This window comes from Schistocerca nitens, chromosome 1, assembly GCF_023898315.1.
Source record: "Schistocerca nitens isolate TAMUIC-IGC-003100 chromosome 1, iqSchNite1.1, whole genome shotgun sequence".
Lineage (NCBI taxonomy): Eukaryota > Metazoa > Arthropoda > Insecta > Orthoptera > Acrididae > Schistocerca > Schistocerca nitens.
In genome coordinates this window covers 1,189,516,034-1,189,660,212 of record NC_064614.1, presented here as the reverse complement: position 1 = coordinate 1,189,660,212, position 144,179 = coordinate 1,189,516,034, and the positions used below count along the sequence as shown (strand labels likewise).

The following is a 144,179-nucleotide window of genomic DNA, read 5'->3' as shown; positions in this document are numbered from 1 at the left end:
GTCCTACTATTAGTATTCTAGGATGTGCGGAGAGGCAATAACACTTCAAAGCCACCACAATATTTTAATTGTAAGTAAGAAGTATTCAAACTAGTCAAATTGTGAGCCTTATTGGTAAATAAAGCAAATAGTGCCAACTCATTCTCAATGGAAGCTGCATTATACAGTTTGGTGCAACACCACGGTGGCACTCGTGTGGCGACTTTACGACTTCAGGGGTGTGTAATACGCAGAAACAAATTGGCTTGCTAACTGCGTCTTTGTAGCCTCTGATGATGTCTCCAGCATTAGGAGATGAAACATCAGGCACAGAAAGATACCGTCGTTCATGTTTCCGAACAGCTCCCCAAGAATTGTACAGAAAATTATAACGAAATTTTTTGTGCGGATAGCAATTTACGTGATAATTTCAATAACGAGGGACCCATTTTTATCATGTAACACTGTCGCACGGTAGAAGGATAACCGTCCACTAAAAACATACAAATGTGTGCACGCAGTGACATTCAGCTCGTTAACTATACCATTAAGGTAGTGGGTGGGTCATGTACAAAAGCGGAGCCACGCAGAGGAAATTTTTTAGCCAACGATTTCGAATAGTATGGAAGTAGCTTAGTCTGGAAAAGTGGAACACTGGAAAAGCTTATGCAAGAGGATGAGGTACTGATAAGGGGGGTATCCTAACACCAAACGCTTCCGTTTGAAAAAAGTATTCATAATAAAGTTTCTCCTTCACAGAATCTAATATGAAACATTTTCCATTAATTTCAAAATCAGTGAACTTCTCAACTGTTCTACAATTCTCACTTACTGTCGTAGTTAAAAACACTTGGATTTTAACATGAAAAAAAGTCTGGCATCGTTTGACAAAATAGATTCCAAAATTTAACTTCTCTTTATCAGGATTACAAAACACATAAAATATTGCAAATCTGGCTTACGTAATTTATACATTAAATCTGATGGAGAATACTTGGTTCCTACATTCAAGGGTCAGCATTGTAAAAATTAATGAAATCCACATTGCTTTTCTGTATATTTAAAACTAAACATACAAAATTTCATTACCTTGCAAATTTGTTCCAGTTGCTTCATCTTTGAGTTACAGTATCAGTTCATTACTCTTCCGTAATTGGCATGGGCAGTGCTCAGTATTTGTTATCGATCAACATTACTTCAATTCCAGATAATCTTACAGCCTCACAAATTAATAACACACTTTACACTTTTATAGAAATAACTACGACCTAGTATTTACTGGCTCTGTGTGAGTATAAATAATATCATTCGTCCATAGACCAACAACTAAATTCTCCCAGCTGGTCACTAGCTTTAAGTCTTACATCCTACCTATGTCGTCGTCGTATGAATAGTGCCTCCCGTCGGGTGGACTGTTTGTCTGGTGCAAGTCTTTCAATTTGACGCCACTTAAAAAACCTGCGCGTCTATGGGGATGAAATGGTGATGATTAGGACAACGTAACACCCAGTCCCTGAGCGGAGTAAATCTACGACCCAGCCGGGAATCGAACCCGGGACTTTAGGAGAGGCATTCTGTCGCGCTGACCACTCAGCTACCAGGTGCGGACATCTTACCTATGACAGAGTGCCACGCCAATTGCTACTGCGCCCCGTGCGCCCCTACTTACAAGCGATTCTGCCACTCAGGCAACATCTTTGGTTCAGTGGTGTCAAAAATACAATCTCTTCTTCATATGACAATCGTTTCGGGTCATTTTTCATGAATTATATTACAAAATCGGGCTCCAGTTGCAAGTGGATCCCTCACAACATAATCAAGTCAGTGAGGTCATCAAGTCAATTCGGTGTTAACAGTAAGAAAAACTGAATTCAGGACTAGCAAGATGCACGACGTTAAAGATGCAACATTGTATTGTATTGTATGTTAACTGGGGGCCTAGAAACGACGGAGAGGCTCCGTCCCCGCCGCAGCCGCAGTGGTCCGTAACCCCACGACGACTACCGCAGTCTACTTCACTTCTCCGCCCCCCCACACCGAACCCAGGGTTATTGTGCGGTTCAGCCCCCGGTGGACCCCCCAGCGAACGTCTCACACCAGACGAATGTAACCCCTATGTTTGCGTGGTAGAGTAATGGTGGTGTACACGTACGTGGAGAACTTGTTTGCGCTGCAATCGTCGACATAGTGTAGCCGAGGCGGAATAAGGGGAACCAGCCCGCATTCGCCGAGGCAGATGGAAAACCGCCTAAAAACCATCCACAGACTGGCCGGCTCACCGGACCTCGACACAAGTTCGCCGGGCGGATTCGTGCCGTGGACCAGGCGCTCCTTCCCACCCGGAAAGCCGTGCGTTAGACCGCACCGCACGGCCAACCGAGCGGGCTAAGACGCAATATTACTCGTACAACACGAACTGAAAACAGCACTGGTGGGACGCACGCCATTGAAGATACAGCATTACAACACAAGCTGAATCACAGGAATGCTATGACTCCACAGAACTGCAAACTCACCAGGAACTGCGTAGCAGACCGTTAGATGGCGGTACGCACCATGACCATAAGCATAACTTATAAACGCTGGAACAAAACGTAAACACTCTGTAAAAAACAAAATTGTCTTTGTGTGATGTACCATCCCTCAAAATTTTCTGATGAAGTCCTGAAACACAATGCATAAGTTGCTGCAGTGACAAAGAGTTTTCTACAAGTTTTTCAGCTGAGAGGGACGGTGTATTTGGCGGCATCGAATAAATATCACTTAATGACGTACCTTTTTATTATTCAAGACTATTGCACAGCAACACGCTAGTCATAATGTTAACCACACCCAACAATTGCTAAGTATGGAAGGGAGAAAGAGTGGCAAACTGAGTTTTTACGAATATGGCCGAGACCAGACCAATGCCAGTTTAGGGTGGGATAGAAGTAAGTCCTTCTTACAAACAGTAACCCCTTATGGGGCGTATCCATCAGAGAAATTCTGCAGCGGCGTTACGACAACTTACGGATAATGACAGGGCAATTTCACTGATGAACCAAATATTATGACCACCTGTTTAATAGCGTGTTGGTCCGTTTTTCAAACACAGTCCAGCAGCGATTCTCACATGGATTCTAGAAGTCCTTCATAGGTTTCCAGAAGTATGTGGCACTAGAAGTCCACTCATAGGTCACTAACTTTCCGAAAATTACGGGACAATGGTTTGTGGTCACTCAGCTGGGGCACGATATGTGTCCCAGTGGGTACAGATCGGGGCATTTACTAGATAAAACATCAATGTCAGTTCATTATCATATTTCACAAACCACTGCAGCACGAAACTGGCCTTGTGTTGCGGAGAGTTATCTTGCTAGTGGATGTCGCCATCAGAGAATACTTCAACCATGAAGGGACGCAGGTGGGGAGCAATAATGTTCTCGTAGTTCACTTCTGTCATGGTGTCTTCGAGTACTATCGTAGCTCCCATAGAAGCACAACTCAGTGTACCCTACAGCATAATTCTTCTCTCATTGGCTTACATCTCTGGCGCGGTGCACGTTTCAAGCAGTCACTCGTTTTGTGTGGATGACGGCGTGTAAGGACCCAGCCATCGACCTGGTGTAACAAGAAATGCGGTTCATTCGACAGGCGACACGTTTCTATTGATCTATTGGTGGTGTCTAACTAAAGTAAACACACACAAATAAGAACTCATAACTTCTTTATTATGCAATTTTATAAGACATGAGTCGACGTGATGCTTAGACGACGATACATTTACAGCACTCTAAAACAAGACAATCTTCTTTCGTCTCTTGTGACGTCACAGACCATATGTCCCTGAAGCCAACCTTATCGATGTCAAAACACTCACTAACACACCCCAAAACACCATATGGCAGAGCAACCTGCTCCCACATCACCCCCTTCTCAGTAAGACGGTCACAATTCACTGTACCACTTCCACTAGTCTTGCGGGAAATCGAATTACGCGACCCGATCTTGATGTTCGTGGTTTTTTGTCTTCAGGTTGTTTGTCCTGGGGTGGTGGTGAAACTGGAGTATCTTACGGCAATTTAATGTCTTCGTTTAGCAAATATGCATGTTTCAATCTGTCGATGGTAATGTTTTTTACTTGGTCTTTCATTCCGAGTCCAAAAAATTTTGGTGTTCTTTCCACGACTTCGTATGGGCCTTCATATGGAGGTTCTAACGACTTTTTAACTCTGTCAACCCTTACAAATATGTGTGTTGACGTGCCGAGGTCCTTGTATACAAATGGTGTCTGTTTTATTTTGTGAGCTATTTGCACAGGTTTCAGCCGTTTCATATATTGTTTTAGTTGTGAAACAAATTGGGGTAAGTCTGAATCCCTTCTTGTTCCGTCTTCTTGAAAAAAATCACCAGGTATCCTTATGGGTAAACCATAAACCATTTCTGCTATCGTAGCATTCGTGCTTTCTCTGACTGAGCAACGAAGACCACGAAGGATTATAGGTATTGTTTGAGTCCATTTCGTAGTTGAATGTGAACGGATTGCTGCTTTAAGTGTGCGTTGAAATCTTTCTATTTTTCCATTGGATTGAGGATGATATGCAATACTTTTGAGTTTGATTACAACCATATATTTCTGATAGTGCTTGAAATAGCCCAGAATTAGATTGTCTTCCGCGATCCATTACTGTTTGATAACGTGTGCCAAATCAAGTAATCCAACAATTAAAGGAAGCTTGAGCTACAGCTTCTGCTTGTATATCGCGAAGTGGTATTACCTCTGTCCAATTCGTAACTCTACCGATGCATATTAAGCAATACGTATATTCATCAGAAGGAGGTTCAAATGGTTGAAATGGCTCTGACCACTATGGGACTTAACTTCTGAGGTCATCAGTCCCCTAGAACTTAGAACTATTTAAACCTAACTAACCTAAGGACGTCACACACATCCATGCCCGAGGCAGGATTCGAACCTGCGACCGTAGCGGTCGCGTGGTTCCAGACTGTAGCGCCTAGAACCGCTCGACCACCCCGGCCGGCTCAGAAGGAGGCATTGGCCCTATCAAATTCAGATGAATTACTTTAAAGCGTTCATGAGTGTCGGGAAAGTGTCCTATTGGTGAATGTGCATTCTCGATACCTTGTTTTTTTTGACAAGCATTACATCCTCGAGATCCATTTGCAATGTCTTTTTCATATTCATCCAGACAGATCCTGATGTAATCATTATTACAGTTTTCTTGATACCTGGATGAGCCAAATTATGATAATGCTGAAAAATAGCATAACGTAATTGTTCAGAAATATAAGGTCGAATACATTGTGTCGAGACATTACACCACAACTGCTTTCCTGTCTGAGTCAAATAGTATGAAGCTCTTCGTCCTTTTCTTGTACTTGGGCTGCCTCTTCACAGTTAATTGGAACCAATTCTTCAAGCCTTGAAAAGCTATCAGCGACAACATTTGCTTTACCAGAAGTATGTCGCAAATCTGAAGTAAAGTGTGAAATATACTGCAGATAACGTAACTGGATTGGCGTTGGTTTCTAATTCTTCTGCTTGAATGCATATGTTAGAGGGGCATGATCAGTTTAAATAACAAATTCTCTACCTTCTAACAGATATTTGAAATACTTGACAGTGATATATACGAGGCGTGTTTTTTAAGTAAGTACCGTTTTGAAATTAAAAAAAGACGTGCCAAGATATCTCAATAATTTTATTTTTACATGAAAGGCTGTACTTTACTTTTCGACATAATTTCCGTCAATATTGAGGCACTTGTCATAACGTTGTGTCAGTTTTTGAATACCTTCCTCATAGAAGTCTGCCGCCTGACTTGTTAACCACTGCATCACCACTGTTTTGACTTCGTCATCGTCTTGAAGACGCTGACCGTCCACGTGTTCCTTCAGGTGCAGGAACAAATAGTAGTCAATGGGCGCAAGATCGGGGCTGTACGGAGGATGATCTAGAGTTTCCCATCGAAAAGATGTGATGAGATCTTAGGTCTGATTCGCCACATGCGGACGTGCATTGTCTTGCAGCAAAACGATGCCGTTGCTCAACTTCCATGGACTGTTGCTTTGATTCTGGTGTGACGTAGGCCACCCACGTTTCATCGCCCGTAACAATATGGCTTAAGAAATCATCAGCGTCGTTGTGGTACCGCTCAAGGAAAGTCAATGCACTGTCTAAACGTTAGGTTTTGTGCACATCCGTCAACATTTTCCGTACTCAACGTGCTCACAATTTTCGGTAATACAAAACACTACGAGAAACATTAGGAAAGTCATCCCGCAAGGAGGAAATCGTAAAGCGTCTGTTTTCTCTCACCTTATTGTCCACTTCCTTCACCAAACTTTCATTAACTCCGTTGTTCACATGCACACTTGTGCGGTCATCTTTAAATGCTCTCACCCACTTTCTTACGATTCCATCACTCATAATATTTTCTCCGTAAACTGCACAGATCTCACGATGAATATCGATCGCCTTTAGGCCTTTAGCACTAAGAAATCTTATAACAGCCCGTACTTCACAGTCGGCGGGACTCACGATTATCGGAGGCATCTTAAACACTCTGTACACTGCGTAAACCAGGAAGAATCAGACTGTAATGGCGTCAGTGCGTAGATTAAGGTACGGGCGTTCATGTAAAAATAAAATTATTGAGATATCTTAGCATGTCTTTTTTAAATTTCAAAACTGTACTTACTTAAAAATAACACGCCTCGTATACTAAGTAGTTCTGTCATATGTGGAATACTTCTTCTGTGCCATCGTGAACTTATTTGAAAATACAATAGGTTTCCATTGTTCATCTTGCCACTGTTGCAACACAGCACCAGCTACAAAATCTGATACATCCACAAATAATGCGAGCTGGCTGTGCAAACCCGGAAATGTCGGGGTCACCACTTGTTGGCGGTGTTTAACTAAGGTAAACACACACTAATAACTCAAAACTTCTTTATTATACAATTTTATAAGAAATGAATCGGCATGTTACCTAAGCAACGATACATTTACAACTCTCTAAAACAAGACAATCTTCTTTCGTCTCTTGTGACGTCACAGAACATATATCTCTGAAGCCAACCTTGTCGATGTCAAAACACTCACAAACTCACACCAAAACATCACATGGCAGAGGAACCTGCCCCCACAGTTCCATGGTGAAAACTCAGTGATGCTGTGCCGACTGCACTCGTAACCGACAGTGTCGTTGGAGCAACACAGGAACACGTTGGGGGTCGTGTGATGTAGAGCTCCGTCTCCAACAATGAACGGTGTGCTCCGAAACACTTGCGCCTGCACCAGCATTATACTCAGTCATCAGATCTGCCACAGATCGCTGCCTGTCCTGGATTACACAGTGGGGTATCCTCAGACCTGATGCGACGAGGTCGTCCAATATCATTCGGCCTATACGTTATCTCACAATCCTTCAACCGCTTCCCACAGGTGATCACGACAGCTTCACCATTTCAGAGATTCTTGTTTCCAGCCACAGCGCTACATCAATGTGAGATTTGTCAAAACCGCTTGGTGGATTTCATCGTTTCCGGGCTGTATCTTAGCTGTAATGAGCGCCCATTCGTCTCTCTTCCATTTAACATTCTTCCCTTACTGCATGCCCGCAACACCACCAGGATGCCTACACAGACGTAGCTGAAGTCAGTAACACACAAAAACGCCGAATAGAAGACCATTATCGAGTACTAGGTGTCATATGGATAAAAATGATGACAAAACACGTCTCAACGTATGATGGCCGAAGTAACACCAATATTTTGTCTTGGGGTGTTATAACACACAGCCTAATTCTACTCTGCTGTCTGTATCTCAACAGAGGGAAGAAATTTCCTTTGTATTGTCAGCAAGCAAGTTCTCAGCGTTAAAAATCATCATTTAACTGGTATCACTACTCGTGTTCGCTGCAATGTTTTCGCTATCAGTACAAGAATTTCTTATTCGTGCTCTACGCAGGATACGAACGCTCTACTGTCGAGTAACGAGGCCGGGTGCTAAGCATATTAAACTGGAGCGACCACTGGCAGTGCTTTACGTTCACACTTACTTACTTTCCCTTGATTACTCTAACGCACTCATTCCGTACCGGCTGCTACAGTGGGCAGCAAACCAAACGCGGGAAAACATTTGCTGTTGTTGGTGACAGAACACTCATTTTCCTTTCGATCCGTATATATAAATCGAATCACATGTACCGACTTCAAAGGCAGCCTCACAGGTTACATGCCTCGGAAGAATATATAATATCAGACGCAAACATTTAGAGCGAGTAGGTGACGTTAAAGGCTGTAAGATATCTTTACATTAACACATGTATGTCGTATTTCCCTTTTTGTATTTTCTGGGGAATTTTCTTCCGAACTATGCCCTAACAATGACAAGGCGTATCTGCTAATTCATTTTAGATCATCGGTCTTCATCACCTTGGCCTGTCATATTAAGCCCGCATCTCGTGGTCGTGCGGTAGCGTTCTCGCTTCCCACGCCCGGGTTCCAAGGTTCGATTCCCGGTGGGGTCAGGGATTTTCTCTGCCTCGTGATGGCTGGGTGCTGTGTGCTGTTCTTAGGTTAGTTAGGTTTAAGTAGTTCTAAGTTCTAGGGGACTGATGACCATAGATGTTAAGTCCCATAGTGCTCAGAGCCATTTGAACCATTTTTTGTCGTATTAAACCTCCGAACATCAAGCAAAAAGCGCAAATGTTAACACGGAAAAAGAAGGCTATTTAGAAATAAAATACAGTCCACTTCATCTGTCAGAGAAGTACTACTTTTAAAATCCCTGAACCCAACGATGCAGATATTGTTTAGAGTTCTTATCAAGTAGAAATAACAATATACCTGGAACGAATTCCGAGGCGAATTTGTTGGCAATGAAACAGGACGGTTCAGTACTTGTCAACTGTAACAGAAATGCTCGCGCACATCAGTGCGAATTCTTGGAAGGAAGACGGGGCAATTCTCCCGAAACCCTGACGGATAGATTTAGAGAACTCGCGTTGGGTCACAACAATATGCCCTTCTTCAAGGTCTCTTACGTCAACGGATTTTCCCATTTGCGACTTGTATTGTGGCTACAATGATTCCCTGTTCGTCTCTGCTACACTTTCCTTGTCGTTCTGCAACGCGACCATCTGTCTCGTGGCGGGCGGTGGTCACAATGTTGTGACGCATCAATGTACGAGGGTAAGTCCATTATTATCCTCAATTTAGTTATATTTTTGTTTCTTTTGGTAGCACTGTCGTTTCACGTTGATGACGCATGATTTGTTTACTTATTGTTATATCTTTGCAATTTTCAATCTGCTAGGTCAGTTTCGTTATCGCTGCCGTGCTGTTAATCATGGCTGCTCCGCTGTCCATTTGCACCAAAGATGAACAACGTCCAGTGATCCGTTTTTTCTGGTCGGAAGGCGTATCAGGGGCCGAAATTCATCGAAGACTTCCGGTACAGCACGGGATCAGTGTTTTGCCACAACGGAGTGTCTACGAATGGATTGAAAAATTCCGAAATGGTCGCACAAGTGTTACACACGATGAAGAAGCCGGACGACCGTTTACTGCCACAAATGAAGAAACAATTGAGCGTTCACGTGAAATGATTCTCTTCGGCAGATGATTAACTATTGACGAAGTGGCACATCGTCTGCAAATTAGTCACGGTTCTGCCTATGAAATCATCCACAACAGAGTTGCGTTTCATAAAGTTTGTGCAAGATGAGTCCAAAACAACTCACTCAGTTGCATAAACAAACGCGCTTGGACATCTGCAAAAAACATTTGGATCGCTATGGTAACGAAGGGAACAATTTCTTAGACAGGATCATTGATGGTGCGAAACATGGATCCATCATTACGAGCCGGAGAGTAAACGGCAGAGTATTGAATGGAAACATTCAAATTCGCCGTGCGAGAAAAAGTTCAAGACCCAACCGTCCGCAGTAAAACTGATGCTTACCGTTATTTGGGACGTACAAGGTCCAGTACTGGAACATTATGGGGAAAGGGGCACAATAATAAACAGTTTACGTTACAGTGAGATGCTTACTGCCAATCTAAAGCTTGCAATTCGAAGCAGACGCCGAGGATTTCTGTCGAAAGGTGTTGTGTTGCTACACGACAATGCCCGTCCGCATACTGCTGCCCACACTGCTGAAACTCTCCAGAAACTTGAAATTTGAAGTACCGGATCACCCTCCATATAGTCCCGAGCTCAACCGAGAAACTTCTTTCATGAGGGCATCAGGAAGCTTGTACAACGATGGACCAAGTGCGTTGAAACGCAAGGGGACTATGTCGAAAAATGATGTGCTTGTAAGTTTCCTATTTGATTACAATAAAATTTTATAAATACTTTGCGGATAAGAACTGACTTACCCTCGTATATCTCGAGTAGGGATCATGCGAATAAGATACGATTAAGGCATGCACAGAGGCACATTATTATTTTCCGTCTGTAGTGGTATCTGCCCGTCTGCCCAGGCAACTGATTTAAATATTTTTTTACATAATTTCTACTAAAAATTACTACCAATCGATATTTTGTCTGAAACTTTTACATAGCTGATTCTTTGATAAGTCATCAGCGTTAGCTTTTCCTTTAACTTGGAATAGAGAAAGAGTGTTTATATGTTTATGGTCAGCGTTACTTGAAGACAGACCTAAGAATATGCTTATTAGCTCTCGCTATTGTAAAAGTGCTACAGTAAAGCACTATCACTGACTTGCGGAATAGATGTGTTGAGAAATTACGACATGCAAGTTAATTCAAACATGAATAAAAGCAGAGTTAAAACCTAAATGCTCTGTTTCCATTGACAGTCACTGAACCGCCCATGTCTATCAATACTAATGAGTGAAAAATTAAGTAAGTACTGGTATTACATCCAGGAATTGAGCGAGAGTTTGGAGGGAATGGTAAGTCGCATACAATCCACCAGTACTAAGGAAAAAGTATAAAATTCATAACATTACTTAGTCCAATTTAAATATTTAGCAATCCATGTATTAGATAGACGCGAATGGTATAGGACAAGGAATCGCTTATACAAGTACGTCGTGTCCTCAGTTAACTTATTACAGCACAGCTCACGACTAAGCAAATGTATCGATGAGCCACTTGGACTAGAAGCAGCTTATAGACCAAGGTCAAAGATATTGTGCCAACAAAAGCCTGCAGGGTTGCCACATCTTGCAAAGAAAATCAGTCAAATTACTTTATTGTCGCACCTCGTACAGTATGAAAGACCAGACTATTCACCTACCACTTATGCTAACGTACGACTAAATGTATTGTAGCATAAGTGTGTACAGTGCGATTCAGCTATGGGTTTCATGAAAGCTACAACACCTTCAAAACTGTATGTGAGATATGAATATTCTCTCACTCGCTACGCGCAAACTATTAGTTCTACAGAAAAAAATGAACAGGACGCTTTTCTAAGAAGGCCACGCTTTTAGAATTATTCAAGAAGAAGGCATTGGAAGGTCTCTTTTGGACGTTTTTCTTGAATAATTCCAAAACTAAGACCTCTAGCCGGCCGCGGTGGTCGTGCGGTTCTAGGCGCTCCAGTCCGGAGCCGCGCTGCTGCTGCGGTCGCAGGTTCGAATCCTGCCTCGGGCATGGATGTGTGTGATGTCCTTAGGTTAGTTAGGTTTATGTAGTTCTAAGTTCTAGGGGACTGATGACCACAGCAGTTGAGTCCCATAGTGCTCAGAGCCATTTTAAGACCTCTAGAGAAAACTCATCCTGGTTCAAAATTTAGATACATTAAATTTCCTACCAATAGGTCCTGTTCATTTATTCTGTAGGACGTCCGCCCCGATAGCTGAGTGGTCAGCGTGACGGATTGCCGTCCTACGGGGCCGGGTTCGATTCCTGACTGGGTCGGGGATTTTCTCCGCTCAGGGACTAGATGTTGTGTTGTCTTCATCATCATTTCGTCCCCATCTGGCGCGCAGGTCGCTCAATGTAGCGTCGAATGTAATAAGACATGCACTAAGGCGGCCGGACCTGCCCCGTAAGGAGCCTCCAGGCCAATGACGCCAAACTCTAATTTCCATTTTCCATTCTGTAGGACATAGTTTGCACGTAGCGAGCGAGAGAATATTAAAATCATATGTGTTGTATTTGATGGCTTTCCAGCTCGCATAAAACCCATAGGTAAGGTTGTTGTTGGGTAGTTTTTGGCGGAGGAGACCAGACAGCGAAGTCATCGGTCTCATCGGATTAGGGAAGGAAGAGGAGGGAAGTCGGCCGTGCCCTTTCAAAGGAACCATCCCGGCATTTTCCTGGAGCGATTTAGGGAAATCACGGAAAACCTAAATCAGGATGGCCGGACGCGGGATTGTACCGCCGTCCTCCCGAATGCTAGTCCAGTGTGCTAGCCAATGCGCCACCTCACTCGGTCGCATAGGTAAGGGCAGGTGAATCATTCTGCATAACACTTGTTAACATTTCCGTGCGAAAACAATGTGATCATTGTTACAACGAATGTTAAGTTACATATGTTTCTGACCGGAGAATACCATCTTAGAAATCAGTGAGGTATTATGGACATATAGGAAACCACATCAACAAAAGCAAAACGAGGATAATGGAAAGTAGTCGAATTAAGTCGGGTGATGCTGAGGGAATTAGATTAGGAAATGAGACACTTAAAGTAGTAAAGGAGTTTTGCTATTTGGGGAGCAAAATAGCTGATGATGGTCGAAGTAGAGAGGATATAAAATGTAGACTGGCAATGGCAAGGAAAGTGTTTCTGAAGAAGAAAAATTTGTTAACATCGAGTATAGATTTAAATGTGAGGAAGTCATTTCTGAAAGTATATGTAAGGAGTGTAGCCATGTATGGAAGTGAAACGTGGACGATAAATAGCTTAGACAAGAAGAGAATAGAAACTTTCGAAATGTGGTGCTACAGAAGAATGCTGAAGATTAGATGGGTAGATTACATAACTAATGAGGAGGCATTGAATAGAATTGGGGAGAAGAGGAGCTTGTGGCACAACTTGACTAGAAGAAGGGATCGGTTGGTAGGACATGTTCTGAGACATCGAGGGATCACCAATTTAGTATTGGAGGGCAGCGTGGAGGGTAAAAATCGTAGAGGGAGACCAAGAGATGAATACACTAAGCAGTTTCAGAAGGATGTAGGCTGCAGTAGGTACTGGGAGATGAAGAAGCTTGCATAGGATAGAGTAGCATGGAGAGCTGCATCAAACCAGTCTCAGGACTGAAGACCACAACAACAACAGGAAACCACCTCAGAACTGCAGGTATGTGAGCAGGAATTCTATGTTCTGAATCGCAGGCTTGGAGAGGCTGTATGTTTTCACAACCAGCCAAACAAAACAACGAATTTTTTTTCAGGTTTTTATTTATAATGACGTGAATTCATAATAAATATTTTCATGACAGGCGTGAGGGTACATGTGACTCCCAGCTTAACCGTGGTAGTAGGCGGGGGCGTGGTATGCGGGGGCGGCGGCGTAGGCGACGGGGGCGGCGACGTGCGCGATGGCGTCGTTGCTGACGCGGACGTCAGACTTGGTGACGCTGGAGTAGGGCGTGTCGATGGTCTTGGTGTAGGTGGACACCTGTCCCAGGTTGCCGAAGCTCCTCAGGATGTTGGAGCTCTGCGACGTGAGGGCAGCAGGCGCGTAGGCAGCGGGGGCGGCGTAGGCCACTGCGGGGGCGGCGTAGGAGACGGCGGGGGCGGCGTAGGAGACGGCGGCGGGGGCGGACAGGTAGCCGGCACGGGCCACGGCCAGCACGGCGGCGAGGACGAACAGCTGTAAAGTGCAGCGGTGACAGTTACAGTTGTGTCTGAGGACTGATTGGTACTGTGCTGTACTTCTGGCCCACTTGCTCCCGCAGCATTAATTACTGGGTGGGCAAAATATTACAGGCCCGGAAAATAAGATAGGCAACCCAAATGCATACATTAACAGCTATGAACACTTGTTCTTCTTCGCTACAGTGAAATACATCCTTTCTACTGAACAAGTGCTCATAGTTTTTAAGGTACTCGCTTTAGAGCCCGTATTTACTATACAACTGTTTTTTCCACACCACCTACTCCCAAATAAGGGAAAGAAAGAGCTTGCAATACAAGATTTAATATTTTTGTTGTGGGATCTAAAATTTAAAAACCTCTCTCACACCGGCCTGATTTAGCTTCACTGATCAGGATAGTAAAAAAACATGCGTATATTAAGGGAATTTTCATTCACAAAGCAGGCTTATCACATTCACACAGTTCAATACTGTTCTATCCTGATTAAACTGAGCTTAACTTAAATTCCATAAGGCAGTGAAGCAATTTCGAAGTCTCGGTGCGACGAAAATTGTCAGTCGATCTCCTGAAAACATTTGTAATAATTATTACCTTTCGGTGATAACATGGGAAAGACCGGAGATCTGCTGGTAAGACCGTGTTAGCCTATTTATTAAAAGTAATAAACTGGATATCTTGAGCATACAAAACGGCAGGTTCATCCAGTGTAAATCAGACGTTCACCACTGATCCCGTGCAACACAGCGTAGTAAGCAGACACTGTCTATAATAATCTGTTAAATAATACGTGAACACACTTACTTTAGTTCAGGTATTAAATTCCTTCTCATACAGAATCTCCTCAAGACGGCGACTAGCTCAACAATACATACATATACATCTTCGTTCTTTCACGGCTAATCGGCAAGATCTCAATCAATCTTTTTATAAGAGAAAACATAGATAGCAGAGAAGCTATTCCATGGAGTAAATGCTCGCTCCAAGGAATAATAGGGCTTGAAACTACTTTGCATTGATAGTCATCGTATATTAAAGTTTAGGAATCGGTAAGATAAGAAGAGATATTTCGAGATATGTACTGAGTTATATAATTTATAAAAAATTTCTGAAAATATCGCGGAGAGACCGCTGCAAGAGATATTACAAAGATATTTGTTTCACAGTATTGCTTTTGAAGAAGTGCTCATACCTCTTACGGTACGCAGTTTAGAGCCCATGTTTACTGGACTTTCTTGCTCCAAATGATGGTTCCTGTCATATCACTCAGTATTGAGCATTCCTCCTGGGACATCCTGTATGTACGAGGGCTATTTGAAACGTAAGGTCCGATCGGGCGCGAAATGGAAAACACCGTGAAAGTCCGATGAAGCTTTGCACAGTTGTGCTGATCAGTGTCTCTAGAATGCCCGTCCATCGTGTCATGTCACTCTTTTCAATTCTGAGAGAACAGTGAGCATGGAAATATGCCTAGAAAGTTGTCTCCCGCGAGGTATCGGTGCCTGCCGTGTGATTTCTCCTGCTTCATGCAACCCTCATAACGTAACTGTCACGCATTTCCTTCCTCATGACAATTCTCGGCAGCTCACTGCAGGGGCAAAGAAGATGCTCCTGGAGCTTTTCTGATGGGAAGTCTTTCATCGTCCACCACTGAGCCCGGACGTGGCTCACTCTGATGTTCGGTCTCTGCTTACATGAACCGCTGGCTATTAAGACAACATTTTGGCACAGACGAGCTGCAAAGCAGCGTAGAGAATTGTCGGAAAACACAGACGGCTGCCTTTTACGGCGAGGATACTGGGAAGTTGGAACAACGCTACGAAGCTGGAGCGGCGACTATATCGACAGTAGCTGGAAGGTGTAGCTAACTGTTGTAAATAAAACATTTTTGATTTTCGCAGTGGTTTCCATCTCGCGACCGATCGGACGAATAGTCCTCGTAACATATTTTGTAATAATGGATATGTGATATACAATAATTTAAACTAATGAAGTCTGTCATATGGTGTTAACTGTCGAAACTATTTGCAGATAATGAAGGCTTTGGCTGCTCTAAGTGATATACAGTGTGTCCCAAAATGACATCAACGTTTTAAAATGCCCTAATTCACGGAATAATGTAGATATGGAGCTAAATATTGACACTAGTGCCAGAAATAACATGGTGTTTTTATGAAACCAAAAATGAGTGTAAAAACTAGCCAACAACTGGAGCTTGACAGCAACACGTCGGTGACGCAGAATGAGAATCGTGAATAAAACGAACTGTTCATGAGAGAGGTAGTCAGATCATCTCTAGCCCGGCTACTAAACACCTGCTGGAAGGTACGTATTTTGAACAGGATTACGCTTCACCCCATATTGGTGCATGTGTGAAAGATCACTTGCGCACTTCGTTTGGTGAGGATCGCATGCCGAGCCATCACTTCGTCGCTCTTGCCATCCCAGACGACAATCAGTATAATTATTGATTGTGGGCTTAACTGAAATTGCAAGTCTACCGCGATCGTCCGACCTCATCAGGGATGCTAAAAGACAACGTAGGATGGCAATGTCTCACCCTACCTGCTGATATGTTGTACAGCGCTGCTGATAACATTGTCTCTCGACTAAAGGTGTTGATGGTGAACGGTGACCTACATACTGAGCATTTTTATAAAGAAAAACCAATTGTTATGCTAATTATTACTTATGTATCATATGAAGCATCAACTGCTGCTCATTTTGTTTTTTGGGTTCAATAAAGCCCCATGAAATTTCAAGCATGTCTGTTAACTTTTACAACTCTACCTAGATACAATTTTCAAATATTAACGAGGTTTTGGGTCACCCTGTACAAAAAGTTTCGCTAAAATGGTGCATCAAGAGTAGTCGTCAATACGAATGGATTGGATCCTTCTTCTAAAAGTCGGAAGACAATTTTGTGTAAACATTGTGATACTGCAATAACGGCCACAGGACTCTTACGGAAAAACAAAGAGTGCATCTCACATTGAGTTCTGTTCCTTGCTTTAATATGAAAATCGTTCTGTATACAACAAATCTTTATCGCGTTTTGTCTTATCTCTTAGCGTCACTCATAGATTTCTTTCTTTGGAAACAAACCCAAGCAGTTTTGTAGACCAGCAATCAGCGCCCTTTGTCAGAACATAACATGCTTATCCAAGGCAGTTTCATTTTTGTTGTCTGCGATAGTTGAGATGATGTACGTCTCATATATCTCACGATTATATCGAATCTCCTATTTTTGGTATCTATATCTTGTACTCAATCGAATGTTTGACTTAAGACTGTTCTCTCCTGAGCCAGGTGTTTACGAAACAGTTTTTTTTTTTTTTTTTTTTTTTTTTTTTTTTAATACCCCACTGCTCAGGTTCATATGGAGTGGACCACTTCCCAACATTTCATTCCTGCTAATGCCGAAATGTACTTCCTATGTTTCACTTAAAAGACGTTGTCGTTTCAGTAACTTCACAGTTAACTGAATCAGTCTCCTAGAGATATGGGATTTTAGAGACTGCGTAAATTCCTTCCTTCAAAATGGTTGGTGCAAATGGCTCTGAGCACTATGGGACTCAACATCTTAGGTCATAAGTCCCCTAGAACTTAGAACTACTTAAACCTAACTAACCTAAGGACATCACACACACCCATGCCCGAGGCAGGATTCGAACCTGCGACCGTAGCAGTCCCGCGGTTCCGGACTGCAGCGCCAGAACCGCTTCCTTCCTTCGATCCTCGACTTGATCTCCATCTCTTCTCTGTTAAAACTTGCATCTAGTGACTTGAAATCTCTCTTTCCAAGTGCACAGGCTGAAGTGGACCTCTTGCACAGACTTGATTCCTGCTAATGACGAGATCGGCTTTATTAAAAGAAGTTGTCGTTTCCTTGACTTCGCCCTTTCTCTCGTATGTGAGAAAACTGGAAATATTTAGATTACGAGCTCCGATGTTCTCATTTACAGAAGTGGCAACCTTTACAACAGATGGTATATACAATTTACACGCATCATGTGTGGACTTGAGCAACTAACCAGACAATATTTCAAGCTTCATACCATCATAGAATCTCGATTAACACCCTGACTTGCATTGTGATCATTCGTTAAGATCTCACGCAAAGTCAAAGAGCCTTCTAGGCGAGAACTACAAACGTTTGTCACGTGCCATATTTCCTAATAACTTGGATGTCATATCACTAACGTACTGAATGCGTGAAGAATTTTCTGGATATTTCAATCCGCCTGCATAAGCACACCCTATTGCAGTCAGCGAACAGACATACCTGGGCCCACTTCTTGGTCTTCGAGCTAACCAGCTTTCAACACATAGGACTTCGTTCTGTGTAGTTACAATTTGATATCTTACGTAACAATTGCGAATTATGAATGATCTTTTCTAGTACGACTTCTGGCATTGTCTGCTCCATATCCCAGCAACACTGAACTAAAGTGTATATTCAGCGGGCAGGTGATCACTGCAAATTTTGAGGAGCACTGGAGCATTGTGAATCATACTTAACATACAGCAAATGACAATTATAGGTAACAGTTGCTTCAACTATTGCGTGTAACAGCCTTACCACTCGTATGACAAATATTTTGGGACCAATATTGATCTAATTATTAAAGGTTGACTGTTATCCCATACGCCAACTTACATAAATATTCATAGATGGTGTTACGTCTGTGCTAAGTTCTGTCTTTCTGCGAGTCTTCCAAAATTACGTACCCTGTCAAATGACTCTTTCCTCTATTCTGGTCATCATCAAAACCATAAGGTGAAAGCAAGCGAAAGTTAATAGCGACATGTAATGCTTTTCGTTGCTCATTACCTGTCGCTAATCATCTTTTGGTGCTTTCATTTTATGGTTTTGATGTTGGCCACAGTAGACCGATGCCGTTTGTGCCAAAAGAAAATAAAGTGTTAAAAATTTTGTATAGCACGTTATGCGACGACGAAATGTCATTCTTTGTAGCTTTCTCTCTCAGTGGTTCACGAAAACTGCGTTTAACTTCAATGTGGATAGTCTGTGAGGGCCTAACACCGATTTTCTGAATGTCTTAACCACTGCCCCATCTCGCACTGTGAAATACGAAAAATTTATGACGAAGTGAGCTTTGAATTCTACAATGACACTGGCCACTTTATTGTATATTAATGACTTGGGCTCAAATAACGTACATAGTCAAACACTTGTTGACGTTGAAGATTCGATTTTTTGTTTTTGTGTCTCTCAGTTGGATAGAGGATGAAAATTTTCTACCATACTGTAAGATTTCAACCAGAGGAAAAAGGTGGTGCTGTGTAGTTTTTGTGTTCGTTGTTATTATAACTTGTCCTTGTGCTCTACAATGCCTGGACTATTTCTACAAGATGCAGATTGTTACTGGCGGTTTTACTCACTCCAGAACAATTTTGTAACAATCTTGTTTGGAACTGAGATTGGTGCTTAACCTGCCGTCAACAGAATGGTCATCATTGACCATTAATCTGTAGGCATGGAGGAATGATCCGGCCGTGGTCTGAGGGATAAAACTATTTCGCCATGCGTCTAATGTCATTTCCGATATTTTTTCGAAACTTTCAGAGTATGTGCGGATACTCCCTTAAATAGGCTAGGATCACTTGCTTCCACCATTTATTCTCAGCTGAAATTGTCTGTTATCCCCACGGGTTATGTCAGAAACGAAATGTAAAATCTGAGCTTTCGTTGCTTTCTATTCGTGCTGATTGATGCTAAAACTTAGAATTATGGTTTTCTCTAAAAAATAATTCAACCTGACCGTGGTCCAATTACAATTTCTAGTACAACGTTAAGATAATTTGTCAACATTAGGCCCAGAAGTAGGCAGTGGAATAGAAAAAATGTTCTATGCGACGGACAGTGTTTAACATTTAAAATTAGCTTCACGAATTTTAAACAGATAACGGAAGAACAATTAACGTAGTTTGCGTTCCAATATTCAAGCAACCACGAACTACGATCCTCTTTTGAATACATGTACATGGGTTAGGAAGCTGTGACAAAACCGTTGATTGCGTTACTCTGCGCGTAATATAAACAGCTTCAAATTCAGGTACTGCTAGATCACGTGGACAGAACCGGTTCAGTACGTTATTTCTACCTACTCTGTGGTTAGACGGCTCAAACAGCCAGGCGTTTACGTAGCGACTGGTAGATGGTTCGCTTCCAACTTGAGTGGGTTCGCACTGAAACGGTTTAACTCGCAATAGACTTTTCTGTAGATACACAGCGCGTTTCACCCATCTTCTGTCTTTTTCATGGCTAATGGTCTATGCAAGTCTACAAGTGTAGAATGTTGTAACAATCAGAAATTAGATAAGTAATTTATGCTGCTTCGATTCGAGCAATAATGTCGAAAGTGGAAGGCGGCATAACTGTTTCCACAACGACAACGTTTTATAACAAACGAGTGGCGTCATTTCCAGAGATGGGGCCCTAGTACGTCTCTGTCCTTTGTATGAGCAAACTATGTTACCTAATACTTTTCATCTGGTTGCAGAATGTTTGCTTTTCTGAGCCACACCAGTGTTTTCGTCTATGCCAAACGTTGTACAGCACATACGAGGTACTACAGGGTCTACATAGCCTTTGACTTGCGAACCTCCCGACACTAAATTCTCTACAGCTTCCCTTTTACGTAAGCATCTATACGTTACGCACAGCTATCTAGTTTGCATCAGGGGGAGCTCCTTATTGTGCAACACACTGAGCTCCTTCCCCTCCAATTCGCTGATGAAGCGTGGGGAGTATGAGTGTTCGAACACAAACGCCCAAAATATTACTAGTCTAACCCTATCGTTTCGATTTTTACGGTATTAATACGTAGAGCAGTGAACAAATATCTATAGTTTCCAATCAGAAATACGGTAGGCGGTACTTTCTAAGGAGGATCTTGTAATATACAGTACATGGTTTTTAGTCTAGGGCGTGTCATGCAACATTTTTCAGCATTTCTGTCAAAGTATCTCTTCAGTCAAATGAGTCTGTGGTCCATAACGGCAGTGTAATTTACACGCTTTTAAACTCTCCCGTTAGGCTCATGAATCCACTATACTTGAACAATATTGCACGACGGGCCACAATTGTGTGCTGTGAATTACTTACATCGTCGACAAATTGCAACTGCCGAGTGTTTCACCTGTATGTCGAAGACGCCATTTACGTCACCGCCGACCGCTGTGGCAGAGCGGTTCTAGGCGCTTCAGTCCGGAACCGCGTGACCGCTACGGTCGCAGGTTCGAATCCTGCCTGGGGCATGGATGTGTGTGACGTCCTTACGTTAGTTAGTTTTAAGTAGTTCTAAGTTCTAGGGGACTGATGACCTCAGATATTAAGTCCCATAGTGCTCAGAGTCATTTGAACAATTTGATTTACGTCACCTGCTACTGCTCTTAGCAGTCGATTCATTTCATATGTCCACACACTGTTCCTTACAGACTAGCATTACTGACTCTGAATCATTTATCATGTTATCCAACCCAACCACCTTTTCTACGACTCGTAAAGTATCAGCTTTTCGTTTCTGTTCATTCACAGTTAGTTACCTGCCTTTCCATCAACATAGTAATTTTTAAGAATTTACCTGCTACAACTACAATTTTCCATTGGATTAAGCTTCGTTGTGCACAACTTCATTATTTGTCTGAAGTCTCGCACTGTAACTGAAGTCTGAGACTGTAACTGATGCTATCCGCTAAGTCACAGACTAGTGATATCATTAACAATGGTCCTATAACCCACACGTCCGTAGGGAACACCACATATTACTTTTATATCACAACATGGATTTCCATGCGGAATAGTGTACTGCGCCCTACTGCCTACACCGGCCGGAGTGGGCAAGCGGTTCTAGGCACTACAGTCTGGAGCCACGCGACCGCTACGGTCGCAGGTTCGAATCCTGCCTCGGGCATGGATGTGAGTGATGTTCTTAGGTTCGTTAGGTTTAAGTAGTTCTAAGTTCTAGGGGACTGATGACATCAGAAGTTTAGTCCCATAGTGCTCAGAGCCAGTTGAGCCAACTGCCTACAATTTTCCAATCCAGTACCGAGCCTAGTTATATAACCAACAGCAGATGTCGGTGTAGCACTGAATTAGAAGCTTTCGGCAAGAAAGAAGCATAGCAAGAGCCCACTGCATCTTAGGCTATTTTAACACAGACCACGCCAACTGCAAATATTCTGTAAGACCCTCTTGGGAGTCCAGACATTTCCAACACATAGTGCCGCGAGAACACTACACTACGTGCACTGTAGGTGCGGTGACAGCGTACCTTGAAGGCCATGGCGTTGATGGTAGTCGTCGGCGTTGTGGGCAGTTGACTGTGCCTTGTCGGGGCGCAGGCGGCGTTTATATAGTGGTGCGGGACAGACAGGGAGAGGGCGCGCCTGGCTACTCGAGGACAGACGGCGACAACCCGATCGGGGGCGACCTGCTTACTGTTCACTGCTCACTGGCCACCGTAGCGTAACGGCCAGAAACTGACCCGTCTGTGTGTGTGTGTGTGTGTGTGTGTGTGTGTGTGCACGCATAGCAACACCACTGCCCTTGGCGAGATTATCTGCGGACCAGGAGCTCACGCATTACATAAGCAGTCCATTGTTTTCTCTCTTTATGACACCATTGGTGCCGGCCGTTGTGGCCGAGGGGTTCTAGGCGCTCCAGTCTGGAACCGCGCGACCGTTACGGTCGCAGGTTCGAATCCTGTCTCGGGCATGGGCGTGTGTGATGTCCTTAGGTCAGTTAGGTTTAAGTAGTTCTAAGTTCTAGGGGATTGATGACCTCAGATGTTAAGTCCCATAGTGCTCAGAGCCATTCGAACCATTTGAACAGCATTGGTACAGGTGGCGCAGTAAATTCGGTTCGATATGCTGGTCACCAATTGCTACGGTACTCATCTGGCATCAGGTTGCCGTTTTCAAGGACCTATAGTTGTTGAGCGTTTAGGGTTACTCCAGTGATAGTCCTTGAGCGATTAAGTTTACTCCAGTTACATCTTTATTTCCCTAGTTTCATTATTTTTGTCAGTGGATTTTTTATAAACTGGGAAACGTCCCCTTAGATAAATTAATGAATGACTGTGCTGATAAACCTCTTACATTATTTGATTTTCAAACAGCTGAGCAAAACTGAACACACTCAGATATTTGTCTCTTTACTTATTGTGATCAACAGTAAACTGAAACACAATATTTTTAGCGCAACGCAATTCGACTTTCAATAATCCCCGCAAAGGAATGGCCCTGACTAACAATAACCTGTACCTTTCATGAATCACTTACCTCACAAAAATCTTCGTTACTCAAACTACTCTAATACAATGAGCGCCAATACTGCCAGCTAAATAAAACATTCTAACTGCTGAAGATACTATCTACTGATAGGCACAATTATCAAATGAAAGATTTTGATGGAGAACAAACAATGTATTTACCTTAACAGTGTTCAAAAGTCATTATATATATATATATATATATATATATATATATATATATATATATATATATATATATATATACAGGGTGAGTCACCTACCATTACCGCTGGATATATTTCGTAAACCACATCAAATACTGACCAACCGATTCCACAGACCGAACGTGAGGAGAGGGGCTAGTGTAATTGGTTAATACAAACCATAAAAAAATGCACGGAAGTATGTTTTTTAACACAAACCTACGTTTTTTTAAATCGAACCCCGTTAGTTTTGTTAGCACATCTGAACATATAAACAAATACGTAATCAGTGCCGTTTGTTGCATTGTAAAATGTTAATTACATCCGGAGATATTGTAACCTAAAGTTGACGCTTGAGTACCACTCCTCCGCTTTTTCGATCGTGTGTACCAGAGAGCACCGAATTACGTAGGGATCCAAAGGGAACGGTGATGGACCTTAGGTAAGAAGAGACTGGAACAGCACATTACGTCCACATGCTAACACCTTTTTATTGGTCTTTTTCACTGGCGCACATGAACATTACCATGAGGGGTGAGGTACACGTACACACGTGGTTTCCGTTTTCAGTTACGGAGTGGAATAGTGTGTGTCGGAGGTTTCAAGCGTCAACTTTAGGTTGCAATATCTCCGGATGTAATTAACATTTTACAATGCAACAAACGCCACTGATTACGTATTTGTTTATATGTTCAGATGTGCTAACAAAACTAACGTGGTTCCATTTAAAAAAACGTAAGTTTGTGTTAAAAAACATACTTCCGCGCATTTTTTTATGGTTTGTATTAACCAATTACACTAGCCCCTCTACTCACGTTCGGTCTGTGGAATCGGTTCGTCAGTATTTGATGTGGTTTACGAAATATATCCAGCGGTAACGTTAGGTGACTCACCCTATATATATATATATATATATATATATATATATATATATATATATATATATCAGTTCATGACATCCAGCCTTACAAATTTTCTTTTTCTGACGGACACACGTCCAGATCGTCCGTTCTCAAAACTCTGCCATCTCTCTCCCCACATCCGCCACTGCCGGCGGCTCACCTCCAACTGCACATCGCTACGCACTGTTCACATCCAACTGCCCAACACGAATAGCGAGTATTCCAACAATGCCAACCAGCCACAGACTGCATACAGCACAGTCAGTGATTTTCATGTACAGCATTACGTGGCGTTACCAACATAAAAACCTAAACAGCCTTCTTACAATTGTGATGACAGGGCGATTTATGGACTGTATCATCGGCAATTTTCCGCCACACAATACATGGCAAGTTGGTGTTAGTAAAATTTGTAATATTATTAGAATTTTAATATACACTGACGGGAAGAAATCGCAACACCAAGAAGGAGTAGGGCGACATAAACGAAAGTTGGTGGCGTGTTTCTACATCTGAATGAAGATGTCTATTCAAATTTCACTCCAGCAGCATAACAGTGGCCTTATTAGCGCCACTATGACATGGCAAACTGGGTTTGCTTTAAATACAGCTGTAACGGTCGTGAGCGTCACTTACCTTTGAGATTGGAAGTGGTGAGTTGATGCTTGCCAAGATTGCGACTAAGGCGACAAAGACCCCATTATTAACACCTCACAGAGTTTGACCGTGGTCGTATAATATGGCTGCGAGAAGTTGAATGTTCGTTCTACGATTCTGCTGAAAGATTTGGCAGGACTCCGGAACCGCGCTGCTGCTACGGTCGTAGGTTCGAATCCTGCCTCGGGCATGGATGTCTGTGACGTCCTTAGGTTAGTTAGGTTTAAGTAGTTCTAAGTTCTAGGGGACTGATGACGTCAGATGTTAAGTCCCATAGTGCTTAGAGCCATTTGAACCATTTTTTAACTTGGCAGGAATAAACCCACTGTACATGATTGGTGGCGGTTGTGGTCACGAGAATATACGGTTCTCAAGAAAATCTGGCTCCAGACGGCCACAAGGCACTACCTACAGGGGAGAACATCGTGTTCATTGTATTGATCTGGCGCATCGGACTGCATCTGCAGCAGCAATTTGAGCAGTAGGTGAATCCACAGGGCACAACAAACTCTTTGGTTACTTCAACGATAGCTTCGAGCCAGACGCCCTGTAGCGTGGATTCCACTCGCCCAAAACCACCGCAATTTGCGGCAAATCAAATGGCTCTAAGCACTATGAGACTGAGCATCTGAGGTCATCAGTCCCCTAGACTTACAACTAAGTAAACCTAACTAGCGTAAAGACATCATACACATCCATACGCGAAGCTGGATTCGAACCTGCGCCCGTAGCAGCCGCGTGGTTCCGGACTGACGCGCCTAGAACCACTCGGCCACAGCGGCCGGCCCATTTGCGACATCAGTGGTGTCAAGCGAGGGTTCACTGCAGGGCAGGCGTCTCTCGTGTTTCATAATGAAAGATGGTTCTGCCTTGCTGGCAGTGATGGCCCTGTGTTGGATAGGAGGAGGCCAGTTGAGGACCAGCAGGCAAACTGTGTTTGTGTTAGACACACTGGACCTGCACCTGGAGTTATGGCCAGGGGTGCGATTTGGTTGACAGAAGGAGCACTCCTGTGGTTATCCCATGCCCACTTATTGCAAATTTGTGCTGCCATTCGTGAACAGCATTTCAGGGGCTGTTTTCGAACATATTAGCGCTCGCCCACGTAGCGCCACTGTAACCCGACATGCTCTGCAGAGTGTCGACATGTTGCTATGACCTGCTCGATCAGCAGACCGAGCACGGGGTCCCGGTTTAGATTCCAGACGGGATCAGGGATTTTCACCTGCCTCGAGATGACTGGGTGTTTGTGTTGTCCTCATAACTTCGTCATCATTCATGAAAATGGCGAGATTGGACTGAGCAAATGTTGGGAATTTGTACTGGCGCTGATAACCGCGCAATTGAGCGCCCCACAAACCAAACATCTTCATCATCATCATCATCATCATCGATCACCAGATCTGTCTCCAGTCGAGCACATACAGGACATCATTGAACGACAACTCCAGCGTCGTCCACAAATAGCATTAACCGTCCCTGTATTGACCAACTAAGTGCAACAGACATGGAAGTCCCCCCTCCCCATAAACTGACAATCGGCGGCTGTACAGCACAAAATCCATGCACGTTTGCATGCTTGGATTCGATGTTTTGGCCTTTATACTCGTTATTAATGTACCAGCGTTTCACATTTCTACTGGCCTACATTAACCTGCGATACTGCAACGCTAATTACACAAATACGTTAGCTAGACAAATATATTCACGAAATTTCGTTACTCTACATGATTTTTTTTTTGCTGCATTTTTTTCCGGCAGTCTACTTCAGTATGTATATGTGATGCTTTAAAAATGTCTTTTATTACTTATGTTTCAAGTTCGTTGCTTGGGGCTTGGTGGTGGTGGAAGGACCAGTCACGTCAAGACGAAGAAACCGCCGTCGGATCATTTTGGCAACGTATCAGGAAGACCATAACGAGGAAATAAACATCCAGCATTTATTTGCTGTTATTAATAAAAAGAAAGCCTAAGACCTTATTAGTAAAAATAAAGCCTAAGCCCTCGATGATCGAACACGAGGACAGAACCTGCGAAATTAATGAAAAATGTCTTCGGAACGATACGGCGGTATGCAACTGGCGTTCGAGGTACTGATTACAAAAGCAAATGTTTTTAATCATTATGTAAGTAGGCTGTTTACGTTTTTATGTTGGTAATGCTACGTAGCGCTCTCTATGAAAATCGTTGACTGCGCTGTGCACAGTTTGTGGCTGGTTGGACTCTTTGTTGGATTATTCGCTTGTGCAGTGTTGGGCAGTTGGATGTGAACAGCCCGTAGCGTTGGGCAGTTGGAGGTGAGCCGCCAGCAGTGGTGGATGTGGGGAGAGAGATGCCAGAGTTTTGAGAGGTTACTATGAGCGGACGATCTGTACGTGTCCGTCAGAAAAAGGAAATTTGTAAGACTGGATGTCTTGAACTGATATATATATATATTATGAGTTTTGAACACTATCAAGGTAAATACATTGTTTGTTCTGTTAAAATCTTTCATTTGCTAACTATGCCTATCAGTAGTTAACGTCTTCAGTAGTTAGAATCTTTTATTTAGTTGGCAGTATTGGCGCTCGCTGTATTGCAGTAGTTCGAGTGACGAAGATTTTTGTGAGGTAAGTGATTCATGAAAGGTATAAGTTATTGTTAGTCAGGGCTATTCTTTTGTAGGGATTATTGAAAGTCAGATTGCGTTGCGTAAAAAATATTGTGCGTCAATTTAGTGATGATCAGAATAAGTAAAGAGAGTACTGTCTGAGTACGTTCAGTTTTGCTCAGCTGTTTGAAAATCAAATAACGTAAGAGTTTTTCCAGCACTGTCATTCTTTACATACAAATGGGAAGTTTCAATTAGTCAGTGTAGCACATCTCGGAGCTGAGTAAGGAGGCACAGTAAAACTTGCTGCTCAGGAGTTCATACACTAATTTTAGTTTTTTATTTATAGCAAAGTCCCGACCATGCAGATGCAGACTGTCCGAATTACTGATTAACCGTGCACAGCTCCGCGATTAACGGAAAAATAAAAAAGAAAGAAGGTCCAGGTAGCTTGTTAACATTTAACATTAGAGCAAATATACGAAGAGCAGAAATTTCTGTTTTTTTTTTTTCTACGGGTGGCTAAATAACTATGCCTATGAACCGTGAGTTGAACAGTTAATATAGGTGCAAGGAAAGAAATTGCGAAGAAATCGTAGTAACAGAAGAAATACTTCAGTTGGTGCATGAAAGAAGCAAGTACAAAAATTTTCAGTATAATAGATTTAGGAGTGAAATACACAGGACGTGCAGGGAAGCTAAGGCGAAATGTATGCAGGAAAAAGTCAAGAAATGGAAAGATGACGTCCGATGGACAGACTCAGCACACAGAAAAGTCAAAAGAACCTATGACGAAAGTAAAAGCAAAGAAATCAACATTAAGAGTGAAAGAGGAATTCACTGTTGAACGCAGAAGATAGAGCGAATAGTTGGAAACGGGGCATTCCTGGTCAAAAGAAGTCTACTAGTATAAAATGTTGGCCTTAATTTGAGGAAAAACTTTCTGAGAATGTTCAGTTTAAGCAGTTTTATATGGGAGTGAATAATAGGCTGTAGAGGTATGGGGTGGGGGAGATGAGGAGAGGAAGCGGAGGGGAAGTGAATCGAAGAGTTCGAGATGTTGCTACAGAAAGAGGCTGAAAATTTGGAGAAGTGATAAGAAATGAGGATGTTCTCGTAAACATACGGAAAATAAAGAACAGGATGACGGGACACGCGTTAAGAAATCAGTGAATGACTTCCATGATACTAGATGGAGATGTAGGGAGTAAAAACTGTAGGGAAAGACCGATATTGGAATATATCCAACATATAATTGGGGACATTGGGTGCCAGTTCTACCATGAGGTGAAAATACTGGCGCAGGAGAGGAACTCTTGGCGGGCTGCATCAGATTGGGCAGATGACTTTCTTTTCTTGTGCTTTTGTCCTGCATCTGCGCAGGGTCAGCGTGGTTATTATCGGACGTGGCATGTTAAGTTTAACAGGTGGCCACACACCCTTCCTGTCGGCAACTCGTTACCCTCCTGGTCAGAATATTTGCAGCCCAACTATCTGCATGTTGTGTTAGTCATGGGGAAATGAGCGAAAATTTTCTAAATGTTTGCGAATAGTGTAAATGAGGCGGGACTTAGGTACCAGCCCAGTATTGACCTAGTGGGATGTGAGAAACCACGTAAAAACCACGTCCAGGCTGGCCAGCACACCAACCTTCATCGTTTATACGTCAAGCGGATTCCGAGGCTGGTGCGCCTCCCCGTGCAGGAAGCCGCGCTTCAATGCGTACGGCTATCCGGGAGGGTCGAACCAATGAGCTGAATGATAAAAAAATAAAATATGGACGTGGGCACAGTGAAAAAATTATGTCAGACAGCAGAAGAAAGCGCAGGACGACATTCGCTTGACCGTACTGACGTTTTGTCTCTCTACAAAATTGAGGACTATTGTGAGCAAAAAAGCTGGATGAAAAAGCATAAAAAAATTGAACAATAATTTGATGAAAGACAACTGAAAATAACTGATACGAAATACAACGTTTTTCAAGCGCAATCTTGTAAATAAGTTGTTCGTTTCCGTGTAGTTATGAAGTGGGCTTTTAAATTTGACGTATGTCATGTTTTATGAATCCAGTGAATTGGAGTGTTCGGTAAAAAAAAAAAAGCGTGATTTGGATTATCCGCGTTATTCGGCTATCTGTCCAGTGTCGGGTCCACATTAACCCACACATCGACAGCTTGAGCTTTCTGTACATTTCATGTTTTTTTAAACTATTTTAGTTGTAACAAACCTTTTATAATGTGCTTTTTTTTATCCACATAACAATTTGGCGTGATGTCTAACTTAAAATAAACACATTTCATAAGACCTGAAGATGACAGCAAAATCTGTCGAAAGCCGTTGTTTTACATAAAGAAATGTTTGTGCGATCCTGGCTCGAGAAAGTTTTTAGCAAGTAAAACAGATCGCTCCTTCTGTCTTCTCAAAACGAGAAAATTCAATAACAGTTTAAATAAATAATTCTGTTCTAGCCACACACACTCCACCACCGCCACTCCCACATGATCCGCGGACCTTGCCGAGGTACGGTGGCTTGGGCTCCTCAACTATATACGTAACCGGATGTGTGGAGAGGCCAGTCTGTGGTTCCTAAAGACGGGCAGCAGATTTTCTAGTTCCACGGGTAACAACCTGGATGATTGACTTTCCTGGAATCGCTGTGCTGGTGCTGCGGACTGATGAAATCAAGGGAAAGCCACTGCAGTCACTCATCCTTAGAGTATGTAGCTCTAGTGCATGGTTTTATGATGAGGGCATCATCTTGGATAAAATGTTCTCAACGTAAAATAGCTCCCCATTAGGAACTCTGGGTGGAACCACTCAGGAGTATGTCGTCATCAAGAAAAAGAAAACTCGCATTCTACGGATCGGAATGTTAGGGCCCTGTATCGGGTAGATAGGTTAGAGAACTTGAAAAAGAGAGTACGTAGGTTGACATTAGCTGTAGTCGGAAATAGTGAAGTGTGGTGGAAGGACTTCTCGTCTGTTGAACACAGTGTCATAAATAATCACATGGGGGTAATGCATGAGTAGGGTTAATAATGAAAGAAAAGAACACGAATGAGGGTAAGCTACTACAAACAGCATAGGTAACAATTTATAGTAGCCAAGACAGATACGAAGCCAACACACACCACTGAAGTACAAGTTTATATGCTAACTAGCTTCGCAGATGATGAAGAAATCTCACTGTTCGAGTAACACTAAAATGTAGACTTTCACGGCCGGAAATGTCATGTCCATTATAATTATCCGGGCTGTTATGCCGTGGTCGGTTGATGGATTCTGTGTCAATTCCCAACGTTTCGTCCCCGTCTGCGGGGAACATCTTCAAGGGGGTCTGTAGCTCGATGGAAGGTCCAACACACCCACTGACTCGCTACTGACTGCCGCTAAATTCCGTGTCCGCGCGCTCCCGCGCCGAGACGTGACGTCACGTGTTTTGAAAACGTCAGTGCAATTGGCCGCTGTCCGTCGCCGTCGATCGCCATTGCCATCACCCAGTAGTGGACGGGTAGTACACATCTTCTTCAACACCGGCATCCATATACCGTTTAATTTCACGCCCTCGTCCTTTCGATTGAAATTACACTCCTGGAAATGGAAAAAAGAACACATTGACACCGGTGTGTCAGACCCACCATACTTGCTCCGGACACTGCGAGAGGGCTGTACAAGCAATGATCACACGCACGGCACAGCGGACACACCAGGAACCGCGGAGTTAGCCGTCGAATGGCGCTAGCTGCGCAGCATTTGTGCACCGCCGCCGTCAGTGTCAGCCAGTTTGCCGTGGCATACGGAGCTCCATCGCAGTCTTTAACACTGGTAGCATGCCGCGACAGCGTGGACGTGAACCGTATGTGCAGTTGACGGACTTTGAGCGAGGGCGTATAGTGGGCATGCGGGAGGCCGGGTGGACGTACCGCCGAATTGCTCAACACGTGGGGCGTGAGGTCTCCACAGTACATCGATGTTGTCGCCAGTGGTCGGCGGAAGGTGCACGTGCCCGTCGACCTGGGACCGGACCGCAGCGACGCACGGATGCACGCCAAGACCGTAGGATCGTACGCAGTGCCGTAGGGGACCGCACCGCCACTTCCCAGCAAATTAGGGACACTGTTGCTCCTGGGGTATCGGCGAGGACCATTCGCAACCGTCTCCATGAAGCTGGGCTACGGTCCCGCACACCGTTAGGCCGTCTTCCGCTCACGCCCCAACATCGTGCAGCCCGCTTCCAGTGGTGTCGCGACAGGCGTGAATGGAGGGACGAATGGAGACGTGTCGTCTTCAGCGATGAGAGTCGCTTCTGCCTTGGTGCCAATGATGGTCGTATGCGTGTTTGGCGCCGTGCATGTGAGCGCCACAATCAGGACTGCATACGACCAAGGCACACAGGGCCAACACCCGGCATCATGGTGTGGGGAGCGATCTCCTACACTGGCCGTACACCACTGGTGATCGTCGAGGGGACACTGAATAGTGCACGGTACATCCAAACCGTCATCGAACCCATCGTTCTACCATTCCTAGACCGGCAAGGGAACTTGCTGTTCCTACAGGACAATGCACGTCCGCATGTGTCCCGTGCCACCCAACGTGCTCTAGAAGGTGTAAGTCAACTACCCTGGCCAGCAAGATCTCCGGATCTGTCCCCCATTGAGCATGTTTGGGACTGGATGAAGCGTCGTCTCACGCGGTCTGCACGTCCAGCAGGAACGCTGGTCCAACTGAGGCGCCAGGTGGAAATGGCATGGCAAGCCGTTCCACAGGACTACATCCAGCATCTCTACGATCGTCTCCATGGGAGAATAGCAGCCTGCATTGCTGCGAAAGGTTGATATACACTGTACTAGTGCCGACATTGTGCATGCTCTGTTGCCTGTGTCTATGTGCCTGTGGTTCTGTCAGTGTGATCATGTGATGTATCTGACCCCAGGAATGTGTCAATCAAGTTTCCCCTTCCTGGGACAATGAATTCACGGTGTCCTTATTTCAATTTCCAGGAGTGTATTAGGGTGTTTGGAGATTTCGATTGTCTCCCTGTAATATGTACCTGGCTGGAAAGCATGCTCCGCAACAGCTGATCGTTCCGTTTCTCCCCTTCTACAATTGGCCTTGTGCTCTTCCAAACGTTCTGAAACAGTTCTTTTAGTGGTACCTACATAAACATCTCCACAGCTGCATGGGATCCTATACACTCCAGCTTTTTCCAATGGTTTGCAAGTGTCCTTGGCAGGCTTAAGGTATTCCTGTATCTTCCTGGAGGGCTTGTAAATTACGGTAATATTCATATTCGTCAAGATCCTCCCTATTCTTTCCGTTACATTTTTAACAAACGGCAGGAAAAACCTAGATTTTGCAGTAGCCTGTACATCACTATGGTAGTGCCATCAAGTGTCAACGTGCAAACCGTTCAACGAAACATCATCGATATGGGCTTTCGGAGCCGAAGGCTCACTCATGTACTCTTGATGACTGCACGAAACAAAGATTTACGTCTCGCCTGGGCTCGTGGACAGCGGCGTTGGGCTGTTGATGACTGGAAACACGTTGCCTGGTCGGACGAGTCTCGTTTCAAATTGCATCGAGCGGATGGACGTGTACGGGTATAGAGACAACCTCATGAACCCGTGGATCTTGCAGGTCAGCAGGGGACTGTTCATGCTGGAGGAAGCTCTGTAATGGTGTGGTGAGTGTGCAGTTGGAGTGATATGGGACCCCAAGATACTTCTAGATACGACTCTGACAGGTGACACGTACGTAATCATCCTGTCTGATCATCTGCATCCATTCATGTCCACTGTGCATTCCGACGGACTAGGCAATTCGAGCAGGACAATGCGACACCCAATACGTCCAGAGTGGCTCCAGGAACACTCTTCTGAGTTAAAACACTTCTGCTGGTCACCAAACTCCCCGAACATGAACATTATTGAGCATGTCTGGGATGCCTTCCAACGTGCTGTTCTGAAGAGATCTCCACCCCCTCGTATTCTTACGGATTTATGGACAGCCCTGCAAATTCATGGTGTCAGTTCCCTCCACCACTACTTCAGACATTAGCCGAGTCCATGCCATATCGTGTTGCGGCACTTGTGCGTGCTCGCGGGGGTGCGACACGATATTAGGCAGGTGTACTAGTTTCTTTGGCTGTTCAGTGTGATTGGGAAAATAAATTTATGACGTAACTTGGGAGATGGGAGCAGTTTATATGGAACACCCTGCGGCATTAAGGAATTGTTAATTTGATAGTAGAAGGAATTCTTGGGACTAAAATTTGCAGTGGGAGACCAAGGCTTGAATATAATAAGCAGTTTAGAACGTATGTGGGTTGCGGAAGTTATTCGGAGATGAAGAGGCTTGTGCAGCATAGACTGGCATGGTGAGCTGATCGAACCGAGCATCCGCACCAAAGACCACAAGAACACTCCAGACATAATGCACTTTGTAAGTGACCAAGTGATTTTGGCTGGAACAGAAGATGATTTACAACTAGAACACCAAAAGTATAAGCGAAAACATCTAAGTAGGAATATCGGTCCGCAAAAGAAAAGATGAAAAGAGCAATGTTTGAGTGCGGAGTGAACCAGATGGTTAAACAGTGGAACTGGTGACTGTAAACATTCTTAAGGATCAAGAGTATTACCATGCTATCATTCACTCAAGTAAATATCCTTTGTTTCTTTTCATTACTCCATAAAAACTTAAACATTTAATTTGTCGTTTCACTGTGGTAATACAGGTCTGTTATTGTGGGGTCTCTTAATACTTTAAACAAATGTCGCCCAGTGATTCCCAGGATCGAAACGCACGCAGCACTATTATCGGGTTACATGCTACTGCGTTACAGGACGGTCAGCATTCGTACCACTGGAGAAGCTCAAAACATTTTCTGTGAGATGCGTCGCATACGTGTCAGCCCCTCAGCAAGGACCAGTGAAGCCGCTCGGTAATACCTGGGTGTTGCCCAATACCTGTACTGTTCCACGCAGCTAATGTCGCTAACCAGAGTGATCTCATTTTTCATGTTTTCACAAGGAAAAGTCTAGAGAGTTAAAGTAAGGAGACAGAGCATGATACTGCATTGACCATAATGGGATGTTGTACGGTTAGCGTGACTGATCTGTGATTTACACAGTGAAATACGTTTGTTTCGTCTTCAGAACATGTGTATCGCCATAGGAAGTTGTGTCAGGGTCGTAACGTATCATACACTCCTGGAAATGGAAAAAAGAACACATTGACACCGGAGTGTCAGACCCACCATACTTGCTCCGGACACTGCGAGAGGGCTGTACAAGCAATGATCACACGCACGGCACAGCGGACACACCAGGAACCGCAGTGTTGGCTGTCGAATGGCGCTAGCTGCGCAGCATTTGTGCACCACCGCCGTCAGTGTCAGCCAGTTTGCCGTGGCATACGGAGCTCCATCGCAGTCTTTAACACTGGTAGCATGCCGCGACAGCGTGGACGTGAACCGTATGTGCAGTTGACGGACTTTGAGCGAGGGCGTATAGTGGGCATGCGGGAGGCCGGGTGGACGTACCGCCGAATTGCTCAACACGTGGGGCGTGAGGTCTCCACAGTACATCGATGTTGTCGCCAGTGGTCGGCGGAAGGTGCACGTGCCCGTCGACCTGGGACCGGACCGCAGCGACGCACGGATGCACGCCAAGACCGTAGGATCGTACGCAGTGCCGTAGGGGACCGCACCGCCACTTCCCAGCAAATTAGGGACACTGTTGCTCCTGGGGTATCGGCGAGGACCATTCGCAACCGTCTCCATGAAGCTGGGCTACGGTCCCGCACACCGTTAGGCCGTCTTCCGCTCACGCCCCAACATCGTGCAGCCCGCCTCCAGTGGTGTCGCGACAGGCGTGAATGGAGGGACGAATGGAGACGTGTCGTCTTCAGCGATGAGAGTCGCTTCTGCCTTGGTGCCAATGATGGTCGTATGCGTGTTTGGCGCCGTGCATGTGAGCGCCACAATCAGGACTGCATACGACCGAGGCACACAGGGCCAACACCCGGCATCATGGTGTGGGGAGCGATCTCCTACACTGGCCGTACACCACTGGTGATCGTCGAGGGGACACTGAATAGTGCACGGTACATCCAAACCGTCATCGAACCCATCGTTCTACCATTCCTAGACCGGCAAGGGAACTTGCTGTTCCTACAGGACAATGCACGTCCGCATGTGTCCCGTGCCACCCAACGTGCTCTAGAAGGTGTAAGTCAACTACCCTGGCCAGCAAGATCTCCGGATCTGTCCCCCATTGAGCATGTTTGGGACTGGATGAAGCGTCGTCTCACGCGGTCTGCACGTCCAGCAGGAACGCTGGTCCAACTGAGGCGGCAGGTGGAAATGGCATGGCAAGCCGTTCCACAGGACTACATCCAGCATCTCTACGATCGTCTCCATGGGAGAATAGCAGCCTGCATTGCTGCGAAAGGTTGATATACACTGTACTAGTGCCGACATTGTGCATGCTCTGTTGCCTGTGTCTATGTGCCTGTGGTTCTGTCAGTGTGATCATGTGATGTATCTGACCCCAGGAATGTGTCAATAAAGTTTCCTCTTCCTGGGACAATGAATTCACGGTGTTCTTATTTCAATTTCCAGGAGTGTATTAGGGTGTTTGGAGATTTCGATTGTCTCCCTGTAATATGTACCTGGCTGGAAAGCATGCTCCGCAACAGCTGATCGTTCCGTTTCTCCCCTTCTACAATTGGCCTTGTGCTCTTCCAAACGTTCTGAAACAGTTCTTTTAGTGGTACCTACATAAACATCTCCACAGCTGCATGGGATCCTATACACTCCAGCTTTTTCCAATGGTTTGCAAGTGTCCTTGGCAGGCTTAAGGTATTCCTGTATCTTCCTGGAGGGCTTGTAAATTACGGTAATATTCATATTCGTCAAGATCCTCCCTATTCTTTCCGTTACATTTTTAACAAACGGCAGGAAAAACCTAGATTTTGCAGTAGCCTGTACATCACTATGGTAGTGCCATCAAGTGTCAACGTGCAAACCGTTCAACGAAACATCATCGATATGGGCTTTCGGAGCCGAAGGCTCACTCATGTACTCTTGATGACTGCACGAAACAAAGATTTACGTCTCGCCTGGGCTCGTGGACAGCGGCGTTGGGCTGTTGATGACTGGAAACACGTTGCCTGGTCGGACGAGTCTCGTTTCAAATTGCATCGAGCGGATGGACGTGTACGGGTATAGAGACAACCTCATGAACCCGTGGATCTTGCAGGTCAGCAGGGGACTGTTCATGCTGGAGGAAGCTCTGTAATGGTGTGGTGAGTGTGCAGTTGGAGTGATATGGGACCCCAAGATACTTCTAGATACGACTCTGACAGGTGACACGTACGTAATCATCCTGTCTGATCATCTGCATCCATTCATGTCCACTGTGCATTCCGACGGACTAGGCAATTCGAGCAGGACAATGCGACACCCAATACGTCCAGAGTGGCTCCAGGAACACTCTTCTGAGTTAAAACACTTCTGCTGGTCACCAAACTCCCCGAACATGAACATTATTGAGCATGTCTGGGATGCCTTCCAACGTGCTGTTCTGAAGAGATCTCCACCCCCTCGTATTCTTACGGATTTATGGACAGCCCTGCAAATTCATGGTGTCAGTTCCCTCCACCACTACTTCAGACATTAGCCGAGTCCATGCCATATCGTGTTGCGGCACTTGTGCGTGCTCGCGGGGGTGCGACACGATATTAGGCAGGTGTACTAGTTTCTTTGGCTGTTCAGTGTGATTGGGAAAATAAATTTATGACGTAACTTGGGAGATGGGAGCAGTTTATATGGAACACCCTGCGGCATTAAGGAATTGTTAATTTGATAGTAGAAGGAATTCTTGGGACTAAAATTTGCAGTGGGAGACCAAGGCTTGAATATAATAAGCAGTTTAGAACGTATGTGGGTTGCGGAAGTTATTCGGAGATGAAGAGGCTTGTGCAGCATAGACTGGCATGGTGAGCTGATCGAACCGAGCATCCGCACCAAAGACCACAAGAACACTCCAGACATAATGCACTTTGTAAGTGACCAAGTGATTTTGGCTGGAACAGAAGATGATTTACAACTAGAACACCAAAAGTATAAGCGAAAACATCTAAGTAGGAATATCGGTCCGCAAAAGAAAAGATGAAAAGAGCAATGTTTGAGTGCGGAGTGAACCAGATGGTTAAACAGTGGAACTGGTGACTGTAAACATTCTTAAGGATCAAGAGTATTACCATGCTATCATTCACTCAAGTAAATATCCTTTGTTTCTTTTCATTACTCCATAAAAACTTAAACATTTAATTTGTCGTTTCACTGTGGTAATACAGGTCTGTTATTGTGGGGTCTCTTAATACTTTAAACAAATGTCGCCCAGTGATTCCCAGGATCGAAACGCACGCAGCACTATTATCGGGTTACGTGCTACTGCGTTACAGGACGGTCAGCATTCGTACCACTGGAGAAGCTCAAAACATTTTCTGTGAGATGCGTCGCATACGTGTCAGCCCCTCAGCAAGGACCAGTGAAGCCGCTCGGTAATACCTGGGTGTTGCCCAATACCTGTACTGTTCCACGCAGCTAATGTCGCTAACCAGAGTGATCTCATTTTTCATGTTTTCACAAGGAAAAGTCTAGAGAGTTAAAGTAAGGAGACAGAGCATGATACTGCATTGACCATAATGGGATGTTGTACGGTTAGCGTGACTGATCTGTGATTTACACAGTGAAATACGTTTGTTTCGTCTTCAGAACATGTGTATCGCCATAGGAAGTTGTGTCAGGGTCGTAACGTATCATACACTCCTGGAAATGGAAAAAAGAACACATTGACACCGGAGTGTCAGACCCACCATACTTGCTCCGGACACTGCGAGAGGGCTGTACAAGCAATGATCACACGCACGGCACAGCGGACACACCAGGAACCGCGGTGTTGACCGTCGAATGGTGCTAGCTGCGCAGCATTTGTGCACCGCCGCCGTCAGTGTCAGCCAGTTTGCCGTGGCATACGGAGCTCCATCGCAGTCTTTAACACTGGTAGCATGCCGCGACAGCGTGGACGTGAACCGTATGTGCAGTTGACGGACTTTGAGCGAGGGCGTATAGTGGGCATGCGGGAGGCCGGGTGGACGTACCGCCGAATTGCTCAACACGTGGGGCGTGAGGTCTCCACAGTACATCGATGTTGTCGCCAGTGGTCGGCGGAAGGTGCACGTGCCCGTCGACCTGGGACCGGACCGCAGCGACGCACGGATGCACGCCAAGACCGTAGGATCGTACGCAGTGCCGTAGGGGACCGCACCGCCACTTCCCAGCAAATTAGGGACACTGTTGCTCCTGGGGTATCGGCGAGGACCATTCGCAACCGTCTCCATGAAGCTGGGCTACGGTCCCGCACACCGTTAGGCCGTCTTCCGCTCACGCCCCAACATCGTGCAGCCCGCCTCCAGTGGTGTCGCGACAGGCGTGAATGGAGGGACGAATGGAGACGTGTCGTCTTCAGCGATGAGAGTCGCTTCTGCCTTGGTGCCAATGATGGTCGTATGCGTGTTTGGCGCCGTGCAGGTGAGCGCCACAATCAGGACTGCATACGACCGAGGCACACAGGGCCAACACCCGGCATCATGGTGTGGGGAGCGATCTCCTACACTGACCGTACACCACTGGTGATCGTCGAGGGGACACTGAATAGTGCACGGTACATCCAAACCGTCATCGAACCCATCGTTCTACCATTCCTAGACCGGCAAGGGAACTTGCTGTTCCAACATGACAATGCACGTCCGCATGTATCCCGTGCCACCCAACGTGCTCTAGAAGGTGTACGTCAACTACCCTGGCCAGCAAGATCTCCGGATCTGTCCCCCATTGAGCATGTTTGGGACTGGATGAAGCGTCGTCTCACGCGGTCTGCACGCCCAGCACGAACGCTGGTCCAACTGAGGCGGCAGGTGGAAATGGCATGGCAAGCCGTTCCACAGGACTACATCCAGCATCTCTACGATCGTCTCCATGGGAGAATAGCAGCCTGCATTGCTGCGAAAGGTGGATATACACTGTACTAGTGCCGACATTGTGCATGCTCTGTTGCCTGTGTCTATGTGCCTGTGGTTCTGTCAGTGTGATCATGTGATGTATCTGACCCCAGAAATGTGTGAATAAAGTTTCCCCTTCGTGGGACAATGAATTCACGGTGTTCTTATTTCAATTTCCAGGAGTGTATTTTGTGTAACACCTGTGGGATATGTTCACAGGAACTTTTTGTCTTATTTTGATGCTAGCAACCAACCACCTCCTTGCCGTTTCCTGAGATACACTCTATACATAGCTTTCTGCAGTCTTATTTTATTTTTAGTATGTCATAATTAGTTTCGCTACCGATCTCACATCCAGAAATATACAGGATGATACCGTGATTCTGTTACAAACTTTCAGGAACGATGGAGAAGAGCAAGTGTATCAATTTGAGAGTCCCTGTGTCGAAAGTTATAAGCGAAAATCGTTCTGATACCTCTGACGGCGGATCTCATCTACTGCAGGCTCTTTGCTTTCCATATTTTGGGAGGAGGTAGTACGGATCAAAACAAGAAAACAATTGTCTAGTAAACATGTGCTCTAAAATACATAACTTAAGAACTGTGAGCACCTGTTCCGAAGAAGAGATGTGTTTCACAGTAGCGAAGATGAACGAGTGTTCATAGCTCTTAAAGAATGCACTTTAGAGCCCTTGTTTACTGAACATTTGTTCTTGTTTTGGCCCATGTTACCATCTCTCAAAATACCAAAGTAAAGAGCTTGCAGTAGAAAAGATCCAGAGTGAGCGGATGATTTTCGCTCATAACTTTCTACTCTTTCGTTTTCATAGCAGTGTCTCTTACTTCAAATTCATACATTTACCTTTCTCCGTCATCCGTGAAAGCTTCTGACATCATGGAATCACCCTGTATTAGAAAGAAACGAACAACTCACTCTACTGCTCCTTTAAATTAATTTGCCGAATACTAGAGGTCTATTAAGATCCATTTTTATAAATTAGAATTTATTTTCTAATCTAATTTCGATGAGCTCTTAAAGATAGACTACAGATGATCGGGACTAGAAAGTCATTTGGACGTGTTAAAATTTAAAGACACTTTGCATAAAATAGAGTGATTACCAGGAAAACAAAGTATGCCTCTTGGCATGTTTTTGAAGATTTACGAAAGAAGATTGTATGATCTGGATATGAATAAGTGGAAACGGAAGTTGTGGAATATAAAAAATGTAGATGCTATAGTTTTTCTGTACCAATTTCCTAATAATTAGCTAATATTCAACTTGAGAGCTGGAATTACTGCAGTTGAGTCTATTAACAACAACCAATTGAGCGTTTGCATTAATTATCGCTTTGCAGCGAGCTTATCTGTTGGGGAAAAAAAGGATTGAAAATTTCTAAGATTGTTTGAAACTCTTCTGCTTTGTGTAACATTCTTCCTGTTTTTATAAAATTTAGAGGGTTTCATTCGGTGCATCTCGCTTCATCCCATTGAAAAAGAGATCGGTCGGCCGCCAATAGCGCGTCCTTGCAAGTTGCGATACAAATCATTCCTGTATTGGAAAATGTGTTAGCATACATTCCATCAGTCAGTAGGCTCTTGGAACGTTACCGCAGCTTACTGGTGCCTTTTGGCGTTTTATTCATCCAATTTCTATGTTACTTCTCCTTAACCTCATACTTGATGCTTACAGTTAATTATTTTCCTGATTAGAAACTGCAAACTACTCCAATTAGAATCTTTTATCGGCAAGTACCTATTTCCTGTATTCTCAACTTAAGCCTCCTGTGCAGTGTAATGAAGCACTGCTGCTAGCCGACGATCTTTCTTCGTTGAATACATCGGTTCTTGTCAGATCACAGACGCTAAGCAACGTCGAATGTACACGGATGGGTTACCGCATGGGTGGCTACATGCTGCTGATTTCTGTCCCTTTCCCGTATGGCACAGTGGAGGAGAAGTGATAGCTTAAAGTTCCTGACCACTAGTCTCTGCTCCAATGTCCTGGGTTCAGTTCCAAACCTCCCTGTAGTGTCTCATGAAGTGAGGGCAGGTGACAGTTGATGGTGATCCATCCGTGGGATGGGGACGTTGAGGTCGGTGGCCCCATTGTGCTAATCGACAGGAGTAGTTTATGTGCTGCCACCGGATTCTACCTAACCCCGTGCCTTATCATCATGGAGCACAAACGTGACACCACAGTAAACACACACATTACTACGCTTTACACATACACTTCTCACACTTCGCGAAGGAAATGTACCAGTATGCGCGAAGCATGGGAAAAACCTATCCAATTAAACGGCGGAACCTTCCCTTCGCGGTTTCCCAGCCAACATTGCCATACTTCACTTTTAACGGCTGCTTGTGGAAAGCGTGATGTACAAGGCTTAGCTACAACCTAATTGTTCCCTGTCGAATAACTGTATGATTGGGAAAGAAAAAATTAAAATTTCTAAGATTGTATGAAACTGCTTAAGTCATCTTCTGCTTCACTTTAAATTTAAATTATATCTATAACATTTCACTCTGTACATCTCACTTTTCCTTGTTGAAGAACTATTCTCTCTCTCTCTCTCTCTCTAACGTAGTCTACGCCATTGTGAACCACCCTTCCGGTCTTGTGTGGCCGAGCGGTTCTAGGAGCTACAGTCTGGAACCGCGCGACCGCTACGGTCGCAGGTTCGAATCCTGCCTCGGGCATGGATGTGTGTGATGTCCTTAGGTGAGTTAGGTTTAAGTAGTTCTAAGTTCTAGGGGACTGATGACCTCAGAAGTTAAGTCCCATAGTGCTCAGAGCCATTTGAACCATTTTGAACCACCCTGACAGCATAAAGCTCTATGCCTACTAGGGGATCTAACCCGAGGCCTTAAAACTGTAACCTTGTACTTTTGAGCTATGATCTGCTCCTAGACTCCACACCGAAGTATTGAGTGTAAGCGCGCTCGTACATCTCTCCTTCCACTCCACTCCTAACCTATACACACACAAACATCTTCATGAGAAATTGACAACATCTGCTCTTATATTACTCTCAAAGGAAAGCATTTTGTCATTTTAATCTCATACCTCAAAAACCATTAATATTGTGTTACCAATAACTGGAGACTGTTAGAACAATAACAAATGTGCGAATATATTGGTTTTGAGATAAAGGTAGACGCTGTTTTTTTATTGGTCTTAGTAAGCGGTCACATTAGCCAACTTTATTCGCTGCGCCCAGATTGCAATGTGTCAAGCACAACAGGTTCTTATGTTGAAAGCAGTCTCATGAAATCGCTCTCGCGAACTGCGGCAGGCCGCAGGTAAAAGGCAACCTCAATCGCGGAAAGAAAAATGTAACGACTTCATTCATATTAATACGAACTTTTCTACTATACAAACAGATTCTGTACTGTAACTCGCTATAAAATCCAACATTGAACGAATTTTTTTTTGAAAACTGCTGAACATCGGGAAGGAACTGACGCGACACCATAACTTCTCTCCTCCTCCCCCAACATTTTTCTAATACCAGGTGGCTCAAAAAGCAGAAGCAACAGAGCTAGGTTTATCTTGTTTTTCCTGTAAAAACAGCAACTTATTCAGCATTATTGTCGTTAACCCCTAAAACATTATTATTTCTTTTCAATTTCTACAGTCTTACATTCAATCCATTCCTAATTGGTAGAGCTGGGTTAGTTGACACATTGGTTCATTGTAGAGAGCGGATTTTTTTTTATCAAACTGGGACAAACTTGTCAAACGGCTTTATTTGGGATTAGAGAGCCAGTTTCTTCGTTTCGCCATTCTAACCGGTGAAAACAATGTGATAAGGAGTCGCTGCGAAAGAATTATTATATATGATTTCCTTTTAACTATGTTTTTCACAGACACCATTTAATTCAAGGGTGAGCATCACGTAGAGTTGATAAATAATCCCGAAACGGACAAACGCTTTAAACTACGACAGTTCTTACTTATAAGTGACTCATTTCAACAGGTCTTCAGACATTCGAAAATATTTTTATGTTTACACCGCTAAGAAGACACTAAATGAGGGAGATCTGTGTCTTTCAGACTTTCCCCACGGATCTGTTGCAAATACTCAGGTTTTCCGCCGGTTCGTATTGCATAAATCGCACAATATTTCATCGATGCTCTTCAACTGGTGGTAGCTGCTGCTGTCACTGCTGAAAATCTCGACCGATGATAATCGCGCGGCGGCGTCGAAATTTAGCAGGCCGGGAGCAGGCAACACACGTGCTCGGGAAGACGCTCGCTGTTAGACGAAAGTGGCGCTCCTAGTGTCTTCTGCTGGGAGCTGCAGAAAGGCCTTCCGTGCGTGCGCTGTGGGTAATGAGGAAGATCTGCTTGCCAAGAAGGGTGTACAAGAGTCACGAGTGTGTACAGCTACAATGGACATCACTGCTGTACTTTAGCTTTACTTCTGCAGCTTGGGAGCAGTTCAGTTTTCTAATGTAAGGCGGGATGTTATTCCAGAGTCAGTTTCCTGCTGCTGAGAAGGACTTCGAGAAAGTGACTGAACGATGGAGTGGAAAAGAAGGAGTTTTGATCTGATGGGAACGAGTGTTGCTGCCCTGTTGTTCAGACAAAAGCGTTAACGAGGAGGAGAGATATGAGAGACGTTGTTCATTGATAAGACAGTAGAGAAGACACAGGGTGTAGAAATTTCTGCGCTTGTCTGCATGCAGCCAGGATAGCAGTATATACGATGGTGAAAAATGATCAAAGAGTCAAACATCACAGATATAACGAACACAAGCATTTATAACCAGCTGCAGGCGCCGTGAGTTTCCTGAGAAAGGCTTTGCAGGATAACTGGAAGTATAACGGTTTGTATAAGTCTTTTTCAGACCAAGAGGGAAGAGATTTTTATATTTTAGTAGAGCATGGAGAGATGCTAATACCTTCTTGCACATTGCAGTTACGTGCTCAGTCCAATTTAGATTTTCATATGTTATTACTGCTAGAATCGTTAGTGAAGAAGAAAAGTTGACAGTTGTCCCATTTAGAGCTGAAGGTGGTAGTGGCTACCGACAGTTTGGGCTAATGAGCCAACCAGTATCGCTTGGATTTTGAATGGGTCATAAGCCACTTCTCAGCTTGTGTAAGCCACACGTCATTAGTTCATATCCTTTGCTGCGATAGTTGTCAAATGATGATGGTGTTAGAAGACGAAAAGTGGTTTGTAAATGAACAAATAATAGTTGCGGAATATGAACTTAAATTCACTTACGACGTCATAATAGGTGGCTCTAGATTTCAGGTTGTCCACTTACATTAGTGTACAATTCTTCTAACAGCTGTGAATATGTAATAATACATACACTACTTACTTGACTCCAAGAGTACGTGTTCACTGTTTACATCTCTTCGCTCGTCGGTGTGAATTTTTTCCATCCTGGATTTAAGACCATGTTGATGAACAGATTGTGACAACTACACAAATAAAACAACATTACGTATTCAAATTCTTCAAATTCAATTGAAGATCACGTCTACCTACAAAGCATTAATTCACTCTCTGTGTTACCCCACCATACACGTTATAGTTTCGATGGCAAATATGTACGGCATAAATTATACAAATGATATAAATTAATAAACGACAAATTTTCACGAAACATCGTTGATGTCTAATTCTTCATTTCACTACTAGTTATGATCGTCCAGTTATTAACAGACTGTATAGTTTTGTGTGTGTGTGTGTGTGTGTGTGTGTGTGTGTGTGTGTGTGTGTGTGTGTGAGTGAGTGAGTGTGTGTATGTGTGTGTGTGTGTGTGCGTGAAGAGAGGGGGGGGGGGTTAATATTTCAAGCATTAAAAAACGCTATATAATCTTCTGTATTTGTAGCAAAATAGAAACGCAACGTCACTTACCTCTTAAGACTGCCTATCGCATATTTCATCCTGTTAGGTTAAAAGTTCACTGACCTTTCTAAGAAGTCATATCATGCTTTTTAAATGTGTTGGTATCTAACAAGATTATTTGCAACACACAAACTTCATACCAGATTACCTGCACCCCAGCGCACACACACACGATTTTTAACTGTTGTGTTGAAGCAACCACATTTATTTTTTTCCATAAAGATCCAGCATATTTTGCATCACGTTCAAAATATCCCAAGCTAACGTATTTTCAAATGTTCACTTTTGAACATTAATTTCCCCTGTTACAGGAAACGTTTCAGTACCCGTTTCTAGACAATACTCAGGAGGATGCTGTATTTACTGACTTTCAAAAACCGTTTGAATCGATAGCACACCATTATCTTTTAACAACGGCACTATTATATGGGATATCAAAGATTTGTGACTGGAATGAGGAAATCTTGGCTGGATGTAGGAGTAACTTCAAGAGTGCAACAGGAAAGTGTGCTAATATCCTTAATTTTCTTGTAGTATGTTAATGACGTGGTTGACACTATTAACAGTGAAACGGGAAGGAAGGGAGGACACATTTACAATGTAGTGTTGATGCAGTGGAATTCTGGCCAAGCTCGCCAGATGACAGGAGGAGGAAAGGAGGTAATGTCCATATGTGTTATTGCCCGTGATTAAAGTTTATAACTGTTTGACGAAACGTATAATTATGATGTCAGAAAACATGCAACAGAAGGCGACATTTCGGGGTCGCTGTCAACGATCATTTATTTAATTATTCTTTCCATGGAACTTGTCTATTTTTGATGCACACACATCTGTTAATCTTGCACTAATATTCTTGATATACACATGCTGGATTTCACAAAAGATCGAAGTCATATGGCATAAAGGAAATATCTAAGAGAGAGAAAGGTTTTCAGACCACAAATATTGTAATATCAACACCTGACACAAAAAATGAGGAAAGGCATCTAACTTTTATCAGCGGGCTCTGTTACTGAACAACTAATTAAATATACGTCGATCTTTTAACATGTATCGATTTGCGGTATAGGAAAGTTGTTGGCTCTACTGGGAGTGAAGCCAGTCTCGTGCTCAAGAAGGCGCAACAACAAAGCAGATAGAGTAACATTAGTTTGATCGACTCACACACAAGCAGGGGGAGCGAGTAGCTTCCTCTACTTACTAACAAATCTCATGGGGACAATCAAATAACAGAGAGAGAGAGTAGGAAGTGAGCATCATTATTAAAACTCATATCTGCAAGAATACCGCTAAAATTGGGAAATCAGAGAAGGAGAGAACACTCCTCCAGCATATCGGCATTCACTAGGAGCGAAATCTTGCGTTCTGCACAGCAGTACTGAATGGCAGCTGCCAAATCAGGGACATGAGACATGAATCATGCTGACAGACCATGACTAAGTCCTGAGAAACCAACTATCCACTAAACAAAATTCACAGAAGATTTGCGAAAACGTGTACTGCGACTGTGCAACTGACAACTGCCGAAGGCATTTATACACCACGCATAACAGTTCTGTGGCCAGTACTCGTGAAATGTGGTGAGTTGGTGAACAATGGTTGAGACATCATACACAGAGGTTATCCGGTTGAAAGAATGAAAACTCAACACACGATTCAACATACAGGCCATGAAAGATTACGGAATTAAATGAATAAGTAATCGGCTAGTGGAAACTTCGCACTTTGAGTAAAATTCACTCATAGCATTCGTCCGAAAGCAACAAAATGCATCCTATCAGATTACACTCAACATGTCAAATTCAGAAAAATGAATTACAACAAGATATTATGGATTACTTCCATAACATATCATAGCTAATATCGATTAAACACAATTACGGTCAACTATAGCTCGTACTGATACCTTCATAACCTAAACAGATTCGCCATAAGAGCACATCTGCATAGTTAAAGCTTCACTGCCGGAACAAGACTAACACGAAAACTGCATGTTTGCACTGTCTCTCGCTCAGACACCTGATAGGGAGAGAGCCTTCAAGCAGTGTGGCCCATATTCCATGTGGAAGCAACCACTGTCTTTAACACTGACAACTGACCCCATCCACTGCTGTCACCCTTCACCAAGTTGGCAAGAACGAAAAAAAAAAAAAATGGTTCGAATGGCCCTGAGTACTATGGGACTCAACATCTGAGGTCATCAGTCCCCTAGACTTAGAACTACTTAAACCTAAGGACATCACACATATCCATGTCCGAGGCAGGATTCGAATCTGCGACCGTAGCAGTAGCGCGGTTCCGGACTGAAGCGCCTAGAACCGCTCGGCCACAGCGGCCGGCCGGCAAGAATGAACTCCTCATTACTGCTTCTGCAAATGCAAAATACTCTTAAAGGTTTCTCCCACCAGAGCTAAACCAAGTTAAACAAGGCCAGCATGCTGTGTAACTGAATGACAAACAGGTAGACAGCCTCTACCGCAAATAATGTGGCACGTCCTGGAAGCTACTGCTTCAGCTCAATCGAGCGAGAAGACTGAATCGTTAACTCAGCAACACGATCTCACTGAGGATGATCTTAACGTCTCTCTGACTCCACAGCACATTGCTGAGAGAACGAGTAAATGATCCACAAGAAGACCTGTCAGCCCAATGACATGGCACAGAAACACCAAGCTGAAGCATTGAAAGCCACTGATGTGACACCAAGGTTGTGGTGAAGAATGCTGATGAGCCCAGAAAACGAGGACACATGTGGTCATCCTCAATAAAACATAATATCATTTCCTCAGACAGACAACAATAAATACTCTGGCCTCCAAGCCCAAATTTGATTTAGTTACAGTGAGCCAGCTACTATGGAGACACATTCGCCAGATGACATCTACCTTCGAGATTGCATCCTGCCTGGTTTGTGATCCTGGTCACTGAGAGCTGCCAACATCGCATCCACTAATGTGAAATCTTGGTGGCTCCTATCTCCAACTTGCTGGAAGCTGAACTGGATGTGTTTGGAGCACCATCAACATGTCACTGTAACTCAGAGGCGTGAGTGTCCACACCTACCTCTGGTGGAGAAGCCATGCTCAAACTATGACAGTCTACATTCCATGCAGAGCTGCCAGAGTTTACTCAGGCGCACCACTTCGATATCCATGAGCATGCCCTATTACAAAGCAGTCGACAAACTGGTGGTGGACGCCACTGTACGAGCTACGAAGGCCACCTGCTCCTCCGCATGGCACCATTGTGTTATGAGAGAAGCCACGACAGAGACAATAGCCTCGAACACCTGTTGAGGTGAACGATTTAGTGCATTACTACAGCTGCACGTTCAACCACTGCCCTCGCCACGGCCATGGAGAAGATGATTCAGTTGCAACACTTAAACTGAATAAATGTATGTCCTGCTGATGTTACTTCATTAGTGCACAGAACACCAAATGGCCTTTGCCACTGTACACCATACGTCACCATTCTACAACAATAGGAGTCTCTGCACTGTGAACTTGATACAGAAAGCATACTAGTCTTCTACGTGGCATACGTCTCACATTTATGAAATGAATGTAGTTGCCCTCTTTTCAGTAGTAATCTCAGACCTGTCGCAGTTGATGCAGTTCTTTATAACTGCGTACTAGCTAAAGTACTGAAATCCAGTCAAATTTTTATACGACTTGAAAGTGGTGCAAGGCTTTTCAAATGTCGAGACACATAAAATCGTGATCTTCACAAAACGCAACAAAGAACTGTGCTATGACTGCGACATCAATAAGTCACCATAGGAATTGATCAGCTTATACAGATATCTGGCTGTAACAATTTTTATGGATATTAAATGGAACGACCACACAGGCTCAGTGGTACGTAAGACAAATGGCAGACTTTGATTCACTCGCAAAATACTGGGAAAATGGAAAATCATATGTGTGTCCCCTCTAGAATACTGTGTTTGGAACCTAAACCAAGGATGACTAACAGGGGACACTGAATGTATACAAAGGAAGGAGTCACGAATCGTCACAGGTTTGCTTAACCCATGGGAGAGCATCAGGAAGTATTGAGAAACCTGAATTGGCAGGCTGCTCAAGATGGACGCCAATAATCCCATGGAAGCCTACTCACATTTCAAGAACGAGTGTTGAGTGAAAAATATAGAATTACCCTTCAATCCCCTAGGTATAGCCAGCATAGAATCGTACAGCCATGATGAACTATAATATGCTCAGTGGTATTTATGCAATCACTGCTCCTGGCTGGCTCCAATTGTGACTGAAATGGTAGGAGACGCTGTCGCACATTTCAGAATGGTTTTGCAAAGTATGGAGGTAAATATAGAGAGCTGTCCAATTGAAGCTAGTAATGGGACCGCCAGGGCAGCTGCTCGCCCGCTTATATACAGTGGTGGGACTGCTGAGCAGAACTCGTCGGTGATATGTGAGCACGACCTGAAGTCCTCGTCCTGATTCTAGTGGCGGCGACCGGGTGACTAGGCTACCGCAAATAGTAAGCACACGTCGACACGGAATCTGCACGCACGACATGAACGCTCCTGCTGGATCTGAAATTGGTCGTTCACAAAAAAGATATATAGTTGATTTGTTTTGCAGCGCCATCTCAGGAGTGTTACTACTGTCACATTTCCTCACTATAAACACATATACTACATAATGCGTTGCCACTGTTTTGACGTTTACATGCTGTACTCACATTATTAGCACTCCTCAAGCGAACTTCGTCCACTTACTGTTTGTTATGTGGTTTATGAGCAAAACTGACACAATTCTGTTGAATTATTTTCTTTTTTTTTTAGTCATCGGTGTTCTCACTGGTTTGATGCAACCTGCCACAAATTACTCTCTTGTGTCAAGCTCAGACTGGCACTCGCATCCATCCTTAATAACGAGCGTTTATTGGATTTATTTAAATCTCGGTCTTCCACTATAGTTTCTATCCTCTACAGTTCCCTCCAGTACCGCGAAAGTTATTATTTGATGTTTTAACACATGACCTGTCATCCTGTTCCTTCACATATTACAGTCTGGATTCCGGAAAGGTTCCTCGACTGAGAATGCTATTTATATATTCACTCATCAAATACTACAGGTCTTACATAATAAAATACCACCAGCCGGTGCTCTTTGTGATCTTTCCAAGGCGCTTCATTGTGTAGATAATAGTACTCTCTTAGAAACACTCAAGTTTTGTGGAACTGACAGCTGGTTTGAACCATACTTAACAAACAGGATGCACATAGTTGTGCTGAATAGTTCAAACAACTTTATAAGTGTACAAAATGTTGTGACTGGGGATAAATTACAAAGGGAGTCCCACAGTATTCAATTTTTGGTCCACTCTTATTCCTTATATATGTGAATATTAAACAGGCTGCATTGATACTTACTACAGATGATACTAGTGTTATAATAAATCCTGTTAGAAAGCATCAGAAGAGATTGTAAATGATATTTTCCAAAGAATTATTAAATGGTTCTCAGGAAACTGACTGAACCTAATCTTTGAAAAACACACTATCTTCAGTTCTGTACATCGAATAGGTCACACCAACAACGGGTGTAGCATATGAGGAGGAGCCAATGAATAGATTAGAATACTCGAAATTTTTGTGTGTACGTATTGGTGAAACCTTGTATTGGAAGAGGTATATTCCTGAGCTTCTCAAATAATTAAGTTCGGCTGTTTTTGGTCTTTGTATGATTGCTAATCCTGGAAACAAACTAATTAACCTCATGACATATTTTCATATTTCCACTCAACAATGTGTTGTAGAATGATTCTCTGGCATATCGCATCACTTAGAAAGTATTGATTGTCAAAAGTGACCAGTAAGAATAATATGAGGTGTACATCCACGGACGTCATATCCTCTTCAAGAAGCTAGGCATTTTAATTGTGCCGTCACAGTACATATATTCGCTAATGAAATTCGTCTTAAATAATCCACCACAATTTGAGAAAAACAGTTATATCCGTACCTACAACACTAGAAGGAAGAATGCCCTTTATTACTCATTATTAAAGCTGTCAGTTGCTCAGAAAGTAGTTTATTATGCAGCGACAAAAATTTTCGATCATTTGCCCAGTAACATAAACTGTCTGCCAGATAGCAAAACAAATTTTAAATCTGACGTGAAATCATTTCACCTAGACAACTCCTTGCATTAAAAAACTTTTTTTTAAGTATAGTTCCATAAGTAGGATAAACAAATTGTGTGTTCATTAATTTTGACGTGTATACATATTCTTTAAAGTGATTCGTTCCACATCATTTCGATAAAAGAATCGTTCAAATGATCTACGAAACATGTAAATAACTTCGTCTTGGCAGTGTTTTCCACATGTTCCTTTCTTCGCTAATTCTGTAGAGAACCTTCTCATTCCTTTACTTCTCTATCTACCGCTCAGCACCCTTTTGCAGCACCACAACACAAATGCTTCGATTCTCTTCTGTTCAGGTTTTCTCATAGTCGATTTTTGACTTCCATAGAATGCTGTGTTCCAGATGTACATTATCAAGAATTTCTTCCTCAAATTAAGACTTATGTTTCATACCAGTAGACTTTTTTTTGGCCAGTAATGCCCTCTTTTCCTGCATTACTCTGCTTTTTATGCCCTCCTTACTTCTTCCATCATAATCTTAATTTGCTGTAAAGGTAGCAGAATTGCTTAACTTCGTCTACTGCGTGGTCCCAGTTTTGATGTTAAGTTTATCGTTAATCTCATTTCTGCGACTCCTCATTACTTTCGTGTTTCTTCGTTTTACTGTCATTTCGTATTCCGTACTCATTAGACTCTTCATTCCATTTACCCCATCCTGCAACTCTTCATCACTTTCACTGATGATAGCAATGTTATCAGCAAATGTTATCACTGATATATTTTCACCTGGATTTTAGTCCCACTCTCCAACTTTTATTTTCGTTGTTTCTTCTTCGATGCGTACGTTGAAGAGCAGGTGCGAATGACTGCCTCGTCGTCATACAGATTATATTCTTTTTAATTCGAGCAATTTTTTCCTGGTCTTACATTCTTGTTGTTGCCTATTGGTCCTTGTACATGTTGTATATTATCCGTCTTTCCCTGCAGCTTACTCTTAGTTTTCTCAGAATTTCGACCATCTTGCGCTATTTTACATTCTCGAACGCTTTTCTAATGTCAACAGCTCCTGCAACTATGCCTTATTTTTCTCGGTCTCCCTCTTACCTATCTACCCTGAGGAAGGTACATTGAGGTCTACTTTGGCAATCTGCGATCTGTCTTTCACGTTACATGTCCAGAACAGGTGAGATGTCGTTCTTCTATTCGATTTGTGGTTCTTTCTTGAGTCTGGGAAATTTCCCTGTATACTTACGTGGTCTCGCCGAGATATTCTTGTTCATTTTTACAACAGTCAATATTTTTCGTTTTTTTTCAGCAAGCTCCCAGCTAGTAAGTTGCTATAAGCTCTACAATACTTCTACGGATCATCTGCTTTAGTTATATATGACGGTAGTATCTGTTCCCGAAAGAACAGATACCATTGATGACCGTGCACCTTCTCTAGAATGAAATGATAATTAAATCGACGCCCTAGCTACAAATAGGCGTTGGTATACATCATTGGGTACATGTTGAAAATGTGTGCTCCGACCGGGACTCGAACCTGGGAACTCCTGGGCAAACATCTATTAGGCGCACTACGAATGTAGTGGTGTGGACATGTTGGGATTGTGTGTCTCACGGGAAGCGTGCAAGGAATAAGTCCCTGCAGGCGCACTACCCTCTGTGCCCTCGGTGGCTCAGATGAATAGAGCGTCTGCCATGTAAGCAGGAGATCCCGGCTTCGAGTCCCGGTTCCAGCATGTCCCAATTGATGTATATCAACGTCTTTTTGCAGCTAGGGTGTCGATTTAATTATCATTTCATCTTCTTTATTTGCCAGCTTAGAAGAGCATAACAGATGGTTTAGCTTCTGGATTGTTATTTTCCCACGGGCTACTCATTACTCTATTTCCCAAGTACTTGTTCAATCTTCCGATAGGATGCAACCCAAAAATTCAAATAATTTACGTACCTTGATGTGCTGGCCATCGACTATTACAGTTACTATATTTTATCCACTGCACACGTACTGAATCTTTTGAAAATTTGGCTTCAATCTACCCTCACCGTATTCTCCTAACAATTTTCTTAGCATAAAGCAGATATCAGCCGGCCGTTGTGGCCGAGCGGTTCTAGGCACTTCAGTCTGGAACCGCGCGACCGCTACGGTCGCAGGTTCGAATCCTGCTTCGGGTATGCATGTGTGTGATGCCCTTAGGTTACGTTTAAGTAGTTCTAAGTTCTAGGGGACTGATGTCCTCAGATGTTAACTCCCATAGTGCTCAGAGCCATTTGAACCATTTGAAAGCAGATATCATCCTCTTCACTAACCACCGCTACCTGATAGTTTTTGAAGAACGAAGTCTACATACAGTGATGCTTTGTTATCTGAATAACCATTCTTGCATATTTACTGCTCCACAGTTAAGGTTTTCTGAATGTATATTTCAAAAAGCGTAGTAGCAGAATAGCATCCGTGCTTCTATCCTTTTGTAATTTTGGAAGGATGTGGGGAAATTTTATTTCCCACTTTGATTACATACTCTGTAAACTTGTGTAGGTGGCATACACTTCTAACATACGTCTGTTCAATCTTACTCTCCATCGGCACTTCCGTTTCTTCATCGGCATTGTGTCATACGCGTTTTCGAGATCTATGGACACTAAATGGCTACTGAGATTCCTTCCCAGTCACATTATCATTAACTGTCTTAAGGTAAAAATGTTTTCATTACTGCATCTTCCCTTCTGGTATCCAGTTTGCTGTTCATTGTCCATCAACATTCCCTCTATTCTGTCTTTTAGGACCTAATCGTACAACATACCAGTAGAGTTTGTAACACTGAACTCACGATGATTTCCACATACTTTCTTACTACGTTCCTTATAAACTGGACTTAGATACGCTAAATTTCATTACTTGGGCGCTTCTTCTCCCTCTAACAGGCATGCATTAAGCACTTACACTCTGCCCAAATTTCACCAATTCTGTTAGTATGCTTCCTGCTCCGGGATATTTCCCATTTCTTTCGCAGGTCTTCCTACCTTTGCTTAAGTTACTAGTTTTTCATTTCCCAGAGATAATCCATTCTCAAAATCGAGTTCTGTTTCCTTATAGCGGGTTCTCTGTTCCACAAACAGTGTTGTGAAATTATTTTCCTATTTTCTAGTGCCAATGACTGTTACATTGATCTCTTCTTTGACGTCTCATCTTAAATTCTTCACTGCTTTCCAGTAATCTGCTATTTTTGTACTTGCCATAGATCTGTCTCCTCACGCCTCTTTTTCCACGTCTCGTTTTTCCTATTAATAATTTCTTTCTTAAACTTCCTGTTTATTTCCACAAACTTTCTTCTGTCCTACAGGTCTCTCTTCCTCAGCAAATTGTTGCATATTTTCGTCTTCACTTTCATCTTTTCCTCAATGTTCTCCGTCCACCACTCTGGGCTTTGTTTTCTTTCGTCATTTCCTTGACCTAGCAGTTAATATGCTGCCTCAAGAAAGCGTCTTTTAAATTAGAGTTTTTCTTTCAGCATTTCCTCCTTCATTCAAACCTACCAGCTTGGTAGCTAGCCTCAGTCTATAAAAGAAATTAACACTTTCAGCTGCCTCAGTTGGATGTACATTAGCCTATATTTAACAGAATCCAGAATTTTATAGGAGTATCTGAAGTACGCTTTTCCCCCAGGGTGGGAAGACAATCCTCGAAGGAGGATGTCAGAGCCACATTTTGGGCCTCTTTATACCCCAAGTCTAGAATTATGGGGGGAGAACCCAATCAAAATTTCCAAATTCAATGCAGTGCGTACCTTTACTAGTCTCATTTTGATTTACGACATCCTTTCCACAATATTAAAAATATTCACAACGTAAAGCTAGATGTGCACTCACCAATAGCAGTAGTTAATTAAATATTTAGGAGTTTTCACTTTGAGAAGGCCTTTTCTCGCGTTCAGTTTTATATTGTCAACACCTTTAGTCTTGAATTCGCAATTAAACAGTCATCAACTTTAAACTATTACGCAGTCAACAGTCAGAGCACAAATGTGTTTACGCTGCGAACACCTCTGCAGCCCTGTGCAGCAGACGGTTACTCTGCTGACTTGTTTATTTCAGTATGGTTCTTCCATTTTTCAATACGGTTTAAAATGGTTCAGATTGGTTCAAATGGCTCTGAGTACTATGGGACTTAACATCTGAGGTCATTAGTCCCCTAGAACTTAGAACTATTTAAACCTAACTAACCTAAGGACATCACAAACATCCATGCCCGAGGCAGGATTCGGACCTGCGACCGTAGCGGTCTTGCGGTTCCAGACTGCAGCGCCTTTAACCGCACGGCCACTTCGGCCGGCTAGCACTTACAACCTACGTCCTCAATTATTTGCTTGACGTATCACAATCTCTGTCTTCCTCTACAGTTTTTGCCCTCTACAGCTCCCTCTAGTACCATGGAAGTCATTCCCTCATGTCTTAGATGTCCTATCATCCTGTCCCTTCTCCTTATCAGTGTTTTCCACATATTCCTTTCCTCTCCGATTCTGCGTAGAACCTCCTCATTCCTTACCTTATCAGTCCACCTAATTTTCAACATTCGTCTATAGCACCACATCTCAAATGCTTCGATTCTCTTCTGTTCCGTTTTTCCCACAGTCCATGTTTCACTACCATACAATGCTGTACTCCAGACGTACATCCTCAGAAATTTCTTCCTCAAATTAAGGCCGGTTTTTGATATTAGTAGACTTCTCTTGGCCAGAAATCCCTTTTTTGCCATAGCGAGTCTGCTTTTGATGTCCTCCTTGCTCCGTCCGTCATTGGTTATTTTACTGCCTAGGTAGCAGAATTCCTTAACTTCATTGACTTCAATCCTGATGTTAAGTTTCTCGCTGTTCTCATTTCTACTACTTCTCATTACCTTCGTCTTTCTCCGATTTACTCTCAAACCATACTGTGTACTCATTAGACTGTTCATTCCGTTCAGCAGATCATTTAATTCTTCTTCACTTTCACTCAGGATAGCAATGTCATCAGCGAATCGTATCATTGATATCCTTTCACCTTGTATTTTAATTCCACTCCTAAACCTTTCTTTTATTTCCATCATTGCTCCCTCGATGTACAGATTGAAGAGTAGGGGCAAAAGGCTACAGCCTTGTCTTACACCCTTCTTAATACGAGCACTTCGTTCTTGATCGCCCACTCTTATTACTCCCTCTTGGTTGTTGTACATATTGTATATGACCCGTCTCTCCCTATAGCTTACCCCTACTTTTTTCAGAGTCTCGAACAGCTTGCACCATTTTATATTGTCGAACGCTTTTTCCAGGTCGACAAATCCTATGAAAGTGTCTTGATTTTTCTTTAGCCTTGCTTCCATAATTAGCCGTAACGTCAGAATTGCCTCTCTCGTCCCTTTACTTCCTAAAGCCATACTGATCGTCACCTAGCGCATTCTCAATTTTCTTTTCCATTCTTCTGTATATTATTCTTGTAAGCAGCTTCGATGCATGAGCTGTTAAGCTGATTGTGCGATAATTCTCGCACTTGTCAGCTCTTGCCATCTTCGGAACTGTGTGGATGATGCTTTTCCGAAAGTCAGATGGTATATCGCCAGACTCATATATTCTACACACCAACGTGAATAGTCGTTTTGTTGCCACTTCCCCCAATGATTTTAGAAATTCTGATGGAATGTTATCTATCCCTTCTGCCTTATTTGACCGTAAGTCCTCCAAAGCTCTTTTAAATTCCGATTCTCATACTGGATTCCCCATCTCTTCTAAATCGACTCCTGTTTCTTCTTCTATCACATCAGACAAATCTTCACCCTCATAGAGGCTTTCAATGTATTCTTTCCACCTATCTGCTCTCTCCTCTGCATTTAACAGTGGAATTCCCGTTGCACTCTTAATGTTACCACCGTTGCTTTCAATGTCACCAAAGGTTGTTTTGACTTTCTTGTATGCTGAGTCTGTCCTTCCGACAATCGTATGTTTTTCGATGTCTTCACAGTTTTCCTGCAGCAATTTCGTCTTAGCTTCTCTGCACTTCCTATTTATTTCATTCCTCAGCGACTTGTATTTCTGTATTCCTGATTTTCCCGGAACATGTTTGTACTTCCTCCTTTCATCAATCAACTGAAGTATTTCTTGTGTTACCCATGGTTTCTTCGCAGCTACCTTCTTTGTACCTATGTTTTCCTTCCCAACTTCTGTGATGGCCCTTTTTAGAGATGTCCATTCCTCTTCAACTGTATTGCCTACTGCGCTATTCCTTATTGCTGTATCTATAGCGTTAGAGAACTTCAAACGTATCTCGTCATTCCTTAGTACTTCCGTATCCCACTTCTTTGCGTATTAATTCTTCCTGACTAATGTCTTGAACTTCAGCCTACTCTTCATCACTACTATATTGTGATCTGAGTCTATATCTGCTCCTGGGTACGCCTTACAATCCAGTATCTGATTTCGGAATCTCTGTCTGACCATGATGTAATCTAATTGAAATCTTCCCGTATCTCCCGGCCTTTTCCAAGTATACCTCCTCCTCTTGTGATTCTTGAACAGGGTATTCGCTATTAGTAGCTGAAACTTGTTACAGAACTCAATTAGTCTTTCTCCTCTTTCATTCCTTGTCCCAAGCCCATATTCTCCTGTAACCTTTTCTTCTACTCCTTCCCCTACAACTGCATTCCAGTCGCCTATGACTATTAGATTTTCGTCCCCCTTTACATACTGCATTACCCTTTCAATATCCTCATACACTTTCTCTATGTGTTCATCTTCAGCTTGCGACGTCGGCATGTATACCTGAACTATCGTTGTCGGTGTTGGTCTGCTGTCGATTCTGATTAGAACAACCCGGTCACTGAACTGTTCGCAGTAACACACCCTCTGCCCTACCTTCCTATTCATAACGAATCCTACACCTGTTATACCATTTTCTGCTGCTGTTGATATTGCCCGATACTCATCTGACCAGAAATCCTTGTCTTCCTTCCACTTCACTTCACTGACCCCTACTATATCTAGATTGAGCCTTTGCATTTCCCTTTTCAGATTTTCTAGTTTCCCTACCACGTTCAAGCTTCTGACATTCCGCGCCCCGACCCGTAGAACGTTATCCTTTCGTAGATTATTCAATCTTTTTCTCATGGTAACCTCCCCCTTGGCAGTCCCCTCCCGGAGATCCGAATGGGGGACTATTCCGGAATCTTTTGCCAATGGAGAGATCATGACACTTCTTGAATTACAGGCCACATGTCCTGTGGATACACGTTACGTGTCTTTATTGCAGTGGTTTCCATTGCCTTCTGCATCCTCATGTCGTTGATCATTGCTGATTCTTCCGCCTTTAGGGGCAATTTCCCACCCATAGGACAAGAGAGTGCCCTGAACCTCTATCCGCTCCTCCGCCCTCTTTGACAAGGCCGTTGGCAGAATGAGGCTGACTTCTTATGCCGGAAGTCTTCGGCCGCCAGTGCTGATTATTTATCAAAATTTAGGCAGTGGCGGGGATCGAACCCGGGACCGAAGACGTTTTGATTATGAATCAAAGACGCTACTACTAGAGTAATAAGCAGCGGCTCCAAGAGCTAGGAAACTGACAACGGCCGAAAGAGTGTTGTGCTGACACCATACCGCTCCATACATCTGAGTGGCACAGTTGGCAGAGGACGACACGACAGTCGGTCGGTACTGAATGTCCCGATAGGGTTAGTGGGCGAAGTTTTAGCCTTTTAACAATCTTAGTGAACAGTCTACATACCTAAGAAAACGCATTTCTTCTGTTTGCATCCCACTTCCTCCGCTCTCTTACACTGGGGTACATACTGCAACAGTTCTGTGGAACTCAGGTTTTGCATACTTGCTTTCCTGTTTTTGCAGATAGTCGCCTGGTCTAACAAACACTTTGTAATTTGTTATTGTTAACATCGTAATTCCTGAAACTGAATATTTTACAGCCTAAATACTGAAACATGGCTACTTGCCCGAGAATGACAGCATTGACAACAATAACATCGTACACAAATTAGGCATACTGCCTAAGGGGAACACACTGAATGTTGTCTAAACAAATTTACAGTACTTTCCCTTCTGAGACTCACTTCAAACAAATGACAGTTCGACTTCTTAGAAAATTTTTTCTAACGGCAACACTTTCGCCTTGGACAGCATATAAACGTTGTAAGTCATACGATATTTTAAAAAAATATTTTTCGTCAATAGAGGAAAAATTCGAAGAGCCTGCGAACCTAAATCAAATGTTTTTGTCATGTCATCATCAGGTTCAAAAGTAAAGAAAAAAGGTGAATAGTAAAATTCTGAGTAACTCAGACCAACTTCTGTATACTTTTTAGACAACTGTGTACATTAATTTTTACTATGTAATAGCTGCAACAGAAATACTTTTGCTTACTGGATACCTCACGTACACATTTGTGAATTTTCAATCTTTCCATCATGCTAAAGTATTGCGAGCTGTTGGTTACTATTTTTATTTTGCATGATGTATAATGAATGATGGGATTAGTATTACAACAGTGAATATTTAAAAAAATAATTATTCTAGTCCATAGAAAGAAGCCAATTGTACAAAGTATATCTCGGGAATCGGTACATAAATTTGTATAAAACTTGGCTCTAAAATCATTAATCTCCTGAGAGCGTTAGAGCATGACGAAACATTTTTCTTCCTCCAGAAAAAAAATTCACTTCTGAATATACAGATAATACACACTCCAATACGATTTGTACCTAGAAACTCTTGATGTGGATGTGTACAACACTCCAGTACACCTGAACAGGCAAATACATGCTACTAGTGCATAACATTATGTAGGTTGGAATCAATACAAGCGCGAGTAAAAAATTTAGTTTCATAGTATTTTTTTATTCCCCTATTGTCTTTAATTTTAAATAGATAATCTGACTGACCTCATGATGGGTTTCTACTACATTCTAAAACCATTTGTGTTACCCGGAAAGAAACAATAAGAAAAATTTTTCTCATTAGAAAATTTCCTTTACACGCGACGTTCTTTTACTTTGAACGTTTTATCAATAGATGTATGTATTGTATTGTATTGTATTGAAGTGGGGACCTAGAAACGAAGTAGAGGCTCCGGCCCCGCCGTATCCCTCAGTGGTACGCAACCCCACAACGGGCTACAGCAGTCCACTCACACCACCGCCGCCCCACACCAAACCCAGGGTTACTGTGCGGTTCGGGCCTGCAGTGGACCCCAGGCCCCTCCCCCCCCCCCCCCCCCCCTCCCGCTGGGAACGTCTCATTACAGACAAGTGTAACCCCAACGTTTGCGTGGTAGAGTAATTAGGTGTACGCGTACGTGGAGACAGTGTCCACGCAGCAATCGCCGACATAGTGTAACTGAGGCGGAATAAGGGGAACCAGCCCGCATTCGCAGATGGAAAACTGCCTTATAAACCATCCACAGACTGGCCGGCACACAGGACAGTAATCCGCCGGGCGGATTCGCGCCGGGGACCGGCACGCCTTCCCGCTCGGTAAGCAATGCTTTGCTCCGCACGGCTAGCCGGGCGGGCTATCAATAGATAGATAAAATAATAGAGATCACCTTCACTGTCAAGTATTCGTCAAAAAAATTCCTTCAAACGCCATAATAATTTCCTTTTTAACATAGATACTTAAATAACATTATCTGTATGCCGGTATTTAGTAGAAACCGAGAATATTCGAAAACATATTCGCTTTTAAACAAAATAGTTGGACGTTACTCCATCTCGGTCGAGTGCCATTGCTTACGATATGTTATCGAACTCAGAGGGTTCATCAAAACAGTGCAGGAGTTACATTAAGTTTCTGGTTTCTAGTGTGAGATATGTTACATATGCTTTGTGAGATGTCGCCTTCGTTTAGCTGCATTATAATAACACTTTTGCCTTGATCAGAGTTTTTATTGACTTTGTCACATTTTTGACGTTACAGTCTGAGTAGCCCTCTTATATTGTTTGCAGACGATGATGTCATTTACCGTGTTGTAAAGTCATCAGATGACCAAAACGAAATGCAAACTGATTTAGGGAAGGTATGTGTATAGTGCGAAAAGTGGATATTAATCCTGAATAAAGAAAAGTGTGAAGTTATTCACATGAATATTAAAAGAAATACGCTAAATTTCGATTGCGCGGTAACTCACACAAATCTTAAGGCTGTAAATTCAGCTAAATACTTAAGGATTACAATTACAAATAACCTAAATTGGAACGATCGCAAAGATAACGCTGTGGCTAGAGCAAACCAAAGACTGCGATTCATTGGCAGAACTCTTAGAAGGTCTACTAAAGAGACTGCCTACACCTCGCTTGTCCGCCCTGTTCCGGAGTATTGCTCTGCGGTGTGGGATCAGCATCAGGTGGGGCTGACAGATGACATCGGAAAAGTTCAAAGAAGGGCGGCTCGTTTTGTATCATCGCGAAATAGGGGAGATAGTGCCACAGACATGATGCGTGAATTGGAGTGCCAAACCTTAGAACAAAGGCGTTTTTCGTTGCGACGGGATCTTCTCAAGAAATTTCAATCACCAATTTTCTCCTCCGATTGCGAAAACTTTCTGTTGGCACCCACCTACATAGGGAGAAATGGTCATCACGATAAAATAAGAGAAATAAGAGCCTGCACAGAAAAATTTAAGTGCTCGTTTCTCCCGCGCGCCGTTTGAGAGTGGAACGGTAGAGAGACAGTTTAAAGGTGGTTCATTGAACCCTCTGCCAGACACTTTATTGTGAATAGCAGAGTAATCACGTAGATTAGATGTACATGTGGATCTTTGTATTTTTGCCCTTCACTCTCACGACATGAAGACTGACGGATTACTCTGTACTATACCTGTTGGACACGTTCATTTTTTATATTTATTGGTCCGTCAGACATTGTGGTCGTACATTTGATCCTTTGAAAACGGCGTAACAACGAAACACTTAAGATGGAACAAAGTCACTAGAAACTGTAATCAAGGCAAAAGTGTGATCAGTTCTGGGGCAGTGTGTCATTCTAGCCGCACCTGAGTTAGAACCCTGCTAAACTGGTAACCGCGCCGCCACGGACACCTTGCGCCAAGGTCCTGGCAGCGAAACCCTGCCGTCGCCGTGCAGGTATATATAACAGCCAGCGGCCGGCGGCAGTCCACAGTCAACCTCGACACACCAAGCAACATGGTCGCCCTCAAGGTACGAATCGATACTCAGTAGTAGACTTAGAGTAATTCGGTTTTCTAATCTCTTCACGTAAATTTTATTTGCACTACACCGGCAGCTGTTACGTAAGCCAGTTACAAACCTTATTTGTGCAATAGCAACAGTCACTGACTGATATTACTGCTACCCTTAGCAGACAAGATTTTAAACGAGTCTTTGGAATGAGGTGTATGTTAGAATGCAGCTAGGTTACGCCTAAAACGCTTTTTGTTTATCAACGTCAGTAGGTGAAACATCTGACAGATTTGTTGCTGAAAGTAGTGCATTGCACAGTCAATACAATTATTACATTTCTTCCCCCTTCAGGCATTCTTTGTAATCGTCACTGTTGCTTTATGACAAAACTTACTTGGGTATAATGGACACCCTTTCTTCAAAACATGTTGCTATTGTTATTTTTGTATCCCGCCTGGAAGGCGGCGCATGGGTCTGCTCCTAAACTGAATCAATAGGCCGAATGTAGGAAGTGAATAGGAACAGGCGAGGTAAGATTCTCGGTAAAACTTTTTACGTGAGAGTACATTTAATAGAGAATCAATGACATACGTAACTTTGCACTGAAGAGCCGTAGGTGCGAAACTAGATAGGCATCCACGTTAATAGCCACTAGTAGTAGGACAAACTATCATTGAATTAACAAGGTCAGTAATGGCCCCCTATGAAGTAGAAACAATGTTGCTAGCTCGTCTCCTCGGAATCAAATGGGTTGAATCTGGAGCGGAGCTCGTAGATCTGCACAGAGGGCGCTGTCGTCGGTGTCGGTGTTGTAGTGCCAACCTACGAACTTGCACCTACGCCGTGGCATCGTAGCTATCGATACCACAGCTGTGGTCTTCAGTCGGAAGACAAGTTTGATGTATCTCTCCACGCAGATTTCTCCCGTGCAAGTCTCCTAATCTCTGCATGACAACTGCATACACTTGAATATATTTACTACAGTCTACTTTCCAATTACTACAACGTTCCTCAAACATTTTCTAGCATTGCGAAATTAACTATTCCTTGGTGCTTCAGTATATGTCGTGTCGTACCATACCCTCTTTAAGCAAGTCAATGCCTTATATTTCTTTTATCCCCGACATGATTCAGTACTTCTTCTTAGCTACACGATCCACGACTCCGATTTTGGGCAGTCGACTGTGGCAACACATTTCAAAAGCTTTCTTCCTACCTGTACTGATCGTCGTTTAAGTCTCATCCCCATGTAGCTACAGCTATACTCCGCAAGCCACTTAACTGTGTGTACTTTGTTTACCACTGTCGCTTCCCACTTTTTCTTTTCCAATCACAAATGTTTCGCGGTAAGAACGTTTGTTGCCCCCATGTGAGCTCCAATCTCGTTAATATTACTTTCGTGGTCATTTAGTGAGATATACGTAGGAGGAAGCAATATATTAGTTCGCTCTTCTACGTGCGCTCAAGGAATTTTAACAGTAAACCACACCGTGGCGGATAACGCCTTTCTTGTAGCGTCTGCCTCTGATGTTAGCTGAGCATCTCCATGACGCTTTCGAAGATACTAAACGAATCTGTCGCGAAAAGTGCTGGTCCTCTTAGGATCTTCTCTGCTACGTCTAACAAGCCTCTCTTGTATCGATCCCAGACTCACAACCAATATTCAAGTATTCGTCAACAAGGGTTTTGTAAGCTTCGTCCTTTTTTGGTATGTATTACACTTCTTCCAATGAATCTGGCATGTACCTTACCTACGGTTAGCTTTATGTGGTCCTTCCACTTTAAATCACGCCGTACCCACACTCCTAGTTTTTTTATGGATGTGAATGCTACCATTGGTTGTGCTGCAATCGTGTAACTATACAGTAACGGTTCTTTCTGTCTATTTACGTGCAATAAATTACATTTTTCTATGTCGGAGGTCAATGCCAGTCCTTTCAATAAGCGATCCTCTGCAGGTGTTCCTGCATTTCGGTATTATTTTCAGGCGTTCCGGCTCCTCTGTATATGAGAACATCATGAACGAAAAGTCTCACGGAACTTCCAACCTTATCTACTGGTTATTTACACACATTGTGAAACGTAATGATCCTGTAAGACTTCCTTGGGCTATGCCCGAAAATGCTGTTGCCTCTGAAGACATTCCTCTGTTGAGAATGACATACTGCATACTGTTTACTAAAAACTTTTCGCTTCAGTCATATAACTCGCCTGATATTCCATACGCTCTTATTCTTTTAATTAGATTGTAGTGCGAAACGGACGCCTTCTGCAACTCAAGGAACACAGCTTCAATTATGGTATTACTGCTTCCTGGGTCTCGTGGGCCAACAAAGCAAGCTGGGTTACACATGGTCGTTGTTTTCGGAACCCATGTTGATTCCTGCAAACCAGACTTTCAGTGTCATAATACGAGAGCGTAAAACATGTTCCAATATTCTACAACTGACAGACGGCAAAGATATATGCTCATAATTTTGTGCGGCTTTTCGACGACCCATTTTGAAAACGGGAATGAGCTGCTTCAGCAAACGCCTGCATATCGACGTCTCCTGTGGCATAAATTCTGCCCGCCCCCCTGTCCCAAATCTCTCCCCCCATCTCCAACTCAACCAATTGTCATTTATTACTCAAAAAATCATTTTTCATGTTTTGCTACATATACGCTTAACTGACTATTTCTGATTATTTACTAATTGGTACATTAATCGTCGACCTTGGTACTCAATTATTATTGACTTCCCATAGAAATATTTTTATTTTAAAAACTTGATATTAATTTTTCTTGTCTAGTACATAGTTTAACCAACATTTACAAACACGTATCATTTGTGACATCTGAATATTCGTTTAAGAAACTGGACGTGAACTTGGAATTACTACTTTTACTGTAGAGTTACGTGCATGTCTGAAAGAACAGCCATAACTGTACGAAATGTTTCCAAATTAATTCGCTGACTGAGAATTCCTTGACGTCAGCTGTATTAGGTATCAACTACCCAACAGTGATATATGCAAATTTGTGGCGGACCAGCCGGTACTTATGTCAAGTAATTCTCTGTAATCGAATTAATTTCAAAGTATTTAGTGAACAGCTTACAGGCATTTCTTAATTATCAAAGGTGTCTCTAAAGTAATGGTCAGTATCCAGGGCTATGACACGAAAGATCATTTGAAGCATAAAGCTTCGTATGTACATATACTCTATTCCGAATGGTTTCCGAGTAATAATGTATATTATTATTTATTTTTTGTATTATTCAGTACAGTGTTATTATTTACGATGTGCTACAGCAGAGTAGAGGAATTCGAGATCAACAACTTCACATGGGACACTGGTCGTCTATCAAATGGAAAACTACCTCAAATTGGCCTACAAAAACCACCTAAGTCACACCACTTGCACATCGCATGAGACTTTCAATACTCTATGAGTCCTGAAGGAAAAATAAGTAGAACCTTTTTTGTAGTAAATGTAATGTAGTTTAATTCTGTATTGTGATACGTTTTGGCTAAATAATGCGGTTTTCGAACTGCTCAAGAAAATGCACAAAAGTTACTTTAAATGTGTTTTATCTAGGAAAACCATTCGGAATAGGGATACGTCATTCTGAAGTATTTGCTTCAAACGAGCTTCCCTGTCATATCTCTGAATATTGACCACTCCTTGTGGGACACCCCGTATACAAGATGTTGTAAGTTGCATCTATCTATTCGTTTTATGTAGGCCGCAATGCCTTCAAAAACCACGTGCGAGATTTTCATATTCTTTCGCTCACTACAGGCAAACAATAAGTCCTACAGTAAAAATGAACGGGAACTGTTTGTAGGAAATTTAATGTAGTTAATTTTTGTACCGAGATAAGGTTTTGCTAGAGCCCAAGATTTTCGAGTTATCCAAGAAAAACGCTTTTCAGGGCTACTTTTGCACGTTTTTCTTGGATGATTCTAAAACGACAGCCTCTAGCGAAAACGTATCACAATACAAAATTTCACTACATTAAATTAACTACAAAACGGTACTGTTCATTTTCTTCTGTAGGACTAATAGTTTGCACGTAGTGAGCGAGAGGATATGAAAATCTTGCATGTATTTGAAGGTAGGGTGGGTTGTATAAAGCCCAAAGGTAGGAGTAGCTGAGTCACTCTACAACATATCGTATTACAGCAAGTTATTTTAAGTACCCTTTCGGATTGACCATAAATATATTGTCAAGAGAAAGGGAAATAAAAGCTGTCCTAGTAGTATATAGTTACAATGTGTGTGTGTGTGTGTGTGTGTGTGTGTGTGTGTGTGTGGCCGGCCGTTGTGGCCGAGCGGTTCTAGGCGCTTCGGTCTGGAACCGCGCGACCGCTACGGTCGCAGGTTCGAATCCTGCCTCGGGCATGGATGTGTGTGATGTCCTTAGGTTAGTTAGGTTTAAGTAGTCCTAAATTCTAGGGGACTGATGACCTCAGATGTTAAGTCCCATAGTGCTCAGAGCCATTTGGAACATTTGTGTGTGTGTGCGTATGTGTGTGTGTGTGTGTGTGTGTGTGTGTGTGTGTAAGTAAAAGGCAACAACAACAACAGCAAGGTACATCCCCTGCAGACAGAATATGTCACAACTCTAATATAATTTTAATGCACAGTACTTAAATTTACGGACGTCAGCCTATAGTCATACGTCCTTTGACAGCTGTTCGCCTTCGCCGCCGTGCTGGCCGTGGCCCGCGCCGGCTATCTGTCCGCCCCCGCTGTCTCCTACGCCGCCCCAGCCGTCGCCTACGCCGCCCCCGCCGTCGCCTACGCCGCCCCCGCGGCCGTCGCCCCCGCGGCCATCACCTCCCAGAGCTCCAACATCCTGAGGAGCTTCGGCAACCTGGGACAGGTGTCCACCTACACCAAGACCGTCGATACGCCCTACTCCAGCGTCACCAAGTCCGACGTCCGCGTCAGCAACGACGCCATCGCACACGTCGCCGCCCCCGCACTGGCCTACGCCGCCCCCGCGTACTACCACTAACCACCGAGGCTGCAGTTCCACTTCAGCTTTTCTGTTGCTTATTTATTTTCCGTTTTATGTCTTCTGTAAATAAAATACTTCATTGACAATTATACTATTGTTGTTGTATCATTGTACCGTTGTAGTCTCCATCTTATTACACACTCCTTCCATTTTCTAACCAGTATTAGTCCGAGATCTTGGTTATACATAACACAGTGAGCAAGCGATGGATATCAGTCTCAGTTTAAATAAAACACATTAGCAAATGAAATATTTCTGTGTCTATTTGAAAAGAATCACTTTGCATTTCTTTTCTATAATGTTACTCCAAACAGGCATTTTAGTGAAGAAAGGTATTTCGTTTTTAATAGGCTAGTTTTAGCCAAGATGACGCTTGAAGGATGCAAATGAAATAAAATGTCTGACAGTATTAATAGAAAAGTGAGAGGTTGTGTAATGACAACTGAAACACTAATTGTGGTGCTTTATTCTGTATTGGGTGATGGTGGGTTCCAACGTTCAAACAGACTTACCAAAACTTACACACCAGTTACGAAAATAACGTAACCACTATAGAACGTAGACCGGCCGGAGTGGCCGAGCGGTTCTAGGCGCTTCAGTCTGGAACCGCTCTACCGCCACGGTTGCGGGTTCGAATCCTGCCTCGGGCATGGGTGTGTGTGATGTCCTTAGGTTAGTTAGGTTTAAGTAGTTCTAAGTTCTAGGGGACTGATGACCTCAGAAGTTAAGTCCCATAGTGCTCAGAGCCATTTGAACCATAGAACGTAGACAACATCCAAGAAAACGTTTAGGAAGTACTATTGAAACTCCTGGTTAAATCCGCAGGACAGAGCACGTAGTTGGAATTGTGGAAAAGGGCCAAAAATGAGCGGCTGTCAGTTACACTCAAACACCTATAACTTTATTTAGTTGCCAAAACATTACAGCGCGAATTTACGAGCTTAACTATCGACTGAATATGTCACACAATCTTACGGCTTAAGGCTCTTTGATTTTTAAAACTGCTGAAGGCCCATCATTTAAAAACACAACTACAACGAATTTTCAAAAGGCAGAAGGCCGAAAGCTTTATCCAAAAAATATTTTAAATGAGGCTGAAGGCCCCAACAATGCAAGACTTGACAAGTAAGGAACTTCCAATTTTAAAACGGCTGAAGGCCCATTATTTAAAACCCAACTAAAAACATACAAATTCAAACCATCTGCTATGAGCCATTAAAATACACAATCAAACACCAATAAGAAAAGGCAGTATAGCCAGAGGCGCTCAGAAGTTTCCGGGGATCAGTTTGCACTTGAAATATTAACGTTCGCTTAGGGGAGACAGGTTGTCGGCCCAACTATATCCGATCCGCCAGCAACCCAACCCGGAGACAGTCAACGGACCCACCGACAAGACGACTTGCTTTCCACCCGACCAGTGCATAAGGAGCTCCAAAACAAAAACGTAAAAGGCGTAGCCGCCCACGACCAAGTATGCATAAGCTGTCAAAACTACACACGTGTTGGACAGCGACAACAGGGTGACGGAAGGACACTGCCTGAATTTTACGTCATCGGCCAGGGCAGGTAGCCGGAACGCTAACGGCCACAAGGCTGAAAATTCCGCTGGCGCAGTTGGACTTCAAATAACCAAAATACAGTAAAACTCCACCGGCTGGTGGCCAAACCTTCGCCAACTCGAACACCCGTTGTTGTTCAGGGGAATATCCCCAACAGCCAACCATGAATAGATCCACACCAACCGACCGACTGCCACACACCAGCTAGCCGGAAACTATAAACACTAGACCAAAGATAGTACAATATGCGAATATCGATGCACACTTCTGCTGCCACACGTAAAAAGAGGAAGAACCACGGCATGACCGCAATAACAGCAGGAAACCAAACGCAGAGTAACAGTCAAGGTTTAAACCAACACATAAGCCGGGGGCAGGACGGGTCAACTATTTCAACTCAGTTCCGTTAAACTGAAGCAGATAACGACATTGCAGAAAAGTGTGTGTACAGTATTCAGAAGATCAAAGGTTATTACGACTGACAAAGTAAACAGGAATGACCAAGCTACCCAATTTCATCCTTACTAACCATTTTCTATTCAAACAAGATACTTCTGAAGTGGAGTAACTCGCAACACAACAGACAGTGGGTACTTTATGATGACATGCAGTTTGACTTCATAGAACTCTTGATATGATCTGAAATGGCTGTGATTGCACCGCTTCAAGAAAAGCATAAAGTCTTCAAAATCGGAAGGACAAGGACAGCATTTCAAATCCGCGTCCAATCATCCAACTATAGATTTTCTGTGGTTTCCATAACTCGCCAAGGCGAATGCCAGGACGGTTCCATTAAAAGATCACAGTCTATTTCCTTCCCGTATGCTATCTTGTGCTGCGTCCGTGATGATCTCGTCGTCCACCCCAGTCTTGGTATCTTTTCTTCCGAAGTTCCGAAGTGCGCCCAGGAAAGATCAGTTTGTGTTCTGGAGAAATGTAGGAACAAGCGAGGAAATACTGGCCCTTCGAATTATGTTAGAAGGTTGAAAAAGGCAAAACCTACGTTTTCAGCATGTATAGATTTAGAGTAAACTTTTGATAATACTGACTGGACTACACTCCTTGAAATATGGACAAAGAGGGAGAAAATACAGGAAGAGTTTGATTATTTAGAAACTATAGAGAAAGCAGACTGATGTTATAAAGGATGGAGGGACGTGAAAGGAGACAGTAGTTGCGTAGGGAGTTTGTGGCATTTCCCCAACTATCAAGCTGTGCATTGAGGAAGGATTAAGGAAACTAGGGTAAATGTGAAATTGATTTGAAGTTGAGGAACAAGAAATAAAAACACTGCAATTTGTCAGTGGCATTGTAATTCTGTCAGAGACGGCAAAGGAATTGGAAGATCAGGTGAACCGAGTGGCTAGAGTACTGAAAAACTGTAAAATGAAGATCAATGAAAGTAAAACAAGGTTGTGGCATTTCCCCAACAAGCAAGCTGTGCACTGAGGAAGGATTAAGGAAACTAAGGTAAATGTGGAAAGGGATTTAAAATTGAGGGAGAACAAATAAAAACCTCAAAATTCAAGAAGAAAAGATTGAAATAGTAAAGGAATTCAAATATCTCGGAGAAAGCATTAGTTGGAATTCTGTGGAAAGCAAAGCAATGGAATCCAGAAAAAGTAAACTTGTATTGGCCTTCCAACTAACAAAAAATACATACAACAAAAAATCCCTTTCATGGGGGTCCAAAATTACACATTACAAGACAATGATTAAGCAAGAAGCACTGTATGCAGCAGAAACACTAAACACGAATTTCAAAGGCCAAATGAAGAAACTTGAGCTAAAGGAAAGAAAAATTTTAAGAAAAATCATAGGACCAAAATTTCAAGACAATAAATTATACACATCAAAAATGAAACTCTCTACAAGAAAATTGAAAACCTTTCAGATACTATGCGAAAAAGGAGGATAAATTTTTATGGTCGTCTTCTAAGGAATGAATTACAACAGATTAACTAAACAAATCTTTGACTTTTTCCATAACCGCAAAACGAAACCCAACTGGTTTAAAGAAACTGAAAAGACCTAGTAGAATTAAAGATTTCAGAAAATTCACTTATCGATCGAACAGCTAAAGTAATTACTGAACATGAAAACATAAGGTTCCAAGACAAATGTTCACAAAAGTCCAAATCCTTCACCTCGGAAGAAGAGAGGAAAAGAAGATCAGAAAGAATGAAGAAATACTGGGCTCTAAGAAAAGAACAACACACAAAGAAATGATTGATACAGCGTATCCCAAAGAGGGTGAAACGAAAGGAGAAGAAAGTAAAACAAAGGTAATGGATACTGCGGGAATTAGATGCATAAATTAGATGTTAAAAGTAGCAGCAGAGTTTTGCTATTACAGCGGGTAAATAAACTGACGACGGCAGAGGTAGAGACGATATAAAATGCAGACTAGCAACATCAAGAAACCCTTCAGTGACAGTGGTGGGAGAAGCCAGAAGCAGAGGCAGCAGCAGTCACCGCCCGACCGTCGGGAAGAGCACGCACCGCCGGCACGTTCGCACTCAACTGAGCGAGTGGCAGTGGTAGGAGGGAGGGGGGAGTCACAACCAAGCCAAGCGACGTCCTTCCCGGGGCGCGGACGAGACAGCGCCTACTCGTCCGGCGGCTAGGATGACTGCACACGCCGACGTGACCTGCAGCCTGCTCACGACATAAGGAGCACCTACCACGGTGCCACAATATACGACGCTCTGTTGAAACGGAGGAGCCACCAGCAGCTCCAATCGATATTTTTGCAGGTTGACCTGGTCGTAAGGCGAATGCCAGAGCAATTCTCACAAGTCCTGCCAAATAAATTCCTAATTAGGAGACACAAAATCAATCCCTCCAGATTTCAGAGTGCAGAAACTTCTGAAATGTGATAATATAAAAGATCGATGAAGACTGGATGGGTAGATCGAATAATTAATGAACCGCCGCTGGGGCGGCTGTCGAAGACGCAACATAGCTGCTTCCCGTAATTTTATACAACGGGAGAAACTCAAGTTACTCGAGGGATCGGGTGATGGAACATGTCCTGAGACGTCAAGATGGTTCAAATGGCTCTAGCACTATGGGACTTAACATCTGAGGTCATCAGTCCCGCCGCGCGGAATTAGCCGAGCGGTCTCAGGCGCTGCAGTCATGGACCATGCGGCTGGTCCCGGCGGAGGTTCAAGTCCTCCCTCGGGCATGGGTGTGTGTGTTTGTCCTTAGGATAATTTAGGGTAAGTAGTGTGTAAACTTAGGGACTGATGACCTTAGCAGTTAAGTCCCATAAGATTTCAAACACATTATTATCATCAGTCCCCTAGAACTTAAAACTACTTAAACCTAACTAACCTAAGGACATCACACATATTCATGCCCGAGGCAGGATTCGAACCTGCCACCGTAGCAGTCGCGCGGTTCCGGACTGAAGCGCATAGAACCGCTCTCGCACCGCGGCCGGCTAGTCATCAAGAAATACTAAATTTGGTAATGGATGGAAGTAGTTTGCAGTAGTTATGAAGCGAAGAAGAGGCTTGGACATGATGGTCTATTGTGAAGAACTGCATCAAACTAGTCTTCAGATCACAGCTAAAAATATTTGCTGCAAAAAGGATTAATGGGTCTCGTTTTTGAAACCCTGTCATTTTCCCCCACTGCGACTCAGATATGCGAAATTTGTCTCAAAAGTGCCTACAACCTACCTGTATAATGGTGCGCCGGCCGCAGTGGCCGTGCGGTTCTAGGCGCTACAGTCTGGAACCGAGCGACCGCTACGGTCGCAGGTTCGAATCCTGTCTCGGGCATGGATGTGTGTGATGTCCTTAGGTTGGTTAGGTTTAATTAGTTCTAAGTTCTAGGCGACTGATGACCTCAGAAGTTAAGTCGCATAGTGCTCAGAGCCATTTTTTGTAATGCTGCAAAATCGCTGCGCTCTGTGACGTCACGCACGGGCTCGGCGACGATTCCAAGAGCAAACTGTCGACACAGGCGAAAAGAACGCCAGAACTCAAGAGTTCATATGAGGTACAGGGTGAGTTAATGATGTCATTTGGGCACAAACTTCATCACAGTTCTGCCAAACGCCACTGTGGACATGTCACATGTCACAACCACCTGCCCCCTCCTCTTACCCATATCTCACCCCTTTTCTTGACGCCTCTGGCAAAACAACGGCAGGTTGCTGTGGCCGAAGGGTTCTGGGCGCTTCAGTCCGGAACCGCACTGCTGCTACGGCCGCAGGTTCGAATCCTGCCTCGGGCATGGATGTGTGTGATGTCCTTACGTTAAATTAAAAGGAAGGTCAGCGTTGGTCGTAATATTGATGTTTTATTGATAACAAATGGTTCAAATGGCTCTGAGCACTATGCGACTTAACTTCTGAGGTCATCAGTCGCCTAGAACTTAGAACTAATTAAACCTAACTAACCTAAGGACATCACACACATCCATGCCCGAGGCAGGATTCGAACCTGCGACCGGAGCGGTCGCTCGGCTCCAGACTGTAGCGCCTAGAACCGCACGGCCACCCCGGCCGGCTATTGATAACAGAATCGATTTTCCATCACATAGTGATCATCTTCGGTGCCGTACACATTAAACTCAGACACTGGTATCAAGTTATCAATAACCAAAACTGAGAGGCGATCACAATCCTTACGTTAGTTAGGTTTAAGTAGTCCTAAGTCTAGGGGACTGATGACCTCAGATGTTAAGTCCCATAGTGCTCAGAGCCATTTGAACCATTTTGAACCAAAACAGCGGCGCCCAGCATTAAAATCACGTAGTTTTCTTATCGGTGCCCGAGGAGAGCATTCTAGACAAACCGCCGCTTAGAAGGAACTTGAAAAGGCATCAGGATGTGGCATAAAAAGCCTCAATTAGACTACCTCCTCCCTTAAGTCGTTCATTTACACCATTTAGACATATTTCGCTGTCGAATACGACACTTTCAAGACTCATGTGCAAGACCTTGAGCAGCGGCGTGTCTCAAACGTTTTCTTCCCACAAGAAAACCACTTGATTTCAACTTCGAACTTGGCGGTTCTGACCTCCTTCGCAGAGGCGTCAGGAGAAGGGGTGAGATTTACTTAAGGGGGGAGGGTTTAGTTGAGGTCCTTCCCATCATGTGACACGTCTAACGTTGGGCAGAATTGTGGTCAAATGTGATGCCGACGTGACATTATTAACCCACTTTACATCCACATGAACTTCTGAGCTGTGGCCTTTTTTCCACGCGTGTCAACAGCTTGCACTGGAGCATCGCTGAGTCTGAGGCTGACGTCTCTGGGCGCCACGCTTTTGGTTTTGGTTTGTGGGGCGCTCAATTGCGCGGTTCTCAGCGCCAATACAAATACCAACCTTTGCTCAGCCCAATCTCGCCACTTTCATAAATGGTGATGAAATGATGAGGACAACACAAACACCCAGTCATTTCAAGGCAGGTGAAAATCCCTGACCCCGCCGGGAATCAAACCCGGGACTCCACGCTTGGGGAGCGAGAACGCGACCGCGAGAGCACGAGCTGCGGACGCCACGCTTTTTCACCGTTACAGAGATTGGTTGTAGGTATCTGTCAGCCAAATTACACACATATGCGTTGCAAAGGGGGAAAATGACGGGGCTTCAAAAAAAGTTACCTTTAATTCTTTTGCACAAAGGGTATATCTTGCCAATCTTCTCCTCAATCGTTTGAAACTCTTTCCATTAACATCAGACTCTGATATTTCAACTGTTCCATGATCTGACACCTCACGACTAAAACACAGAGTCAGAACTGATCCATCGAATGGATCCAAGGGGAAAAAATCGAAACTATCGAAGTTAAGAGTTTTCTCCGAAACAGAGTCCTCGTCTGACCTGTGACTACTGTAAGGAATTAGAACGTGGAGACCAGACAATAAACACAGAATCGGAATATCTTTTTAGTGATCATACAGTATCGCGAATTTCAACTCTCCAAAGTCAGAGACTTTGATGAGCAATTGAAAATTATAAGCTTGTGTTAGTGGAATGACGGCTTGGTTTCATATATTCGCGATCGTGAGAACTTTTGAATACCTCGAGTTCATCAGTACTGATCGCACTGGCAAATCAGACTTCGCAAACTAAATAAAAAGTAGCTTCTGAATAAGTGCTACAATTCGTAGCTATCTCAATGAGACGGGTAGAAAGGCGGCCAAGGATAGTTCGTCCAAGCCGGTTATTCTCGTTCATACAACACAAGACACACACGCCTTTGCGCTAAAGAAACGTTAATAACACAATACGAATTTAAAAAAAATAGTACACAATGCGTGAAATCAAATTTGTTGTTATTATTGTTCAAACATACTTACAATAACATACACGTCTTAACAGTATAAACAGTACAAGGCCAGGAGGAGGAAAGGTGAAGAGTGAAATAACAAGTGAAGGATGTCAGACAAGAAAATAAGAGTATTAATTCACAGTGACATCCCTGTCATTCCACACATTCCTCCGAAATTCTAAAATTCCACTTCTAGGATTTTATGTTGTACATACGTTAGCCATTTTTTTTTCTTGTTTGTCATTTTAAATACCACTTTTCGTAGGCAGATTATTACATATGTTCTTATAACAAGAGAAAATAATTTCACTTAAACTAGAAAATAAACAAAAATACTATTGTGGACTATTGTGTCTCTGTAGTATGTAACCAATATCAACTGGGAAACGCAAAGTGACGTTCAATGTTGCTTGCATTTTGCCCAGAGACCAAAACATAAATGTTGCACTCATTTGCCCTATTTTTTACATACATTAGTAACAGCGACTGTAGTGCTACGGATGCAAATCGAAATACGTAAAAGGAGGGACATTTACTTTTCACTGGTGATTACCACAAAGTCACGGGACCTGGGAGGCAATCTATGTTGGGGATAAAATCCTGTTCTGTGGTGCTAACTCCGTTCATATGTCTACACTGTGACGGTAAAGGAAGACTAATTATATCCAAATAGTAGTTACGAAGAGAACTAATCGTAATATAACGGGTATAGTGAAATTCCTAATGCCAGATACTATAATTTTTTCGAAATTTACATTCTTTAGAATGAAACATAGCTTGAAACCCTCCTGACCAGATAGCATGTTTTAAATAATTCTTCTTCTCTGTCTTGAGCGCATTTTACTTTTGTTATTGTGGACATATTTACAAACAACCAATTTAACATATATGATAGCTGACTGACTCTATAAACAGGAGATTGCCAAAATAATTAAATATTCGTTACGTTGCTTTACAGAATATTGTGGCACTCAAGTAACACCGTAACTTTTGTCTGCTACGCCATCCCTGTCAGAAACAAGAAAAATCGTAAAATAGTCGTACTTCTTCGGACCAAGAAAAACTGCTGCTCGCTGAAGAGAGTCTGCCAAGCAGCAATGTTATTAATTCATAAAAATGGAGAAACGTATGAAATTCTCCTACCTAAATTACATAACACTGATAGCCGATAGATATTCACGAAATGGGTTACAGCTTCATAGTCTGAATATCGCTAGACGTGTACCAAAGAATTGTATTAAAGAAGTAATTTGTACAATATATAGCATATCTTCTTATTTTCGCTATTATCTTTACCGATTTTTCTACTATTAAATGATACTTCTGGATTGTTAACCGCATGTGGTTCGTTTTATAAGACTCGTTTGAAACAATAAAATATTGTATAATAATGGTAATATGTAATTTGTTTAATAGTTTAGCTATCGAAAAGTAGTTGTGTATGGTAGACGAATGGTATCCAGTAGAACTGACAATGGCGTTTCTTTTACGGTAAAGACAACAAAGTCAAATCATGTCGAATAAGGAGTACGGTATTTTGTTCCTGTCTTGGCTTCCCAGCTGACAGTATTTTTTGAGAAGAATGGCGCAGTTTTCTAAGCGCTGGACTAGAAATCTGGAGGATCTTGATTCAAATACACATCCGGTCATCCAAGTCAAAAGAGCTGCCTTATTCAGGTATTGAATTGCAGCTCTATGAGGCTGTGTCAGGAGGAATGTTCAGTAATCAGAGATATGGCGGGAAAGATCATTTGAAGTAAAAAACCTCATATGAACATACCTTATTCCGAATGGTTTGGGACGTAGATTACATTTAATGTACATTCTTAATTATTCTCTGTACATTCTTAATTATTCTCTGTAATTATTCTCTGTATATGATTTTATTTTATTTTATTATGATTTTATTTTATTTTATTATATAAAATAAAATCATAAGGACGGCTGTAGGTGTCTTTTATTTTTTGTGACGATAGTAAACGGCCATCGTCCCAGTGACGTCGTAAAAAAAGGATGGACATACAAGAGAAGTGGACAAAGATCGGTGGGATTTAATAGGCCAAAAAATGAGACAGTCCGGTGAGACGTTGTACAACCTCCTGTTACTTAGTGGTGGACATCATTCAGATACAATCCGTCACACAGACCTTACGGGAACAGTGCTAATGGCAATGAAATCCAGGATAGCGCTGCCAGTACAGCGATAGTAAAATTTGAGACCAGCAATGTAGTTACGCTCGTAGTCTCATTTTTAATGTGCCTGCATGACTAATACTGGGGCACTGTGTCATTCTGAACGAGTTCCTCGCCAAACTGGCCGTCGTCACGGACACCTTGCACCAAGGTCCTGGCAGCGAAACCCTGCCGCGGTCGGGCAGCTATATAACGGCTAACGGGCGGCACTGGTCCACAGTCAACCACCTGTACATCAAGCAACATGGTCGCCCTCAAGGTACGGGTCTATATTAGCTAGTATTCTCTACAAGCAATGCCGTCTGTAAATACTCTCGTTTCTGACCATCTGACCATCTGAAGCTGAGACCTATAGCGTGGCAGTTGATGGAATACCATTACGTAATGCTTATTCAAACATAATTTGCCGCAGCACCGACAGTCCCTGAGTAGTATTACTAGCCGTACTTGATTTTAACTAGGTCTTCGGAAGCCTAACAGTAATAAATAAGACACAGAGACCGTTTCAGTCTGTTAAAGATGTATTCTCAATATTCCTACATAGGTTTAGGCTACGCAGTTGCTATAAATTTTGAATAGTCTGGGTATTGGGTCCGGTAATTAACGAAAAATTCTAACAACTAAACTGTCGACGTTTCGACCAACTTTCCAGTGAAGGTCTTCCCCAATATACTGACGATTTCGGTTGTCTGAACGCCATTGGACAGTCTGAAGCAAATTTCGCTGTGGAGGGATGGCCGTACGGTAGGCTGTTGTCTGCGCTCCTCTGGCAAGTTACTGGTAGAAAATGGCGAATCGGCAGGTTGCATCGGAGGGAGTGTTTTCCAGCAGAGAGATGTTGATATCCCACGGCATTCCTCCTGCGGCCTTTTTTATATAAAGTTGAACCTGGGTCACGTGTAGGTGCTGGCCGGAGAACAACACGCGCGGTCCTGATGAACTGGGATAGCTCGCAGCCTAAGAGTAACTTATAGCCAACATCCATTAATGCATGTTATCATGCTGTTAGGACGTCATCAGAGACGCTGTCGAAATAATTAAACGTCCTAACAGCAAGAACAGGAAGAACGGCTACAAGTTACCGAGTGCCTAACTGGCAGCGATCCCAATCGAGCTGGCCGCATGGGTTAGTCAACCAGCAGCTCAGTATAAACAAGCGGCCACGAGAGATCTGCCGTGCGGCATCGACGTCTTGCCGCAGGAAAATACCCCTGCGTACAGGCTGCCTATCCGCTACTGCCTACCAGTCACGTGTCACAGGAGCACATCCAGTAACCTACCGTTAACTCTCCTCCATAGCAATTTTTACTTCGAATTGTCCAATGGCATTCCAGAGTGTGATGTCGGTAGACATACTACAACCCAAAACAGACAATATGTAGGGAAAGACATTCACTACAATCGAGCAGCTGGTCGCCCTGAAAAGATCGCTGAAAATCAGGTCGAAACGTCGGCATATTAGTTGTTTTTGCAATATCGGTCGCTGTCCCGAGGGCCGTACTTTCAAATACGCGGGCCACCAGTTAGGCCACCGCCGGTTCGATGAACCCTCTGCCTGGCACTTAAGTGTGATTTGCGGAGTATCTATGTGAAGTAGATGTAGATGTTTCCCACAGCCGCCACCGCGGCATGAGGGCGCTGCCACGAACGATTACGTTGCTGCCAATGAGATGCAAGCATCCCCTCGCCGAGACTCCAGCGACGGGTGTATTTAAGTTCAAACACACATGCACTGAGCTCATTTTGTGTGTTTGCCTGTTGAATAACATTTATAGATTTTCATAGTGGCTAGCGCTCGCGATCTACTGAATAGTTATTGTACTGAAGAGTGATTGATTTGTAAATCTACAGTAGCTGTATATCCAACAATCAAAGCTACCGGTAGCAACTGACGCTGCAACTACAGCAACAAAGTTATGAATTATTTTTTACTATTTTATATTAGACTTACAATAAACTAATATCTGAATTCTATTTATATGAACAGCATCTGTTCCTCGTTCCTGTAACCATTAAAGAACCACACAGCGTGGAAGGATGTTGCAACAGTTTAAATGTTTGATAGCGAAGCGGCCTAATAACCAAACTGATTTTATTCAGACTAATAATGATCGTGGAAGCCTACGACCATGCACTATAATTTTGTTTACATGACGACCTGTTTTGGACTGTACATTCCTTTTCTGTAAGTGTGTTCCTAATACACTGATATTGTAATTAATGAAAGAGAAAAGAAACGTGCATTTTCTTCACTGTACAGTACAGAACTCCCCGGTCTCATCTTCGTGCTACAACAGCAACTTCCATTGTTATTAACTATTTCACTTTCGTAAAAGAATTCCACTAATTCAAAAGATCGAAAATATTTCAAAAGAACGGAAAATATTAATTCATTTTATTGTTGTCCTACTCATCAGTTAATTTTGTACACTACGTGATACCAACAGAGCAAGAGGCGTAGAACGTATTCAGCATTGCTGCCATTAAGATATCACGTTCGTAGTGACAGGAAGATCTTGCTAAACGAGGCACTTTGAATTATTTAAGTGTGCTAACTTTAAAGTTTATTTCAGTCGATCGTCATATAAATTGTTTAAAGTTTATACTGCTTGGAATTGACTGTGTCAAACTCTACAAGGTGTAAATATTTTCATTAGGTTCCTATTAAAGGATATTTTTTGTGTACAGTTCTGCACAACTTAAGTATAGTTGATCAGCAGCATCATGGAACCAACAAAAGCTGTTGTGAATAACACTGAGAGGAAACTGGTTTCGATAAAGCGACCATTTTCAAGTGATGGGTTCCTTAAATGTGACGTAATGTTAATCTATGACTTCCACATGGTCGCTTGATCAAATTACATTACTGGCAATTAAAATTGCTACACCAAGAAGAAATGCAGATGATAAACGGGTGTTCATTGGACAAAAATATTATACTAGAACTGACATGTGATTACATTTTCACGCAATTTGTGCGCATAGATCCTGTGAAATCAGTACCCAGAACAACCACCTCTGGCCGTAATAACGGCCTTGATACGCCTGGGCATTGAGTGAAACAGAGCTTGGATGGCGTGTACAGGTACAGCTGCCCATGCAGCTTCAACACGATACCACAGTTCATCAAGAGTAGTGACTGGCGTATTGTGACGAGCCAGTTAAAGTTGCTCGGCCACCACTGACCAGACGTTTTCAATTGGTGAGAGATCTGAAGAATGTGCTGACCAGGGCAGCAGTCGAACATTTTCTGTATCCAGAAAGGCCCGTACAGGACCTGCAACATGCGGTCGTGCATTATCCTGCTGAAATGTAGGGTTTCGCAGGGATCGAATGAAGGGTAAAGCCACGGGTCGTAACACATCTGAAATATAACGTCCACTGTTCAAAGTGCCGTCAGTGCGAACAAGAGGTGACCGAGAGGTGTAACCAATGGTACCCCATACCATCACACCGGGAATACGTCAGTATGGCGATGACGAATACGCGCTTCCAATGTGCGTTCACCGCGATGACGCCAAACACGGATGCGACCATCATGATGATGTAACCAGAATCTGGATTCATCCGAAAAAATGACGTTTTGCCATTCGTGCACCCAGGTTCGTCTTTGAGTACACCATCGCAGGCACTCCTGTCTATGATGTAGCATCAAGGGTAACCGCAGCCATGGTCTCCGAGCTGATAGTCCATGCTGCTGCAAACGTCGCCGAACTGTTCGTGCAGACGGTTGTTGTCTTGCAAACGTCCCCATCTGTTGACCCAGGGATCCGTTACAGCCATGCGGATAAGTTGCCTGTCATCTCGCCTGCTAGTGATTTGAGGCCTTTGGGATCCAGCACGACGTTCTGTACTACCCTCCTGAACCCACTGATTCCATATTCTGCTAACAGTCATTGGATCTCGACCAATGCGAGCAACAATGTCGTGATACGATAAACCGCAATCGCGATACGCTACAATCCGACCTTTATCAAACTCGTAAACGTGATGGTACGCATTTCTCCTCCATACACGAGGCACCACAACAACGTTTCACCAGGCAACGCCGGTCAACTACTGTTTATATATGAGAAATCGGTTGGAAACTTTCCTCATGTCAGCACGTTACGGTATCGCCACCTGCGCCAACCTTGTGTGAATGCTCTGAAAAGCTAATCGTTTGCATATCACAGTATCTTCTTCCTGTTGGTTAAATTTCGCGTCTGTAGCACGTCATCTTCGTGGTGTAGCAATTTTAATGGCCGGTAGTGTACTTATCTGTGGATACATATTGTTTACAGTAGTTTTTAGTAGTTCCAAGACTCCGTTCTTCAAATAAAACATAAATAATATGCTATCAGTGTCGGGAGTCACAAGTCATCGACTGTGTTGTCGTCTTCCTACGGTGTATTTCTACATCAATATGAAGGACTCGTGGTCGTCAGTACCTATCCTCCAAGGTGGGGAAATGGAAACTGGGGTTTAAAGTCGATACACAATGAAGTCATTAGGGACAAAGTGCAAGCTCTGAATGTCGTTTTTAATTATCTCGGCATTTGTCTTAACCCGTACTGGTAATTGTACTAGGAATCTTCAATGATCCCTCAGGAGTTTACACAGGTTGGTTAAAATGAAAGTGTGATGGAAAATATTTCTCCCACCTTAAGATAAGTAAACCAAATTACATCGCCTACCATAAGTGCTGATCATGTAATTGTGTCGTTTATCTTCAGGACAGGAAATGATTTCTGCCCCATTTTTATTTTACCCACTCTGTGCATCGATCATCTGCTAATGATAATGAACTCTTTTGAAACATCGTAACATTGATGTTAAAGACAAAATATTAACATTCGATGCAGGAAGGAAGAAAGAGAAACGGGCTCGTAAACACTGGCGAAAAGTTTTACGTCATTTAAAAGAAACTTCTTCTGAAAATTTCTCAAAACGACACTAGTGCAACACAACTACGACTTTTCAAGGTTGGCCAAGGGGCGTGGGAGTGTCGCAGGAGAGAAGCAACATTTTTAACGAACTAAGGCAGAAACATCGGCTATTGTGTTCTGCTTTCGTGTAGGAAACATTTCGATACATTACCAGAAAACGAAGAAACTGAATGTGCCAGAATGAAATGTTCACTCTGCAGCGGAGTGTGCGCTGATTTTGAAACTTCCTGGCAGATTAAAACTGTGTGACCGAGACTCGAACTAGGGACCTTTTCCTTTCGCGACGCTTTCCCGCGAAAAGAAAAGGTCCCTAGTTCTAGTCTTGGTCACACAGTTTTAATCTGCCAGGAAGTTTCAAAATCAGCGCACACTCCGCTGCAAAGTGAAAATTCCATTCTGGAAACATCCCCCAGGCTGTGGCTAAACCGTGTCTCCGCAATATCTTTTCTTCCAGCAGTGCTAGTCCTGCAAGTTTCGCAGGAGAACTTCCGTGAAGTCTGAAAGGTAGGAGACGAGGTACTGGCGAAACTAAATGTGGTTTATGGAGTGGGCATTATAAAATAGCACAAGCAAAGAATCATTTGCAGACAGGAACAGATATGGACCTTCCACCGCCGCTCAGCTATTACCTCAAAGAGCGCCTTATAGCTCTTAAACAAGATTCGTGTTAAAAGTACTTCATCGGTGCTTCCTACTGCAAGCTAAAAAACTGCACTTAGATGTTTGAGCTCTACAAAGACTGTTCTCAAAAGTAAGATACCCTCTATCAACAACACAGTAGATCGCCGAACAACTTCGGTCAAAAATATTATGTTTACAGTCCGTAGACAAATATGCTGGACATATCTAATGATTAATAACATTGGGTTTTACGCCATTTTACTATTTCATCACTTGACATCGATGTTAAAAGTATAATTAATTTAGTCCCGATTACTATAACCAAGGGTGTTCAGACGTCAATAATTGAATCGATTTCAGTATGGATGATCTGTCAGTATGTATCTGTCTAGTATGAACTACGACTCTTCTGAATACGAATTCAACTCCTCAGTTGTCCACATGAGCTCCATGTACGTTTAAGTTCTCGCATGATGGAAAAACCTTGGCAGAAAAATATGCAGCACCAGTTCAATCTCAGTCCAGTGTGTAGAGTTTTGACATTGAACCTCCCATCATAGACAGAAAATGTGGCTTATTCTTACCTTAATAAGAAACAAGAACCCTTCAAGTGAAGTGTGGGTCACTGTATTTTGTGCCGTCTTTCGACAGGTCTTTGCCTTCGCCGCCGTGCTGGCCGTGGCCCGCGCCGGTTACCTGTCCGCCCCCGCCGTCTCCTACGCCGCCCCAGCCGTCGCCTACGCCGCCCCCGCCGTCGCCTACGCCGCCCCCGCGGCCGTTGCCCCCGCGGCCATCACCTCCCAGAGCTCCAACATCCTGAGGAGCTTCGGCAACCTGGGACAGGTGTCCACCTACACCAAGACCGTCGACACGCCCTACTCCAGCGTCACCAAGTCCGACGTCCGCGTCAGCAACGACGCCATCGCACACGTTGCCGCCCCCGCACTGGCCTACGCCGCCCCCGCGTACTACCACTGACCACTGAGGATGCACTTCAACCTCAGCTCTTCTGCTGATTATTTATTTTCCGTTTTATGTCTTCTGTAAATAAAAACTTTCTGCGACATTATTACCACGACTTTTTTATTGACATCAGACTGTAAGAAGGTCATAATTAATATACAGAAGTGCAGTACTCAATCATTTCGTCCTTTGACTCTCGTAAATAATTCTGTATAGCTATGGCTATTCTAGATTAAATCAGTGTGATGTTAAGGAGATCGGGCTGAAACTATAAAGCATTTCTGCTACAACAGAATTATGTACCTAACAAAAATGGCTCAAATGGCTCTAAGCACTGTGGGACTTAATATCTGAAGTCATCAGTCCCCTAGAACCTAGAACTACGTAAACCTAACTAACTTAAGGACATCACACACATCCATGCCCGAGGCAGGATTCGAACCTGCGACCGTGGCAGCAGCGTAGTTCCGGACTGGAGCGCCTAGAACCGCTCGGTCACAGCGGCCGGCGTAGGTAACATTTCCAACAGGAAATGCATGTTATAGAAGATATAGAGGGATCCAAAAAATAACGCTCAGTATAAACTTGACATATGAGACCCTGAAATTTTTGTATTATCTTTAACTAGAGTAGAGAGTGTCAGGGATATTATAATCGATGTGGGGTGCCAATGATTGGAACAAAGGCTTTCTCATTGCAGTGAAAAATTTTCACGAAATTTCAATCAATGATTTATATCAGTCGAATATTTGCATCACCTGCATATCTGCGAACGTGTCTGTGTTTGTTTTGAAGATGAGCATGGACTGAAAAAATAAGCTTTGTGAAACTAAAAGTTAATTTTGCTGTGAAATAAGAACAAAAACAGTAGCCAAAACAACGGCAGACTGACCGAAGGTACACATCTTTGTACGTCTGTAAAATTAAACTCTGTTGCAGCGTAAAATCCAGCTCATTGTTGCTTTATTCCACACAATATAATATCTTTGGATCCTAGAGGTAGTCGAGATATTGCAGCTTATTCTTGCCCATCACTTCATAGGCAGCCCTCCTTAGGTCATCGAATGAGCGAAAAGGATTCGTACTACAATGCACTGCAAGTTTTAACTGCTTCAAAAATGCTCAGTCGGGTTAATCACAGTAGACACACTAGGCAATTCCATTCGTCTGATTCCTTCCATCTGGAGGAAAATATTCAGTAGATGTGCACAGCATGCGCGAGCGTTATCGTCTTGCAACGGGTTCCTGTTTTTGAGATTATGGTGACAGAACCGAACAATAGGGTGGGTTATCCAGTCCTGATAATGCACGCCCTCAAACTATCGTCTTTAGTTGTTGAGGGTGGTCGAAATTTCCGCGAAAAATGATTGACTCAGCTCCCAGCTGAACCTGCGGGACAGCATGCTTTGGACGTGCATTTCCATATGTCTGCCACCACACTCCTCAATGACGATCAGCAGGCATCAGATAAATGCGGCACTCCTCGGCGAAAATAAATCACCGCCATTGATACATGTTCCAGTCCAAGTGTTCCTTTGTTCTTCATACACCACAGTGCTTGGAGGTTTGTACTGTTGTTCGTAATGGATGACCAAAGACCAAACTGAACGTGTGGAGACGACTCAGTACTGACGGGGGCGACAAGGCCTGCGCAGTTGCTCCTCAAAGTGAAGTTCGCTGTGCTACAGGGCTATTCATAAGTACCTTCGGTGATTAAGGACAGGACTGTGACAAAACTACGAGACATGCAGAAAACACACATACGAAGAGATGTAGCATCACTCCAAGCTTTTAACTACCTTTACAGGGGGAAAACCGGTATTAAGCAAAGAAGGGAATGCTGACAGGCGGAATGTGTGTATAGAAGAACCGTATAAGAGAAATACACTTGCAGGCAATCCATACTGCTATCTAAAGACAAGACGTTGTTTAACACTGTCAACAAAAACCTCAAAACATTCTTGCCCGATTTCTTCAAACTTCTACACGATACAATAATAAGTATTCTAGCAGACATAGGCTACACATCTCTTACTCTAATAAACTTTTGGGACAAACATACGCTACTCGTTTTTTAAATGTGCATGGTATACGAATATACGAGGGCTATTCGGAAAGTAAGGTCCGATCGGTCGCGAAATGGAAACGACTATGAAACTCCGATAAAGCTTTGCACAGATGTGTTGGGTAGTGTCTCTAGTATAACCCCAGTTAGCATCACGTCGCTCTTCTCATTTCTGAGCTCGCAGTGAGTGCGTAAAGATGTCTAGAAAATAGTGTCTGCCGCCACGTACGAGGGCCTGGTGAGAAATTTCGCCTGAAGCTATGCAGCTAACATTACATAACTGTCGTGCTGTTTCGTCTTCAAGACAATTCTCAGCCGCATTCTGCAGGGGCAATGAAGATGCTCCTGCATCGTTTTCAAATGGAAATGTTAGATTACCCACAATACAGTCCGCAATTGTCTCCCCCTGAGTTTCATCTCTGGTCACATGAACCGCTGGTTATGAAGACAACATTTCGGCACAAGACAACGAGCCGTAGGCCAGCGTAGAGAATTGGCGGAGAGCACTGGCGGCTGCCTTCTATAGCGAGGGTATTGGAAAGGTGGTACAACGCTACGATACACGTCTAAGTCGGATCGGCGACTATGGAGATAAGTAGCTGCAAGGTGTATCTAACTGTTGCAAATAAAACATTTTTGATTTTTACCGTGGTTTCCATTTCGCGACCTATCGGACCTTACTTTCCGAATAGCCCTCGTACATACAAAACGTTTATATTACTATATAAAGCCAAGTTATTTAACGTTGTTACCAAGAATCTCTAAAAGTTCTTGACCGATTTCCTTCAAAATTTTATACGATACTCTGATAAACTTGCAGACTGGCATAGGCTACACGTTCCCCTACTATACGAGATGAATCACTTGTAGCTTGCACAGCGAATATTGTGGAAATGGAAAGTGCTATTGATAAGCGATTGTCACAAAATGGATTTGTACTCAGGGGCTCGTATTGTTAGCCAATCAACAGATTGTAATAATACTGAGAAAGTGTATTTTCTGTACGAAAATACGTTTTTAATGGAGCAGTGACTACGGACATTAACAAACTAAAAGTAGGGTAATTAGGCCAGTGGCGTTTGTTGCAGGATTCTAGTGCGAGTCGTTTACGAAATATCGTATTCTGAAAAGTTTCTGATGACTACTTTGAAGGTCAGTAAAGCTTTGAAAAATGCATCTATTTTGTACGAATAGCCACTATTAAAGTTCCAAACCTCGTAAATACATGGCGTCGATGTGGCCGAGCATCAAAGCCTTTTCGAAAGTTTAACATACAGAATCAGCTTCATTCCCTCCATGCATGCCTCAGAGGTAAAACCTTTTTCTGATACTTTTGGAAGGATTTCGTAAATTCGATTCAAATTTTTGTATACTTCAATTCTGTATAGATAGATATTTTCTTAGACTTGAGAATTTGGAAAAAAAAACGTTCCATGCTTTATGCTGGATAGAATTTGAGGAAAGAGAAATAAATGCCAGCTTATGTACCTGTTTTCATTTAGACTCGACCACATCTGGTCACTACTTATCTAACAAAGCAAGCTATTCTAACAGTAACTGCCTGAACGTCTCAAAGCCTTTAAAGTACTGGGAGCAGTCATACGCCAACCAGAGAATTTAAGGCACTAGTTTGATTGTGTGGCACCTGATAAATGAACAATGTCTTATAAATTTGGTTATATGATGTATAGTTTTATCTGTGGAAACACGAAAAATTGCTTCAGACATTCAATTCACCGTCTCTTTTTGGTTAGATGTGGAGCAGATAAAGTCTGAAACTAATTTCTGTAGAAAATTACAGTTTTGACGTATAGTGCAAATTTAGGAAACAGATTTTTTCCTCAAGTGTAAACATTCAGAAATTGAAATACTTTTTTTGTAGTTAATATGCGTGAGTGATTTAATGAAACTATTGATACAATCTTGATCTGCTTGACATGTTTGCCAATACTGAATTTTTTTGTAATACAGTGAAACGTGAAAAGAATCTAAGTATTTGAGATGTGGTGTTACAGACGAACGTCGAAAATTAGGTGGACTGATAATGTAAGGAATGAGGAAATTCTCCAAACAGCCGTAGAAGAAAGTAACAAATGGTACACACTGACAAAGAGAAGGGGTAGAATGATAGGACATGTGTTAAGTCGTCCCGTAATAACCCCAATGGTACTAGCTGGAGCTGTAGATGGAAAAAGCTGTTGAGCAAGGCACAGATTGGAATACATCCAGCAAATAATCGAGTACGTGTATTTTAATTGCTGCTCTGAAATGAAAAGGTGAAAAGTATTTGAATAGTCTGTCAATAAGTAGTGAATATTTTTGATTAATTTTTAATTAGATTTATACTTTAAAAACTAGTGTAATGTTATTTTATAAGCTTGCCTCTTTCTGTCTTCCCCATTACAAACTGATTGTTTGTATGGAACAACGCTTCAAACCACCAAACTTTTTTTTCCAATGACCACAGTTGGTGCATCGTATATTCGAATTAGGCGATACTCAGAGAATTGTATTAGACAATGAGACATTAAGAGTAGGAGATGCTTTTTGGTATTTTTCCAGTGTAGTAACTGACGATGCCTGAAGTAAAGAGAATACAAAACACCGGTTCGCAATAACAAGAGAACTATTTATAAAAGAATAATTTCAGCTAATAAACATTTAAATTTTAGGAAAACTTACCTGGAAATTTTAATGATTAAGGGAAACCACCTCAACTGTATACTTACACATTTGTTTTATGCTACGAGCGGTTTCGCCTAGAACATCTTCATTTTGCCGAGTTGTGCAAGAATGAAATTGGTCATTTAACAACAAATGTGTACTTCTACAGTTGACATGGTTCTCATTAATCATTAAAATTTGTCAGCTCTGGTGTTCAACATGGTCAACGTTATTATTATCTGAAAATATTTGTATGGAGTGAAACACACATGATAAGCAGTACAGATCAGAAGAGAACAGAACAGAACTTTTGAAATGGGGTGCTACAGAAGAATGCTGCACATTAGTTACGTCGATCAAATAAATAATGAAGAAATACTGAATCGATTTGCGAAGAAATTGGAATTTATATATGTATATTTTGAGCTTTTCCTTATTACAGGACCGAGCGAGGTGGCGCAGTGGTTAGACACTGGACTCGCATTCGGAAGGACGACGGTTCAATCCCGCGTCCGGCCATCCTGATTTAGGTTTTCCGTGATTTCCCTAAATCACTCCAGGCAAATGCCGGGATGGTTCCTCTCAAAGGGCACGGCCGACTTCCTTCCCCATCCTTCCCTAATCCGATGAGACCGATGACCAAGCTGTCTGGTCTTCCCCAAACCAACCAACCAACCAACCTTATTACAGAGGCTTATCTCCAACATAATAATTTACTCGGAAATTACAATACAAAGAATAAACATTCTTAAACTATATTTTTAAAATATTCCTCAGGTGTTTCGATTTCGTGTGTCCTCTTCCTCTGCGACCATTCTCCTCATTGTGTGCTGTACATTTTGGAGCCAGGTGGTCGTAGGACGTCTTCTTCTTCTCTCCTCCGGTTCCCACTCCAGTATCAATTTTGGTATTGTCTCGTTGTACATGCCCGTACCACTGTAATTTCTTCCTATCCATTATGTCATATATTCTTTCTTTTATTTCCATTCCCCTTATTATGTCGGTGTTCCTTATCTTTTCTTTCCTGGAGATCCTTGCCGATCTTCTCCAGAAGTCGATCTCTAGCGCTTATAATTTTTTAATGTGCTTCAGGTTAATTGTCCAGGTCTCCGTTCCATACAGAACTACAGTCTCTACTATGGATTTGTATATTAATTTTTTATTTCTGCTCATTACATTCCTGCTCCATAAGACAGAGTTAAGCATCCAAATGACCTTCCGTCCGCTATTAATTCTTTTATTGATTTCTGACTCTGATTTTCGCTCGATTTGTAAAATGGATTTATGTCACAACTTTATTAAAAGTAGGTATCGGTTGACAGAAAACACTTTGAGGCACGGAGATACATCAGAGTGCAAAGGAGGGTACTGTGTGCATACGAGTATGTGTGTGGGGCCGGCCGCGGTGGTCTAGCGGTTCTAGGCGCTCAGTCCGGAGCCGCACGACTGCTACGGTCGCAGGTTCGAATCCTGCCTCGGGCATGGATGTGTGTGATGTCCTTAGGTTAGTTAGGTTTAAGTAGTTCTAAGTTCTAGGGGACTGATGACCATAGATGTTAAGTCCCATAGTGCTCAGAGCCATTTCAACCATTTCATGTGTGTGGGAGTGCGTGTGTGTGGAAGAGAGGGGGAAGGAGTAGGCGCGGTAAAACTTGCAGAGAGAGACCAATTGTCCAGTTCTCCGTTCCATACAGAACCACAGTCTCCACTATGGATTTGTATATTAATTTTTTATTTCTGCTCATTACATTCCTGCTCCGTAAGACAGATTTAAGCATCCTAATGACGTTCCGTCCGCTATTAATTCTTTTATTGATTTCTGACTGATTTTCGCTCGATTTGTAAAATGGATTTATGTCACAACTTTATTAAAATAGGTATCGGTTGACAGGAAACATTTTGAGGCACGGAGATACATCAGTGTGGCAAAGGAGAGTACTGTGTGCATACGAGTATGTGTGTGGGAGTGTGTGTGTGTGGAAGAGAGGGGAAGGAGTAGGCGCGGTAAAACTTGCAGAGAGAGACCAAGGTCTGTATACAGTAGGAAGGTTAAAATGGACTTCAGTTGCAGCAGTTATGCAGAAATGCATACACAGTAGAGAACACCTTGAAGACCTGCACCAAACACGTCCTACGACTCAAGGCCGCAGAATCAGCAATAGGAACATAAATACTAGTGGGTGAGCAACCCATTGAGAAGAAGATGGCATAGCACCATACCAGGCGTGCACCCATCACGGTCCCCCACTAGCAGCAGATACGCTGAGCTGACAAAAGCCGTGAGATATTCCCTAACATCGGCTCGGACCTCCTTGTTCCCGGCATAGTGCAGCAACTCGACGTGTCATGGACTAAACACGTCGTTGGAAATCCTCTGTAGAAATACTTAGCCATGCTGGCTCTATAGCCAACCATAATTGCGGAAAGTGTTGCCGATGCTGGGTTTGTGCACGAACTGACATCTCGATTGTGTCCCATGAAAGTCCGATGGGTTTCATGTCGGTCGATCTGGGCAGCCAAATCATTCACTCGAACTGTCTAGAATGTTCTTCAAACCAATCGCGAACAATTGTGCCCCAAAGACATGCCGCATTGTCATCCATTACATTTCTATCGTTGTTTGGGAACATGAAGATAGTGAATGGCTGCAAATGGCCTTGAAGCAGCCGAACATAGCCACTTACTTCAATGATCGGTTCAGTTGGACCAGGGGACCCAGTGAATCCATGTAAACACATCCCAAACCATTGTGAAACCACCACCAGCTTGTACAGTGTCTTGTTGACAACTTGGGTCCATGGCTTCGTAGGATGTACCCCACACTCGAAGCCTACCATCCAGCTCTCATCAGCTGAAATCGGATCTCATCTGACCAGTCGTCTAGACTCCAACCCACATGGTCACGACCCCAGCAGAGGCGCTGCAGGCGATGTCGTGTTGCTAGCGAAGATACACACGCCGGTCGTCTGGTGCTATTGCCCATCACCACCATATTTCGCCGCATTATCCTAACGGATACGTTCGTCGTACGTCCCACTTTGATTTCTACAGTTATTGCACGCAGTGTTGCTTGTCTGCTAGGACTGACAACTCTATGTGAACACCGCTGCTCTCGGTCGTCAAGTGAAGGCAGTAGGCCACTGCATTGTACTTAGTGAGAGACAATGCCTGAAATTTGATATGACGGTGTAGGGAGGTTGTGAACTGGCTCTTGCGTGCATGCGTTTTGATTTCCCAACTTTTGCAACGTGCACGTCGTTTTTCATGGCTATATGGGCATTCATTGTCGTCACCGCTAGACCCTTTCTGAAGATATCTAGTAGCAGAACATGTAACTTACCGACCTATTTCGTATGCTTCTGTCTCGTAGAATTTCTTCTTTAAACTTCATGTCGCTACTAATTACTCTGAACCGTTATTACATGATGTATGGAGCACTGCAGAATTTGTTTTTTATTTCACACTATATCTACATCTACATCCACACTCCGCAAGCCACCTGACGGTGTGTGGCAGAGGGTACCTTGAGTACCTCTATCGGTTCTCCCTTCCATTCCAGGCTCGTATTGTTCGTGGAAAGAAGGATTGTCGGTATGCCTCTGTGTGGGCTCTAATCTGTCTGGTTTTATCCTCATGGTCTCTTCGCGAGATATACGTTGGGGGGAGCAATATACTGCTTGACCCCTCGGTGAAGGTATGTTCTCGAAACTTCAACAAAAGCCCGTACCCAGCTAATGAGCGTCTCTCTTGCAGAGTCTTCCACTGGAGTTAATCTATCATCTCCGTAACGCTTTCGCGATTGCTAAATGATCCTGTAACGAAGCGCGCTGCTCTTCGTTGGATATTCTCTACCTCTTCTGTCAACCCAATCTGGTACGGACCCCACACCGGTAGCAGTAGTCAAGCAATGGGCGAACAAGTGTACTACGTCTACTTCCTTTATTTTCGGACTGCATTTCCTTAGAATTCTTCCAATGAATCTCAGTCTGGCAACTGCTTTACTGACGATTAATTTTATATGGTCATTCCATTTCAAATCACTCCTAATGCGTACTCCCAGATAATTTATGGAATTAACTGCTTCCACTTGCTGACCTGCTATATTGTAGCTAAATGAGAAAGGGTCTTTCTTCCTATGTATTCGCAGCACAATATCCATTAGCACACAGTTTATTTCGATTGACAGCTTTTTTCAGAATATATGAGAGTCAACTTTTTAACACATTGGCAGTAAGCTGCACCAAATCCAAGACGTTTCCCACATTCCACAAGTGGTAATGATCAAGAAAATAACTTTACATGTTGGATGCTTATTGCCGACCTAATAAGAACTTTAAGTAATAGCTGGTGAACCAAGGCTCGATACCTACTCACTAACATAGATGTTTACGTAAAGCCTATTCGCCTCCGACTGACTACAGAAGCTTACACCTTGGCTGCTCATTACAGATTGGACACAACGAATAGCGTAGTGTCTGAAATATTTGAATGCTTACCTTCTACCGACTGTCGCTTTGTTCACAATGCCTATATATTGACGTTATTATCACATAATTCGAAAACGGTAAAACAGAGAGTTATTATATTTTGCATATGATTTTGCATAAAGAAAGGAAAATTGAAAGATGCAAAGGTACAATAGAGGGCGAAGTAGTTTTTCTTCAAACAAAATCTATGTTATTAGAAAAAGAACTTTCACGTGATTGAAATTTTCTTACTTCATTAATTAACGAAAAAAAGTAAAAAGTAAAAGTATCCGTTTTCGTAAATACAAAAATCGGGGATGCAAAATTATGGCATTGAACTTTGAATACAATTACACTTTAGTATTGTAACATGATGTAAAACGGAAATTTTTTCCTATGAATAATTTTTGAATACTGAGGTCTCGAAAAGCTAAAAAATTGTCAGAAAAAAGAGAACGGTGATTTTCAATCAAGCCACGTCAATTTTAAAACAAACAAGCTTTAGTAGTAGTGAATTATGACGTGCACTCTGGTATTTTAAATTTTATTTCTTTAATAAAATATTTCCATATAAAAACTGATTGATGTCATCAACACTGTTTATTTATTGTTCAGCTACTTCAACCTTTCAAGTAGCCTCTTTAATTTTTTTGTGGACTGGCAAGACAGCCAATCCACGAGGACGGGAGGCCGAAGGGCACGCGTTTAAGCTCACGCAGGCTGGCGTGAGGTCTGGAACAGTTAAAGGAGTTGAGTCTAGTAAAAAAAGTACGTAGCTTCTGGAATACTTAACTTTAATCCATAATTGGTGAACATCGGTCTGACGGTACATGCATCACAAGATAAATAGCAAATGATAATGGCGCCTTGCTAGGTCGTAGCAAATGACGTAGCTGAAGGCTATGCTAACTATCGTCTCGGCAAATGAGAGCGTAACTTGTCAGTGAACCATTGCTAGCATAGTCGGCTGTACAACTGGGGCGAGTGCTAGGACGTCTCTCTAGACCTGCCGTGTGGCGGCGCTCTGTCTGCAATCACCGACAGTGGCGACACGCGGGTCCGACGTATACTAACGAACCGTGGCCGATTTAAAGGCTACCTCCTAGCAAGTGTGGTGTCTGGCGGTGACACCACATTCCTCCCCCGCAAATCGGCGGACGGACGTGTTATAAGGCTTCCGCCCGCCGTGGGGAGGACCCCACGTTGACGTATGCGACGAGGTGGGGGGTCTAACAACAGGCGAGGCTGTGCCACCCGCACCCTGCCATTCGGCCCGAGGGGAGCTAGGAAACGCCTGAAAACCTACTCCAGGGTGCACGCCAACATGCGGTGTATGCGCCCGTAGAAAGACAGGAGGGGCCGAAGGGTCGACCTCCATCGGGTCGGGGCACCCGACGGGCGAAGACGCCATGTGGTCCGGAGCGGGCAAGAGTTCCATGTCGGAGGACAGCGGGTCACGGGAAGCGAGCGGCGGCGCGTGACCCAGGGAGGCGCCCAGCGGTTGCAGCGACGCGTCCACTGCGGGCGTCGCCGGCGGAAGAACAGGCGGCGGCGGCGGCGGCGGCGGCGGCGCGTCGCCATGGGGCAAAATGGAAGGCAGCGTCGGTAGCACCTGGGGCTGAGCCGTGCCAGTAGATGGGTCCCCAGGGCGCTGACCGGACGGCACCGTCGCTGAAAGCAGGCGGGGAGCGGCAGAACCCGTGCGACGACAGAGGCGCAGCTGATTGAGATGCCGACGCATCTCACCAGAGGTCCCCAAAACCAGATACATAGCGCGGCCGAGGCAGCGAAAAATGCGCCCTGCGAGCCAACACCGTGAACCCCGATAGTTGCGATAGTATACAACGTCGCTTGGGGCAAAAGCAGGTGTCTGCCGCTGCACAGGGACCTGATGCGGCGGATGTAGCAAAGACATCAAGGTGCGATGGGGGGCGACCGTGCAACAACTCAGCCGGCGAGCGACCATCTAGGGGCTGAGAGCGATACGAGGACAAAAAGAGCATTAACGCGTCCTCCCGAGAATGCGACTCTTTCAGCTTCAACATCTGTGACTTGAAAGTCCTGACCAATCGTTCAGCGGCACCGTTTGACTGTGGCGAAAACGGCGCAGACGTTAGATGTTGAATACCATCGGCCTTGCAGAATGACTCAAATTCTGCGGACATGAATTGTGGGCCATTGTCGGAAACAATAGTCTGTGGAAGACCTTCAATGCAAAAGATAGCGGATAACGCTTGGATGGTGGCAGATGACGTCGTGGAAGACATCCGGACAACAAAAGGAAAATTACTGAATGAATCGACCAGAACCAACCATCGAGCATTCCAGAAGGGACCAGCAAAATTGATGTGTAAGCGTTGCCAAGGGGTAGTGACGTTCGGCCATGCAAAGAATTTCCGCGGTGGTGCGGATTTTTGTTCGGCACACGCCATGCAAGAAGAGCACATATTCGTAATCGCAGCATCGATTCCGAACCAAGTACAGTGCTGACGAGCAAGTTGTTTCGTTCTCACTATACCCCAATGTCCTTGGTGGAGAAGCCGTAAGACAGAGGACTGTAACGAACGTGGGACCACGACCCTGGACTGATCATTATCTGAACGTAACAGCAAAACACCACGTCGTACAAAAAGTCTCTCCTTGTGAGCAAAAAATCGGCGAACCAACGGATCCTCGATCCGGGACTTTGACAAGGGCCATTGCGTAGCAACAAAACGCAGAACGGTAGCAAGGATAGGGTCAGCAGCTGTGGCTGTAGCTACACGACGAAAATCAATCGGAAACGATTCGACCACGTCATCGGTGTCTGCATCAATGAACATGCAAGCAAGTTCGGAAGAATCGAATGCTCTATCCTCAGCAACAGGCAAACGGGACAACGCATCGGCGTTTCCGTGCTTAACAGTGGACAGATACAAGATATCGTAGCGGTACTGCGAGAGGAAAATAGACCAGCGAATGAATTTCTGCGCTGTACGTGGAGATACAGGCTTGTTCGGATGAAAACGAGATGTCAAAGGTTTGTGATCTGTGATGATGGTAAAGTGACGACCATACAAGAAATCATGAAACTTAGTAACACCAAATACGAGAGCCAAAGCTTCTTTCTCGATCTGTGAATAATTTCTTTGCGCAGACGAGAGCAATTTGGACGCAAAGGCAATAGGGCGATCGTGCGATCAATCTTTGTGCGCAAGCACAGCACCGATCCCTAAATCCGATGCATCTACCATCAACAAAAGGGGTTTCTGGGGATCGAATGGCTTAAGGCAAGTACTGGAAAGCAACGCCGATTTCAACTGGCGAAAGGCGCGTTCGCATTCCGTCGTCCAGACGAACGGAACACCTTTCCGGCGTAAGCGATGAAGCGGATCTGAAATGGAAGAGGCGTGGCGCACATAGCGATGATAATAATTGATTTTTCTTAGCACAGTCTGTAGCTGCTTCAAATTCTGCGGCGAAGGCAAGTCTTGTATGGCACGGAGGTGCTCTGGACTGGGATGTATGCCCTGGGCATTGAGTACATGTCCCAGATATGGTAAGTCACGAGCAAAAAACACACATTTGTCCTTCCGCAAGCGAAGACCATTTTGGCGCAAGACCTGAAATAATGTTCTGAGATTGGCTAAATGGTCTTCTTCCGTCTTTCCGGAGATCACAATATCGTCCAGATAGTTTGCTGCAGTAGAGACCGACGCACAAACAGTTTGTAAATATTGCTGAAACAATGCAGGGGCGGATGCACACCCGAATGGCAGTCGTTTGAATCGATACAAACCACGATGCGTGTTAATCACTAAAACGCGCTCGGATTCTTCGTCCACCGGTATTTGCAAGTACGCATCTGTTAGGTCCAACATCGAAAAATATTTACCCGGGCACAGTTTGTCAAAAAGATCTTCCGGGCGGGGTAAAGGAAAAGTTGCAGTCACTAGTTGTGGATTCACAGTTGCCTTGAAGTCCACACAAAGTCTCAATTTTCCGGAAGGTTTTGGCAAAATTACTAAGGGTGATGCCCAGAGAGAAGCCTGCACACGTGCAATCACACCTTGTGATTCCAAATCGTGTAATGTTCTTGCGACCTCATCACGCAATGCGTGGGGAACATTGCGCGCTCTGAAAAATTTCGGTTGTGCGTTTACTTTCAGTTCCAAATGTGCTTTATAGTTCGTAGCGCAACCAAGGCCCGGTGCAAAAATGTCTGCAAACTCTTCACATAGACGAGAAACACTGTCTGAAGGCACAGTCTGGTTCACTGATAGGACCTGATTGACTATAGACAAGTTAAACAACTGAAATAAATCTAAATCAAACAAGTTCACTGCAGAAGAAGAACGAAGGACATACAATGACACAAGTTTTGTTTGTCCTTTCTATGTTGCAAGAAGGCTGCACTGTCCTAACCACAGGGATTGCTTGTCCTGAATAACTACTGAGCTTAACATTTGCGGCACGCAACGGAGGTGTGTCCAGCTGTTTGTACGTGTCGTGATTGATTAGCGAAACTGCAGCTCCGGTATCGAGCTGGAATGGTATCGCGTTGCCATTAATGTCCAAGTCTACAAAAAGTTTATTGTCCTGCTGACGACAAGAGCGACTGTCTCGTGCAACGTGAACTGACGTTGATACAGAATCACTTGCGACTTGACGGGATTTCCGGCGATGTCGACGCACACTATTTGTAGGACGAACACAGTCACTGTTAGAGAGAGTGGCACTGGGCGGAGTGGAATGAACTACATGAATTTCCATGGGCGAAGGTTCACGAGCCTGAGTATTCTTGGTTAGATTCCGATTCCGGCGCGAAGCAAAGGGCCTGGAATGGTATTGAGTGTCCGTTCTGAGCTTTTTCTGGTAAACACTTTGAACATGTCCTTTTTTATTACAGAAAAAGCAAATAGCTTGGCGTGACGGGCAATTCTCACGCGAATGTCTAGTAGCACACCGCGAGCATGATTTTATCACTGCATGTGCTTGCCGGCGCGGTACACGTGGCTGAGAGCCTGGTGGCATAGGCGCGGTCGGGTGCGAGGACTGTTTACTGTTCCGTGTAGCTCGCCCGGTGGGCCGGTTAACCTGACACACGGCTGGCGAAGTTTCAAATGATTCCTGAGCAAAGTCAAGTGTGTCCTGCCGATCCAATATATCACTTGTTGAAGGGAGGGATTGACTAGTTTCAAAAGCTGTTCCCTTATACAAACATCAGAAACGTTCTGGGCAATTGCATCACGTACCATAGTATCTGAATAAGGGAGGCCACATTGACACTCAAAAGCACAATCCCTAGTAAGTCCTTGTAAGGTTGCAACCCACTCCCGAATAGTTTGACCGGCCGTACGTTTTGTACGAAAGAATGTATACCTTTTTGCAACTACATTGACTGATTCTTTGAAATATGCATCTAATGCAGACAAAATTTCGTCGTAGGATAGAGTTGCTACGTCACGTCGGGGAAATAATTTCACTATCACACGGTAGGTGGACACTCCGACACACGATAATAATAAAGGCTGCCGCTCATTACCTTGAATTCTGTAGGCGGCGAGATGGAATCCAAATTGGCGTGACCACTCCGTCCAGCTTTCCAGTGCCGCATCAAAAGGACGAAAAGGTGGTGCAACTGCGTGTTGTGGCTGCGTGAGCGGTGAAGTGGCGGCTGCCGCATCGTTTTGCATTGCACGTTGACCCTGGACGAGCTGGCCAAGGGCATCCAATAAGGCCTGCGTCTGCTGATTCTGCAAGCGATAAAATTCGGACAGTACATCTGGAGATTGTGGCGAAGCCATGACACAAGTAAATCAGGGCAAATTTGGTACAAACGCGATTTAGCTCGTCGCCAATCCTCGTCGTCAAACTTTTGTGGACTGGCAAGACAGCCAATCCACGATGACGGGAGGCTGAAGGGCACGCGTTTAAGCTCACGCAGGCTGGCGTGAGGTCTGGAACAGTTAAAGGAGTTGAGTCTAGTAAAAAAAGTACGTAGCTTCTGGAATACTTAACTTTAATCCATAATTGGTGAACATCGGTCTGACGGTACATGCATCACAAGATAAATAGCAAATGATAATGGCGCTTTGCTAGGTCGTAGCAAATGACGTAGCTGAAGGCTATGCTAACTATCGTCTCGGCAAATGAGAACGTAATTTGTCAGTGAACCATTGCTAGCAAAATCGGCTGTACAACTGGGGCGAGTGCTAGGAAGTCTCTCTAGACCTGCCATGTGGCGGCGCTCGGTCTGCAATCACTGACAGTGGCGACACGCGGGTCCGACGTATACTAACGGACCGCGGCCGATTTAAAGGCTACCTCCTAGCAAGTGTGGTGTCTGGCGGTGACACCACAATTTTAAGCTAAGAAATACAGTTTCGATTGCTGTTTCCACGCCACCACGTATCCTTCGTCCTCTGCCAGTTGAAGCCTGCGACTTTCTTCAGTTCTTTATTCCAGAACTCGAGTGATCCGTTTTGTGGTCTAGGAGTCCACACTAGTACTGCTTTTGTCCATCTTCCGTCATTCCTCATCTCATGTGCTTCCCATTCCAGTTTTAGACTCTTTACACTTTTCACAACGGCTGTTATTGCTCTTACGTCTTCACTTGTTTTCCGGTCTTTCTTAATGAGCCCTAAGAGTGACCTTTCCATAACTCTGAGCTGCTCGAAACTTTCTTTTGAAAAACCCGTTGTAAATCAAAATTTCACAACCATATGCTGGTATGGAAAGGACATAGTGTTCGAACTCAAACTTTTTTAGTTTGCTAGCATATTAGATTTAAAAACAGTTGCGTTCCTTCAATAAGCCCTCCAGTCTAGCTTGATGGCGCGAAAGATTTCAGGTTTTTGAAGCCCCTTGGTTAATTAACTGACACTTTTTAGAGAGTGGTAATTCGATATTATTCTCTTTTTGTTAGACAGATGTTGTGCAAAGTATTTGATTTGGACAGATCTATGTTTGAGGCTTACTTTTTCGCAATTCTCTGATAGATCCTTCGTACGGGATTACAGGTGTGTCATATTGTTGGCTAGGACAACTAAGCTCATTGAACAAAAAAATGGCCACCTCTAGAAAAGTCAATTACAAGCATCCTTTAATACCTTGCTATTCCGCCCGTAGACATGATCTGGTTGGGAAGTGAGCTCACATTGTCTGTAGTTACGTCGCATCCAGATCAGGCCACTCGCAGAGGATTTGATCGCACAATTCCACCAAGTTGCCGAGATGCTGATGGCATTTTACCTGCTGTTCCAACATGCTTTTCACGTTTCAGTGGGGTCCAAGTCAAGTGAGTTTGCAGGCCAATAGACACGTAATATGAGGGAAGGAAGGGGGAAGAGGAAGTGTTCAGAAAACCAGTCATGTATTCTTGTAGCCCAGTGAACTTTGCCGTTGTCCCCCTTACGTGCTTGTGTGAGCAGTGGCCACTTGCGAGGTGACCGACAACTAATGCTCATTATATGCAGATCCCGTTGCAATAGTCTACCGCTAACAGAATAACAGGTTGGGATGACCATCATTCACTGCCTGCAGCAATTCTTCTCGGATTTGGAAGTGATTTTGATTGGCAAGCCACGAAAGGCGCGTATGGTCAGCATCTTTTTCCGACCCAAATACTGTTGTCGTGTTTCGTGATCACATGTGTACGTCACAGCTTGTACACACGTTACATAGTTCACCGCAAAACACCAAGAAATTCAGCCAAACAAGATTGCCCTTTATTTGCCTCTATGCCTCGTCCTTACATTTATCCATGTTTAGGTACAATATCTGCTTGAAATATAAATGTCACAGCGGTCACCGCTGCCATATGCTCGCATAGAGGTAATGCACGCACGGTTGAGAACGTCACTTGATCGCTGCGCCATCTGTAAAGGCTTAAGGATTATTTGCGCATGCACACTGGAGCGACATCTTTTGTCCGGTTAGCTTATATCATCTATAAATCTCAGCTTGTTTTTATTTATTCTAATCAACCTTTGTTTGCAAATTATGTTGGACGTAACCATCTCTATGACATATAAATACTTTTGGGGGTATAGGGTCATCCTGCTTTACTACTCGTCCAATGGAGAATTCCATCGTGTGTTTTCGTATGGTGACAGAAGCCATATTATGTTTACACACTTTGTTTCCACAGCTTGTGCGGTCCGTGTCAATATAACTGCAGCGTAGACGACAAAATCAAAAGCCTTTTTGAAGTAAAAAGCTATGCATAGCGGCATTTCACATTCGTCGAATCGAGTAATTATTTCACGCATGGTGTATGTATGGTCAGTTGTAATACAGACAGGGCGCAATACAGTTTGTTCTGTGGGTTGCGAGAAACACCACTGAAAGAATTTCTCAAGACTTTAGTGAAAACTTGTTAGATAAGAGGAAGTAATTCTTCAAATCCTGAATACTACCTTCTTGGTATAGAAAGATAACATTTGCTTTCTTCCACAAGGCGGGGATGCTGCATTTTTGTACACAGATAGTAAAGATCTTAGCCAGATACTGTTCTATTTCTTTACCGGTAAGCTGAAGTATTTCCATCATCAGACCATCATAACGCACTTGCTTTGCCTTTCTGCATTACGTTTACAGCTTTCCTTATTTCTTTTCGAAGACTTTCTTGGTCTTCTTATCGTTTCCATTTGCATAAAATGTTCTTAGTGGTTCAAACAAAATTTGTATTGCGCTAAATAGAAGTCGATGTAATACAGTTTGAATTAAAAATTAGTTATTTCATGTAACTATCGTATATAAACTGTCAATGAAAAGAAATCATAAAAGAAAAAAAAGTAATATTGACATCAGGAGTGGTTTTAACAACATACCTCGCTCTGTTGCAGCCACTTGCTGTGTACGGGTTGCATAGTTGTAGAGAGAGAATCGCAAATTGAGGTACTTCAGCGTCAGGATAATGGGGAATTAAGCGTTGGTCATTCACATAGATACATTTCGGTCTGTTATCTAGAATTGCCGTCAGGAAGAAGTGGACAAACGTGACAAAAAAATAAAAAACACCGTCCTTACGATTTTATTTTATATAATAAAATAAAATGATATCGTAAGGACGACTGTAGATGTTTTTTATTTTTGTCACGATAGTAAACGGCCGTCGCCCCAGTGACGTCCCGATAAAGGATGGACATACAAAAGAAGTGGACAAAGTTCGGTGGGATTTAGTAGGCCGAAAAATGAGACAGTCCGATGAGCCACTGTACAACCTCCTGATACTTTAAGGTGGAGATCCTTCAGATACAATCCGTCACACTGATCTTACGGGAACAGTGCTAATGACAATGAGATCCGGTATAACGCGGTCATATAGCAATAGCAAAATTTGAGATCAGCTATGCAGTTACGCTCGCAGTCTCATTTTTAATGTGCCTGCATGACTAATACTGGGGCAGTGTGTCATTCTGAACGAGTTCCTCGCCAAACTGGCCGTCGTCACGGACACCGTGCTCCAAGGTCCTGGCAGCGAAACCCTGCCGCGGTCGGGCAGCTATATAACGGCTAGCGGGCGGCACAGGTCCACAGTCAACCACCTGTACATCAAGCAACATGGTCGCCCTCAAGGTACGGGTCTATATTAGCTAGTATTCTCTACAAGCAATGCCGTCTGTAAATACTCTCGTTTCTGACCATCTGACCATCTGAAGATGCAGTTGATCGAATACCACTACGTAATGCTTATTCAAACATAATTTGCCGCAGCACCGACAGTCCCTGAGTAGTATTACTAGCCGTACTTGATTTTAACTAGGTCATCGGAAGCCTAATAGTAATAAATAAGATACAGGGACCGTTTCAGTCTGTTAAAGATATATTCTCAATATACTTACATAGGTTTAGGCTACGCAGTTGCTATAAATTTTAAATAAACTCAATTTGCGTATTAGGCCCGGTAATTGCGAAAAATTGAAACAACTAAACAATGGACGTTTCGATCAACTTTCCAGCGGTCCTCTTCAGGGCGGTTAACTACTGGATTTTAGTGAATGTCTTCCCCTATATACTGACAATTTTGGCTGTCTGAACCCCATTGGATAGTCTACGTTCGTCTGGCAGGATACCGGTACGCAATGGCGAATCAGCAGCTTGCATCGGAGGGAGTGTTTTCCTAAAGCGAGATGTTGGTATCCCACAGAATTCCTCTTGTGGCCCGGCAGAAAAACCTCCCCTTTAAGGAAAGCTAATAAAAACAAAACCAAATAAGGTAGAACAATTTTATTTATACTAAATAAAAGTACATATTATGCCATTTTAGAAAATACTCTTATGGTCTTACTTTTTAAATAAAACATCCCTTAAATGGCTTCCTGCACTGTCGACACACTGTTTGAGTCTTTCCCTGAAGTTATTCATTACTCTTTGAGTCATTTCAGGTGGAATAGCTTCAACCTCTTGTGTAATTGCTTCTTTCAGGGCTCGTAAAGATTGTGGACGTTGTTCATAAACTTTTGCTTTTAAATAGCCCCAAAGAAAGAAATCACAGGGCGTTAAGTCCGGCGATCGTGGGGGCCAGCCAATGTCTCCACGCAACGAGATCACATGTCCAGGAAACATTTCCTTCACCAATGCCAGTGACTGCCACGCTGTGTGGGCAGTAGCACCATCTTGCTGGAACCACACGTTCTCTATTTCACCAAAAAGCTCCCTTAGTTGCGGTTGGAGAAAGTCGCGGAGCATGGCACAATAGCGTTCACTGTTGACGGTTAAATTCCTGTCATTTTCTTCGAAAAAGTAAGGACCGATCACTCCGGAATTGTAAACAGCACACCATACTGTTACTTTAGGGCTATGAAGTGGTCGTTGATGAAGTTCTTGGGGATTGTGTTCACACCAGTACCTGCAATTTTGGCTGTTCACTGTTCCGGCAAGGTGAAAGTGTGCTTCATCAGAAAAAATCACAATATCGTTGGGACGAATGTTCCGAAGAAGGTCTTGGCACAAACTTACACGGACACCACAGTCTCTTTCACTCAGTTCCTGCGTAGTTACAATTTTGTAAGGATGCATTTTAAGATCTCGATGCAAGATTCTTCTCACACTTCGATCAGATATCCGTAATGCTGCCGCATGCTTTTTAGCGGATCGTCGAGGAGATTGTTGAACTGAAGCTCTAACTGCATCAACATTTCCGGGGCCTGTTGCAATCCGTGGTCGTCCAGGTGGTTTCCTTTTTAATGCGGAACCTGTCTCACGAAAGTTAGCAACCCAAGAATAAATTGTTTTCTTATCGGGAACAGGGTCCCGTCGTCCGAGCGCAAAGCGAACGCGAAAAGCACGTTGAGTATTAATAGGCGATTCGCCATTTTGAATAAAATCTTCCACTACGAAGTCACGATGTTCACCAGACCACGCCATGGCGTACACTGAAAACGGCACGTAGGCAGCTACTTAACGACGCGCCCCCCACCACTCTGCTCCTTCTACTGTCCGCTGCACGTTACTTTGTAATCGGGGAGTTTTTTATGTCGGACCCTGTACTTTTGAACCTGGGTTATATGTAAGTGCTGGCCGGAGAACAACACAAGCGGACCTGATGAACTGGAGTAGCTGGCAGCCAAAGAGTAACTTGCAGCCAACATCCGTTCATGCATGTGTTTATGCTGTAAGGACGTCATCAGAGACGATGTCGAAATAATTAAACGCCCTAACAGTAAGGAGAACGGCTACAAGTTATCGAGTGCCTATCTGCCAGCGATTCCAATCGAGCTGGCCGCCTGAGTTCGCCAGCCAGCAGGTCAGTATAAACAAGCGGCCACGAGAGATCTGCCGTGCGGAATCGACGTCTTGCCGCAGGAAAATACCCCTGCGCACAAGCTACCGATCCGCTATTGCCTATCAGTCACGTATCACAGGAGCACAGCCAATACAATAACCTACCGTATAGCTACTCGTCCATAGCAATCTTTACTTCGAATTGTCCAGTGGCATCCCAGAGTGTGACGTCGGTAGCCATCTTACAACCCAATCAGACAGTACATAGGGGAAGACATTCACCACAATCGAGCAGCTGGTCGCCCTGAAAAGATCGCTGCCAAGCAGGTCGAAACGTCGGCATTTTAGATGTTTTTGCAATATCGGTCGCTGTCCCAACGGCCGTACTTTCAAATACGCGCGCCACCAGTTAGGCCACCGCCGGTTCAATGAGCCCTCTGCCTGGCACTTAAGTGTGATTTGCTGAGTATCCATGTAGAAGTAGAAGCAGATGTTTCCCACAGCCGCCACCGCGGCACGAGGACGCTGCAGCGAACGATTACGCTGTTGCCAATGAGAAGCAAGCATCCCCTCTCCGAAGCTCCAGCGACGGTTGTACTTAAGTTCTAAAACTCATGCACTGCTCTCAGTTTGTGTGTTTGCCAGCTGAATAACATTTACAGACATATATAGTGGCTAGGGCTCGCGATCTACTGTATAGTTATTGTCCTGAAGAGTGACTGATTTGTACATCTGCGGTATCTGTATATGCAACATTCAAGGCTACCGCTAGCAACTGACCCTGCAACTACAGCAACAAAACTATGAATCATTTTTTGCTATTTGATATTAGACGTACAATAAACTAATATCTGAATTCTCTGTATATGAACAGCATCTGTTCCTCGCTCCTGTATCCACTAAATAACCACACAAGGTGCAAGGAAGTTGCAACAGTTTTAATGATTCATAGCGACGCGGCCTAATAACCAAACTAATTTTATTCAGACTGACACTGGTCGTGGAAGCCTACGAACATGCGCTATAATTTTGTTTACACGATGACCTGTTTTGGACTGTACATTCCTCTTCTCTAAATGTGTTCCTAATATACTGATATTGTAACTAATGAAAGAGAAAAGAAACGTGCATTTTCTTCACTGCACAGTACAGAACTCTCCGGTCTCATCTTCCTGCTACAACAGCAACCTCCATTGTTATTAACTATTTCAGTTTCGTGAAAGAATTCCACTAATTCAAAAGACAGAAAATATTTCAAAAGAATGGAAAATATTAATTCATTTTATTGTTGTCCTACTCATCAGTTAATTTTGTACACTACGTGATACCAACAGAGCAAGAGACGTAGAAATTATTCAGCATTACTGCCACTGCAATAAAGATATTACGTTCGCAGCCACAGGAAGATATGGGTAAATGAGGCACTTTGAATTATTTATTTGAAGGTCTGCATGGATCAATAGTTAAGTATAGTGCAGTGTGCTAACTTTAATGTTTATTTCAGTCGATTATTACATAAATTGTTTAAAGTTTATTGTCATTAGGTCCCTATTAAAGGATTTTTTCTGTACAGTTCCGCAGAACTTAAGTATAGTTGAGAAGCAGCATCATGGAACCACCAAAAACTGTTGTGATTAACAGTTATTCAGACGAAACTGGTTTCGATAAAGTGATCTTCTTCAAGTGATGGATTCCTCAAAGGTGGTGTAATGTTAATCCATGACTTCAACATGGTCGCTTAACCAAATTACTTATCTGGGGATACATATTATTTACAGTAGTTTTTAATAGTTCCAGGCCGCCGTTCTTTAAATAAAACATAAAAAATATGCGATCAGCGTCGCGAGTCACAAGTCACCGAATGTGTTGTCTCCTTCCTACGGTGTATTTGTACATCAATATGCAGGATTCGTGGCCGTCAGTACCTATCCTTCAAGGTGGGGAAATGGAAACAGGGGTTAAAAGTCCGTACACAATGAGGACATGAGGGACAGACTGCAAGCTCTGAATGTAGGAATGACTGTGAGGAAAATCAGCCATGTCGTTTTTAAAGTAATTATCCCACAAATTGTCTTAATCCGTACTGGTAATTGTACTATGAATTTTCAATGATCTCTCAGGAGTTTATACAGGTTGGGTAAAATGAAAGTGGGATGGAAAATATTTCATCCACCTCAAGATAAGCAAACCAAATTACATCGCCTGCCATAAATGCTGATCATATAAGTGGTAAGTGGTGTCGTTTATCTACAGGACAGGAAATGATTTCGGCCCCATTTTTATGTTACCCACTCGGTAAATCGATCACATGCTAACGATAATGAACTCTTCTGAAACATCGTAACATTGATGTTAAAGACAAAATATTAACATTCGATGCAGGAAGGAAAGAAGAGAAACGGGCTCGTTAACACTGGCGATACGTTTCTCGTCATTTAAAAGAAACTCTTTCTGAAAATTTCTCAAAACGACACAAGTACAACACAACTACGACTTTTCAAACTTGGCCAAGGGACGTGGGAGTGTCGGAGGAGAGGAAGTAATATTTTTTAACGAACTTAGGCAGAAACATTGGCTATTGTGTTCTACTTTCATGTGGTCGAGTAGTGAGGGAAATATTTAGATACATTACCATAAAACAAAGGAACTAAATGTGGTTTATGGAGTTGGCGTTATAAAGTAGCACAGGCAAAGAATCATTTGCAGGCAGGAACAGATATGGACCTTCCATCGCAGCTCAGCTATTATCTGAAAGAGCGCCTTCTAGATCTTAAGCAAGATTCGTTAAAAGTGTTACAAGTACTTCATCAGTACTTCCTACTACAAGCTAAATAACTGCACTTGTATGTTTGAGCTCTAGAAAGACTGTTCTCGAAAGCAAGATACGCTCTATCAACAACACAGTAGATCGACGAACAACTTCCGTCAAAAATATTATGTTTACAGACCGTAGACAAAGATGCTGGACATATTTATTGATTAATAACATTGTATTTTACGCCATTTTACTATTTCAGCAATTGACATCGATGTTAAAAGTATAAATAATTCAGTGTCGATTACTGTCAACCAAGGATGTTTAGACGTCAGTAATTGAACCGATTTCAGTATGGATGATCTCTCAGCATTTCACATCCCTAGTATGAACTAACACCCTTCTGAATACGAATTCCGCTCCTCAGTTGTACACATGACCTGCATGTACGTTTAAGTTCTCGCATGAAGGAAAAAATCTTGGCAGAAGAATAATCAGGGTCAATGCAATTTGAGTCCAGTGTGTAGCGGTTAGACGTGTGAAACTCACATCAAAGACAGATCATGTGGCTTATTTTTATCTTACTAAGAAACAAGAAGCCTTAAAGTGAGGTGTGGCTCACTGCATTTTGTGCCGTCTTTCGACAGGTCTTTGCCTTCGCCGCCGTGCTGGCCGTGGCCCGCGCCGGCTACCTGTCCGCCCCCGCCGTCTCCTACGCCGCCCCAGCCGTCGCCTACGCCGCCCCCGCCGTCGCCTACGCCGCCCCCGCTGCAGTCGCCCCCGCGGCCATCACCTCCCAGAGCTCCAACATCCTGAGGAGCTTCGGCAACCTGGGACAGGTGTCCACCTACACCAAGACCGTCGACACGCCCTACTCCAGCGTCACCAAGTCTGACGTGCGCGTCAGCAACGACGCCATCGCACACGTCGCCGCCCCCGTCGCCTACGCCGCCGCCCCCGCCTACCACGCCCCCGCACTGGCCTACGCCGCCCCCGCCTACTACCACTGACCACTGAGGCTGCACTTCAACCTCAGCTCTCCTGTTGATTATTTATTTTCCTTCAAGCTCTGTCATCTTCTGTAAATAAAATCTTTCTGCGAGATTATTACATGACATTTTTATTGATGTCAGACTGTAAGAAAGTCATCAATTAATATACAAAAGTGCAGTACTCAATCATTTCGTCCTTTGACTCCAGGAAATAATTCTGTATAGTTATAGATGTTCTAGATTAAATGAGTGTGATTTTAAGGAGATCAGGCTGAAACTATAAAGCATTTCTGCTACAACACAATTATGTACCTAACATTTCCAATAGAAAATGCATGTTATAAAAGATATAGAGGGGTCCAAAAAATAACGCACAGTATAAACTTGACACATGTGATCCTGAAATTTTTGTATTATCTTGAACTAGGGTGGAGAATGTCAGGTATATTATAATCGTTGTGGTGTGCCAATGACTGAAACAGGGGCTTTCTCATTGCAGCGAAATATTTTCACGAAATTTCAATCAATGATTAATATTAATCGAATATTTGTATCACCTGCATATCTGCGAACGTGTCTGTGCTTGTTTTGAAGATGAGCATGGATTGAAAAAATTAGCTTTGTGAAACTAAAAATTAATTTTGCTGTGAAATACGAACAAGATCAGTTGCCAAAGCAACGGCAGACTGGTCGAAAGTGCACATCTTCGCAGATCTGTAAAATTAAACTGTTGCAGCGTAAAATCTAGCTCATTGTTGCTTTATTCCACACAATATAATATCTTTGGATCCTCAAACTAGTCGGCATATTGCAGCTTAGTCTTGCCCATCACTTCAAAGGCAGCCCTCCTTAGGTCATCGAGTGTGCGAAAAGGATTCGTACAACAGTGCACTGCAAGTTTCAACTGCTCCCAAAAATGCTCAGTCGGGTTAATCACAGCAGACACTCTGGGCAATTCCATTCGTTTGATTCCTTTTACCTGGAGGAAAATATTCAGTAGATATGCACAGCATGCGCGAGCGTTATCGTCTTGCAACGGGTTCCCGTTACTGAGATTATGATGACAGACTTGAACAACAGGGTGGATTATCAAGTCCTGATAATGCACACCCTCCAAAATGTCGTCCTTAGTTGTTGAGGGTAGTTGAAATTTTCGCGAAAAATGATTGACTCAGCTCCCAGCTGAATCTGCAGGACAGCATGCTTGGGACGAGCATTTCCATATGTCTGCCACCACACTCCTCAATGACGATCAGCAGGCATCAGATAAATACGGCACTCCTCGGCGAAAAGAAATCGCGGCCGTTGATCCAGATTTCAGTCCACGTTTTCTTTCGTCCACTTTCTTCATACACCACAGTGCTGGGATGTTTGCACTGTTGTTCGTAATGGACAATCAAAGACCAAACTGAACGTGTGGAGGCGACTCTGTACTGACGGGAGCGACATGGCCTGCGCAGTTGCCCCTCAAAGGGAAGTACGCTGTGCTACAGGGTTATTCATACGTATGTCCGGTGATTAAGGAGAGGACTGTGACAAAACTACGAGACATGCAGAAAACACACATACAAAGAGAGATAGCATCACTCCAAGGTTTTAACTAGCTTTACAGGGGGAAAACCGGTATTAAGCAAATAAGAGAATGCTCAAAGGCGAAATGTCTGTATAGAAGGGTCGTTTAAGAGAAATACACTTGCAGGCAGTCCATACCACTATCTAAAGACATGACGTTGTTTAACACGGTCACCAAAAACCTCAAAAAATTCTTGCCCGATTTTCTTCAAACTTCTACACGATACAATAATAAGTATTCCAACAGACATAGGCTACACATCTCTTACTCAAATAAACCTTCCGACAAACATACGCTACTCGTTTTTTAAATGTACATGGTGGGAATTTAAGGAGATGGGACCTTGATAAACTGAAAGAACCAGAGGTTGTAGAGAGTTTGAGGGACAGCATAAGGGAACAATTGACAGGAATGGGAGAAAGAAATACAGTAGAAGAAGAATGGGTAGCTCTGAGGGATGAAGTAGTGAAGGCAGCAGACGATCAAGTAGGTAAAAACATGTCCTTGGGTAGCAGAAGAAATATTGAATTTAATTGATGAAAGGAGAAAATATAAAAATGCAGTAAATGAAGCAGGCAAAAAGGAATACAAACGTCTCAAAAATGAGATCGACAGGAAGTGCAAAACTGTTAAGCAGGGATGACTAGAGGACAAATGTAAGGATGTAGAGGCTTATCTCACTAGGGGTAAGATAGATACCGCCTACAGGAAAATTAAAGAGACATTTGGAGAAAAGAGAACCACTTGTATGAATATCAAGAGCTCAGATAGAAACCCAGTTCTAAGCAAAGAAGGGAAAGCAGAGAGGTGGAAGGAGTATATAGAGGGTCTATACAAGGGCGATGTACTTGAGGACAATATTATGGAAATGGAAGAGGATGTAGATGAAGATGAAATGGGAGATACGATACGGCGTGAAGAGTTTGAGAGAGCACTGAAAGACCTGAGTCGAAACAAGGCCCCGGGAGTAGACAACATTCCATTAGAACTACTCATGGCCTTGGGAGAGCCAGTCATGACAAAACTCTACCATCTGGTGAGCAAGATGTATGAGACAGGTGAAATACCCTCAGACTTCAAGAAGAATATCATAATTCCAATCCCAAAGAAAGCAGGTGTTGACAGATGTGAAAATTAGCGAACTATCAGTTTAATAAGTCACAGCTGCAAAATACTAACGCGAATTCTTTACAGACGAATGGAAAAACGGGTAGAAGCCGACCTTGGGGAAGATAAGTTTGGATTCCGTAGAAATATTGGAACATGTGAGGCAATACTGACCTTACGCCTTATCTTAGAAGAAAGATTAAGGAAAGGCAAACCTACATTTCTAGCATTTGTAGGCTTAGAGAAAGCTTTTGACAATGTTGACTGGAATACTCTCCTTCAAATTCTAAAGGTGACAGGGGTGAAATACAGGGAGCGAAAGGCTATTTACAATTTGTACAGAAATCAGATGGCAGTTATAAGAGTCGAGGGGCATGAAAGGGAAGCAGTGGTGGGGAAGGGAGTGAGACAGGGTTGAAGCCTCTCCCCGATGTTATTCAATCTGTATATTGAGCAAGCAGTAAAACAAAAGAAAAATTCGGAGTAGGTATTAAAATCTATGGAGAAGAAATATAAGCTCTGAGGTTCTCCGATGACGTTGTAATTCTGTCAGAGACAGCAAAGGACTTGGAAGAGCAGTTGAACGGAATGGACAGTGTCTTGAAAGGATGATATAAGATGAACATCAACAAAAGCAAAACGAGTATCATGGAATGTAGTCGAATTAAGTCGGGTGATTCTGAGGGACTTAGATTAGGAAATGAGACAGTAAAGGAGTTTTGCCATTTGGGGAGCAAAATAACTGATGATGGTCGAAGTAGAGAGGATATAAAATGTAGACTGGCAATGGCAAGGAAAGCGTTTCTGAAGAAGAGGAATTTGTTAACATCAAGTATAGATTTAAGTGTCAGGGAGTCGTTTCTCAAAGTATTTGTATGGAGCGTAGCATGTATGGAAGTGAAACATGGACGATAAATAGTTTGGACAAGAAGACAATAGAAACTTTCGAAATGTGGTGCTACAGAAGAATGCTGAAGATTAGGTGGGTAGATCACGTAACTAATGAGGAGGTATTGAATAGAATAGGGGAAAGAGGAGTTTGTGGCACAACTTGACAAGAAGAAGGGACCGTTTGGTAGGGCATGTTCTGAGGCATCAAGGGATCACAAATTTAGCACTGGAGGGCAGCGTGGTGGGTAAAAATCGTAGAGGGAGACCAAGAGATGAATACACTAAGCAGATTCAGAAGGATGTAGGTTGCAGTAGGTACTGGGAGATGAAGAAGCTTGCACGGGATAGAGTAGCATGGAGAGCTGCATGAAACCAGTCTCAGGACTGTAGACCACAACAACACAAAATGGTATATGAGTATACATACAAAACAATTATACTACTATATAAAGCTAAGTCATTTAATGTGGTTACCAAAAATCATGAAAAGTTCTTGACCGATTTTCTTCAAATTTTTATACGGTACTCTGATAAACTTGAAGACTGGCATAGGCTACACGTTCTCCTACTATACGAGATGAACCACTTGTAGCTTGCACCGCGAATATTGTGGAAATGGAAAGTGCTATTGATGTGCGATTTTCACAAAATGGATTTGTACTCAGAGTCTCGTATAGCCAATCAATAGATTGTAATAATATTGAGAAAGTGTATTTTTTGTACGAAAATACATTTTTTTAAATGGATCACTGACTACGGACATTAACAAACTAAAAGTAGCGTAATTAGGCCAGTGGCGTTTGTTGCAGGATTCTAGTGCGAGTCGTTTACGAGGTATCGTATTCTGAAAAGTTTCCAAACCGACACTTGTCTGTGCCATCCAATCTGCGCAGCTGAAAGGTGCGATGTTGTAATTTTTGATTACAGTACGCTTTTCTGTTCTTAAGTGCACTGTGACTTGCTAGTCAGTTAGTGTGTGACAATGTAAGCAGTAGGTCGTGAGTGAACGATAGGATTTGCCAATGCAGAAAAAGCCGACATGCTCAGGGCGCAAGGAGAATGTAAGAAGAATGCACTTCATTCTTGTACAGTGTATGTGGCAAGACATCCCAATAGACATCAACCATCTCGGCAGTTATTTGTCAGCTTCTTCAACCAGTTACGTAAAAGTCGTTGTGTAACACCTAGACAACTTAACAGAAGAAAACAAGAGGTGGAAATTAATTGTTGCTGTTGCAGTTGATGCGCACCATATCTCCCGCGCAATCGCACGAAGAAGTGGCATGAGAAAGACTAGTGTTCTACGCATTCGCCGTCGATATAGGTTCATCCCTATCACATCTCTCTCCATCAAGAGCTGCATGGAAACGATTATCAGAATCGAGTCCTGTGCATGGGCATTAAGACGGAATACTCCAGATGTATCATACATATTGTTTAGTGATGAAGCTACATTTACCAATCATAGCCAGGTAAACAGCCGAAACATGCACTGATGGCCTGGTGACAACCTCAGTTGGCTCATCAGGTGGAACGTAAACATCCGTTAAACATCAGTTGAGTGTAAAAGGTGATATGGGATAGTGAACCATCAGCTCATAGGCCCGTTTTTCATAGACGGAACACTGAAAGCACACAAGTATCGACGCCTTCTAACAGACCACCTTCCACGGATACTAGAAGATGTTCCTCTGCAGACTAGGAGGAACCTGTGGTACCAACATGATGCCTGTCCAGCCCTCAGTGCAAGAAGTACTACAGCATGTTTCCACGAGTCGTTTCCAAATATTTGGACTGGACGCCGAGGACGTTTACATTGGCCGGCCCTTCCCCGTATCTGACGGCTGCAGAGTTTTCTCTGTGGGGAAAGCTGAAAGTCACTGTCTACACCCGATGATGTGCAACGACATATTACTGGAGTCTCCTCGGACATCTCCGCTGATTTGTTAACACGTGTGCAGCAGTCGTTCCATATCAGACTGCAAGCGTGTACCGCCGCTGTCAGTGGTCATTCTCAGCACAACCTGTGATGGTCAGTTGTCTCGTTACTGGTCATAATCCACATAACTAATCTGTGCACTTGTGTTGCTATTTAGTGTGTGTTACCACAGGTATTGTACAAGGGTCCGAGTGGAAACTTTTCAAAAGACGGCATCTCGTAAACGACTCGCAGTAGAAACCTGCAACAGACACAACTGATCACCTAATTACGCTGCTTTTAGTTTGTTGATGTCAACAGTCATCGTTTCAGTTAAAGAAGTGTATATTCGCACAAATAATACACTTTCTCAGTATTATTACAATCTGTTAACTGGTTAACAATACGATCCCCCAACTACCAATCCATTCTGTGAAATCCGCACATCACTAGCACTTTCCATTTCCGCAATATTTGCGGTGCAAGTTTTAGGTGATTCACACTGTATGTGGTATACACCGCAGTCAGAAACATTCTGAAAAGCGTGTAAGGGTGTTTCAGGTTTAATTGGCTGACAGATAATCTAATATATAAAAATGAATCGCAAAATGTGTTGGTAAGCGCATAACTCAACAACGCCTCGACCAATTTGGCCAAATCTTTTTTTAAAATGTTCGTTGAAGTTCAAGGATGGTTTTTACGGCGAGAAAAATTAGAATTATTGCTGGAAAAACCCTAAAAATAGCCCTTTTCTAAAACGTAGTCAATTTGAGCTTTATTGCTATGGTATAAAGTTCATATTAAAATGAATCGCAAAATGTGTTGGTAAGCGCATAACTCAACAACGCCTCGACCAATTTGGCCAAAGCCTTTTTTAAAATGTTCGTTGAAGTTCAAGGATGGTTTTTACGGCGAGAAAAATTAGAATTATTGCTGGAAAAACCCTAAAAATAGCCCTTTTCTTTTTCCTATACAAATGATTTGTAACTAAAACGTAGTCAATTTGAGCTTTATTGCTATGGTATAAAGTTCATATTAAATTACAAGCACACACTGTTGTCTAAGCAATGTAGGTGTGTTCCTAACGTCAAAGATCATATCTATCAAAACAATGTGCGTGTGTGCGTTGGAGCACAGAATACATAGTTGGAGAAGTTTAATGTCGCGTTCCGAAACTCGCGTTTCTTTTGTATTAGTTTCGGCACGCGAGATAAAATGCATCAGTTTCCACGTCATTACATCAGTCAAACAAAAATCGCGTTACCAAGAGTTGCATCGAGAAAAACTGTATGATCTCAACGCTTTGAAAGAATTAATTCAAACAAATCTTCCACTGTTAACTGAACAACAGAAGTATGTATTTGAAACTCTTATGAAAGTAACAAATGATGAAACTGGAGGGATTTACTTCTTAGATGCACCTGGTGGTACAGGAAAAACTTTTTTGATTTCATTAATATTAGCAACAATTCGCTCACAAAATAAAATTGCACTTGCACTCGCTTCGTCGGGAATCGCAGCAACTTTGCTTGAAGGTGGTCGAACAGCCCATTCAGCACTAAAATTGCCATTAAATATGCAAAGCAATGAAACTCCAACCTGCAACGTTTCGAAGAACTCTGCAATGGCAAAGGTTTTGCAGCAATGTAAATTGATTGTTTGGGATGAATGCACGATGGCACATAAAAAATCTTTGGAGGCTTTAGACAGAACCTTAAAAGATCTACGGAGCAATAATAACCGATTTGGTGGTGCAATGATTTTATTAGCAGGAGATTTTCGTCAAACATTGCCAGTGATTCCACGATCAACGCCAGCTGATGAACTCAATGCATGTCTAAAGTCCTCCAATTTGTGGAAACATGTCAAAGTACTTCATTTAAGCAAGAATATGCGTGTCGAGTTGCGAAATGACCAATCTGGAAACATATTCTCTAAACAACTCATTGACATTGGTAATGGCAAATTTCCTATAGACATGTTGACTGGCTGCAGTAACTTTCCTCAAAGTTTTTGTCAGTTAACTCGATCAAAAGATGAACTTATTCAGAAGGTGTTTCCAGATGTTTCTCAAAATTACAGAAACCATGATTGGTTGACCGAACGAGCTATACTGGCTGCAAAAAACATAGATGTAAATGAATTAAATTTCAAAATTCAAGAACAAATTACAGGCGAATTGAGGATATATAAATCAGTTGATTCGGCTACTAATCAAGATGATGTAGTCAACTATCCACCGGAATTTTTAAACTCGCTGGATTTGCCAGGATTGCCACCTCACAATCTTCAATTAAAGGTTGGATCGGTGGTTATAATGTTGCGAAATATCAACCAACCGCGTCTTTGCAACGGTACACGGTTAGCGATAAAAAAATTACTAAACAATGTGATAGAAGCAACTATACTCAAAGGAAAGTATAAAGGAGAAGATGTTCTCATACCGCGCATCCCAATGATTCCGACTGATGTGCCATTTGAGTTTAAACGACTACAGTTTCCAGTGCGGCTTGCTTTTGCTATGACTATAAACAAGTCCCAGGGGCAATCATTAAGTGTTTGTGGTATTAATCTAGAAAACCCATGTTTCTCACATGGTCAATTGTATGTTGCCTGTTCCCGTGTTGGAAAACCATCAGATTTGTTTATCTATGCGCCAGGTAATCAAACAAAAAACATCGTATACCACAAAGCACTACAATGATAATAATAATAATTATGATTCACATAATTAACAATAAAGCGATTACTTACTTTTAAATCCTTATATATGTTTTATTTAATTATTTTTTATTCACAACGCCCCATCACCAGGGTGACGGTTCTGTTCAGGAGAATTTTTTTAAATACGTAGGCAAAAAAACTGCCATATTACAAATCTTTTTGACAGGACGAAGTCTGTCGGGTCAGCTAGTTGTTAGATAAAAATTTCTGTATGTTGTGCCATTTGCTGCTTCATGAACATTGAAATTAGCAAATCAGTCTGTAGCGAGCGAAAATTAGAGAGGCTCTACAGAGGTAGTGTAGCCAGCATTGTTCTTGGTTTGGTTTCCTAAAACCGAACGACAGAGCGATACAAACATTGGACACTAGGGCAATAGAAAGGATCGAACCCGAGCGAAAGGCAGAGCAGTCTCGTACGTAATCATTTACTCTATGAGAGCAACTGATACTAATTGTGAGAGGTGGCATGAGCGCCCTCCCATATTTCTATCTTACTCTGAGTAATTCGATTTTCCTCTCTAATTGCATGCCGTGAAAAGTTGCTATTCCTTCACACGCGGCCTTCCCACGCAGCATTTCTGGTCACCCTGGTGGTCCGGTGACAGGCGTGTTCTGCTGATGTTGAAAGGGTTAAGCCGACGGGTGTGAGGGAGTCGAGCGGTTGCTTTCCAGACGCCGACATTGGCATAAGAGCGGGGGCGACACGCCCACAGAGGCCTGACCGAGCGGCTGGGCTAGAGATTCTGTTACTTCGCAGAGACAGAACTTTCATTCTGTAAATCGGTAGAGCAACCCTTTCATTACTCACCACGTTAATGAGACTTATTTATCAAATTAATTTCTATCAAATTAAATGATTGCAGGTGCCAAACTCTTTTCTACTCCACTTGCAGGGTCGATTAGAGTGTGTTCGCGTTTCTTCTTAATCCATGTGCAACAGCAAAAGTCAGAGTTGGAAAAGGGGGGGCTTAGAGAATCATTTCCATATGAAGATTCTAGAAGAATTTAGTGTTAAATACACTGCTAGCCCCGGCACCTCGCAATTGTATGTGGCAGGCGGCTTGAATTTTCATGCACAACGGCCTGATTGGGTAATTTAAATGCTAATTTACTCGGAAACGGCGCTAGGTGTTGAATTTTTTTGTTTGCAATTAATTCTCAGCACAGTCTACCCTGCAACACTATTACAAGCCTTTCGGACTGTTTCTGACAATGCGCCATGTCACTGGGCCGCAATCTTTCGCGATTGGTTCGAAGAACATCCTGGACAATTAAAGTGAATGAATTCGGCTACCGAGATCGGCCGACATGAATCCAGTCGAACGTTTATGGGACATACTCGAGAGTTCACTTCGTGCACAAAATACTGCACCGGCAACACTTTCCTAATTATGGACGGCTATAGTAGTAGCATGGCTCAACATTTTTGCAGAGGACTTCAGAGGTTTTGTTGAGTCCATACCGCGTCGAGTTGCTGCACTGGAGATCTGACACGATATTACGAGCTGTCGCACGACACGACTTTTGTCGTGTATTTCCCCCTCCCCTCCCCCCTCCCTCCGTCTAGCCCACCGCTTTAACCACGAGGTGATGGTCACAAACACAACAAAGGAAGTGTCTCACATTTCGATTACCTTTTATTCCGGCAAAGCCTTTGTACCACATGACTATGTTGCAATGCATTTTTCAGTTTGCCCTCGCTAGGTACGAGGATACCGAGAATTTTGGTTATAGTGCCAACAGTAATTACGCCATAAATCTTATGCTACCAAGACTCACCCAGCGCGGGCATACGGCAAATTAGTTCATTGCTTTAGTCAGAGTGGTCCTCCTTTTATTCGAAATGTCATGACAACCTCGCACAGTTCAGTAACGCATATATGGCAGAGGGGAAGGACTACATCGCAATTTATTCTGGATACGTGCCGCATCGAGACGTGGATTTTTAAAATACAGAAGGTGCTGTCATGAAATATAGTCCTTTTACCAATTTGTATTGGCTGTTTTACACTTGAAGTGTACATTCTTGTCGACAGACACGTGAATTCAGCAATACGAAGCAACCAGTTACACACTTTCAACAATATTTAAAATCTTTCACTCAATAAGCTGAAAAATATTGAAATTGTAAAACATGACAATAATACATTGTATAATAAGCTTTTTTCTTTCAAAATACTCGAAAGTGGACTATGGAATAGAAAGAAATGTTACATTACTCTAATACCTGCAGGAAGTCGGCATTTTAGCGTAGATGTCAGTGACCTTGTTTTCCTACTCATTACTCGTTTATTATCTGTTATGACTTGTTTTGCACGAATTAATCCATATCCAGATTTAACACTAAAACAGAGGGCTGTTGCACTGCCATCAACTGGTGTGCATCTTTGTTTATAAAACAACAAGTGGCAACTCAGCTCTGAAAGATACAGGGTGATTATAATTAAAGTTAAACTTTCAAACCGCTGTAGAAATAACACCACTGGTTACAATGACGTCAAATTGCAACGGAATATTATCGGAGAAGGGGGAAAACGTACGGCAAAAGAAAAATAAGTAGTTACAAAATGTAGCAATGGATGCCGCTGTAAGCATCATACTTTAATAGCGGTCGACTACAGATAACAAATGAATCATACAACAGTGCTTAAAGTGTACGTTTGACGTTAAACAAACTGTACTGCTCAGTGTGCATGGGTGTACAGGTGTGATACTGTTAGTTACGTAAGCCCATCCATCACGGCAAGGTCATATCACTTCGGATGAGAAAAATCGGTTTTCAATTGCCCTGAGGCCAAAAACCGCATGAAAAGCATTACTCAGATCGGTTTTTAATTGTCCTGAGGCCAAAAATAGCATAAAAAGCATCAATCAAAATCAAATCTGAATATTAATTTCCGTGTGACTGGCGCGAAACATGTTCAATAAGCTGTCCACCTTCAGAATGTGTTGCTCAATGCGTGCCCTAAATGCAGCTAAGTTTTCAATCGGAATACTGAACAGAATATCTTCCAGATATTCCCACAGCCAGAAGTCACACGGATTAAGATCAGGTGATCGGGACAGACAGGCTGTAGGGAAATAGCAGCTGATAATTCTAGCATTTCCGAAATGGCGCTTCAGCAGCTGCTTAACTGAGTTTGCAATGTGCGGAGGTGCGCCATCTTGCATAAAAATGATCCCATCCACACATCCACGCCGTGGGAGAGCTGGAATGACGTGGTTGCACAAAAGACACTCATAGCGCTTACTAGTGACGGTACAGGTAACAGGACCGGAAGCAGCTGTCTCTTCGAAAAAATATGGCCCTATGATAAATGATGCCGTAAACCCGTACCACACAGTGACCTTTTCAGGATGAAGTGGTACTGGTTGGTTTGCGTATGGATTTTCCGTTGCCCATATTCGACGATTCTGTGTACTGACATATCCTGTCAGATGGAAGTGGGCTTCGTCTGTCCACAAAAGCTTCCACGGTCGATAATTGTCCACCACCATGCGAGAAAGAAATTATAAAGGAAAGGTCTCTCTTTCTGGCAGGTCAACAGGACGCAACTCGTGCACATGGGCCATTTTGGATGGACGGCAAAGAAGGATGTTTGATAGGATTTTACGCACCGTGCTCACGGGTATGTCCAATGTTCGGGCAATTCTCCGTGCATTACACTTTTGCACACCATCACTCGTCTCTTGCTGCAGTGCTGTGGCCACTGCTTCCACTGGCGTAAAATCAAATCGTTTCCTCCCTCTACGAGGCTGCACACCAAAAGACCCCATCTTTTCGAATTTCCCAGTCATTTTCTCCAGACCCACGGCAGTCATCGGACTAACACCTTTTTACAAACCCTACAATGTCGGGAAATTCTGCAGAGCAATGTGTGCACAGTCATCATTCTTGTAATACAGCTTTACAAGCAGAGTGCGATCCTGCATTAAGATAGTCATGGCGAACGTCACAGACGCAAAAGAAGGAAAAGCATGTACCTGGCGTCTTCATACCAACTTCAATGGGTCGTGCACATGACAGGCGTTTTCAGTTGCAAATTCTCTCTTGCTGGCAGGTCAACAGGACGCAACTCGTGCACATGGGCCATTTTGAATGGATGGCAAAGAAGGATGTTTGATAGGATTTTACGCACCGTGCTCACGCGTATGTCCAATGTTCGGGCAATTTATTCTATTGATCAATTTTCACACTAATTTTTTTTCTTCTGCCATACGATTCTCCCCTTCTCCGATAATATTTCATTGCCATTTGACATCATTCTGACCAGTTGTGTTATTTCTCCATCGTTTTGGAAGTTTAATTATAATCACCCTCTATTATATTCACTTTCCAGAGAGTTTGAGTATTTTGCCTCAAGAAAAATCGCTGTTTTAAGTACATACTAACAATTTGATGTTCATGTTTTGTTAATTATGTAATATCATAGAATTAAGAAAACAGTTTTTTTTTTTACTGAAAAATTAAACTTCCGCGGCCGGTAACATCACACTTATATTCTGGATTTACTTGCTGTTGTCGAAATAATTTAATGAAGAAAGCCAACGATTCGTCCCTGTCTGCGGAGGATATCTTCAAAGGCGGTTGAAACTTTTACGAAAGCCCAGCCCACGCTTTGGCTCTCTATTGACTGAGGGAAATTATCGTTTCCCCATGGTCCCGTGCAGAGGCGGGGCGTCACACATTTACAAAACTCGCCGTTATTGGTTGCCATCGTCCACTGTTATTATCTGGATATCATCCAGTTTCACAAGCTTCTCCTTCCGATTAAAACTGTAGCCTGAAATAATCTTTATAGCCTCTCTATATGGGTTCCGTAGTACCCGTTCGCGTTATCCGGGACCTGAGTCTCGTCAAACCGAATCAGGTGGTCTCCTGGCTGCAAAATGTGTTCTGCAGCAGCCGGTCTGTTTTTCCTCTTCTACAACTGCCCTTTTTTTTCTTTTAGTTGTTCTTTCACCGTTCTTCTGGTAGTACCGGGGTACATGCCTCTACAATACTTGGCTTATCGGGAGAAATTTAGGAAATTGTGGTTCATCGGTAGGAGAACACATGTAGGACGCCAGTACGACCTATTCTTTAGTACTGCTCGAGTGTTTGTGATCCGCACCAGGTCTGATTGAAGGGCGACATTGAAGTAATTCAGAGGCGGACTGCTAGAATTGTTACCGGTAGGTTCCAACAACAAGAAAGTGTACGGAAATACTTCAGGAACTGAAATGGGTATCCTTGGAGGGAAGGCGACATTCTTTTCGAAGACGACTATTGAGAGAATTTAGAGAATCGGTATTTGAAGTTGACTGCTGAATGATTCTACTGCCACCAACAATCATTGCGTGTAAGGACCACGGACATTGAGATAGGGGAAATTAGGGCTTGTGCGGAGGAATATAGATAGTCGTTTTTCCCTCGCTCTATCTGTGAGTAGAACAGGAAATGAAACGACTAGATGTAATTCTTTTTTTATTTTTTTTATTTTTTTTCAGCAATCACCCTTGCTTGATACTAGGTTTTCCTCTTCTTTCTGTGGTCTTGACAACAATCATGATATTCCGTTTCTTCAAGATCTTCCCCACGTGGTCAGTAACTTCCCGAATGAATGGACACAAAATGTGCTTGTATATCACAACGACATTTAAGAGACGGTCTTAAATTCTTTTATTTTCAGCGGATGATGAATCATCCTTCAGCAACGTTTAGGTGAAATACTCCAGTTCTTCACAAAGCAGCTCAGGTTCAAAGATTTTCCTCGCTCGAGCATCTAACATTTTCATAACAGCTCAGTTTTGCCGTGGATAACGATTTATTTAAATCTCGGTACATAGTAGACTGTGCGCATGGGTTCTTGGTATATCTTGTGGTCCAAGTTATAAACTTCTCCTTTGAACACTAGCACATCCAGAAAATATCTGAGCTGAACATACGACTTAATACTATTTGAATATTTACTGAAACGGCCTCGTTTCTCTTCGCCACTTCTCCGCAGCACAAACGTTTCGTGCAAGTAACAGACACAGGTGTTCAGTTTTTTGGTGGCAGTTCCCAGTGGCTATTACAATTTCTCTGTGAAAAGCTTTTCCATCACCGGGTTTCAGACGCTCTTCATTAAGCTGCCATGCATCTGTTCATAAAACTGTTCACTCAATTTAAAGTACATATTCGTGATATAGCTCTTCTCTATCGGGAGGAAAAAATCGATTCAGCTGTTTCAACTTCTCGTTAAGCGGATCTGCAGTGGACAGCGACGACACATCTAAGCTGACTAATGTGTCCTCCAGTTGTACCAATATGCCTTTTCCTTTACCGATAAAGTGTACCTGATTCCAAATGTACGAACCCGATCAGCCTGGGTGCAGGAGTAATAATGTTGTCAAGAATTTTCAAAATGAATAGGTATGCGAACCAACGACACTTATTACAGGCTGTAATCTTCCCTTCCTTCCTTTTTCCATCTATTGTCCACATTAAATAATGCCCAGTCCAAGTAATTAATAATCAAAGTCCTTTATGAAGAACTGAGAGGAGCGAAGATTACAATAAAATTTTAAGTTTACTTAGCTTGTCATGTTGAGATGGCTCCAGTTCTTCCTGTCTAGGGGTCTGATTCTTGAAGCTGAAAATCTAACATCAGGTCCTCACGGTTGGTCTGAACTAAATAAATTGGAAGAATTTTTTACGTAAATGTATTTTCCACGGATTTTCTCACATTTTAGTATACCATACAGTATTTTGACTTTTCACATTAACAAAGCCGAATTTACAGTGTGACCATCTATTATACAAAAATACGTCAGATGAAAGGTTACGACTCTCCCACTCTGCAGAAATAACCATATTCCGAAGGGTTTACAACTTTTATTAACAAATGAATTCCTACTACTTTTCGTTACAATATTAATTTCGATCATTATTTCATAAATGGATTCAGAAATAAACATGGTAAACAGTACAGGTTTGAGTAATTAATAATAGAAATTTTAACTGTGGAAGTAATTCGTAATTTCAAATAATTCTAAAAAAATTTTAACTGTACATTCAGAACTAGTACTTATCGATTATAGCATCGAAACTAAAATATTTTATTAAGTTATTCCTTTTCATAAATTTTAGCTTGAAATATAACATACTGTTTATAAAATTATATGGAAGTTTTCAGAAAAGCAACTGTCCTGTCCAAATTTCGAAAAAAATAATAGTGATATCGACAACTACCGTTAAGGAAAAGCCGGCAGCGGTGGCCGAGCGGTTCTAGGCGCTTCAGTCCGGAACCGCGCGACTGCTACGGTTGCAGGTTCGAATCCTGCCTCGGGCATGGATGTGTGTGATTTCCTTAGGTTGGTTAGATTTAAGTAGTTCTAAGTTCTAGGGGGCTGATGACCTTAGAAGTGAAGTCCCATAGTGCTCAGAGCCATTTGAACCATTTCGTTAAGGAAAAGTAATGCTAGAGGAGGCTATTCCCTTACAAAATCTTAGCAGAACGGTTTCTTTTAGAATTTTTGACAACCCTTGTAGATTCAGTCGTAGCCCAATGGAGTTAAGCAGACCTTTATGAACGCTCAGTTACATTAAGGAGTTCCATTGTGGCCTGTGTAATAATCCTGAGAGCTTCATCGGTTGGCTACTTCCTCAGTTTCCTTTATATCTGCGGGTCTAATAAGTTGGTAACCTTACTGTGATAGGCGATCATATTTATGACTACAGGTGCACTGCCCTTTACACCAGGGAGAACAATACTGTCGTCCTCTTCCTGGAGTTTTATAGCATCCCTCTCACCCACAGTTACGTTACTTATTAGTAACATCGCCAAAGGTAACTCTAAAAAGCTATAACCACATCCACATTACGAAAACCTGCTTCCACACAGGGTGCAATTTCCTCCGTGGTCACAATTTGCGGACTAACAGCAAAATTTCCCCCATAAGCAAGCATCGAGAACTCGTTGTCAGATAAAGAATGTTCGGATGGATCAGTAATAGTGAAGGAAGTACCTAAAGACCGGATCGTCTGATTAGATTATGATTTCTCTTGTAGACGTTAACATACGTCTGTTGATAGCATAACGCAATAATTTATCAATTTTATCTCAGTCACCGCTACACAGTTTATTACTAATAACAATATGGCGAGACAGAAACCAACATTTAGCGCTTGCCAAATGCCGTCACATCGGCTAAACAAAATGCCGTAGTAACGCTACCTCCATCGATTCGAAAATCCACTGCGTCTTATGGGAGCTGAAAAGCAATTTTATTCCCAGTAACTTCAGAGTGACACTGATGGTTCTTCAACTACACAGGAATGTGGCAAAAACAATTCCCAATCTCTTTTCTTCTAGAATGTTTCCAGGCTACGCTTATCTCTTGGCATCTCTCATATAGAAGCGTCTAATTGTAAAATGAAAAATTCACGGTCGGAAATATTTAAAATTGTCCAGTTTATTGTCCCGTAGTCAAAAGAATTGCAAGGAGAAACCTAAGCACTCCAGAAGAGATAATCTGAGACAAATATTACTAGGAGAAACCTAAGTACTCCAGAAGAGATAATCTGAGACAAATATTACTAGGAGAAACCTAAGCACTCCAGAAGAGATAATCTGAGACAAATATTACTAGGAGAAACCTAAGCACTCCTGAAGAGATAATCTGAGACAAATATTACTAGGAGAAACCTAAGCACTCCAGAACAGATAATCTAGACAAATACACTCCTGGAAATTGAAATAAGAACACCGTGAATTCATTGTCCCAGGAAGGGGAAACTTTATTGACACATTCCTGGGGTCAGATACATCACATGATCACACTGACAGAACCACAGGCACATAGACACAGGCAACAGAGCATGCACAATGTCGGCACTAGTACAGTGTATATCCACCTTTCGCAGCAATGCAGGCTGCTATTCTCCCATGGAGACGATCGTAGAGATGCTGGATGTAGTCCTGTGGAACGGCTTGCCATGCCATTTCCACCTGGCGCCTCAGTTGGACCAGCGTTCGTGCTGGACGTGCAGACCGCGTGAGACGACGCTTCATCCAGTCCCAAACATGCTCAATGGGGGACAGATCCGGAGATCTTGCTGGCCAGGGTAGTTGACTTACACCTTCTAGAGCACGTTGGGTGGTACGGGATACATGCGGACGTGCATTGTCCTGTTGGAACAGCAAGTTCCCTTGCCGGTCTAGGAATGGTAGAACGATGGGTTCGATGACGGTTTGGATGTACCGTGCACTATTCAGTGTCCCCTCGACGATCACCAGTGGTGTACGGCCAGTGTAGGAGATCGCTCCCCACACCATGATGCCGGGTGTTGGCCCTGTGTGCCTCGGTCGTATGCAGTCCTGATTGTGGCGCTCACTTGAACGGCGCCAAACACGCATACGACCATCATTGGCACCAAGGCAGAAGCGACTCTCATCGCTGAAGACGACACGTCTCCATTCGTCCCTCCATTCACGCCTGTCGCGACACCACTGGAGGCGGGCTGCACGATGTTGGGGCGTGAGCGGAAGACGGCCTAACGGTGTGCGGGACCGTAGCCCAGCTTCATGGAGACGGTTGCGAATGGTCCTCGCCGATACCCCAGGAGCAACAGTGTCCCTAATTTGCTGGGAAGTGGCGGTGCGGTCCCCTACGGCACTGCGTAGGATCCTACGGTCTTGGCGTGCATCCGTGCGTCGCTGCGGTCCGGTCCCAGGTCGACGGGCACGTGCACCTTCCGCCGACCACTGGCGACAACATCGATGTACTGTGGAGACCTCACGCCCGACGTGTTGAGCAATTCGGCGGTACGTCCACTCGGCCTCCCGCATGCCCACTATACGCCCTCGCTCAAAGTCCGTCAACTGCACATACGGTTCACGTCCACGCTGTCGCGGCATGCTACCAATGTTAAAGACTGCGATGGAGCTCCGTATGCCACGGCAAACTGGCTGACACTGACGGCGGCGGTGCACAAATGCTGCGCAGCTAGCGCCATTCGACGGGCAACACCGCGGTTCCTGGTGTGTCCGCTGTGCCGTGCGTGTGATCATTGCTTGTGCAGCCCTCTCGCAGTGTCCGGAGCAAGTATGGTGGGTCTGACACACCGGTGTCAATGTGTTCTTTTTTCCATTTCCAGGAGTGTATTACTAGGAGAAAACCTAAGCACTCCAGAAGAGATAATCTGAGACAAATATTATTAGGAGAAACCTAAGCACTCCAGAAGAGATAATCCGAGACAAATATTACTAGGAGAAACCTAAGCACTCCAGAAGAGATAATCTGAGACAAATATTACTAGGAGAAACCTAAGTGCTCCAGAAGAGATAATCTGAGACATATATTTCGACTGAAGAGCGGTGGTGGTAAATGTATATTATTACAGATATGAAGCAAGCGAAAAGGAATACAAATGGCTACAAATGAGACTGTCAGTAAATGCATAATGGCTAAGCAGGAATGGCAAGAGGTAAAATGCAAGGATTTAAAAGCATATATATAACTAGGGGAAAGACAGACACCGCCTACAGGAAAATTGAAGAGCCCTTTCGAGAAAAGAGAATCACTTGTATGAATATCAAGAGCCCAGATGGAAAACCAGTCCTAAACAAAGAAAGGAAAGATGAAAAGTGGACGGAATATATGTAGGAATTATAAAAGGGAGATGAACTTGAGGGCAATAGTCTACACAAGAAAGATGAAGGCAGTATTATAGAAAGAGGACGTACATGAAGATGAGGTGGAATACATGATATTTCGAGAAGAATTTGATAGAGCACTGAAAGACTTAAGTCGAAATAAGGCCCCCAGAGTAGACGACATTCCACCAGAACTATTGACAGCCTTGGGGGAGACAGCCATGACAAGACTAAGCCATCCGGCGTGCAAGATGTATACCCCCCGACTTCAAGAAGAAAGTAATAATTCCAGTTCCAAAAAAGTAGGTGCTGACACGTGTGTATATTATCGGACTATCAGTTTAATAAGTCATGTTTGTGAAATATTAACACAAATTCTTTACAGGAGAATGGAAAAACTGCTAGCAGCCATCCTCGTGTAAGATCTGTTTGGATTTCGCAGAGGTGTAGGAACACGCAAGGTAGCTCTGACAGTTCAACTTATCTTAGAAGATAGGTTAAGGAAAGGCAAACCTACGTTTATAGCATTTGTAGACATAGAAAAAGTTTTTGAAAATGTTCACGGCAATATTGTCTTTGAAATTCTGAAGGTAGCAAGACTAAAATACAGGAAGCGAAAGGTTATTTACAACAGGAACGAGAGGACAGTTACAAGAGTCGAAGTGAAGCTGTGATTGAGAAGAGAGGGAGCTAGAAGGAGCTAGAATTGTAGCCTGTCCCCGACATTATTCGGTCTATACACTGAGCAAGTACTAAAGGAAACCAAAGAAACATTTGGAAGGAATTAATGTTCAGGGAGAAGAAATAAAATGACACTACAGTTCTGTCAGAGACAGAAAAGAATTTGGAAGAGTAGTTGAACGGAATGGATAGTGTCTTGAAAGGAGAATATAAGACGACCACCAACAAAATAAAAACAAGAATAATGGAAAGTAGTCGAACTGAACCAGGTAATGCTGACGAAATTGGATTAGGGAACGAGACACTTAAAGTAGTAGATGACTTTTGTTATTTGGTCAGCAAAGTAAATGATGATGGTCGAAGTACAGAGGATATGACACGTAGACTGGCAATGGAGGTTCTGAAGAAGAGAAATTGTTAACATAGAATACAGATTTAAGTGGAGTAAGTCTTTTCTGAAGGTATTTGTATGGAGTGTAGCCATGTATGGAAGTGAAACATGGAAGATAAACAGTGTAGACAAGAAGAGATAATAATCTTTTGAAATATGGTGATACAGAAGAATACCGAAAATTAAATGGGTACATCATGCAACTAATGAGAAGGAACTGGATAGAATTGGGGAGAAAAGAAATTTGTGCCACAAGCTGACTGGATGAACGGATCGGCTGTAAGGACACATTCCGAGACATCAAGGGATCAGCAATTTAATGTTGGAGTGAAGTATGAGAGGTAAAAATCGTAGAGGAAGACCAAGAGATGAATACAGTAATCAGATTCAGAAGGATGTAACTGCAGTAGTTATTTTAAGATGCAAAGACTAGCACACAATAAAGTAACATGGAGAGCTATATCAAATCAGTCTTAGGACTGAAGATCACAACAACAGAGAAATGAAATTTCATTGAGGAAAAGGAAGTGCAGGGAAAATTATACCAGCAGGTTCCTTACTGAGCCACTGAACGGAAAATTTTATTTCCTGACTTAATTTCCAGGCCTCATTTTCTGCTGTCCAAAAGGAGAGACCATGGATAGGTTGCATCTATGGATCTGAGTCCCTACGCTACGTAACGCCTTTATTGCGTTCCAGTTTTACTAGTTACAACATGTTCAAATGAGTACCGCAAGTTCGCCTTTGGTATTACTGATGTTTGTTAAAGTTGTGTTAATGTAGCACAGGTGAAAGGGACAGATTAATGTGGACTTGTAACGCGTCTACATGAGACTGATCTGAAGAAAGGTTAACGACACTGCACGCTGCTTCCGAAAATCTGTTAGAAACCGTTCTTAGATACCAGCTCAAGGCTTGTAGTTGGTCTGCATGTCAACGGTACTGCACAATGGAGCATCAGCAGACACAGAGAAAGCAAATTGACAGAGACAATCTATGTTACTTAATGGCTGAAACGGACACTCGGTCACGCAGTTGCGGTTTGCAGGTTACCTATCTAACGGCTTTCAGGGATTATAGGTATTTCACATAATTATTAAGCGAATTTAAAGACTTCTCATTAACACATGTGTAATTCCATCGTGAAATTCTGCATCTACTCAACATCAGATGTAATCTTATATTAACTGTTTAACTTAATAAGTCAAGCGTTTAAGTTAGAAACTATATACAGTATACAGTAAGCTAACTATAGCCACCAAGAATACCTCCGAAAGTATGATAGGATCTGATAAGTTTGCGGGACAAATGTTGCATGGGACAACGGGGGCCATAATATGATGTTGGTTTTTTGTTGCTACGTGGGGTCGCTTCAGAGATGTGAGGGTCAACTTGTTTTTTTTTTTTTTTTTTAATGGGATGCTATAGTTTGGTACTTATTTTCTGACAGCGGCTATTGAGACGAATCCGATGATGTGTAACAGTAAGGTCTTTTAAGGTCAGCGAAGGTCACAAAGGTGGAATGAACGTCCATTTACAGAAGGTGTCCGAAGTGATGACCATTGGTATCAATGCAGTGCTGCAATCGTCTTATCATGGATTGAATGGCAGTCTCCTTATCACATCGTCACTTGTCGGAGCACATGCTCTGACAATTCTCTCTCTCATAACTTCAGGTGTTGTTGGAATGTCTTTATGAACAATGTCTTTTACGAATCCCCACAAGAAAAAATTCAGAGGCGTCACGTCTGGCGGACGAGCCGGCCACGACACATCTCCTCCGCGTCCAATCCAACGACTTGGGAATTGTCTCTGCACCTCATTTCTAGCCATCAGCCATCTAGCCACCAGCGAAAAATGTGCCGGACACCCATCGTGTTGATACCACATTTTGTTCCTTGTTCCTAATGTTTCTTACAGGAATGTGGTGTACTTCCTAACATTAAGATTTCCTTCGATGAAATAGGGGCCCATAATTCTTTCCTCCAGAATCCCACACCATACATTCACCGACCACGGTTTTTGGTGTGCAACTTGCCACAGCCAACGTGGATTTTCAGTTGCCCAATAATGCAAGTTATGCAAATTAACATTCCCATAGTTCGTGAATGTAGCCTCGTCAGCAAAAAAAAAAAAAAATCAAATTAATAAATGTGTCATCCCTCTGAATCTGAAGTTGAGCCCATCGGCAGAATTCAATGCTACACATACAATCCGTACCAGTTAATTCTTGGTTCAAATGGCTGTGAGCACTATGGGACTTAACATCTCAGGTCATCAGTCCCCTAGAACTTAGAACTACTTAAACCTAACTAACCTAAGGACATCACACACATCCATGCCCGAGGCAGGATTCGAACCTGCGACCGTAGCGGTCGCGCCGTTCCATACTGAAGAGCCTAGAACCACTCGGCCACCAGCGGCCGGCAGTTAATTCTTGGTGGAGACTGATATGATAAGGATTACATTTATGACGATGCAAAACACGAACAACACCACTCTGGTTCATGCCAGATTCCTTTGCGATTTGACACGAACTAACATAAGGATCTCGAATAGCAGTGGCAAGAGTACCAATTTCCGTTTCCTCGATAGTAACTTTCCTTTGCCAGATATATTTCCGTTGCATTAAAGAAACTGCCTAGTATCTTTGACCCGAAAATTAACGTAGCTCGGTTATCTTCATGCATTATTTTAGATCGTACAATAACATAAGAAGATCTGTATTATAAAACATTACGGAAAGGTGCACCTGGAACAGGAAGATTTTACAGTCATGGTAATATATCTTATTCATACTATGTTGTACAGGTAAAGCAAGAATATACCAGGAGAGATACATTTTTGTGATAACAGACTTACGATACGCTCACGTTACGAGTTCAGTTTAATTCATATCCTATAAGCATTCCATCATAGTAAAGCCATATAGTTCCCCTGGGTCACCGAACTGTTATCGCTATGTCTATACTGTTACAAGAACTTCGTCCTGCGGCGATGGAAAATTCGACAAAACAGCGCCAGGGCTTACTACAGACCAGTAACTTGGTTGGTTGGTTTGGGATATAAAGCGACCAAACTACAGGGTCATCAGTCCCTTCTTCCTGACGCAAACAAGGCTCAAGGTAAACCAAGATCCAAATTTAATTTGGGGATGTAAAAGGGGGTAAAAGGAACGGGCAACCACACCGAAAGAGAAAACGAAAGAAACAAACAAAAACGGGGGAAAACGTACAGCCCAAGGAAAATCAGAGGAAGTTATTAAAACCATAGATTAGATTGTCTGGGCTGGCTAACCACAAGAATATAAGCGGATGAGCCAGCCACTCTGCAACACACTAAAATGTCCAGTACAAGACAAGGCGAGATGAACACGCATACGAAAAGATGAGCAACAAAGCAAACAAATTGCACAGGAAGGACAGAGAGTGAAATCGGAAGGAGGGTGGAGGCCTTGGAGAGAGGGCCAGATGTCCACTCTTAGATGGTACGATACAAAACCCCCTCACGAATAAAACATAAAACTAAATCTGATGTTGAGGCATTCCACCCAACACCGTAGGCTGGGTGCTCGGAAGGTTAAAAGTCCGCCACAGAGCGGCTAAAATTGGTCAATCCAACAAGATGTGGGCGACAGTCATAAGGGAGCCACAGCGACACCAAGGTGAGTCCTCGCGATAGAGGAGGTGACCATGTGTTAGCTACGTATGGCCGATGTGGAGCCAGCTAACGACAACAGACTCCCTGTGAGTGGCTCGCGTGGATGACCGCCACACATTTGTTGTCTCCTTGATAAAACGGAGTTTATTTGCTGTACTGACGGTGCGCCATTCAGTATCCCGGATCGCGAAAACTTCACTGCTGAAAACCGATCGCAAATCGGTCTCCGCCAGGCCAATCTCCAGAGATGATTTATAGGTAGCCTGTTTGGACAGACAATCAGCAAGTTCATTACCCAGTATCCTGACATGTTCTCAGGTCCAAACGAAAGTCACCCCAACGTCCACTGTTCTAGAGGGCATAAAGGGACTCATGGGTGATCATTACCAAAGGATGTCGAGGGAAGCACTGGTCGAGAGCTTGTAGGCTGCTTAAGGACTCAGTGCAGATGACGAAGGACTCACCGGCGCAGGAGCGGAAATGTTCAAGGGCGCATTAAATGGCTACCAACTCTGCATTGAAAACACTATAGCCATCCGGCAAGGACCACTGTTCAGTATGCCTACGTGAGTGTAAGCGAAGCCAACAAGACTGTCGATCATTGATCCATCGGTGTAGACTATTTGTGAGGCCTGGAACTCGCTGAAAAGAAAGAGAAATTGCTGGCAGACGACCTCAGGTGGAACGGAGCCTTTCAGGCCTTGTAATAGGTCCAGGCGAATCCGTGGCTGAGGTATGGACCAGGGAGGTGTACGGAAGTGGACCCGCAGGAAAGGTGGTCGGAGGAAACCGTCAAGTTTGTTAAGAAGCGACCGGATGTAGACAGTGAAGGGATTCCCAGCGCTGGGCCATTGTTGCAGCAGATGGATCCATGTTAGGAAAAAGGAGACGGTAATTTGAATGGCGAGGCGAACTGTGAATGTGGGCGGTATAATTGGCAAGCAATAGTTGCTACCGGAGCCACAATGGAGGAATGCCAGCTTCCACAAGGAAGCTGTTCATGGGGCTCATTTGGAAGGCTCCCGTCGCGAGCCGAACTCCACAGTAGTGGATAGGGTGCAGCAGACGCTGTGCAGAGGACGATGCTCAATGATACACCACGCTTCAATAGTCAATACAGAATTATACCAGGGCTTTGTACAGATGCAGCAGTGTAAGACGATCAGCACCTGAGTCGGTCTGGCTCAGGCATCGAATAATACAAAGGAGCCTCCAGCACTTGTCCTTAAGCTGACGAAGGTGGGAAAGGCAAGTTAAGCATCCGTCGAATACCAGTCCCAAAAAGCGGTAAGTCTCCACTACATGTAGTAGTTGGTCATCGAGGTAAACTTCTGGAAGGGGATCGACAGTACGACGACGACAAACGTGCAGGGTGCAAGTTTTGGCGGCAGAAAACTGAAAGCCGTCAGTGAATGCCCACGACTGATCCTTCCATGTAGCTCCCTGCAGCCGGCGTTCAGCTACAACAATAGAAGAGGAGCAGAAGGAAATACAAAAATCGTCAGCATATAGGAGGGGAGCTACTGACGATTCTACTGCTAATGCGAGACCATTGATGGCAATTAAAAAGGGTGTAAGACAAGGCTGTTGCCTTTCGCCCCTACTCTTCAATCTGTACATCGAGGAAGCAATGATGGAAATAAAAGAAAGGTTCAGGAGTGGAATTAAACTACAGAGTGAAAGGATATCAATGATACGATTCGCTGATGACATTGCTGTCCTGAGTGAAAGTGAAGAAGAATTAAATGATCTGCTGAACGGAATGAACAGTCTAATGAGTACACAGTATGGTTTGAGAGTAAATCGGAGAAAGACGAAGGTAATGAGAAGTAGTAGAAATGAGAACAGCGAGAAACTTAACATCAGGATTGATGGTCACGAAGTCAATGAAGTTAAGGAATTCTGCTACCTAGGCAGTAAAATAACCAATGACGGACGGAGCAAGGAGGACATCAAAAGCAGACTCGCTATGGCAAAAAAAGGCATTTCTGGCCAAGAGAAGTCTTCTGATATCAAATACCGGCCTTAATTTGAGGAAGAAATATCTGAGAATGTACGTCTGGAGTGCAGCATTGTATGGTAGTGAAACATGGACTGTGGGAAAACCGGAACAGAAGAGAATCGAAGCATTTGAGATGTGGTGCTATAGACGAATGTTGAAAATTAGGTGGACTGATAAGGTAAGGAATGAGGAGGTTCTACGCAGAATCGGAGAGGAAAGGAATATGTGGAAAACACTGATAAGGAGAAGGGACAGGATGATAGGACATCTGCTAAGACATGAGGGAATGACTTCCATGGTACTAGAGGGAGCTGTAGAGGGCTAAAACTGTAGCGGAAGACAGAGATTGGAATACGTCAAGCAAATAATTGAGGACGTCGGTTGCAAGTGCTACTCTAAGATGAAGAGGTTAGCACAGGAAAGGAATTCGTGGCGGGCCGCATCAAACCAGTCAGTAGACTGATGACCAAAAAAAAAAAGGGGACACTCAGGACAGAGCCCTGCAGGGCCCCATTCTCTTGTACATGGGATGGTCTTGGGGATGCAAAAATGAATTCTGAAAGTGCAGAGCAACAAAAAGTTCTGCATAAAAATCGGGAGCGGGCCCCGGACACCCCCTGATGTAAAGTAACGAGGATGTTGTGTCGCCAAGTGGTATCATAGGCCTTCGTCAGGTCGAAAAAGACGGCAATAAGTTGCTGTTGCCGGAAAAAGGCCGATCGAATGACAGACTCTAGATGCACCAAGTTGTCGATGTTGAAGCACCCTTGGCGAAAACCGCCCTCGGACGGAGCCAGAAGGCCCCGAAACTCAACGAGCCAACACAACCACCAGCTCACCATACGTTCGAGTAGCTTGCACAGCACGTTGGTTAGGTAGTCTACATCTGAGAAAGAAACTTCTGAGAATGTACGTTTGTAGTGCAGCATTGTATGATAGTGAATCAAGGACGGAAAGAGAGGAGGATGGAAGGGTGTGAGATGCTCTGCTAAAGAAGAATGTTGAAAATTATGTGGACTGAAAAGGTAAGGAGGAATTCAGTGGCACAGTTTACATATGCTTCGTAATTGAGAGAAAATGATGTTCGATTAACACAAATAGTGGTACTGAGAAGTGTAAAATCCTTACAAAGTTTCTCACTCACTCCCAGAATCTATGTTACTAAACGCATAAAACAGTAACCCGGTAACAGTTGCAAGTTGCCTATCTAATGGCTTCCAGGGGCAGCAAAAATTTGGTTTTGAGTATTTCGTATAATTACTGGCAAAATTTAAAAACATAAATACTGTCATAACCCACTCATTAAGAGGTACAAACTTACGTTAAACATTCAACACTATCAGTCAAGTATTAAAGTACAAAACTGCGTAACTCATGGTGTGCTAATTACCACTATATTTTCGGTGTTGATGCAGTAAAACTTCAGCATCGCACATGACGTTTTAATTTATTACTTCTCTACTACTAACTCTATTCGCAACACTTTTGCAAACAGTATCCATATATACCACTGCGTGTACCTGAAAAGTTACATGATTATACGATACATAGTTCAGGAGGTTTGACGAAATAAATATTGAGGTACGTATAAAACTAGCTTCTATTAAAACGGGGCGCAAATTACACAGACTGTTCGCAGCCATGGGAGTTCGGCTCTTTAAAGAATCTGGAGTGAAGGGACTTAGCGGTTTCCGAAGGCAAGAAGTCATGTTGAACGTAGGGAATACTAGAAACCAGAATGAGATTTTCACTCTGCAGCGGAGTGTGCGCTGATATGAAACTTCCTGGCAGATTAAAACTGTGTGCCCGACCGAGACTCGAACTCGGTACCTTGCCAGCGAAAGGCAAAGGTCCCGAGTTCGAGTCTCGGTCGGGCACACAGTTTTAATCTGCCAGGAAGTTTAATACTAGAAACCTTCGAAATATAAGTCTCATTTGCTACGATGATTTTGCAGATGACAGCCACACACTACGACCTTTAGCAGATAAACACGTCCTGAAACACGTCGTTTCACTGAGTTTATTCTGTTTTCCCAAGCATTTACAGTAGAAAATTAATCAGGTAAGCCAATTATATTTGCCAATGCCTTGGCATATTTTTAAATACTGAAGTATTGAAACAAAAAAAGAAAAGATAAAAACGGAAAGAAACTGTAGTACAAGTTATATTAGTGACTTGACAACAGCTTTGCTTTCCGAAAGTTCATGTCTGAAACTGTAGCCGGCCGCGGTGGTCTCGCGGTTCTAGGCGCGCAGTCCGGAACCGTGCGACTGCTACGGTCGCAGGTTCGAATCCTCCTCGGACGTGGATGTGTGTGATGTCCTTAGGTTAGCTAGGTTTAAGTAGTTCTAAGTTCTAGGGGACTGATGACCACAGCAGTTGAGTCCCATAGTGCTCAGAGCCATTTGACCCATTTGACTCTGAAACTCTAAACACATCTTTACCTGCTCAGTGAACGACAGTAATGTTTAGTTCCTTTCTGAAAGCAGTTTGATGTAGTATCTATAATGAGTAATAAAGCACTACTAGAGCAATTTTGTTGCCAAATTACGTCCACAGAACTGTTTCTTGACTGGAGCATAAAGTGTTAAGTGTTTCTGTTGTATGTTATTAGTAGCACCCTAATGCAGATACGTTAAAAAAATTTATTGGCTGATTCTCCACTGGCTCTTTGGGGAGGCAGTCGTATAAAATTAAGTTCTCATGTCAATGTGTTGTTCATTTTTGTCGGTATTTTGTCTCGTTAATGCGTCAGATATGTGAAGTAAAAGCTGAAACTGTCTCGTACAGAAGTGAGAGTTTTGAGAAGTTAGCATGTATTCTGAAAGGATACATAAATCACACATGTAAACAGAGCAGAACGGCTGAGAATCAGCATTAACGGCGTTTTCCAAACTAAACATAATTAGCGTCGCGAAGAATCAGTCATTGGTAATTGTATTTCTCCAGCCAATCAAAAGCATTTCACACTTCACCGCGACCTGCCATCACGGCTGTGACGTCATATTTCACAGCTCGTCCTCATGAGGAAGTCTCTCCAGTTTAATATTCATCTCACTGGTCTAGAAGTACGCTAGTATGGAACATACAGAACGCCTGTAGGAACAGCCAATACAGTTCCTCAGCCCTCAAAAAAACGATCCTCATTAGACATTTTCGTGTCTTTAGGGCAGATAATTTATCGCTTTCCACAAACGCTTTTGGTTATGAAAGCAGTTTAGTCTTTGTTTGTACATCAATAACTCAGAATGCTCTCGTAAATGGAGAAACTAGCGACACGCTCAACCTACAGGGAAATGACGTCAAGTGACATGCGATGCGACAGACACCATACTTATGTTGTCGTACTTTGCTGTTTTTGTATTGTAACTTGTAGTGTGCCATTTCAAATAACAGCGCACTGAAGATTTATCGCAAACCCGTCATCCTTGGTACCGTTTGTTATAATGAAATGTCAGTTAATAATGCACCGGTGCAGCGTTCTGTCACCAATGGTGTGTTTGTTACCATGCTACGAAGTTTAATTCGTGTGTGCCGTCAATAACAAATTTAATAGAAATGTATGAAGCTGATGAGGCGCTTTACAACATGAGGCACCCTGAGTACAAAAACAGATTAAGAAGACTGGAGAGCTCTCCAGTCTTTTTAATCTATTTTTGTACTCAAGATGCCTCGCACTGTAAAGCGCCGCATCAGCTTCATACATTTTTATAAATTTTGTAGGTGTGCGACACAAAATGTAATTATTACTTGGATCTATAATAAAAATAGTTCTTAATAGACATAAAGTGTACTTAACATTTATTTACCTTCAGACATAGGTCCTTTAGTGCTTTATAAATTACTGCACACGTTCAGGTACTATTTTCGTTAATGTGCACTGTGGGATTTGAGTGCTGTACAGTAAGCTAGAGTAACTCTCTCCTGTAGCAAGGAATCGAAGAGGTACTGTGAGCCTGTCTTCTGCAGATATAGCAGTTCTTAAGTGAGTATTGTGCTTTATGATGTGATGAGATACTTCACTGAGCAAATACTGAAGTGTATGCTCATCCATTCTTAAGTAATTTATGTACAACTTGACTTCATCCACTAGAAGCTCACGTAACGAATTTTGTTGAATGCTTTCATCGTCTCGTCGTAAAACCCACAGCTTCACCCAGGTACGTTTCTTTTTTTTCCCCAGGTTCTCTCCCAAATGCGCACAGAGTGCAATTGTGGTACATGCAACTGCTGCGCATAATAGCAAGTTGATGTTGTCAGCCATCTTTAACTTTGACGAAAATTATGATGACAGTGTAATACCCCTTTTTATCGCCACGTCAAATATCTTTGTCAAACACATTTCATCATATCTTTGATCAAATCTTTGTCAAATACACTCCTGGAAATTGAAATAAGAACACCGTGAATTCATTGTCCCAGGAAGGGGAAACTTTATTGACACATTCCTGGGGTCAGATACATCACATGATCACACTGACAGAACCACAGGCACATAGACACAGGCAACAGAGCATGCACAATGTCGGCACTAGTACAGTGTATATCCACCTTTCGCAGCAATGCAGGCTGCTATTCTCCCATGGAGACGATCGTAGAGATGCTGGATGTAGTCCTGTGGAACGGCTTGCCATGCCATTTCCACCTGGCGCCTCAGTTGGACCAGCGTTCGTGCTGGACGTGCAGACCGCGTGAGACGACGCTTCATCCAGTCCCAAACATTCTCAATGGGGGACAGATCCGGAGAGCTTGCTGGCCAGGGTAGTTGACTTACACCTTCTAGAGCACGTTGGGTGGCACGGGATACATGCGGACGTGCATTGTCCTCTTGGAACAGCAACTTCCCTTGCCGGTCTAGGAATGGTAGAACGATGGGTTCGATGACGGTTTGGATGTACCGTGCACTATTCAGTGTCCCCTCGACGATCACCAGTGGTGTACGGCCAGTGTAGGAGATCGCTCCCCACACCATGATGCCGGGTGTTGGCCCTGTGTGCCTCGGTCGTATGCAGTCCTGATTGTGGCGCTCACCTGCACGGCGCCAAACACGCATACGACCATCATTGGCACCAAGGCAGAAGCGACTCTCATCGCTGAAGACGACACGTCTCCATTCGTCCCTCCATTCACGCCTGTCGCGACACCACTGGAGGCGGGCTGCACGATGTTGGGGCGTGAGCGGAAGACGGCCTAACGGTGTGCGGGACCGTAGCCCAGCTTCATGGAGACGGTTGCGAATGGTCCTCGCCGATACCCCAGGAGCAACAGTGTCCCTAATTTGCTGGGAAGTGGCGGTGCGGTTTCCTACGGCACTGCGTAGGATCCTACGGTCTTGGCGTGCATCCGTGCGTCGCTGCGGTCCGGTCCCAGGTCGACGGGCAAGTGCACCTTCCGCCGACCACTGGCGACAACATCGATGTACTGTGGAGACCCACGCCCCACGTGTTGAGCAATTCGGCGGTACGTCCACCCGGCCTCCCACATGCCCACTATACGCCCTCGCTCAAAGTCCGTCAACTGCACATACGGTTCACGTCCACGCTGTCGCGGCATGCTACCAGTGTTAAAGACTGCGATGGAGCTCCGTATGCCACGGCAAATTGGCTGACACTGACGGCGGCGGTGCACAAATGCTGCGCAGCTAGCGCCATTCGACGGCCAACACCGCGGTTCCTGGTGTGTCCGCTGTGCCGTGCGTGTGATCATTGCTTGTACAGCCCTCTCGCAGTGTCCGGAGCAAGTATGGTGGGTCTGACACACCGGTGTCAATGTGTTCTTTTTTCCATTTCCAGGAGTGTATATATGATAGTGTAATACCGGCCTTAATGGGGAGACAATCAAACAAAATGTCATGAGACAAGCGTTGTAGTCTAGACATTGCAGTTTCTTCTGCACTTGTATAGAGGCAAAAGAAATTTATAAGTACCATAATAATTTTAATAGAAAGGGAAAGTGAGTTGAATAAAACAAATTTAAACGCCGAACTTGCAGATTGACAGGAATGCTAACGATTCATTATTCGTATTCGACAATTACGTCGCCGACATCACATGACGAGTGGTGGTGCCGTCTATACAGGCCCAATGCACTGTAAATCCGGTGCCTTTTGAGTTTTCGATGCAGCTGTAATTTATCCAAGAAGATGTCATTCACAGACGTGGACGAAAAATTATCGAACAATTTTAGGTATCTACCATGCCTCTCAGCTCAGAATTTTAGCATAAAGCGGTTAAACAATTTAGCTTTCCTTACGTTTTGTAATACAAATATCATATGACAGTAATCATGTAAATACCCAAAGAGATAATAGGAAAAAGAGGTGCCTGCAGTTACACGACGACAAATGATCTTTGTTTTTGGCTCCGTAACGTCATCGATGTTGAGTTCTCTCTGACTCTGACTGTGAAGCTGATTAGACTCTTGTATTGTCTTGGGTGTCATCCTTGTGCAAATGTTTAATATTATTGGAATAATCATCGAGTAGGCTTAAATGTGTGTCGTGTTCAGATTTAAAGTTACATTCCCCATCGGTTCAATGATCTTTATATTAAGTGTAAATGTGGCCGTCTTTCATAAATACAATAGTATAGTAATTTTATCAGAGTCATTGTCGAGCGCCGTTTAGCGTTATTCGCATTTGAATTTTGTAGGAGAAGTCAGATTGCTTTTCAGATTCAATTTATTTTTACATTTTATCATTTTGTAATCGTGTGTGTACGCAGTTTCAAAACGAAGAAACATACGATGAGCCTAGCTTTGAACGTGAATATTCAATAAAAGAGAATTTCAAGTAAACAAAGATTTTACTAAAATAACTAAAAGTATTACAAGCCATTGTACATCGGCTTACAGCAAGAGCCGAGAAAAATATTATATTTTTATCTATTGTTAGCTAACCACCTCAACGCGAATTTTAATTAGAAAAGTTTGGGAACAACAGATCTTGTCGCATAGGAGGCAAACAGCAGAACAGCGAATTTTTTCTAGATGAATGGCCAAGGATGGGACACTTAATCGGCCATCTCCTTATCGAGAGACCCAATCCGTCATTCGCTACAAGTGATGTATACCACGGAAAACATACAAAGTGTTTTAAAAAAAGTAACGAATATTTTCACAGGTGCTAGTACTCATCGAAACAATAAAATTCAGCTCAATAAACATGGGTCCGGAAACGCATACTATCTGAAATCTGCATATGTTTATTAGTGCGTGTGAGCACAGTTGTTGCATTGGCTCTCGGATAACATGATCGACAGAGTGGTTTGATATCTCTCTGCATCACAGTACCCTAGGCACATATTAGTCTGAGCATTAAGTGATCTGCAGTCAGTTGTGTGGTTGGAGTTGTGTTCTACTGTAGATCCGCTAAATACACCATACGCTCCTCACTCTACGACCTGGTTTTTTTCAATCTAGAGAGCACAAGTTCGCAGATTTCTTCCATTTGTTACTTCGTAGCAGAAATCATTTCCATAACACTCTTTGAGCCATTGGTTTCCATTGCTAACAAATGGTAGGAAAGGGGAAATAAAAAGTACTGAATCATTCGTTCGCACAAAGAGTACACTAACAGCACACACAGAAGTGAAGTCATATGTGTAAGTTGTAAGAGACCATGATACGCACCCATAGGTGCGAGTAATTTATTTATTTATGTATATATTTATTTCATCTGACAAGACTTCCTCAGGGAGTAAACATTGCAGTTTGTATCTTACATGAGAGGTAAACTGGATGTAGCAGATGTAAGTGCAGACAATCTTATGGGGACTGAGGCCACTTTATTGGTTCAAATGATTCTGAGCACTTAATTTCTGAGGTCATCAGTCCCCTAGAACTTAGAACTACTTAAACCTAACTAACCTAAGGACATCACACACATCCATGCCCGAGGCAGGATTCGAACCTAGGACCGCAGCGGTCGCGCGATTCCAGACTGTAGCGCCCACTTTATTGGACTACATTACATCAGCAATTACTTCATTTGCAGACTAACACTTATAGCTGTTAGGAGTAGTATATTTTTAACTTGGTAAGTACCCCCAAGTATATGTGGCAAGAGCAAGCTGCTATTGCCTATTTTCCCAGGGTAGCACGTGAGATATCGAAGTGTGGACATGTGGACGCAAAACTGTTAGTCTATGCTGCAGACGTAGTACACTTAGTACAGCAGTTACCACTGTGCTGTTAACATCGTAACGTGTCAAAATTAATTTTGAATTGTTTCGTGTCCGTAATTAATGCAATCGTTTTAGTTTATCAGCAGCAAAATGTCATATAGCAGATAAAGGGTGTAAACATGCTTTATTTCTTGTAACTAAAGTCATTGTGTGTCTACATATATTCTAAAAAAACCAGTGTTGTTACCAGCTGAACAAATGTTCACCATCTATGCGGTGGCGGCCGCTATACACGAAACGACAGCCACAAGAAATTATATATTGATTGTTAAAGAATAATAGTAATGCCCTACGTTTGTCTAGATTTATGGTTCAGTTATAGTTCTGCGGAAAGAAGCAATCCGTCGCTATTGAGGAGTCGAAGGTACATGAGCTTGTGTAGGTAAGGCGACTGGTGTTCAAATGGTTCAAATGATTCTGAGCACTATGGGACTTAACTTCTGAGGTCATCAGTCCCCTAGAACTTAGAACTACTTAAAGCATAGTAACCTACGAACATCACACACATCCATGCCCGAGGCAGGATTCGAGCCTGTGACCGTAGCGGTCGCGCGGTTCCAGACTGAAGCGCCACTCCGACCGGCAGACGACTGGTGTGTCACTTCAAGTTGGTCGAGACACTTTTACGTGTGTCGGTATCGATGCTATGCTAGGAGAATTCGATATCCATAACCAAGACAGTTGGAGATTTTCCGTAAATTTTATTGGAAAGGTTTCGGAAACTTGTAACGACTGCATTTAAATTTTTAAATGCAAGATTAGATAATGCTCTAACGAGACTACAGCACAATCAGCGGACCCGTCTGATGAATTTTCTTTGAAAGTAGCTCCTCGTAATTTTGTTTTGTACATGAAAAGCGATAGAGTGACGAGCTTATGTAGTGTTCCCGGTGCACAGTGTTAGTTTGAAGATTGGTATTTGTGTGTTGTATGTATGACCGTAAATGAAAGTTTTAATGTCAACAATAGTGTCTGACGAGGTCCGGCTATGTTGTCTGTGATAGTTTGTTGCACACGTCAAAGGATTTGGGTGTTGCGTATAGTCTGGAAGGTAGTGCTATCTATTTGTGTACATTTGTGGAGGATAGAGTTACTACGAGGTAGTAGCTTGTTGTATACTGTGGAGTATTTAATATTCGAGCGTCGTTCTCTAGTTTTTCTTGGTCGTAGAATCAACTACAAGGAAAATCGCACCGAAAGTTAGTTGTGATTACCAGTGTATTTAGCCAGCACTCATTGTTAGTGACGCAATTATAGAGATCCCCTTGCTCTAGCTCAACCATTTGAAGATGGAAAATACAACAGCTACCATTATGCTAGTAGTACGTGACCAGTGACATTCGATTAGATTTGTAGGGTACGCGAGAAGCCAACACATGAAGTGGGTGAGGTTTTGAAAATCTGATTTTAAGCTGTCCTTGAAAGTGGTGGTGGCGTGTACGTTTACTTTTTAACTTCTATTTCTTTCAGTGTTGGGATTAGATTTGTGGTCACTCGCTCGCATCAACATTGGCCTATGCAAAGATCTGATTCATT

At 43.2% G+C, this 144,179-nt stretch overlaps 4 protein-coding genes across 5 annotated transcripts; 3 read left to right on the top strand and 1 right to left on the bottom strand.

The window, feature by feature from the left end:
* Positions 1-13,439: 13,439 nt before the first annotated feature.
* Positions 13,440-22,101, bottom strand: LOC126233347 (cuticle protein 67-like). Its single transcript, XM_049942858.1, has 2 exons — positions 22,090-22,101; positions 13,440-13,787 (listed from the first exon to the last, which is right to left on the bottom strand). The coding sequence occupies exons 1-2, from the start codon at positions 22,099-22,101 to the stop codon at positions 13,440-13,442; spliced, it is 360 nt and encodes a 119-aa protein (XP_049798815.1).
* A 40,550-nt stretch (positions 22,102-62,651) lies between these two features.
* LOC126239339 (cuticle protein 67-like) lies at positions 62,652-67,768 on the top strand. Its single transcript, XM_049947853.1, has 2 exons — positions 62,652-62,686; positions 67,348-67,768. The coding sequence occupies exons 1-2, from the start codon at positions 62,672-62,674 to the stop codon at positions 67,672-67,674; spliced, it is 342 nt and encodes a 113-aa protein (XP_049803810.1). The 5' UTR covers positions 62,652-62,671; the 3' UTR covers positions 67,675-67,768.
* A 10,188-nt stretch (positions 67,769-77,956) lies between these two features.
* LOC126239355 (cuticle protein 67-like) lies at positions 77,957-109,062 on the top strand. Of its 2 annotated transcripts, XM_049947854.1 has the most exons (3): positions 77,957-77,986; positions 83,928-84,275; positions 108,930-109,062. In XM_049947854.1, exons 1-2 carry the CDS (start codon positions 77,972-77,974, stop codon positions 84,252-84,254), a joined length of 342 nt encoding a protein of 113 aa, XP_049803811.1. In that variant the 5' UTR covers positions 77,957-77,971; the 3' UTR covers positions 84,255-84,275; positions 108,930-109,062. The 2 variants fall into 2 exon arrangements, with proteins under 2 accessions (XP_049803811.1, XP_049803812.1); XM_049947855.1 differs by lacking the exon at positions 108,930-109,062 and having other exon boundaries at positions 83,928-84,348.
* Positions 102,970-108,917, top strand: LOC126239323 (cuticle protein 67-like). The gene is made up of 2 exons (XM_049947852.1): positions 102,970-102,995; positions 108,546-108,917. The coding sequence occupies exons 1-2, from the start codon at positions 102,981-102,983 to the stop codon at positions 108,906-108,908; spliced, it is 378 nt and encodes a 125-aa protein (XP_049803809.1). The 5' UTR covers positions 102,970-102,980; the 3' UTR covers positions 108,909-108,917.
* Positions 109,063-144,179: the final 35,117 nt, after the last annotated feature.